Raw genomic sequence first — 144,179 nt, 5'->3', positions numbered from 1 at the left:
GCTTAAAATAGATTCGACGTTTATCATAGAATTAGATTAATAGATTCATAGGTGTGTGTAATAATTTTGTATGTAATAGGTCACTGTTATCAATAGGGAAGAAGAGTTCCATTAGTGCAACGTTAATTCACTGTATTTTTTGATTAATTTATTAATTTATGGTGTACCGGTTCATGCCTTGTATTTCTAGATTTACATGCTTCTAGTTCACATGCTTCTAGTTTACAATATAAATTACATGTTCATTCGAGTTTAATTTTTAGTGTAATTTACATTTCTAGCATGTTTATTAGGTAGTAAATTTACATGTAATTTGTACCTATTAATTTTTAATTTAGGTGTGGAGTTGTAAAGTTTATAACTTGCCTATATTTAAATTCATGTTAATTTCTCTAGAATTATTTGCATGTTAATCATGTCATTTGCAATTCTTGCCTAGTAATGTGATTTAAGTGTTTAGGAGTTATAAAATGTTTATAACTTGCCTCAATTAATTACATGTTTAGTGTACTATAAGTTCATATGTAACTTTTACCAATTTAAAATATGGTTTAATTATATTTAATTTTGGGTTTGTAACTTGTATAGTTAATTACATGTTTATTATGTAATTAATTTTTTATAGTTTTTTTTTGTTTAAATTCTAGATGTGTAACTTAAGGGTTGATTTTAATCTTTACTTACAGTTATTTATTATTTTGTTTGCTAGTACCCTCCCCTTCAATCACTACTTTGCCAAAAGCAAAGAAAAGCTGAGGGAGGTTTTGTTGTATTTTGTTGCTAACTCTTTATTGCAGGAATACCTATGGGAATAGGAAAAAGGATTAATTTGTACTAAATATGTAAAGCAAGTTTTATTTGCTTGTAATTATTGTAGCAATTTTGTTGTAATTGCTTATAATGTGATGCAATTGTAATTGCTTGTACAATTTGGAACTTGGTGTGTTTAACCTAGTTCATCCCTTGGAAAATTTAATTCTTAAAGTTGTTTCCCATGGACTACGAGTCAACATGCTCTTGAAAGTTTTGTCTAAGGTTAACTGGGTTTTAAGTGGGACCGGTGTGACCCTTCCAGTCTTCCTGGAAACTTTCCTGACCATGTTCGATTCTAGGTTACGTGGTGAGACTAGTTTTGAATTAAATTTCCAATTGTGGGATTTTCTAGTGTTAAGTTTGATTTATGGAAATACAGAATAGTGAAAATTCTACTGTAATTTTTCAGAAATGGCAACTGTCTCTGATGCTGCTGCTGCTGCTGCTGCTAATGTTGGTGGGGATTCGAACCCCGGGGCGACTGGCTTGCCAACCCCTGCTGTGACCTCTATGGTCAATCCTCCTGTTGTTACTCCGGCTGTTCCGGGAGGACCGCTCAATCATCACGAGCGCCCGGAGAAGTTCACGGGAGTGAATTTCAAGAGATGGCAGCAGAAGATGCTGTTTTATTTGACTACTCTAAGCCTTGCGAGGTTTTTGAGTGAAGATGTACTAGCCGTAGAGGAGAATGAGCAAGATAAAAAAAAGCTCATGGCTCTGGACGCTTGGAAACAAGCAAACTTCTTATGCCGGAATTACATTCTGAACGGCTTGGTGGACCCGCTTTTCAACGTGTTCTATGCCAAGAAATCGACTAAGGAGTTGTGGGATGCCTTGGACAAAAAGTACAAGACCGAGGATGTTGGGGTAAAGAAATTTATCGTCGGCCGGTTCCTGGACTTCAAGATGGTGGACTCCAAAACTATCATGAGTCAAGTCCAAGAGTTCCAAGTGATTCTGCACGAGATACATGCAGAAGAGATGGTCCTAAGTGAGTCATTCCAGGCAGCTGCTTTGATTGAGAAGCTGCCTAACGGCTGGAAAGACTTCAAGAACTACTTGAAGCACAAACGAAAGGAGATGACACTCGAATAGCTCGTTATCAGGCTCCGGATTGAAGAGGACAACAGAAAGAAAGGAGGGAGTACCTCTACTATCAAAGCCAACATGGTTGAGCATGGCGAGTCCTCGGGGGCGAGGAAAAAACCACTGACAGGCAAAAGCTCAAAGTTGGGGGCTAGAGGAGGAATCTCCAAAAGGCCAGCCTACAAGCCAAAGGAGCCTACTTTTAGGTTCAATGGCAAATGCTTCAACTGTGGAAGTGACGGGCATCGGGCAGTTGATTGTCTGAAAAAGAAGACCTACAGTAAAAACCCTCCGCAACACAAAAATCGGGCACTTATGGCTGAAATGGAGGAATTGTCACACGATGTGGACAACATGAATCTGTCAGTCGTTGTGTCAGAAGTGAACATGGTGGGGTCAAACCCGAGGGAGTGGTGGGTGGACACTGGGGCCATTCGCCATATTTGTGCAGAGAAGAGAATGTTCACAACTTTCGAACCGGTTTCAAACGGGGAGAAGTTGTTTATGGGAAACTCTGCAACCTCAGCTGTTGAGGGTAAAGGCAAGGTGATCCTGAAGATGACTTCAGGAAAAGAACTGACTTTGAACGATGTCCTTTATATGCCGGACATTCATAAGAACCTTGTCTCGGGGTCTCTCTTAAGCAAGCATGGCTTCCGCATGGTGTTTGAATCAGACAAGGTCGTGTTGACCAAGGGCGGGGTCTATGTGGGGAAGGGATATATGTCAGGTGGTATGTTTAAATTGAATGTAATGACACTTATCCCTAAGATTAATGAGAAAGGTTCTTTTTCTTCTTATATGCTTGAGTCCTCTAATTTATGGCATGGTAGATTGGGTCATGTAAATTTTGACTCTTTACGTAGATTAATCAAGTTAGATCACATACCATCTTTCAAGATTAATCCACAACACAAGTGTGAAACTTGTGTAGAAGGAAAATTGACAAGGTCTTCTTTTCATTCTATTAAAGAAGTACCCAGCCTTTGGGTTTAGTACATAGTGATGTGTGTGACTTGAAAGTTGTATAATCACGTGGTGGCAACAAGTACTTCATCACTTTTGTTGATGATTGCACTAAATACTGTTATGTGTATTTGCTTAAAAGCAAAGATGAGGCTATTAATAAATTTATTCTTTTTAAGAATGAAGTTGAGAATCAATTAAGCTGAAAAATCAAGGCATTGAGAAGTGATCGTGGTGGTGAGTATGAATCCCCGTTTGCCGAGACTTGTGCTCAATTTGGGATTATTCACCAAACCACAGCGCCTTATTCGCCTCAGTCAAATGGTGTTACTGAGCGGAAGAACAGGACGCTGAAAGAGATGATGAATGCAATGTTGATAAGTTCTGGGTTGCCACAGAATTTATGGGGGGAAGCAATTCTCTCCGTGAATTATATTCTTAATAGAATACCACGGAAGAAAGTGGACAAGACTCCATATGAGTTGTGGAAAAGTCACAAGCCTTCATATAAATACCTACGAATGTGGGGGTGTCTTGCAAAAGTGGCGGTACCTACACCCAAGCGGGTTAGGATAGGTCCGAAAATCGTGGATTGTATATTCATTGGTTATGCAGAAGATAGTAGTGCATATAGATTTCTTGTGCACAAGTCTGATATTTCAGATATACACAAGAATACTATCATGGAATCTAGAAGTGCATCTTTTTTTGAAGATGTATTTCTGTGTCGTCCCCAAGACATGGTTCTGAGTTCCATGAAAGAAATAGAAGATGTTGATGATAATAATGATCACATAGATGATCACGTAGATGATCACATGAATGATCAAATAGCTGATCAAATAATTGATCAAGTAGATGATCAAGCTGATGAAGTAGATGAGCCAAGAAGGAGTAAAAGGGCTAGAACCACAAAGTCCTTTGGTCCAGACTTCTTGACTTATATGTTAGAGGGAGAACCTCGAACGTTCCATGAAGCTGTGACTTCACCTGAAAGTCCTTTATGGAAAGAAGCAATTAAGAGTAAGATTGACTCCATCTTACAGAACCATACTTGGGAGTTGGTTGATCTAACCCCAGGCAGTAAGGCCTTGGGGAGTAAGTGGATCTTTCGAAGAAAGATGAAAGTGGATGGGTCAATTGACAAATATAAAGCTCGGCTAGTTATCAAAGGATACAGACAGCGAGAAGGCCTGGATTATTTTGATACGTATTCACCTGTGACAAGGATTACATCCATTCGCATGGTGATTGCAATAGCAGCTTTACGTGGTTTAGAAATACATCAGATGGATGTAAAGACAGCTTTCTTAAATGGAGATTTAGATGAAGAAATCTACATGGAGCAACCCGAGGGGTTTTCAGCTCCAGGATAAAGTAAGAAAGTCTGTAAGCTTGTCAAGTCATTGTATGGTTTGAAGCAAGCTCACAAACAATGGCATGAGAAGTTTGACAATGCTATGTTGTCCAATGGGTTTCGAATCAATGAGTGTGATAAGTGCGTATATGTTAAAGACACTGACAAAGGTTATGTCATTTTGTGTCTATACGTTGATGACATACTCATTGTTGGTAGCAACGATGAAATGATTAAAGCTACCAAAAGATTGTTAAACTCTAAGTTTGACATGAAGGATATGGGCCTTGCAGATGTCATTCTAGGTGTTAAGATCACCAGAACATCTGGTGGTATTGTGCTTTCTCAAGCTCATTATGTTAATAAGATACTTGAGAAATTTGGAAAGTCAGATACAGGTATGTTTAGGACACCGGTAGACTTAAGTCTATATTTGACTAAGAATAATGGTGAGAGTGTATCTCAACTAGAATATTCTCGGGTCATTGGGAGTTTGATGTATCTGATGAGTTGTACAAGGCCGGATATCGCCTACGATGTTAGTAGGCTGAGTAGATACACGAGTAATCCTAATGCTACTCATTGGAAGGGCATTATGCGGGTGTTGGGGTATATCCGTTACACCCTGGATTATGGGCTGCATTATACCAAATACCCAGCGGTACTAAAAGGGTATAGTGACGCAAATTCGATATCTAATATAAAAGATTCCAAATCCACTAGTGGTTATGTGTTTATCCTCGGAGGGGCAGCCGTGTCTTGGAAATCTGCCAAGCAAACGTGTATCTCGAGATCAACGATGGAATCTGAGTTTATTGCTTTAGATAAAGCAACTGAAGAAGCTGAATGGCTTCGCCAGTTTGTTGAGGATATTCCATGTTGGCCGAAACCTGTGCGAGCTATCAGTATTCATTGCGATAGCCAATCAGCGATTGGTTGGGCACAGAGTAATATGTATAATGGAAAGTCTAGACATATCTGTCGTACACATAATTCCATACGACAACTACTCTCAAATGGAGTTGTCTCTCTAGACTATGTCAAGTCTAAGGACAACATTGCGGATCCGCTAACCAAAGGGTTAACTCGAGAGTTAGTAGAAAAGTCGTCAAGAGGAATGGGGTTAAGGCCTTTAGTAAAGGTTACCGAAACGGAAAACCCAACCTAGTTGACTGGAGATCCCAAGATCTAGGTTCAAAGGGACAACCTAACTTCGTGTAACGGGTGAGTCACTGAAGAGGTAAATCCTCTTGCCCATTCCTTTATACAGTGATGCCCTGTGGGAGTGGAAGGTTAAGCTAATGCTTTTAATGACCTTAGTGATATGGTATAATGAAATACCATATCTAGGTCACCTATGTGAGTGCGAAGTGGGGCTGCTTCTTTAAGAATTGCCAAGGCCGAATTCTTTAAAAACACTCATAGAACCAGGCTAGTGTTCCAGGGCCATACCGGACACACCAGTGAGAACAAGAATAAGGGTTGGACTAACTCCTGTGTGAGGTCTATTGTCTGGGTTTACATAAACGGCAGAACAGTTCAAGACATCACGTTCACTGGTCAGCCAGTCAATCCGATAGGCTTTCAGTACGAAAGGTTCAAGGCCAACAGCTACCTTTTCTGATGCAGGGTTAGTCTGTGTACTCTCTCTCTTTCTGAGTCTTTGTTGATAAACGTTGAGCGTTTGCTGTATTCGGTCAATTTTTATTCATGTGGGGGATTGTTGGAGAAAAATGGTTGAATGAGAAATTACCTCATAAATGTGTATATAACTCACACATTTAAGGCTCATCAGTTTTACAAAATTGATTGGGCAGTTTTGCTAGCATTAGTTGCCAGCCTTGATGGCTAGAGGCTCCTCCCGTCTCCCCTATGGTGTATAAAAGGAGGCCCTATTCCTTGAAAAGAGATATAGAATTTTTTCTTGGCATCCATACCCTATCAGTCTACTTCTCCTATAATTTTCTTCCTGAGAGAGAGTGCTGCCGTTGTCAGTTCGCTAAGCTAATCAGAAGGTGCTTTTGTTGTAGCTGGTAAAAATCGTCGTATCCTGGGAAGTAGACGCCGGCGTGCCTCCAGCACCCAACGGTGAGGCGGCGAATCTATTTTAAGAAGACTGTGGTATCACACAGGTTTCGGTTTGCTTCCTTTAACCATTTTATATTTTATCTGTATTTTATTCAGCATGTTATATTTTATGGGATTGAAGGTTTGTTTTGTTCATCTCATAATTTTGCGATATGCAATGTGAAATTATTTAATGTGAGTAGTTTTTCCCAATAGATTGAAGATTAGGTGAGAATGAAGATTGAAGGGAACACATCTTACATTGCCTCGCCTCACCGCCGAATCGACGCCATCTCGCCCGCCGTCGTCGTCCTCCGACTCTGCTCCTTCCGTTTCATCTTTCATCTCCTCTATTCACGTTCTTATTTGATGGTTAGGGTTCACATTGACGAGAGAGCAAAGGAAAAGGGAAAGAAGGGGGAAATTTTTTTGAATTTAACGCCAAAACGACGTCGTTTTGGAACGCCACAGAAAGCGCGGCAGGGAACCAAAACCGAGGATCCGGGCTCGTTTTGGTGGTGCCACATATGTGGCTATTTCGTGTGATAGCTGTTGGTAGGGAAATAAGATTTATTTTTTATTATTTTTTATTTTTTTCAGAACATGAAAAGCAATTATTTTAAAATAAATCAAATAACATGCAAGAAAAGAAAATAACATAATTTTAAAAGGTCAACCAAACAACAAACTATAAACAACAAAAAAAATAAATAAATAAATAACAAATTCATCAAAAAAATAAGTTACGATCTAGAAAAAATAACCAATCATCTCATAGATGTAATTTGAAAAGTTAGATATGTATCAAACCAAATAAGATCTACATCAACGTTCGCCGTCGCTTTTTGTCCAACTTCATCACCGCCGCGGTATTACTTCGGACATCATTAGAAGTTAGAGTTGAATAAGAAGAACACCCACAATAATATAGGAGATCTTCGGTGTTGGTCCAACGACCTCTTTTATACTTCTGAAGTGTAAATTTACACTCTTTAAGTATGGATCTACACTTTTAAAATGTAAATATGAATTTTTTATGTCTGAAATAGGAGTTTTGAGTATTTTTTTCGATTTTGGCATACATTTTTGAATTAGAGAAATAAGATCTATATGTAGGTGAGAAGTTAGAACCAATTGAGATGCAAGATTATGGTTCTCTTAAATTTAAATTAATAATTACTAAGTTTTTTTGCAACCTCAGTTTATATTAATTGTTTTTATTTTTTATGAATAATAATAATAAAATGTTTTGAGTGTAAGAGACGTACAATATTATTATGATCCAGACCCCTTTCAAGGGTAGCCCCACGACTCCCTCTGGCTTATGATTGGCCAAATTATTTATTTATTTTTTCCTTCTTCTCCTCTAATCACCAACCTCCACGTGTGTTTGGAGGTGGTAGGGGTGGTAATTGAGGGGGTCTCAATCACTTCTCTATTATTTATTAGTGGGAAGGTAAGGGACGTAACCACAGAGAGAGAGAGAGAGAGAGAGAGAATGCAGGAGCAGGAACATCGGCCGTGAAACGAACAAAACAATACAACAAGCAAAATAAAACAAATCACTATTTTGATTTTAGTTTTTTAAAATCATTTTTTAGAAAATTATACTTTCTCATTTTTCTATTTTTGTATTTTTGTTGAATTTTTTTAGTATTTTAAGTAATTTTTTTAATATTTAGACACACCTAGCATAAATACACTTAATTTTTCTGAAATTTTTTTTAAAAAAAATTCATTAAATATCAAAAAAATACAAAAAATTAGTATATTTTTCATATTTTTGTGTATTTATTAATTTTTTAAAATATATTTTCACAAATATTTTATTTTTTAGACACATCTAAGTAAGATGTTTCTAAAAAAATAAAAAATACTTAAAATTTTAAAAATATTCACTAAAAAAAACATAAAAAAAAATCAATTTTAAAAAAACTTAATTCATAAAATTGAAATCAAACACATTGAATATTCGTTTAATTTTACTAATATTTTTATAATCAGTACAATCGTACACAATGACCAAAAAAATCTAGAATGGAATTTAGAAAAAAATAAATAAAAGAAAAGAAACGAAAAGAAAAGAAATGTTGATTCATGTAATATTATTAGATCATTTGGTAATAGATGTTATATACCCAAAATCATATTATAATGTAGTTAAGATTACATAATTGAATTTGATATAAATTAAAATTTTATATAATTTGTTATGTTATTATGAGTAAATTATGAAAAACTTTTTAGAAGTTTTAATATTTTTTCATTTAATGAAACGATCAGTTTTAACATTGCAATTTGAGAGGAAGAGATAAATAAATATAAAAATAAAAATAAAATTGGGATAAACGATCAAGTCATATTCTTTTATATGTATATTATATTCTGAAAATCTAAATAGCCTGCTGCCTTTGGGTAGGTGGAGATTAGAATGGAGTGGTTATTGAACAAAAAGTCTATTCTCTTAGAATCTTTTTTGTTGCCTATTATGACAGTGTTTGGCAACACAATTTTAATCAAAAAAACAAATAATGGGCAAATTACCAACACCTCTCGGATTTGATTAAAATACGAATTTCTTTTTGAGGTTTAAAAAATTGCATTTCGTCCCCTGATATATATATTTGCATAACAAATTGTCTCCTAAGATTTATATTTACATAACAAATTGTTCCCTAAGGTTTATATTTACATAACAAATTGCTACCTAATTTGTTAAGCAAATATACACCTCAGGGGCAATTTGTAATTTCTCAAACCTAAAGGAGAAATTCGTATTTTAGTCAAACTTCGAGGGGGTGTTGGTAATTTGCCCAAAAATAAAAAAGGGTAAATTACATTGACACCCCCTAAGGTTTATGTTTATTACAGTTCCCTCTCACATTTGAGAAATTACACTGACCGCCCTTGTCAGTGTAATTATTTAACGATGTTAACTTTTAAGTTAAAATAACATATTTATCCTTAAACTTTACATATACTTTAAAGGATAAATTACATTGACACCCCCTGAGGTTTCAATTTAATACGGATCCCCCCAACATTAAAAAAAAAAAAAACTAATTTAATAAAAATAAATATGAAGAAATATATTTAATTTGTAAAAAATTATTTTTAACCACTCAAAAGATAAAAAATTATATAAAAATGATAATTATTTCTAATTTCTTATTTCTTAACCAAATTAATTTTTAATTTTAAAAAAAATTCTAAAAATCAAACCGTATTGTCATGACTCGCTCCCTGTACCCAAGGGTTAAGTATCGTGATGGCCAGCAATTGAAGTTACCTCTGGCTAATTCTTGAACAAATTAATAAGCGCGAGCGGAAATAATATTTAAATGAGGGTACCAAAATAATCATCGGAACTTCTATTCTTATTACAAAATTTATTGACAAAAAATGTCGATATTTACATACAAAAATATCATAAGTGTTGTGTGTGTCTATTCCGCAGCCCCACGTCTAAGACTTTCCAAAAGCTATTTCTGAATTGCATTGTTTCTTAAAAATTGGTAAACAGCTATAAGCACATGGCAGAGTGAAAAATATTATACTAAGAGTATAAGGGACATAAAATAATCATGGATAGTTATGTAACTAAAATATTTAAGATAACGCAGTCTGAACAAATAATCATTTAAGTAGCAAAACTGAGATTATGTAAATAAATAACCATAACCACGGTACCGAACAGAACAGGACAGAAGTCACAGGAGTGACAGTTAGAACAGAGGTACGGATTCAAGAGGTGGCTCGTACAGATTATAGAGGTGACTCTTACAATAGTGTAGCACTTATCTCCACACAGCACTTTGCTCCACACCAGAAATCAGAGGGTCAATGGATTCATAACAATACAGAAGTACGTATTCAAGAGGTGGCTCGTACGGATTATAGAGGTAGCTCCCACAATAGTGTAGCACTTATCTCCGCACAGCACTTTGCTCTGCATAAAACAGAAGTCAATAGATTCATGACAATAGAGGGCTACAAAGTGACTAAACAGAGACCAATAATTATTTAAGTCCTCCAAGGCGTGGGACTACCGTGGTGGTACTTACAAAACATAATTATTTATAAGGTCATAGTCAAATATTCTTTAAAATATAAACAAACATATTCATGGGTTTCATTTTAAACAAACAGAGTTTAGAAATTAATTTACGTAACTGAAATATTTATAAAACATAATTTATATTAATATAATTAATAAAATACAACTTGTATAAAATAGATTATGATAAATCAAAACATACGTAAAATATATTATAATAACTCAAAGTATGATATAACTTACCTTAACTTTATGCCTAACTATTTCTTTTCACTATCAAAGATTCTCTCGGCTTCCATATTTTTTTTCCTTTCTTTTCTTCGTTTCTTTGCCTTCGTTTCTCTCTTCTTTCTTTCTTTTTTTTTTCTTTCCTTCCCAGGTGAATCACTTTCTCCCTGTTTATAGGAAGGAAAACCCAGTATCTGCCCAACAGGTGGCCAGTCGAATCAACCTGCAGTTCTGCTTCATCACTTCACCTGATTTGCTTATTATGAACATAAATTTATATTTGTCTTATATTTAAGGTAATTATACTTTGGTCCAACTTTTTAATATAATTATATAAATAAATTAATTCTTAATTAAATTATACTTTATCGTATATTTATAGAAAATTATTTATTTATTTTACTATCATATCCACTATTATTATTTATTTAATCTTACTTTTGTATTTATTTATTTATTATCTTTAACTCTAATTTGGCCTAACTAGTATTATAATTCCATATTTATGTTAATTTGGTCCCAAATAATAATCCCTAATTAATCTCATATTTGATAACCTAATGCCGAATTAGATTTATATATTTATTATTATTTATTTATTTAATAATATATCATCCCAAACAACTATAATATTAGTATAAACTTTAAGGGACAACTTAAATTTTCGGGTTGTAACACATACATAACCTAAGAATCTTTTGATGAATCATTTCTTATATTGGTAACTTAATTAATTATTTGTTAATTTTATGACATTTTTACCATATGAGACTTGTTTGGTAACCATTTCGTTTTCAGTTTTCAATTTATACTTACAAAAATTTTAAAAATTGTCATAAAAACTTGTTTTATAATTTTTTTGGTTTATAAATGATTGTCTCAGTTTGTAAATTTGAGGAAAAAACATAAATTCAGAAAATGAGTTTACATTGATTTTTAAATAGAAATTTAAAAATTTGACTAACAAAATTTTGTTCAATTAATTTTTTTTTCAACTAATACTAACCGAGGGGGCAATTGGTAATACTACTTTAAACCTTGGGGAGGGGATTGTAATTTCTAAAATGTGAGGGATGTCAATGTAATTTATCCAATGATGGCAAAATTGGTATTTAAAAAAAATTAAATTGCTAACATCAGCAAAATGTCAACTAACTGAGGGAGTAATCTGTAATGAAACTTTAAACCTCAGAAGGGGGATGTAATTTTCAAAAAGTGAGGGAGAAACTGTAACAAACATAAACCTTAGGGGGTGTCAATGTAATTTATCCAATAAAAAAAGTTATTATAAAAAATTAATTAATTAATTTTATTTTTTTACAAGTTTTTTTTTATTATAAAAGATTAATCATTACTAAAAAAAAACTAATTTCCAAACGAACCCTATAGATCTTGGTTCATTAATGGAAGCATAATTCGGAAGAAGTCATATTTGTGTTTAGCCATAGCATTTATTTGTACTTTCATAAAAGTGTAAAAGACTTTTTAGTTACATTTAAAAAAGTGTAAAAGACTCTTTTATGTTTATAATATTTTATTTATAGTTTTAAATTTTAAAAAATTATAAATAAAAACTCATTTTGTGTCTTCTATTATTTCTAAAAAAATTGTAAATTACAAAACTTATGAAATTCTTCTAATAAAAAAAAAACTTGAATGCATCTAGGGGTATAACCAGTTCAACTTGATTGAGATTGATGAAAATTTTTACACCAAACTAACTTGAAATTTTTTTGTTAGTTGAGAAATCCAAACCTATTATATGTTTTAGTTCAATTTTTTGATTTAGTTTTAAAGAGATTCATAAGAAGCTTTAAAGTTGTTATAGAAATTTGTACAATCTGACATGGAGACTAAATGAAAAGAGAGGATGCCAATTATTTTATAAATGCTTCCTTTGTTAACCTTTTATTGCAATGAAAAACGTGTTACATTGATTACTTAATTCCGAATGATAAAAGAATTTAAATATAAAAATTATATAAATAGTAATATTTTGATTGATTCGATTGGTTTTGGTGTAAAGTTTTAGAACCAAAATAAACTATATCCTTGTGAGAAAATTGAAATTTCAGTCGGTTTCAGGATTGTTTCAAGTGATCAGTTAAGTTTCATTTTTCATACAAACTTATTTTCATTTATTTTGAAAGCAAGTTTTCAATCCTTCATTCCTTATCCCCTCTTTCACTCACCACTTGCAGCCACTCTACTTGTCAGCCACCACATCTGAGTCTTGCAATCTTATTCAACTACTACCTCTCGCCAACAATTCCCTCCTACCAACAACCATTTTTGCCTTTTGGCCACTACCTCTTGCTAGTAACCATCTATAATTATTGCCTCTGACAATCGATAATCACCTTGGACCATCTCTTCCTCTCACTTGTTTTCAAAATAAACTTTTAAAATATGTATACCAAATATTTTTATATTTTTATTTTTATCCAAAAATAAATAAACACTAAAATGTTCTATGTATTTTGTAAATAAAAAATAATTTAATAAACATTAAAAGTTACTAAACCATACTTCTATGTTGGTTTTTGAAAATTAACAAAACTGATCATTACTCCAAAATCGTATATTAATGATTTTTAATGAATAAAAGAACAAGCGTCAATATAAGAAAAATACTTGAAATTCTTATTTTTTGGAGACTCCCATAACCCCCTTTGAATCTCCATCATTGGTGGAGATCTAAAGGGGTGGTGGAAATCCAAAGAGGGTTGTGGGGTCTCCAAAAAAAAAGAGTCACAATCATTGTTGGTCAATATAAATAGTGCAACAATGATAGAGATCCCACAAAACACAACCCTAAAACCTCTAAAATGATTTGAATCATTCATATCACTGTCAAATATAACTCTTAAAAAAATTAAAATATATTAATAATTAATATATCAATAAAAGTCACGAGAGTGCCCTTTTACGGAGTCCTAAACATTTTCCGAAATAGTGTAGGATATTGAAAGCTACCAAAGAATTGGTCTTTACTTGTTTGATGGCATAGTCTTTATGTAAGGTATTCTATAGATGACATCCTGACGTAAGATCAACTAGCTCAGTCAAATCGGTTAGTAACAACTCACAATCACTTACTTCCAATGCCAGTGGGAATGTTGAATAGGAAGTGGGATGGGATGCTTACTAGACTCATCCCTAATTACATCTCTTTTGGCTATCTATTTATCTATCTATCTGTCTGTCTACGCATTAACTGTGGACATAAATATAAATATATTTGTAATTTCTAAATCTCTTGTTTAACTCTTGGCTTTCGCCTAATGATGATGAGTGGTGTATCTCATCACCCCCGGTTTGTTTTGGGATTAAATAGATAAGAATGGATTAGGATGGAGGTAAGATTATTTAGTGTTGTGTTTGTTTGTAGAGTTGGGGAGGAGATTAGGATGGATGAGGTGATATAGATTGAGGTTGGAAGGGGGATTGAGATGGAAGTGGTAGAGGTAGTATTAGAAAAATAATGAGGGGATTAGAATTTTTTTTATTTTTTATATATTGGGAATTTTTTTTTAAAATATTAATGTTTATTTTTTTATTTGTTTTATTATTTTATATAAAAATAATTTAACAATTCTAACACTAACAACTATCATCAAAACAAACACAATTTTACTTAATCCCCTCACTATCATTCACTTCACTATCAATCCCTTCCATTCTATCTCTGAAAACAAACAGAGCCTAATGTTTAATCTAACTAGGTAGAGATTCCACAAATCTAATTTTACTTGAAAGGAGTCATATCCTAGGTTTTTTTAAAAAATATTATGTAATTAATTCTTATATAATTTCATAAATGACGAAAATTGTTTAATAATTTTAGGCATTTTATTGAGTGAGAAAAATGTTTTAACAGTTACTTAGCGGTTAGATGTAGATGGTATTTGTGGTGTTAGATTAGATATAGAGAGTATTTGTACAAAAATCTATACTATTATATTAAGCAAAGTCTAAATAAGACTTAAACTTAATATCTTAAACTTAAGTACGAAATTTTTTATCACTTAACCAATATATATATATATATATTATAATATTAATTTTTTTATTATTTATTTTTATTTTTATTTATTTAAATTATATATTTATACTGTCAGTCACTAATAATAAATAAAAATATGATAATGCCCCGTAAGCTTTATATGATAAAATAGTAGCTATCGTGTGAGTATGGAAACTAACTTTCTTATCTTGTTTGTTGTATGTTTTTTTTTTTTCAGACTTGTTAGTGGTGCAGTTTTTCCAAATATTCACATACTCCAATGACTAGCTAGTTGCCATGGGATTCAAACTCATAACAATATTAAAAATAATAAATAGCAATAATTTAGTATATTTGGTTTTAATTTTTTTAATTTAATTTTTTTTAAATTAATTTTTTTTTTCTTTTTAGATTTTTTTTTGTAGTGAATATTTTTAAATTTTTTTAACTTTTTTTTGGTGCACCTTACTTACATGTATCTAAATAATAAAATATTTGTGAAAAAATATTTAAAAAAATTAATAAATATACAAAAATACGAAAAATGTATAAAATGTTCATATTTTTTTGTATTTTTGATATTTAGTGAACTTTTTAAATATTGTTTTCACAAATATTATACTTTTTAAGTGTATTTATGTTAAGTGTGTCTAAATTTTTTATAATAAAAAAAAAATTGGTTAAAATATTTAAAAAATTTAGTAAAAACAAAAAAATATGGAAAACGAAAAAGTAAAATTTTTTGAAAAGTGAATTCTGAAAACTGAAACCAAACATGATATTCACAAATAAGTTTTAGCCCCCTTTAATGAGGAGACTGTTAATAAAGATATTAAGTAAAATTGTATTTGTTTTGATGATAATTGTTAGTGTAAAAATTGTTAAATTATTTTTAGAGCAAATTACATATACCCCCAGAGGTTTAGCAAAATTACAGATACCCCCTGAAGGTTATATTTACATAACAAATTAGGGGGCAATTTGTTATAAAATATAAACCTCATGAGACAATTTGTTATGAAAATATAAACCTCAGAGGGGTATACCTCAGGGATATCTATAATTTAGTTAAACCTCGAGGGAGGTATATGCAATTTGCCCTTATTTTTATATGAAATAATTAGAGACCATAATTTTTCAAAACACACCATTATTTTTTTACAGACCCTGATTTTTACTTAATAAAAGAAAACAAAAAACAAAATTTGCACTTAGCTATACAATCGCTCGGATGACCACCTGAACAATTGGTTCCACTCTAATTCGAACAGACTATTTGTAAATACTATCTCCTCACTCTGCTAAGTCTGCTCATCCAAAATCTTTCATCATTCAAATGGACTTCGAATTCGGAGCTTCATTTTGCAAGCAAACATGATATTCATCTCCTGTGCTTTACTAACAATCCAATCCGGATGTTGATATCGAAAAACAAACGGACGTTGATATCGGAAAACAAACGCACGCACGCTTAGTCTCTCATATTGTCTTTGTGAGATGCTAAAAGCCAATTAAGGAAAGAGTGGAATGTATAAAATAGATTGAATATTATTCCCGCGAGTAAATTATATAGTGATTGCAAGTTTTGTCAATTTTTAATGTGTTTAGTGTTTGAATTCTGAGCACATGGGTTCTATATATTTCAACTACGCAGCCTAAACTATTATATGGATTAGTTGAAAGGTGTTCAAATAAATCTATATAACAAGGCAAAAGACTTTTTGAAAATGTCTTAAAATGTATGTGAGATACATTTTGATCCAACGGCTGAGATGAATTGATTTTAAGCATCAATGGCTGAGATGCGTTGTAATATTTTCAACGTCCCACCCAAAACAATCCTGTCTCCTGCACCCTCTCTCTCTCTCTCTCTCTCTCTCCAACTTCTCAGGTCTCAAGAGCTCTCTCTCTCTCTTCCCCTCCCTCCTCTCTACTGCCGCTCCGCTTCCACCGTTGCGCCGCCTCCGATCTCCACCGACAGCCACTCTTCATCTCCTCTCCCTCCCAGATCTCAGATCGTCCTCCGCCGTCACCATGTCTTCCCAAAGCAAACTGATAGGGTTCTCTCTCAGATAGGGTTCTCTCTCACTCTCTCTCCTTCGCATTACAACATGCAAACATCTCTTTCTCCTTCTCTCTCACTCTCTGTGTGTATGTATTGATTCGGGGGCGAATCGGGTCTCGCCTTGCATCAACTGAATCATTGAATTTTATTGAATTGTTGCCGCTTTGTTGATTTGTGGTTCAATATCAACTGGATTCGTTCATTTCTAGGTTTGATTTTCATTCTTTGGCATTTAAATTCGCTTCTGTAACTAGAGATTTGAACAATTCTAATAGGCAGAGCCAGAAACAGATGAAGTCTAAGCACAGATCACTTTACACCCAGAAGCAGATGTGAGCTTATTACTGTTAAATCATTTATTTTTATGCCTTGCAATATTGGGAAAATTGGGTTTTTAAAGTAATTTTGTGTGTGTGTGAATGTTTTATGGCGATGATAATAGCAATCTAAACCTACAAGTCCTGATCTGAGCCCACCTGAGCAACCGAAATAGACTGTTCATTCTTTCTGTAAAATTTTAACGGCATCTGATATTAGCACCCATGGAGGGTTTTCTGTTCTTCGGAAGCATGCCAACGAATGCCTGCCACAATTGGTAATTTCTCTCATTTTCGTTTCCCTCTGTTCGGTTAGTTATCTGAGGAAAAGAAAAAACAAAATTGACATTATGTTGATGTTATAGTTTCAAGAAATTGGAAAGCAGGACTAATATATGGGAAATTGGTTGTAATTAGTACTGTTACAGTGGGGTTTTGATTACTCACAATTGTTTGGATTAGGTGATTTGGGGAGAAAAGAAAAGTTACTTTTTTATAATCTCTTGGTGATTGTTAGTTTTGTCTCTAAAATTCTCATGACAAGTGGTTTTGATTTCTCCTTAATCACGTAATAAACCTTTTTTTGTTCTCTTTTCTTTTTCTCTCTCTATTTTTCAAACGATTGGGGATGATAACGTTCTCTTCTCTCTTCTTTACCCAGCTAAATTATTCAAACATTTGAGTTGCCTTTTCATATCCTTCAGGACATGACCCAGTCAACCCCAACCCAAGATTTGGTTGCCAAAGATCTTCATGGGCATGAGTGGCGATTTAAGCATATATTCAGAGGCAAGTCCCACCCTTCTTGCCATTTGCTTCGTGCCTTTTTGCCATGTTTTCATCTAATTCAGGTATAGTCTATAGATAACATACTGAGAGGTGAAATCTATATTTCTTTTCCTTTGCATAAATTGATGATATCAGGTCAACCTCGAAGACATTTGCTTGCGACAGGCTGGAGTACTTTTGTGACTTCCAAAAGATTAGTTACAGGGGATGCTTTTGTTTTCCTGAGGTATTCGATACTTGATTTTTAACTGGTTTAGTTATGTGATTGCCAAGGAACTATAAGGTATTTTTATTCTAGGATTGCCAAAAGGTTTACAAAATAATAAGTTGAAATTTGTGCTTAGCTCTGTACTTATTCTATAGTTGATCCTTTAGCTATTGGTTGACATTGTGTCATGCATTTTATATTTGTTTGAAAATTGAGTACGTTGTGATTTCTAAAATGGGTTTGATGGGTTTTGATTTCTAAAATTTGATTTCTAATTTGATTTCTATTGGGTTTGATGGGTTTAATTCGCAGAAATTCGAAGTTAAATGGATTTATAATAATTTGATTTCTAATTTCTAATAATTGTTGTAAACGCAGAGAGATGGTGAAACTGTAAGTCTCTAACTTTAATTTGGTGTAAACTATTTAATTGTTTTGGTTGGAGTGGTTGTGATTTCTGAAATGGGTTTGATGGGTTTCGATTTCTAATAATTTGGAATGGATTTGATGGGTTTAGTTAAATTTGTATGAAACAATAATATTAGGAGTCAATAACTCAAAACACACCCACCCAAACAATTATTATTATTATTATTATTATTATTATTATTATTATTATTATTATTATGAATTAATTTGATTTATGTTGATTTATTATAGAATGGCTGAATAATTATTGCAAAAAGGGAGTTTCACCATCAACTGCAAAAGTTCATTTCAACCAAAAACTTTCAGTTTTAATAACCATTTGATAGGCTAGCTATTAAATTGTGTAATCATCAGGTTAGATGTGGAAATACTAATCATCAATGTAAAAGGTTTACATCTTGAAATAATAGTTATAAACTCTCTAGGTTAGATACATGTAAGACAGGTGTATTTTGCTGTGAAATGGTGGCAAGCAAGGCTTGCGTAGGGCTCTGTTTTGTTTAATTTCTGTTTGGTTGGCGAGAATTTCTGTTTGGTTGGCAAAGAAAGGCTTTGTATTCACACTTTTCTTAACCTAAGGATGGTTTGAATCAGTAAAAATTGTGGATCTTGAATAAAAGTTGCATTCATCTTTGCTGGAATTCGGTTTTTAAATTCTTAAAAATCTAATCTGTGTTTTCAAGACACACTTTTGAGCTGTCATTTGTCATATTTAGTAGGGCATTCATGGTTCTTTATTTTTGCCATAGGAAGTTACTGTGAAATGGGAGTTTGGGTAATGTGGTGATGTAATTATGGTAATCTTGCTTGCATTTTAAGGTGTATTATTATTGGAAATGAATTCTGCATGTCATGGGGTTTGGGATGCTTATCGATGTACACATAAAGATTGTTGGAAATGAATTCTTGAATTTCTATGCTCTGAAACACTTTTATCGATGTACACATAAAGATTACCTTCCTTTTTGGGATGCTTGAAACACTTTTGATCATCACATGTATTTCTTTCCCCTGATGATTCATATTTCTCTGATAAATCAGCCAATCTTGATTGTTGATAACTTGGCGAGCACAGACCTTGAAATGTCATAATGTTTCATCAAGAAACACAACATACTGGATGATAATATCATTTTAGGATCTAATTACGAAACACCTGAAAGGATATCTAACTAACATAATTGTTTTTTTTATAGCATTAATATCTATCTATTCTTATAAAAATGTTTTCTTTTTATTGGGACTAGATCATTGAGAACACTAAATGCAATTCTACACTCTTTTTTCATTGTCATCTTCAATGTTCTGTAAGAAGTTTATGAGTGTGATATACTTGATTTTTTTCCCATGCAGCAATGCTTGAAGTATCGAAAACCAAGGCTTTTTGTGAGTTCTTTACCTTTGTTTATCTCATTGAACTGTACTTATAAATTGGCACATACTATGTAATTACTTTCACCAAGAACAAGCTTTCTATTTTATGTGTAATTACTTTCACTAAGAACTGTACTATATAAATTGGCAATCAGGTTTGGTTTTTGGTTTAGTAATGAAATTTTATGCTTACATACACTACTTTCTAAATTTCTTTAGTTTATATCAAGTAAAGCTTTTGGTGAAACATCATGAATAAGTATTTCCACATCTAACCTAGAGAGTTTATAACTATTATTTCAAGATGTATTCCTTTTATATTGATGATTAGTATTTCCACATCTAACCTGATGATTACACAATTTAATAGCTAACCTATCAAATAGTTATTAAAACTGAAAGTTTTTGGTTGAAATGAACTTTTGCAGTTGACGGTGAAACTCCATTTCATCAAATCTAAATCAAATCAAGGGATTTGTAAAAAAATTTCACCAAATATTCAACAGTCATAGTTTTAATGAAATTTCAAAAAGAGTAATTATTAGATATGCGTTTCTTTCATTAAAAATGGTTAAAACAGATCTTTAGGATAGGTTTGGATTTTTTTAGAAAGATTTGATGAAATAAAAGAGAGTAAGGTTTGAGTGTTCCATATTAGATCAAGCTTTTAACCAAAATTTCTCTAAAATTTGATGAAAAAAAGAGACTAGGGTTGGAGATGCTCTTAGTATAGTGATCCTGCTCTTATTTGTATCTCAGTTAACCAAAATTTCTCTAAAATTTGATGAAAAAAAGAGACTAGGGTTGGAGATGCTCTTAGTATAGAGATTAGTATTTTCACATCTAACCTGATGATTACACAATTTATTTTTCTTTCTACAATCTTTGTTGGAGCTGAGTACGAGAAGATATGGCAATATCAGGTATTTATCAGGTTACTGCTTCATGAGTTTTGCCTATTATCATTAATTGTTTTGTTTTTGGTTCTTTTGTTGATGAATTTTCAGTGTGTTGAAATTTTAGAATTGTAATGGATGATTTTCAACAGTATTAGGTGTTCATTACAATTTTTACTTCTATTCAGCTGCTCTTGGGATACTCTTGGGATATGATTAGGTGTTCATGATTAGGTGGTCATGATACTTAATAGAATTGTAATACTCTTGGGATTTCAAGAGTATTAGGTGTTCATGATTTTCAATATTATTTTCAACATTACAATTTTGAAAATACTCTTGGGATTAGGTGTTCATCAATCATCCATTACAATTTTTTTTTCAACATTCTTTCATCTATTCATCTGTTTTTTTGGGGTTCTAATTTTTAAGTTGTTGCTTACAACTTTGCCTTTTTGTTATTGTTTTATTGGGTGTTTTTAGATTTTACATTGTGTTCTCTCCTTGCAATATCTGCTCCATAAATGAAAATTTTGTGTTTGGTAATAGTACTTTTATTTTTTGAAAGAGTTAATTACTCAAACCGAATATGTGTTTCCAATGTGGCAGTAATTCAGGTAGTCCGTAGTTTATTTAGAATTCTTGGGGTTTGTTTAGAATTTCATGGGGCATTCTTCAATTTTTTTTTTTTGAAAAGTTGTATTTGTTGAATCGAATTGAAGCAGGATTGTATAATTTTCAGGTTTGTATTTGTGAATGTACGATTTCTGGGTTTTTGACTGTTTATTCAATGTTTTGAGAGATGTGAGGTTTGTGAGATTTTGTTGGTTTATTATTGAGTCTTTGTTTTTTGGGTTTGAAACTAATCATTGTGAATCTGTGATGTGTTGTGAAGACATACATGTTCAAGTACGACTGTGTTCATGGACAATGGAAGCATCATGATGTCAAGGTCAAGGACTCAAAAACACCTTCTTTTTGGCGAGAAACAAGTCGTTGTTTTCGGAGTCAGGTAATTATGCCCTTTATTCTCTCAATTCCGTTGCAATTTTTTTGAATCAGAGTATATTTAAATGAAAAGTTTTAATTTTTTTTTTGTGTATTTTTAGGAACCCTGATGAAATCCCATGGGGCGAAACCGGAGCCGATTTCGTTGTGGAGTCTACTGAAGTTTTCACTGATAAGGAAAAGGCTGCTGCCCACTTGAAGGTTTGATTTAATTTCCTATTTGTTTTTTTGTTTTTTTAAATATTTTTTTGTTCTAATGGAAATGTTTTTTGATATGTATAATTGGGTTGATTTAGTTGTCTGCATCATTGATTTGTGATCAAAGTTTGAATCGAATATAACACTATTGTCTCTGTCATTGTTGTTGATTTTTATGCATCGGTTAGATTTTATAAATGTGTTGATTTGGTTGTCTGCATTCAAAGATCAGTGATCAAAGTTTGAATTGAATATAACACTATTCTCTATCATTGTTATCGGGTTGATTTAGTTGTCTGCGTACAATGATCATTGAAGTTTGAGTTGAATGTAACACTATCTCTATCATCGTTGTTGATTTTTGTACATCTTGCTTAGTCAAGTTGAAGTTTGAGTTTGCTTTGAAATCCTTGACTTGGGTTCATTTCTGTTTATCATCATTTCTGGTTTCATCTTTGGGATTCTTTATAAATCTGTTGATTAACATTTGAGTCTTAGATCACAGTTTTTGAGTCTTTCTCATTACTCAAATTTTAAAATCACTAAATGATTCACCTAATGATCATTGTTCGAGTTATTTTTGAAAACAGGTTCAAGAACCAAACATGCTGTCAAGAACCAAACAGTTATTTTTAAAATCACTAAATGATTCCCAGATGATCCTCTTCACAGATTCAAGAACCAAACATGCTGTCAAAAATTGCTTCAGTTGACCGGAATGGCCTTCCGAGTTCCAACTGTGGATGTTTCAGTTGTGGACCTCACTGCGAGGCTTGAGAAGGCAGCTACATACCAGCAAATCAAAGATGCTATCAAGTGAGTATTCAGATTTCCTTCATTCCTTCAAATTCACCTCATTATGTAGTATATTAGATTGGCAAATTGAGATTTGCATAATTTTATCAAATTTCTTTGGCTGCCAACTCTTGATTAGCATGTGACGAGGTCATTTATTCTTTCTTGGTTAATTTCAGGGAGAAATCTATGGGCAAACTCAAGGGTATTTTGGGGTTCACCAAAGACGATGTGGTCTCCACTGACTTCATAGGGGACAACAGGTAGATTGTTATACTATTTACCATCTTAATACTCTAGGTGATTGTGTTACTTAACAGTTAAACAGAAAATATGTAGGTCAACTGGGCTTCTGTTTTCATTGGAAGAAGATGACAAATGGGCTTATGTTCCTTTCTTAGGTGGAATCTTACTTAAACCTTTATTAGTCAACTGCAAGTGCCATTTCACACCCACTTTTCTTCCTTTATTGCATTTTCTTTTTGTTAATAGTAAAACCAATACAGACCAGTGCTTTTATTATTTACCATCTTTTCTTTTTGTAGGAATGACAACAAAATATGTAGGTCCTCTGCTTTTAATTTTACTAAAGTATTTGCACTTGAGTCTTTTTATAATCCACAATAGGCCAGTGTATTGAGTTTTCTATTTGTACTTGAGTACCGACACTATGTTTTGTTCCTTTATTGACTTGGGTTCATTTCTTCCAATTATGAAAAATTTAGTTAGGCCTGTTTCTGTTTTCATTTATGTCACATTAATTTAAACTTTAGTTAGGAAAATTATCCAGTTTTATGTCACATTTCTGGGTATTTTTCCAAAAATGAAAAACAGATGACAGAAAATGAAAACATTCGAGTATTCATATGTATATATAATCATAAATATTAAAATTATGGCCATTTTTAGAATTTTTCATTGTCTTCGCTTTTCAAAAAAACTAAAAACAGAAACACAACTAAACGGCTAGGAAAATAATTTGTTCTATGTTACATATCGGGGTCATATACTATCCCAAAAAAATATATAGCAAAGAAGAAAATATATACCTTTTCTCCAGATCTCATGTCGATTTTATCTTTAATAGTGTTGGGAATAAATTTAAATTTAAATAGTGTTGGGAATAAATTTAAATTTAAATAGTATTGGGATTAAAAAATAAATTTAAATAGTGTTGGGATTAAATTTAAACAGTGTTGGGATTAAATTTAAATTTAAATAGTGTTGGGATTAAATCTAAATGTAAATAGTGTTGGGATTAAATTTAAATATTGTTGGGATTAAATTTAAATTTAAATAGTGTTGGGATTAAATTTAATAGTGTTGGGATTAAAAAATAAATTTAAATTTAAATAGTGTTGGAATTAAATTTAAATTTAAATAGTGTTGGAATTAAATTTAAATTTAAATAGTGTTGGGATTAAATTTAAATTTAAATAGTGTTGGGGTTAAATTTAAATTTAAATAGTGTTGGGATTAAATTTAAATTTAATCCGTGTTGGGATTAAATTTATAATAAATTTAAATAGTGTTGGGATTAAATTTATAATAAATTTAAATAGTATTGGGATTAAATTTAATTTTATCAAATTAAAAAACAAATTTAAATAGTGTTGGGATTAAATTTATAATAAATTTAAATAGTATTGGGATTAAAAAATAAATTTAAATAGTGTTGAGATTAAATTTTATATTAAATTTGTAATTTTATCAAATTAAAAAATAAATTTAAATAGTGTTGGGATTATTTGAAGAACTGACCTGATCAGCAGAATACAATGGAGGTGGTTTCGACCACTCGGCTGTGGTTGAGATTGATGAAATTAATTCTTATCTCGGATAGATATTGAATTTAATATATAAAAAACCATATAATCGACTCAATCAACTTATTCATATGCGTACAACTTGAAACATGTGTGTTTATTTTCTAAATTAATAACTTGAATTCAGCTTTAAACAATTGTCGCTAAAGGGCTTTAAACAATTGTCGTAGAGTATAGTCTGTTAAATATATTTTTATAACTACATTTTAATCTTAATATTATTTATACCGTGTCTTTAGACACGGGCATACACTAGTAAATAAATAAGATACAAGCAAAGCAATACACAGATAAATTTAATAAACAAAATTTTATATTTTTATTTTTATTTTTTAAAAAACTAATCCTCTATTAATTAAATTTCCTACACTTGTAAGTTCATCCGTTGATTCAACAAAATTTTCCCACAAGACTTGGAGCTCAAATAATGTTGCTGAGTACCAGGCCTTGATCATTGGTTTACAAATGGCAACAGAGTTAAAAATTGTTAACCTAGATGTTTATGGGGATTCTAAGTTAATAATTAATCAGCTCTGGGGGGATTATGAAGTCAAGAAAGACAACTTAGTCCCATATTTCCAGTATGCAACTCATCTCATTAAAAAATTTGAGGGGGTAGTACTCAAACATGTTCCAAGGAAAGAAAATCGCATGGCTGATGCACTTGTCAATCTAGCAACTACACTGGCATTGTTAGAATGTGAACAAGTTAGTGTTCATGTGTGCCAACAATGGGTATTGCCACAATTATTGGAATGTCACCTTGTAGAAACAAACATAATTTCAGTACTAGCCATCGAAATCGACGATTGGAAAATGCCAATTATTGACTACCTTGAACATGGGAAGCTCCCTGATGATACTTGCCATAGAACTGAAATAAGACGTCGAGCTCCTTGATTCATCTACTACAAAGGAACTTTATTCCGACGATCATTTGAAGGAATTTTTCTTCATTGCCTAGGGGATGACGTAGCTCAATAAGCCATGGAAGAAGCCCATTCCGGGATATGTGAAGCGCATCAGTTTGGTCCAAAACTTCACTTTCGAGTAAAAATGATGGGTTACTATTGGCCTACAATGGTTAAAGATTGCTTGGACTACTCAAGAAAGTGTCAACCTTACCAGTTGCATGCAAACTTTATCCATCAACCATCAGAACCTTTACATCCGACAATTACTTCTTGGCCATTTGATGCATGGGGTCTAGATGTAGTTGGCTCATTGACCAAGTCTTCTGCAGGCCATTTATACATCTTGGCCGCCACAGATTACTTTTCCAAGTGGGCTGAAGCTGTCCCACTTAAAGAAGTCAAGAAAGAAACTATTGTCGACTTTATCAAATCCCACATTATTTATCGGTATGGTGTACCTCGCTACATCATCATTGATAACGGAAAGCCTTTCTACAACAGTCTAATGGACAAACTTTGTGAAAGATTTAGATTTAAGCAACGCAATTCCTCAATGTACAATGCACCTGCCAACGGACTAGCAGAGGTGTTTAACAAACTTTAGGCAACCTATTAAAAAAAAGTAGGTGCTAAATCAAAGCGAGATTGGCATGAAAGAATTGGAGAAGCACTTTGGGCATACCATACGACACATCGTACCCCAACACAAGCCACCCCATACTCCTTTGTATATAGTGTTGAAGCGGTTCTTCCTTTGGAACAACAGCTCATTCATTAAGGATAGCTATATAGGAAGGTCTCACTAATGATGAGAATGCAAAACTACGCCTTGATGAGTTGGAAGCATTGGATGAGAAGAGATTGGAAAGCACAACAAAAACTAGAGTGTTACCAAGCTCGACTTTCCAGAGCTTTCAATAAGAAGGTTAGACCTCGGTCTTTTCAAGTTGGAGAATTGGTGTTGGCTGTTCGAAGACCTATCATCACTACCCACCGAACCGGGAACAAGTTCACTAATGGAGCATACAAGATTGTTGATGAAGGAGGCATAAGAGTTGGGCCAATTAACGGCAAGTTCTTAAAACGCTACTATCATGAGAATGTAACGCTCCTAATCGCATGAGCATAAACTGCATGATGTTTTTGGCCCATATGAAATAAAGTTGTTAAAAAAATAAAATAAAAAATTATACTACTCCTGGCCCGCATGAGTATAAACTGTGAACGACTAATAAATCAATAAACCAAATGTGTTTTACAATAAGAGTATTTTACTTCGAACTATAATATTTATTTCATAAATAAAGTGTTTTCTATAGCAATTATTTTATGATGAAGTATTTGGTTTCGAGCTACATTTCATTAAAATTTTTTAAAAAATGAAATAAAAAAAATAAAAAAGAATAGATGAATCATGGCAACCATGATAAACTTTGGATCTCGCCTTGTTCGACCTTCAAGAGCTGCTCCAACTTGTTAGCGATTTCGATATCCTCGTTTCTTATCACCTCAGCTGCTTCTATTGTAGCTTGTGCATCCCTTAAAGTGGAAACAATGGCTCGCCTTTGAACTACTTCAGCTTCAGCAACACTAATTGTAGTCTCTAGTTGTTGTGATTGTTCATCTAAATGTTCCAACACCTTTAAAAATTATGCCTTCTTTGCTGCAAGGTTACCCAAATTAGACTTCAGCAAGTGAACCTGCTCAATTCCTTCATTCTCAAGAGCTAAAGCATAAGTAACACGTTGATTGACATCCGCCAAACATTGATCCTATAGCTCTGAAATCATCCTTGAGCAAATGCTAATTTCATAGAGATGTACGTAGTGGCATTTTGTACGTACTTCTCAATTTGGCTTTGCAAATAAGAATAGTCTATCTGAAGCTTTGAGAGCTCATCATAAAGCTCTTGGAGCTTTGGGCCCAATGCTGGAAATTTTTGAATAGGAGTTTTGCTCAATAAGCCTTTAATATGGTTATCAAGTATGAAAGTTGTTGAGTGGCGAACGTTAAGGATCATGTTTCTAGTATCAATGGTAGAAGCCACAGAATGTGTAACTTGACTCAGTGTAGGAGCAGTAGGTAAGGAAGAAGTTCGGACAATTGGAGTTGGGTCAACTGATAGATAACTCTTACGACTAATCACTAAATCAAAGGTTGATGGCCTATGAACTGATTCTTCATTATCTGAGAACTCATCAAGAAGTCTCATATCTTTATTGCCAGACGCCAAATCAAAATCATCATTTGGAAACTGTCAAAACAAATTAAAGAGGGGTCAAAAAAAAAAAATAAATTGAAATCACTAATAATAGATTCTGTCATTACCGGTACAACATCGGTAGCCAATGGTTGAGAAGTGCTAGGAATGTCGATAAAAAATGACTCCATGTCATTAAAAGTAGTGGTATTCCTTCCAATGGTGCCAGTACCAGATTTTCTCCCTAAGTGACGCCAATTACGATCACCGTGACTATGGTCCTTGTCTACTACTCCACCAACAGTCCCATCACCACTTCTTCGAACCATTTCATTGGTCTTGGGATTAGAATTTTGCTTAGCAATTGTATTTTTCTTCGTTTTAACCATCACTTGATTTGGTGAAGCCGAGCATTTGCTCCTTGGGATAGAATTTTCTTTGTTGGAGAAATAGCCTGCATAAAGTTGGGACCACCACTTTAAATAAGCCTTGGTAGTGGAACGAGATGGAAAATCAAAATGCACTGGTAACCTCAATACAGAATGGGTACCATCACGAACACAAGAATCCCAATGCTGAATAATGTTCTATAAACTACCATCCTGAAGATCAATCTTAAGTTTACCTTGAATGGCTTGAATAAAACCAAATTGCCTGCTAAACCTGTGAGAACTGTATAGCTCAATGACCATAGCAGACGAACTTCGTAAAGTCAAATAGCTCGAGCGGATGCTGATGAAATACTCTAAGTCTAAGTTAGAAAAATGACTGTCATCAGCCAATTCCTTGGGATTGCCGTCGCTCTATGCCAAACGGTGCAAGGTCATATCTTTGCATGATCGAAATAAGTCATAGGCCTCTGACTCCTCAAAATGTTTGGCCATCCTTTCACTAGCATATCTTGTCATTCAAGGCTTCAGAGAAGATTCAATACTAAAGTGTGTGTTGAAATACTCTGCTAACCAAGCATAAACGTAATGGATCGAAAAGATGACGTCGCACTTTCCAGGATTAGAAGAAGAAACAATTATATTCAGCCCTTTACAGATGCTAGCAAGTACAAGAATAGCAAGGCTGAATGAACGACCACGAGCTATCATACTAGCAACCTTAAAAACCCCAAGCCTAATCAAGTCACCATCCCCACGTGGTAGAACAAATTTGCATAACTAACAAATAAGGAAAGCTGACAGATAAGTCTCACCCTTTGCTGCACCAACAATCCCCAAGTCACTGAAGACTTTGTCCCATTGCACAGTTCGAGACCGAGTTGTGTTAATAATACCAAAAGGGTTGCTAGTATCTTTAGGGCGTTGAGTCTTGTTCCTTGAAGCTCGCTTGGTTGATTTTATGGTACTTGACTTCCCCTTTAAACCAAAATTTTATCTAGCTAGTAATCCTCACCACATTCTTCTTTGACTCCTTACAAATTCGATGGTAAACAAGAAATAAATATCCACAACTGACAGGAAGAAGGAAATTCTTGTCCCTCATATTGCCGGCCAACTCTTGGGCATTTGGCACCACTTCATTTTATATTGCACCTTTAATAGAAAATCCACCAAGTTGACGCAAATCCCATAACGAGATAGACATCTCGCCTATGAAAGCGTGAAGCGTATTAGTAAACGGACATCAAAGCTCACAAAAGGCCCGCATAACACTATGTAGTCGGTCATACGAGAACAATGAGGCATAAATTGTATTGTAAATGCCAACCTGTTGTAGTACCTCACGGTGTTGCCCTAGCGCATCCTCCAACCACTCCTAATATCCTTCACAAAAAGAAGGTTCTACTATGGCCTTGAAAATAGTGCCTCATGCCACCTTCTAAGCCCGAACTGCACTCCCATTAGTAGAAAGTGAACTAAGATCCTCAATGTCTTCAAGGTTAGATGACTTTAATAATAAAACCCTAGAGTGTGACAGGCCTTCAACCAATTGACATGAAGTCTCATGAGCCCATTGCGCCAAATGAAAAGAACTATCAAGCGGCTCGAACTTTAAGCCCCAAGCACCAAGGAAAGGAGGGCGAATTGGAAGAGTAGTCCCCTCCACCATAACGTCACTAGAGTCTTCGAGAATGGTCAAATATCCCTTCTTGAAAGTCTTGAAGTACATCATCACTGAGTGACAAAGCAAGGCCAAACAATTATTATAAAAGTTTAAAAAAAAAATGCATGCATTGTGGCGAGACATGTATGAGACATGATAATGACATAAGTCAAACTAATCACCTATGGTCGAATGGGTGGTGATGGAAGCGTCTACTTCACTAGCCCAATATCTAGGCGGCTAGCTCGACAGACGCATTTCCCCACATAAGTCAAACTAATCACTTATGGTCGAACGGGTGGTGATGGAAGTGTCTACTTCACTAGCCCAATATCTAGGCGGCTAGCTCGATAGGCTCATTCCCTCATATAAGTCAAACTAATCACCTATGGTCAAATGGGTGGTGGTGGAATTGTCTACTTCACTAGCCCAATATCCAAATGGCTAGCTCGACAAGCGCATTCCCTTACATAAGTCAAACTAATCACCTATGGTCGAATGGGTGGTGGTGGAAGTGTCTACTTCACTAGCCCAATATCCAAGCGGCTTGCTTGACAGACGCATTGCCCCATATAAGTCAAACTAATCAACTATGGTCGAATAGGTGGCGATGGAATTGTCTACTTCCCTAGCCCAATATCTTGGCGGTTAGCTCGATAGACGCATTCCCTCACATAAGTCAAATTAATCACCTATGGTTGAATGGGTGGTGGTGGAAGGGTCTACTTAACTAGTCCAACATCCAGGCGACTAGCTTGATAGGTGCATTCCTCCACATGAGTCAAACTAATCACCTATGGTCGAATGGGTAGTGGTGGAAATGTCTACTTTACTAGCCCAACATCCTTGCGGCTAGCTCGATAGGTGTATGCCACATAAGTCAAAATAACCAATTATGGTGCAAGGGTAGTGGAGAATATTAATCAATTATTCTTACAAAATCATTACTTGGTAGGCAATAATAACATGCAACTTCCAAAGAAGGTTTTCCTCGTCAATAAAAAAAATTAAAATTAAAATTAAAATTAAAAATTAAAAAAAAAACATAGTAGTATGGGGAAGAAGTTGCTGCAAAAAAAAAATGTTGATTCTCCTAAAGCCGCATTTATGCTTAAAAAAAAAGAAGTAGGAAAAAAAAAAAAAAAAAGAAGTCAGAACATTCATATTCCATTCAATTCACCTTTCAAAGGCCATAACCTAGGGATATGATGACAATAGGCAGTAGTAAACACGTATGTACCATAATATATACATGTAACAAGAGATATAATAAAGAATGGAGGCAAATAAAGACAAAGAAATATTTCTTGCAAATGAGAGCAACAAGTCTAATTACCTTTTGATTTAGACCTCTACTTCAGCTTCAATAGGTGGACGGCGGCATTGAGGCGTGTAAAGATGATTGATTCAAAGCTTAGGGTTTTCATGACACTCTTCTCCTCATCCATATATAGGCATACTAGTTGAGCCTTCAAAGATTCTACCCAAAAAAAGAAAAAAGAAAAAGGAATTTAGAATAATTTGCATGGTCAAATCTTTTCCATGCTTGAGTGACTAATACATTGGCCCAAGCCCACGCCATCCAAGCACTCAAATATATATATATATATATGTCTATCACAGCAGATCAAGTCCAAAGAAGGAAGGCACCAATCTTGCTAATTAGATTAGTCCTACAAATCTTGCCATGAGTACAAGGAGGTGAGGACAAAAATAAATTTTGGAAGAATCATAACCAAAATTACCTTCCTTCCTTTACAATTGTATTGTCAATAGGTTTCCAAAATGCCTCATCAAATCTCATTAAAATAAGGCTTGTGTGATTGGTTTCCAATTGATGCCATATAAGCTCCCAAGCCAAATGTAACGCCCCCAAAATAATATAGTAAATCTTACTCATGAACGGAAGAGTAACAGAAATAAAATACTTTCATTCGTCAGAGTTCGTATTACAAAAGGTAGCACATGCGATATACATTCATAAATATACATCCTGAATCTAAAACATGTAATACCAATTAATGATCAACAAAATAAATGCCCTACGGGCTTACATCTTTCCAAGACATTGCTTGGTTACAACAAAAGAGAGTTATAAGCTCTGTACATATAAAGCCCTCGGCTTGAATAAACATTAAACACAAAATAACAAAATAGAGCCTCCAGCTCCTAGATCTTCCCAAGCTACGTCCTTGGAAGAAGCATGTCACCGGTACCTGAAAGTGGTTTCCCAAGTAGGTTGAGCCAAAGCCCAGTAGAAACAATCTAACACAATAAATGGGATTTAACAAAGGTAAAAGTACGATGTGCACATGCAATGCTTGAAATAAAACATCCTCATTCATATGAGCATAAGGTACCCAAAATTAAGTTTTAATTCGTTTTCCCTTCAGTTTATTTACAGTCAATTTGTTTCATCTCAATTCATGAGCCAATTTCACATATATTTTAACAAACTAACCGAGATTACAACTCAATGGTTCTCCAATCAATGTGACCAACACATAAACACTTCACTTTTCCATTTTACGAAAATTTTGTCCGCGGGAACCGGCACCCATGTATATACAAGATTTCGGGACTTTCACCTTGGACACTCCGGCTAACTTAATTTCAATGGAGTCCATCCCCTATCTCTTTCCAAACAATGGAGTGCATCCCCTTTCTCCTCCCAATCAATCATACATATACAATGTATTTAAACACAGTCATATTCAATGACAATCAACAAGAGGTTAGTTTTAATTCACCTAATCCTCATGCAATTTCTACAACAATCATGACTATCCTTCACCAATAGTCCAATATAGATATTTCTAAACAGATATTCAATCCCTAGACAGATAATAAATTCAATTTTCCATAGGTATGAGATAATACATATCCAATTCCACCATTTCTACCAATATCCATCCAATTTCATTTATTTATGCAAAATAAATATTCGAACCAATTAGGGCAAAACCCCCACTTTTTAAATAGCAACCCAAGTGTCCCAAATCAAGCATTTGGCCACAATACAACCTTACATTTAACCCCATGACCATCTATTTCACATTTACACAAAACCTCTCTGTCATGACCCGAACCCGCCCCTATAGATTAAGGTCATAACCAGCCAGTAATCATGAGATTACCTACGACCTCAAACAGAAATCAATTAATAAATGCGGAAGCAGACTTAAAATTTTTGTCCAATGAGCTGTGCTTACATGGAAAATTAAAAATATTTCCCATATACTTGATAATAACTTACACCATATATTAGTAGTTAACATCTTGTGCACCCAGGATCATTCAAACACATAGTCAACTATACCAAAAACTTATACACATAAATGGTCTATAATGACCAATGGAAATAGCAAAAGAAAATACAAAAGATCATAAGCTAAGCCTCTTGCGTGAGGCATCAGGGCTGACTTCACAAAACTCGAGTTCCTTTCATAATCTTACTAAGGCTGGGGCTAGTCATCCCGTTACTCACCTACACACATATAAATACAAAGTGAGCTACAACCCAGTGAATAATATCAAAATAAAGAAATTACATTAATGAAATTCGTAATAGACATATCAAACGGCTATAGGCCCATTTATGTTTCCATCTAATACATCAAACGGCCTCAGGCCCAAACGTATCAAACGACTTTTGGCCCATTATGTCAAACGGCCTCGGGCCCAATTAATTCTTATCAAACAGCCTCGGGCCCAATTCATTCTTGTCTAACAGCCTTTGGGCCAATCATTCATGTCAAACGGCCTTGGGCCCAATCATTCATGTCAAATAGCCTTTGGCCCAATCATTTATGTCAAGCGGCCTTTGGCCTAATCATTCATGTCAAGCAGCCTTTGGCCCAATCATTCATGTCAAATAGCCTTTGGCCCAATCATTTATGTCAAACGGCCTTAGGCCCAATCATTTATGTCAAACAGCCTTTGGCCCAATCATTCATGTCAAACGGCCTTATTCAATCATTGTCATAACGAACCTTCGTTCACAATTCAAGTAACGATCCCATGGAACTTATACAGAAGTAGACATTTAGAAGGTAGCACATTTCAAATATCCTTACTAAGATATTACTCACAGTGTTCGGAGTGTTGAGTTGTCCTCATGGATGCTCCTACACAATTCATAAACATACGCAAATCGGATCACAATACTATTTAATCCGCTCGTTCTTTAATTCTCTTAGGCTCCTTTCTAACCCTTTAATTCATTTAGCATCCTCAATGCATGCCTAAGAGTGCTTAGAAATGAAAGAGAACGGAAAACGAAACATAAAATAACTTTTCAAAATTTCTGAAACAGGGCTCTCTACTCGAGCACAGCTTTGGTCACTCAAGTGGACCCTTTTGGTCTGCAAAAGTACAGGTTGCGTGTAATTCACGCTCGAGCAAGATTCTCGACGCTCGAGCGAGGAGTCTTTGCAAAACAGGGTTCGCTCGAGCGTAAAGTCTGCCGCTCAAGCCACAGTGTAAATCTCTGCAAAATTTCTAGGAGCTCAACTTTCAAGCTCGAGCGACACTTTCCTCGCTCGAGCGGACAAGTCGAATTTTGGGTTTTCCAGAACTCTATTTGAAGTTCATGACTTGATTTCAAAGGCTCAAAACTCACATTTTTTATACAAAAACATGGAAATCTTTATACAACATGAGAACATAGGCAAATTGAGTCTAATTTGTCCAAAACCATGATTCAAATCCTAATTCATTTCACATTCTTCTTGACAACTTCATAACACAAGCTACCAAGTTTCATATCTTCAAGGATGACACATGCATGTAAAATATAGACTCTAATTCCATGTCAAATGATACATATGATGATCAAAATCATGAGATTTATCAAAATTATGCTTGCATGTGAATTTTGGTGCTCAATTCTTCATAATTATGCACATTCATGGTAAATCTTTACATGCATAGAGACGTTAACTTCAATTTCATCATATTTAGCTCAATTCTTGACCTTGGTCACATACCATGCTAGAATTCATGCATTTCAAACCTTCAAGACTTAGAAAACATGATTGCATGTAAGTGACAACTCCCAATTCAACATGATTATTAAAGTTCATGTCCAAAACTTGAAGAATCAGGGCAAATTCTTGTATGCATGTATAATTTCATCTCAATTCCTACAATCTTTGTTCAGTTCACACATTTGATCTTGTTATCTTCTTCTTAAACCCATAATTTAATGACTTAACTCACAAATTGATGTTCAAACTCTTACCTAATGAGGCTAGGTTTAGCAATTTCTTGAGCCTAGCTTCCAAAATCTTCAATCCTCCAAGCTAATACCTCAAGATTGAGCTTCTATCTCACTAAAATGAAGATTTTTCTCTCTATATAACTTAATCTCAGCAAAATGGTGAAGCTGAGCTCAATTTTTATGAGCCTAGGCACTAACTCAACATATATATAGTCGGCGATTAGCTTAAGTTAATTAAGCATGCTTAAGGCTAATCAACCTTACTTAATTTAATTTTATTTAATATAATTAATTTGATCTGAATCAATTTTTAATTAAATTTCATCATAGGCTCTAAAAATTACGCTGATCACAATAAACTAATCAATTTTGGTTTCTGACGCCTCTACAACCCTCGATTTTGGATTATAGCAGGAATTGTAATAGATATGTCTACAATCAACAGATAGGCAATCAAAAATCACATGAACACATAATTAACATCAAACTTCATATCAAACACATTAACACTCATATAATTAATGAATTAGTAGCATAATACGGAACGGGGTTGTCACACCCTCTTTTGATTTTATATTCCAAATCCTAGGTGTGTTCATAATATTCTCAAAACCCACCATTTGTTACACAACCACAAATGACTAAGTTAAAAACCATAACAAAGTGTAGAAAGTCCCTACCTCAAAGAGAGAAGATGAGTCAAGCAAGGATGGAACTTAAAAGATGTCCAAACCCCACTCTATTCGGATCAAAGTGTAGATTTTGAGATGCTCTATTTTTTTAACAAAGGTGAATGGGTGGAGAAACCACTAGAACTAGGTGAAAATGTAGAGAGAGAGTATTTTAGAGAGAGAGGATCTCAACTTTAGGTTTTAGGATGAAAAGATCTGAAAAAGTAATGTAAAAAGTCATTTTGCGATCTAATATACGCACAGCCCGCTCGAGCGGAAGAGTTGACGCTTGAACATCAGACACAACAAGTTGTTCCACTCGAGCGCAAAAAGTCCCACTTAAGCGCAGAATACACACTTCCAGTACTTTTGCAGACAATAGACAAACCGCTCAAGCTCAAGAAATGCCGCTTGAGCGTAGGAAACACCGTTCGAGCGTGGAAAACACCCCTCTAGTACTTTGCAGACGTACAAAGTACTGAGAGTTTGCAAATCTTGCTCGAGCGCAAAAAAGGCCGCTCGAGTGGAGGACCAAAATTCTGGGCAACACAAGGTTTGAAAACCAAGCAACCAACCTGTTCCAAACACACTCAACACGTCCAAATAACCAAATTTAAGGAGGAATAAAGAGTAAACGACAATGAACAACATTCAAAAACCATAAACCCGAGTCTGGACTACCACAAGTGCCGGGTCAAAACCAGAATCGTTATACCAAACACAGCTAAAGAGTGGAAGGTGTGACTATTTTTGGCAGCCAAACACCAAATCTACAAAATACTTCAAGTCCCACTTTTCGTGCTAGCGAGCATGCATCTAATTGGAGCCTTAAAGTGGGGGCAATTTGTAGACACTTAAATCTTTATATATCTTGATCACCGTCTGATTAATCAAGATGAATAAATTTTCTTGATTAATCAAATTTAAGATGGTCAAATTTTCCAAATGGATGTGGGTCCCACTAAAATTATGGATCTTAACCCATTTTAAATTATGGGTCACACCAAAATAAAACTGAACCTATTTTGACAATTGAGTCAACCCAAATGTGTGTGGCCCATGAAAATATTTTATCAAAATTTAGTGGAATAATTCAAATTTAAATTTGAATGCAAATCATGTCCATAAGAGAAGAAGTAAATTGCTTGTTTCTTGGAAATTAGAATCAATTTTGGAGTTTCCAAAATTAACTCTCCCCTTCTAAGCCTATAAATAGAGGCTCTCATTAGGGGGAAAGTGAGACATTTTTTTGGCTAATAGTCTTGCAAGCTCCTAAGCAATCTTGAGACTCTGCCAAATTCTCTTCTTAAAATTCTCTCTAAAATTTCTCAAACTCAAAAGAAAGGATTATCAAGCACTCCAAACTTGTGCCTATCCTTTCAAGTTACAAATACAAATACAAATTTGGTCTCTCTTTTAAAGGAGATCATTTCAAGACTCGTTTGAGATCAAGTCGTTCAAGCCCTCGATCAAACCTTTCTTCTCCAAGTTTCTCCATTCGAAGACTTGAAGAAATTCATCAATTCAACATCAAGCTCTTACAGCCGTTAAATTACGCCCATTTCGGAGATCGAATAAGAGGATTTGTTCTTTTGTAATAAAGCAAATCACAGAGGATTGTACCCATTTATTATAATCAATAAAATTAATTATTTTGTACATTTATTTCGCATCTTAATTGCAAGATACGAAATTTGTGTTTACACATGTTATTACAACATTTTTTCTATGTTTGAATGAATTGATATTTTGTAATGGGTGCAATTGTTATTTAATTTTTTGTAGATGGCTTTTGGCATGGTGTAGACGCGCCCGTGGGCTTTGCTACTACAGTTCGGACTCAATGTCATGGTTCTTAATCTGATCTCACAATGTGCAATGTGAGATTGATAAAGCACCAAAGAGTCCAAATCCGGCAAATCGTTTTGGAAAACTGATTTTTAAGAAAGAAATGCCAAACATAGACTACTTGGCCAGATACAAAGTCGCCACCTAAATATTTTATTTTGGGGGAATTTAGGAAACCCTGACTCGTTGCCTAAGGCCACGTGTCTATCATCACCAAAATTGTCTCCGCTCGGGAACTTGGGTACGAAAGGGGAAGGTCATCTATGAGCACCCCCACTCTCCCGATCAAATATCGGCCTGTACTAAACATGATATCTTGTTTTTGAAAACATATGTGTTCTTATTCTGGTTATTAGCTAGAATTACTATGTGATGCGCACAACACACAAGTATAGACTAGATCGCCTAATTTGGAACAAAGCATCGCCTATTCGTTTGTTTGAAAATGATTTGGAGTTTGCTACCCACAAGTAGGCTAAAACACAGATTTCGATGAATTGTCCCAATTCAAGCAATCCAACCTTCACCCACAGGCATTCAGGCAGTTATATCATATAAGCAAATAGCCTCATGGAAAGCATGCTTTCATGCTAACACTCACATACATACGAGATGCTAAAGCATAAAAGCTTACCTAGTACTCCAAGCCAAAACAAGAACTAGTTAGTAATCAATGCATGATCCTAGCTCATGTTAAGATGGCTAATGCAACACATGTAAAATGCAACTAGCAATAGGCTCGGCTATCCTAAGATAGCATGTGAAATGCGATAATTGATACATGTATTCAACTTGGTATTAAAATACAATGCAGTTAGTATGATGTGCCGAGCCCGGTGCATGCAATACAGATGAATGAATGCAAACATGCAAGCATAAGGATGCTATTTGAAATATACCCTAGAACTAACCACTGAAAGCAGATAAGTAAAAGGGAGAAAGAAGTGGGGGTTAGAAGACATACATCACACGCACGCATGCTTATTACACAATTGACCCTCTCGACGGAGGGACCGAAAGAATAATACAAATGAACTAATTAACTAACTAACAAGCTAATTAATTAATTACAAAACCAAATGAATAATTAGCTACAACTAATTATAACACTTAAATAATTAACAAATTAATTAAGCTACGAAAGCAGGTAAAGCAGCCTCGGGAAGAGGGACAAATACATGCTCGATCGGCTTCGCTTGGAAATCTGTTGCCATGCTTTGTGTTGTCTCTGTTTGCACTGCTCTGTACCTCTGAAAGCTGTGCCAACTTCTATGACACTTCTGAACCACCTTGTGGGCATGCTGAGAGGCCATCGGCCAAGGGATAGTGGTCATCGACCATATGTAAGGCTCTCGGCCAACAATGTTTAGCCGACCAGCACTGAAGATAGCCGATCGGCCATCTCTTCCTGTGAAATGCTCCTGTTGCTGCAGCAGAGGACAAACAGAGCATGGCAATACATTTGCAAGACTATGTTTGCAACTACACCCCTTATCATGGTTAAGACTCAAAGGTGTGTAGTTCTCGACTCTCGGACAACCAATCACGCATTTCAATGCATGATGGCCAAAGGAGCCAAGTGTGCAATTTAATGTCAAATGAAATGCACAAAACACATAAGGGGCCCCAACCTCTATCATGGTTGATCAAGAGGCAAGGGATGCACACACAATGCTATGCAACCTAAGCATACAAGCAAGCATGCAAACAACTCAAGTATGCAACAACATGCAACTAATATCATGCAATGCATCTACTATGCAATAGGCATACAAAATAATCACATGAACATGTATAGCATGCAACAACATGCAAAATGAGACAAGCATGCAACAGCATGGTAAGATGGACTTAAACCAAAATGAGCAGCTCTCAAGCATGCCCAAATCAGTGGCCAAAGTGCTAAGAAATGATAGACAAAAGCACATACAAACATGCATATTTGATGGCCTATCACCTAGGCATAGGAGGGCAACTTTCAAGAACACTTAAAAGTGTGAAAAGTATGCAAGTGTGACAACACCATGTGCTCTGAAATGATGCTAGGAATGATGCCAAATCGCACACATAATCATAAACATAGCATGCATAAGGCTCAAAACTTGAAGGTAACAAAAGGACTCACACCATGGCTATGTAAAACATGAAGCAAATGGCCAAAGTGAACCAAAACAGTCCTAAAGCATGCCAAAGTAAGCCTAAAACATGTAAGGAATGAGACCAAAACATGCTAGAAAGGTGAGCACAAAAACATGAAACATGTAAGGCTACAAAGGGGTGTTACACTACACTTATCACAACCAAACATGGCATGACTTAAACCATGAAACACAGAGTTTTGGCATGTCAAAATAAGCCCAAAAACCTACTTAGATGGCATCCCAAAGACCTAAGCATGATGGCATGCGCAATGACCCATTTATGAGGCATAAAACATCAACTCTTCAAAGCATTGAAAGGATGACAAATGCAAGTAAACAAGCATGAAACATGGACTGAAATAGTATAACAAGTGATGCCAAATCATTGAAATGAGCCAAGTAATGCATGTCAGTGACTTGGATACTCAAAGCTAACAAGCTAGGTTGCATGATGGCTATACAAAGCATGTCATGCATGGCCAAAGAGACCAAAATCAGAGCTTAAGCATGTTACAACAACGCTAAAAGCTTCATGGAGTTGAGCCAAAATCATGCTAGAAAGACATGTCAAAGCATGATGCATGTTAAAGCAAATAAGAGGATTGCAAGGTAAGTACATGAAGCATGTAAGAGGCCATCAAACCAACTCAAAACAGAGGTGTATTATGGCAAAACAAAGCCTAATACATGCTGAAATGAAGCTAAAACAAGCTAAGCACACATGCTACCTTCATAAGCCATTTATGCAAGCATTCAAGACAACAAGGAGATGGGATGACCCTCTCCTATTTAAGACCTCAAAACCACCTTTCCACCACTGAAAATCTTCTGGATTTCAGTGGTAGAAAGGTCATGCAAAGCTAAGAACAAGGGCCAAAAGGGATGGCCTAAAACAAGGCCTAACAAGGCCTTGGAGGGTGTAAACAACCCCAAACCAAAAAGTGACCTTAAACAAAGGTCTAAAGCAAGTAAAATCAGAACTTTTATTAGTTAAGATTTAAGCTTAAAACAATAAACAAGATAGGCTAAAAGCTTAAGCAAGAATGGGGTATTAAAAGTAAGAATGCTCACCCTTGAAGAACACCTTCAAGAACAAGGCTCCAACACCTTTCTCTGATCAAAACCACCTCAAGAACTCTAACACCAACTCCCTAGCACCTCAGCAACCAAGTATGGTGTTCTAGTAGGTGTTTGTGTGCAATAGTAAGACAATACTACACTTTAGAGCAAGAACAAGCACTAAACAAGAGAGAGAGGTCAAATATATATAGAGAGAGATATATATCTTACATCTCAGATTTTCAGAACCCTTGAGAAGGGAGGGGGGCCTCCTCTCTTATAGAATTCCAAATTCTAAAGCTTCTTAAGCAAGCTAAACAAGGGGCAAATCCCTCCATACACGTGTATGGAGGGGGGAAGGGAATTATGGATGCCAACTGTGACAGCTGGCATAAAATATTTGCATAAACCAGATGAATAGGGTTCGGCCAGAAAACATGGCCGATCGACCAATACAAGGGCCGGCCGACCAAATAATGTGCCGATCGGCCAACACTTTTGGCTGATGGCAATAAAACAAGGCCGATGGCATCAAGCCTTGGCCGATGGGTTTAGGGGATGGCCAACAAGCCACCATCTTCCCTCAAAAGCAAAACACAAGTATTTGGTCCACAACCAAGCACAAATCAAACAAGTTTAAGAGATCTTGAGGCAAGGCGCGCAACCGAGACCTCCGAGAACTCAAAACGAACACGAGCATGGATGATCATCGAGTGTTCAAACGATGACGTCCAAGTCTTGAGGACGGTCAAAAATGGGGTGCCTACACATGGACTTGTGAATAGTCTACATTTTTGTTTATGTAGAACACTTGACACTTTTGTATAATCCTGCTAACTATGTCATCCTCTACTTTTGTGTAGATTAGCACTGATGATACGTATAACTTTTATAATCCAATTGATAATTGTTGGCGTGACATATAGATCACCTTTGTCGTGGTATAGATTACGATGGTAATCTGTATCACGCCAAATGGCCATATCGCATGATAATAAATATATATTTTTTGTTTATGAAGGGTTGGATTTTTGTATGGAAATATAATTTTAGTTTGGACAATAGTTGGTTTGTATGGAATATATACATTTAAAGTTATTCATTTTTGGATGGTTGGAAGTAATATGGAGTGTGGAATGATTGATAATTTTACGTTGTGGAATGATTGATAAAATATGTATTGTTTTGTTTATGTATATACTACAGGTTACACGGAATACAGACAGGTTATAGAGAAATTAGAATTTTGTGATAAAACATAAGAGCATTTTTTTGGTGACTAAACAATTTGTAATAAAAAAGGAAGTACATATTTCAGTGACTGAAATGTTAGTAGCTAAAACCAAATAAAAAATTTCGAAAAACAATTATGGCGACTACAAAGCTTAGTGCCACCAAAATGTTTAGTAGGTAAAACAAAAAATATTTGCCTACTAAAAGCTTAGTAGCCAAAAAAGTCAGACTTTTAGCGACTAAAAAATTAGTAGCCAAAAAGAAAACCACACTTTAGGCAACCAAAATCTTAGTAGCAAAAAATAATCCGACATTTGGCGACTAAAATATTTTGTAGCCTAAAATTTTTTCAACACTATTGCCGACTAAAAGTTTAGTAGCGAAAAATGTGAGACTTTAGGCGACAAAACTTTTAGTAGCTAAAACACAATCACACTTTAGGCAGCTAATATATTTAGTAGCTAAAAAAATAATAGGAGGAACAAAAAAAAATTTGGCGACTAAATCTTTAGTAGCTAGATATAAGTAAGGTTTTTCGTGACCTTTCTTGACAATCCTTTAGCGACTATTCTTGCGAACAAAAAATTTAGTCGCTAAATAGTTTTGGCGACTAAAGATGACTTTTGGTGATTAAAAATTTAGTCCCCAAGAGTGTAAATTCTTGTAGTGTAAATTGTGCGGTTTAAAAAGCTGAGCGAGTTATATTTTAAAAATTAACGTGTTGAAATTAGCCAACTTGTTAAAAATTAGTGTGCTGATTACGATTTTTTATCATTATATTTTGATGAATAAAAAATACGATAATATGGTTTATCACCTATCATGTTTGAATAGAGTAAATAAGATAAAAGAAAATAAATTAGTTTATTTCATTTTAACCAAAATAATCTTTCATATTAGTAAGTTATTTTTTCACCTTCTTCTACCATATGATAATTTTGGTCTTTTAATGAAAATTTCATTAAAATCCACTTATTTTTTCACTATTTTTGATGAGAAACAAACACAGCTTTGGTTCTTAATCATATATTGTCATGCGATAAATTGACTAATTCTCACCATCCTAACCCCAAAAATTTTACTAGTAAAAAACACAATGGAGGGGAACTATGTGCCAAACCCTTGGAATTGAAACATTTGTTTTTTCTTTTATCAGTAAAATTCTTTATTAAAGTGATTTGTTATCAGTAAATTTCTTTATTAAAGTGATTTGTACAATTTATTTTGATTTATTGGGGCTGTTTGGGAAAAAAGTATTTTTAGTTTTTTTGAAGCTAAAATAACACTAAAAATAAAATAAGTTAAAATAATTAATAAGATAAAATGTCACATCAAACTCATAATCATCTTATTTTTTCTCCCACAAACATTACATCAAACCATAAAAAATTATAATCATCTTTTCAAACATAAAAATTTTAATATATTAAAGTAACCAAAAATAAAATAACCTACTAAAATAAAAAGAAAAATTAGCCTAAGGTCCCTCCTCTACTTTTGATAGGAGGAGAGGTCCAAAATAATATGTTTTGATGGCTAAGGTCCCTCAGGTTTATTTTAGGTTACAAAGTACCTAAATTACCCGTCTTTTATAACATAAATTTGTTTGAATATTATATTGTTGACTTCACGGTGAGATTTTGGAAACCGAATTCGCAGTGGAGATTTTGTCAGAGATTGCAGTGGAGTTGACGAGAAATTTGTTTGACTTCACGGTGGAGATTTTGGAAACTGACTTCGCGGTGGAGATTTCGTCGGAGATTTCAGTGGAGTTGACGAGAAAGTTTGCTACGATCGTGTAAGTGTTACAGTGTGTTGATCGCGTAGATTTTCAGTGGAGTTGAATTAGGTTTGTTTTCGATGGAGATTCCACATGCATTTTGATTTTTGTTTTGAATTTTTGTTTAGAGAGAGGCCAGCTTGATAGAGTTGATTTTTATTTTTGGAATTAATTTTTGATTCTCTGTTTTTTGATCAATTTGAAAGAGTGTTGACAATGTGTTGAACGCGTAGGTTTTTCAGTGGAGTTGAATCAGGTTTGTTTTCGATTTAGATTCCACATGGATTTTGATTTTTGTTTTGAATTTTTGTTTAGAGAGAGGCCAGTTTGATAGAGTTGATTTTTATTTTTGGAATTAATTTTTCATTCTCTGTTTTTTGATCAATTTCAAAGAGTGTTGACAATGTAATTGATTTTGATGTTTAGAGTTCATTTTCCGTGCTCTGTTTTTCATCAACATGCTGATCAATAATAAGTTTTGTTCTATGTTTTTTCAAACCAGAGAAATTTTTTTAAACCACAAAAATTTCATTTTCTGCACTTTTGTTGGTATAGTTCAGAGAAAATTGTAAGTTTGTTATTATAATCGAATGAAAATCACAGAGAAAATTATAAGTGCATATGGACATATTATTAGATATTTCTAATGCAGATAGAATCTGAGAAAGTGAATGTAAGTTCATAAATTTCTCTGGACTTTTGTTTGTAGTTCAGAGAAAATTATAAGTTTGTTACTCACTTTCAGTTTGTAGTTAAGAGAAAATTATATGTTTGTAGAAGATGAATATAAGTTTTTGTTTCTCTAAGCAAAAGTTATTTTTTGTGTTTTTTCTTTCAGTTTAGATGGACAATGCAGTGTTTTTTGTTATCTTGAAGGTGTATATAAGTTTGTAAATTTCTCTGGATTTTTCTATGAGTGCAATATTGCAAAATGACGCATAGAAAATTGTTAGCTTGTAGTGAGGTGAAAATCACAGAGAAGCCTATAATTTCATAATAGATATTCTGTGTGATTTTTTTGTATGATTGTGTTTAATAGTTAGCAGTAAATTTCTCTGTGATTCTCTCTGGATTCATTAAGTTTCTGTGATTTTATTTTTTGTTATCTTGAAGGTGAATATAAGTTTGTAGATGTCTTTGGACTTTTATTTGAGTCCAGAGAAAATTATAGTTTTTAGAAATTTCTCTGGACTTTTATGTTGTTCTTGTGAAGTGTTTTTATGTTAAACAAGTTATTTTTCTTATTTTTTCTTTCAGTTTCAATGGACAATGCAGTGTTGTTGCTGTGCAAATATGGGAATGATACTATTGTCATTAATGTTTCATGCGAATTGAATTTTGAGGAATTGGTTGGCATTTTGTGTAAAACATGGGAGAATTTGAAACTTGAGACTATGTGTATTTCATATTCTATTGTGGGCTATCCGAATTGTATGGTTCAAAATAATATTGATTTTCTGAATATGTTGAGGGTTGTTTGTGTACGCAGTGTTGATATAGTTGATGTTTCAATTACTAGATGTAGTACTTCTGATGAAGAAGATGAAGTGGGGTCTAATTGAGTAGATGTTGTTGATGGTGAGCGTTATAGGCTGGTGAATATTGAAAGGAATTCACTCTCTAAGTTTTGTTCTCACCAAGAAAATGTGTTATTGTCAGCTGGTTGGCGAAATAATATTACGAGTGTTGGACAAAAGTTTGAGGGAGGTGTGGTTGAGTTCCGTACTTTTTTATGCAAGTATGCTATTGAGGTTGGTTTTCAGTTTACGTATGTTAAAAATGACAAGCTGAGGGTTACGACAGAATGTGCATATAAGGAATCAAGGGGATGTATGTGGCGTGTACATACTTCAGTTGAAAAAACAAATAGGTTCTTCTACATAAGGACTTTGAACAATGAACATACGTGTGATGTGGCGGTTCGTACGAGTAAACATGCTAGGATGACTTCCAGCTTAGTTTCTGGGCTGATACTTGAAGAGGTAAGTGCAAAACCTTTAACTCGTTGTAGACGTCCCCGAACGCCCTGGGAGGACGAGTCCCGTTCTGTTCATATTGGGTTCATTACAGTTCGGACTCTCAAATTGTCACGGTTCTAAATCTGAACCAAAGAGTCCAAATCCGGTAAATTGTTTTGAGAAAACAGATTTTTAGAAAAGAAGTGCCAAACATGGACTGCTTTGCCAGATACAGAGTCGCCACCTAAATATTTTTTTATGGGGGAATTTAGGAAACCCTGACTCAGTGCCAAAGGTCACGTGTCCGTCATCACCAAAGTTGCCTCGGGTCGGGAGCTTGGGTACGATTGGGGAAGGTCAGCTATGAGCACCCCCCCTCTCGCCTGATCCGAAGATCGGCCTCTACTAACCGTGATATCTGTTTTTGAAAACGTTATGTGTTCTTATTCCAGTTATTAGCCTAGAATTACTATGTTATGCGCACAGCAAACAAGTATAGACCAAATCGCCTAAATTGGAACAAAACATTTCATGCTTGTTTTGAAAATGGTTTGCTACTCGCAAGTAGGCTAAAAATGTAGATTTCGCCATCCTAAAGTGAGATTTAGAAAAGATGATTTTGCCACTATCTAGTGGGCTTGAAACTCACAGTTTTAAAGCGTTATCCCAATTTAGTTAATTCAACCTCCATCCACAGGCATTCAAGCAGTTATATCACATGAGCAGCTAGCCTCATGGTAAGCATGCTGTCATGGCAACACTCACACGCATGCAAGGATGCTAAAACATAAATGCTCACCGAGTACTCCAAGCCAAAACAGAAACTAGTTAGTAATCATATGCATGATCCTAGTTCATGTTAAGATAGCTAATGCAACACATGCAAGATGCAGCTACAATAGGCTCGGCTAATCTATGGATGACATATGATGATGCTACAACTAACACGTATTCAACTTGGAATTGAAATACAATGCAGTTAGTATGATGCGCCGAGCCCAGTGCATGCAAGACAAATGTATGGATGCACGCATGCATAGCATAAGGTATGCTAAATCAAATATGACCTAATACTAACCATCAAAAGCAGATAAGTAAAAGGAAGAAAGAAGTGGGGGTTGGAAGACATGCACACACGCACCCACACTTATTACAGGTTAGCCCTCACTCGGAGGGACCGAAAGAATAATACAATTTAACTAACTAACAAGCTAATTAAATATTACAGACCACCTAATTAATTAAGCAAATTAATTAATCTAATTTAAGCAATAAACAGCCTCGGGAAGAGGGTCCAATGCGATGCGTGCTCGATTCCGCTCGGATGTCACTGCCATGCACAAGTTGCCTCTGCTTTGACTGTTCTGCTTCTCTGAAGACTGCATAAGTCCCAGGGTTGCTTCTCTGAGTGCTGTGGAGCACCACCGGCCGTGAGGAATAGTCACCGGCCATGGGGAATGGTCATCGACCATAAATTAATCCATCGGCCACTTATGGATGGCCGGTCGGCACTGCATATGGCCGGTCGGCCAAATCTTCCTGCAGAATCTATTTTTGACAGCAGCAGAGGGCAAAACATAGCATGGCAATGCATTTCAAGCAAATGTGTGCATGGCCACTCTCCCAATCATGTTATGGACTCAAGGGAGCGTGGTTCTCGACCCTCGGGCCATCAATTATGCATGATGGCCTAATAAGCCATGTTTGCAACTTAATGTAAAAATGTATGTAACAAAGAGGAGATGAATGCCAACACCCTATCATGTTGGGGTCAAGGGGCTTGGCGACCGAGGGTTGAGAAGCATACACACCAATAGGCCCAAGATTAAGGCATAACCAATGGGTATTCTACTACCACTACCCCAAGCCAACATGGCATGAGCTATACAACCAAAAACAGAGTTTGGATGCATTGAAATAAGTCCTAAAACCCTCTGATATGGCAACCCCGAAGGCTTAAACACTTAGGCATGCACAATGCTCATTTCAAGGCATAAAAGGACGCATCTTCAAAGCATGAAAGAGGTGATGAATGCAAGCATACAAGCATGGTTTGGGGACTGAAACGACATGGCAAATGACTCCAACTCATTGAAATAGGCCAACTAGGGCATGTTTATGACTCACACACTTTGGGCTCACAAGCCAAAATGCATAGCAACCACATCAAACACGTCAAGCATGACCAAATCAGTAACCAACAGACCTTAAGCATGGAAAAATAATGCTAAAACCTTCTTAGGACCAAGCCAAAAACATGCTCAAATGATATGCTACAACATGATACACTTTAAGCCAAATGATGGGATTTCAAAGCAAGTGTATTATACATGCAAAAGGCCAAAAAACCAATATGAGGCAGAGACAATACATGCTAAATGAGCACCAAATAAGCTCTGAAATAAAGCCAAACAAGACTAGGCATGCATGTTACTGTATTGAGCCAAATATGCAAACAAAAGAGAGACCAAGGGAAAGGGTGTTCCTCCCCTAAGCAAAACCTCAAAACCTCTTCTTCACCACTGAAAATCCACTGGATTTCAGTGGTGAGAAAGCCAATACATAAGAGTAACCAAAGCCTAACAAAATAGCACAAAAAGAGGCCAAAAGAGGCCTAAGAAGGGGAGGCCAGCCCCAAAAAACCAAATGACCTTAATGAAAGATCTCAAGCATGAAAATACAAGACTTTTTTCAGTTATACACAAAGTTTAAAACAGCAAGCAAGGTAGGCAAAAATCTAGTGCAAGATTGGGGAATCTAAAGTAAGAATGTTACCCTTGAAGAACCCTTGAGGAACAGCAAGATCAGCCACCTTCCTATGATCAAAACCAGTCCAAAAACTCAAGAACAAACCCTCTAAGCCTCTCAAGGTCAAAGTGTGGTGTAATGGTGTGTGTCTTAGTGCAAAACTAAGGTCAAAACACACACAAAAGAGGAGAGAGAGGGAAATATATATAGAGAGAGAGTGATGTATATCAGAATATATGTATAAGCTTTGGTTTTTTTCGTTAAACCCCAACAATGGAGGAGGGGGGCTCTATATATAAACAAAACAAAGGTTTGAAGCTTCTCAAAGAAGCTAAACAAAAAAAGGGGTCAAAGGGGGCAAGGCTTCCTGAGGAAGCTAGGACAGCTGGCAAGCTTCTTGAGAAAGCTTTGACAAAGGGTCAAGCTTCCTCAAGAAGCTTTGACCAAAAGGGTGCAAAAAGGGCAAAATAGCCACATGTATGCCCCGGGGCAGGTTTGGTGCATTCCAGCTGGCACAGCTGGCATGCACCATGCCTGAAAAAGGTAAAAGGTGCTACCGGCCAGAAAAGGAGGTCACCGGCCATACTGAGTGCCGACCGGCCAATGGTATAATTCACCAATGGCTGGTAGCCTCAAAACATGGCCGGTGGCTTCAAACCAAGGCCGGTGGGTGTCAGGGGTAGCTAACAAGCTACTTTCTACCCTCAGAAGCAAAAACACAAGTGTTTGGTGCAAAACCAAACACAAAACAGTCGAGTTGAGAGATCTTGAGGCAAGGCACGTAGCCGAGACCTCCGGGAACTCAAAACGAAACACAAACATGAGTAATCACCGAGTGTTTGAGCGGTGACGTCCAAGTCTTGAGGACGGTCAAAAATGGGGTGTCTACAGTTGCCCCTCTTTGACAGAACTCGAAAGTCATAACAATGACGGGAGTGATTGTCAAAGCCCAGAGATAACCCATTTTTGATCAGGCCGAAGACTTAGATAAGGCATACAAGCTGCAGATAAAGATATGTGCCCGAGGGTAGGGGCAGAATGCAAGACAATGCACCAAGCCGAGCATAACTTAAAATCATGTAAAGAAAGCTGTAACGAAACATAACATGCGACAGTTTTAAGCTAGCATACACAAATCTAACTACATTACATGCAGAAATAGTGTAAGAGAATTACTGCGATTCTCACTGCGAATACAGTGTGCATGTGTGATAGATACACAAAGCGAACGTGTGATAGATACACAAAGTGAGTAAGCACGTGTGATAGATACACAAAGGGTGAACACAAGGTGTGATAGATGCACTAAGTGAACAGAGTATGATAGATATACTGAAAATGAACACAAAGTGTGATAGATGCACTATGTGAACATAGTATGATTGATATACTAAATGTGAACACGAAGTGTGATAGATGCACTTAGTGAACAGAGTATGATAGATATACTGAAAATGAACACAAAGTGTGATAGATGCACTTAGTGAACAGAGTATGATTGATATACTAAATGTGAACACGAAGTGTGATAGATGCATTTAGTGAACGAGTATGATAGATACACTAAAGGTGAACACAAAGTGTGATAAATGCACTTAGTGAACAAGTGTGATAGATACACTAAAGGTGAACACGAAGTGTGATAGATGCACTTAGTGAACAAGTGTGATGGATACACAAAAGGTGAACACGAAGTGTGATAGATGCACTAAGTGAACAGAGTATGATAGATATACTGAAAATGAACACAAAGTGTGATAGATGCACTATGTGAACAGAGTATGATTGATATACTAAATGTGAACACGAAGTGTGATAGATGCACTTAGTGAACAAGTGTGATGGATACACTAAAGGTGAACACAAAGTGTGATAGATGCACTTAGTGAACAAGTGTGATAGATACACTAAAGGTGAACACGAAGTGTGATAGATGCACTTAGTGAACAAGTGTGATGGATACACTAAAGGTGAACACGAAGTGTGATAGATGCACTTAGTGAACAAGTGTGATGGATACACTAAAGGTGAACACGAAGTGTGATAGATGCACTTAGTGAACAAGTGTGATGGATACACTAAAGGAGAATGTATGTGATAGATACACTTAAGTAAATATATGCATGGTAGATACACAAAATGAGAATGTGTGTGATAGATACACAAAAGTGAATGAAGTGTGATTGATACACTAAGTGAATGAAGTGGAGTGTGATTGATACACAAAACGATAATGTATGTGATAGATACACAACATGAAAGAAGTGTGATTGATACACTAAGTGAAGAGAGTGTGATTGATACACTAAATAAATAAAGTGTGATTGATACACTAATTGAATGAAGTGAAGTGTGATTGATACACAAAATGAGAGAGATGTAATTGACACACTAAGTGAAGAGAGTGTGATTAATACACTAAATAAATGAAGTGTGATTGATACACTAAGCGAATGAAGGAAGTGAAGTGTGATTGATGCACTAAGTAAATGAAGAAAGTGAAGTGTGATTGATGCACTGAGTAAATGAAGTGTGATTGATACACTAAATAAATGATCTCAAACGGAACTTCTTTGAATGAACCGTACATACAATATCGTGCATGAATAAGAAAGAAACTTGATAGATACAATGCAACACAATGCATGATGTTTAAGGAACGCAATAAGCAAACATATTGGCGCTTTAGAAAGCACCTCATGGGGTGAGTGGCGATGAACCGCTCTACTCTGATGGGGATCTCCCCTCGTGCTTTTCGAACACTTACTTTCAACTGACAGTACAAAGGCTCTGGAATACTGACAAGGGTTCTTCACGTAGAACACTTTGGATGCTGCCTTTCTTCCTAATCATATTCACAACTTTCCCTATTCTCCAACAGGGTGACAAACTAGTTTAGTTCGGTATCTAGAATTGAGGTGCATACATGCTATCTCAACCTATGGGGCTTCCATACAGATTTCAAGCCGGGGATACACCCCTGGGTATTTAAACCAGACTTTAGTCTCGGAAATCCCGAACCTTTGCGTTCTAGACATCAGCCATTCGAACTCTAGTTTCCACCGTCGCAGTTGGTCTCCTAGGAACTCATTGCAAACACAGCCGAGATGCCTCTGGCAGGGAATGGTACTCCGGGAGAGCACTTTTGATCGCCATTCTGGCTTGAAGTAGACTTGATCTTGAGCTTGAGGTAGAGGCACACTCATACTTCGGAGCATTGGCAAGACCTGAAGAGGTACACACGGAATGCAATCTCGGAACTTACTGAAGTTAAAACAAACTCAGATGCTCGACATTTCCTCTTTTCTTTTGCTTTACAGTCTGGAACCTGTATAGCTTCAGATAGGTCCTGGTTTTACTGTTCTGATATGACCCAGGTTGAACCCTGCGGTTTTATGGAAGAACGAATCCTGTTTTGCACAAATGTAGAGAATGGCACGGCACTCTGAGCGCAAAATGATTTTATTTTTGAATTTGAGAGATGAGTTTTTGGCCGGGGTATTGAGCCTACGACTGAACACAGCGCACTACGACTCAACAACGAAAAACAAAAGGTAAACAACCTAAACACATCGAGTAACACTCGAAATGACTCAAGACGAGAATCGAGATAGAACAAAAAGACACGACACTCAGACGTGCACAGGGAGCCTATTTCTCTGGGTATTATTTCCCACCCTTTGTCATTTGTGATTCTCACATCACTCGGCCCTCAAGCTCGATTTTTCTCTCAAAACCCTTTTCTCACTTTTTCTCTCAGCACACATCTCTCCATTCTTCAATCTCTCATTTTTTATCCCTCCCCTGAGCAGTTGATGGATAAACAGAAAGTTGTGGGCTCTTGCCCCTAGCATTCCGCTAGATTTTTCTTCTTGTTCACAACAGTGAGTTTCTCCCACAGAGGGGCTGTGCTACAACTGGGTATGTAGCAAATCTGCAACTGACATCGGTTGACGATGCTTTGCTGGGGAGTTTGGACGTGGTTAGATCTGTCCAGATGAGGGAGTGGGATATCTTGATCCATTCTAGCCCGTGCTTCGCACTTGGCTTGATACCTCGTTGCTTGGAGGATGAGAGAGCTTTCAGCTCCTTTGTTGACAGTTTCAGCTGTGCCCTTTTCTGGCAGGGAGAGTACCCTTCTTGGCAAGTATGGTGCCCTTTCTGGAAAATGCATTGGCAACGGGGAAAAGACAGGAAACCTGACTCAACTGTGCCCCTAGTTCATCATTTTGACCATTTTTTATTTTTGGTTTTCTGTTAAAACAATTTTGACCAACATGAGAGTTAGATTAACATGCTTGTTCGATTTTCTGATTTAAAATCATGCAAGTTAGGTTATGAGCACTGAAAATTTTCCTTTTTGGGTCCCAGAAATGGTCCAGTTTTGGAAAAGTGGAATAATTTTCGAGAGAATTAGTCAATCTAAGTAAAAATTTTCAAAACTGTTTTGGCAAACGGCCACTGCTCAACAAGCATAGAACCCACTCTCGAGATGCACAACCTCAGGTTCGAAAGAAAATTGCCCCTTGCTTGAGGGGAGCTGCATGGCAACGGAAAGTTGCCCCTCGTTTGAACGGCACTGCATGGCAATGGGCATGTTTATGACTCACACACTTTGGGCTCACAAGCCAAAATGCATAGCAACCACATCAAACACGTCAAGCATGACCAAATCAGTAACCAACAGACCTTAAGCATGGAAAAATAATGCTAAAACCTTCTTAAGACCAAGCCAAAAACATGCTCAAATGATATGCTACAACATGATACACTTTAAGCCAAATGATGGGATTTCAAAGCAAGTGTATTATACATGCAAAAGGCCAAAAACCCAACATGAAGCAGAGACAATACATGCTAAATGAGCACCAAATAAGCTCTGAAATAAAGCCAAACAAGACTAGGCATGCATGCTACCGTATTGAGCCAAATATGCAAACAAAAGAGAGACCAAGGGAGAGGGGTGTCCCTTCCCTAAGAAAAACCTCAAAACCTCTTGTTCACCACTGAAAATCCACTGGATTTTAGTGGTGAGAAAGCCAATACATAAGAGTAACCAAAGCCTAACAAAAGAGCACAAAAAGAGGCCAAAAGAAGCCTAAGACGGGGAGGCCGGCCCCAAACAACCAAATGACCTTAATGAAAGATCTCAAGCATGAAAATACAAGACTTTTTTCAGTTAGACACAAAGTCTAAAACAGCAAGCAAGGTAGGCAAAAATCTAGTGCAAGATTGGGGAATCTAAAGTAAGAATGTTACCCTTGAAAAACCCTTGAGGAACAGCAAGATCAGCCACCTTCCTATGATCAAAACTAGTCCAAAAACTCAAGAACAAACCCTCTAAGCCTCTCAAGGTCGAAGTGTGGTGTAATGGTGTGTGTCTTAGGCCCTGTTTGGGAACAGACTAATTTAGTAACTTTTTGGCTATTTGGCTAAAATATGAGCTAAAAAAAACTAGTATGTTTGGGATGACTTTTTGGCTTTTTACGAAAAGATGTGCAAAAAGTAGAGAGAAAAGAGAATCTTTGACTTTTTGGTATGGGTTGTTAGCTTTTTGGCTAATTTAGTAACTTTTTGGTTTTTTAGCTAAAAAGTTCGGTTGCCAAACGAGGCCTTAGTGCAAAACTAAGGTCAAAACACACACAAAAGAGGAGAGATAGGGAAATATATAGAGAGAGAGTGATGTATATCAGAATATATGTATAAGCTCTGGTTTTTTTCGTTAAACCCCAACAATAGAGGAGGGGGCTCTATATATAGACAAAACAAATGTTTGAAGCTTCTCAAAGAAGCTAAACAAAAAAAGGGATCAAAGGGGGCAAAGGGGGGGCAAGGCTTCCTGAGGAAGCTAGGACAGCTGGCAAGCTTCTTGAGGAAGCTTTGACAAAGGGTCAAGCTTCCTCAAGAAGCTTTTGACCAAAAGGGTGCAAAAAGGGCAAAACAGCCACATGTATGCCCCGGGGCAGGTACAGCTGGCATGCACCATGCCTGAAAAAGGTAAAAAGGTGCTACCGGCCGAACAGATGGCCGGCCGGCCATACTGAGTGCCGACCGGCCAATGGTATAATTCACCAATGGCCGGTAGCCTCAAAACATGGTCGGTGGCTTCAAACCAAGGCCGGTGGGTGTCAGGGGTAGCTAACAAGTTACTTTCTACCCTCAGAAGCAAAAACACAAGTGTTTGGTGCAAAACCAAACACGGAACAGTCGAGTTGAGAGATCCTGAGGCAAGGCGCGTAGCCGAGACCTCTGGGAACTCAAAACGAAACACAAACATGAGTAATCACCGAGTGTTCGAGCGGTGACGTCCAAGTCTTGAGGACGGTCAAAAATGGGGTGTCTACACTCGTCCAGTGGATGTTGTCAAAGAAATGAAAGACAAGTATGGGGTCTCAATCAGTTATAACTGTGGTTGGTTGGTTGTTGAAAAAGCAAAATGTAGTACATATGGGGATTCTTGTTTGTCATTTGATCAATTACGGTGGTATTTTGATGAGGCATTGAAGAACAATCCAGGTAGTCGTTTTGAGTTAGATTTTGAAGGTAACAAGCGTTTCAAAAGAGTGTTTGTGGCTTTTCATGCATGCATTGCTGGTTTCAAATATTGTCGGTCATTGCTTTTTCTTGATGGAACGTTTTTGAAAGGACGATACAAAGGAGTTATGCTTGCTGCAACGGGGAAAGATGGGAATGAAGGTAATTGTAAATATATATAATTTTATCTAAATATGTGAATTTTCTATACATGTAGGAATTGAGTGAATGTGATTTTTCTCTGATACTTTGATTTTTCTCTAGTTTCAGCCACTGTGTGGATTTTCTATGGTTGTGGCCACTGTGAGAATTCTCACTGGATTTTGGTCAGTGTGTGAATTTTCTCTGGATGTTGTCATTGTGTGAATTGTATCTGTAGGTGGTCACTAAGTGAATTTTCTCTGGATATTATGATTGTGTGAATTTTCTCTGTAGTTGGTCACTAAGTCAAGTTTCTCTGGATGTTGCCAATGTGTGAATTTTCTTTGGAGTTGGGCACTAAGTGAATTTTCTCTGGATGTTGGCAGTGTCAAATTTCTCTGGTTGTTTATTGTTCTAATTTTCTCTGCATGTGTATATCTAATATGCTTGTTCCTATTTGTTTTGTAGGTTTTTTTCCTGTAGCTTTTGATGTTGTTGATGCGAAGAATAAAGACAATTGGTGTTGGTTTCTTGAATATTTATGTGGAGTATTGGGATCAGAAAATGTGATAAGTTTCATATCAGATCGACATTGTGGTATTGTGAAGGGAATTGCTAGGTTTTTCCCTAACTACTTTCATGGATTTTGTCTTGAATATCTAAAGAGAAATTTGAGGGATAAGTTGTCGTGCTGAAACACAAATTTGGTTAAGGAGATGATTGTGTCCAAGTTTTCAGAATGTGCATATGCTCCAACAAAGGCATCATTTCATTTCAAGTTAAATGAATCAAAAAGTGAGGGAGGAGACATTGTGAGTGTTTTTTTGAGAAGTTTACCATATGAAAATTGAAGTGATGCATATTTTGCGGAGAAAAGTTATGGTGAGATGTATTCAAATGTTGCTGAGTCATTCAATTCATGGATACGAGAAGCTCGGCACTTGCCAATAACAAATTTGGCGGACATGATACGGTTGCAAATCATGAATATGAGGTCTGATAGGAGGCTGCTCTCTAGTAAATGGAATAAAGTTCTATGTCCTCGTATGGATAGTGTATTGGAGAAGTCTTTTTTGGATGGGAGGACATGGAATGTGAGTTTATCATCTGATAATGTCTTTGAAGTGCATTGTTTTCTTTCGGTTATGGTTGATCTTGGGTTGAGAACTTGTTCATGTCGAAAATGAGAAATAAATGGGTATCCATGTCAACATGCTGTTGCTGCAATTTTTAGAAGTGGAAAGAATTTGAATTCATTTGTTGAACTATTTTTTCATGCTGATATATATCGTCAAGCATACTCGTTTTCGATTGGCCCAGTTCCAACTGTTGAAAAACCTCTGTGCAGCATTGAAGATGCTATGATTTTACCTCCATTGAGCAAGAGACCAGCTGGGAGGCCGAAAAAGAACAAAATTGCTTCTACTGGAGAGTTTAAAAGGGTGATTAAATGTAGTCGTTGTGAGAGTATTGGTCACCATAATAAGAGGACATGCAAGGAACCTTTGTTAAATAATTGAGTATTATACATTTTATTGATTGAATAATACATTTGATGATTACTTTGTGACCTTTGTTTTGTGAAATGTATTTTTTAGACAGCGTATATAATAATATCAATCAAATTCATCTAGAGAAATTTTTTCAATATCAGTTAAAGTGTGTATTGTGTTTGTTGATATATACTATAGGCAGTGGGTTTGTAATACCCGTCAAATTCATCTAGAAAAATTTTCCTATGGCAGAGAAAATTCTCTGTGTATTGTGTTTTGAAGCTTCAAATTCATCCACATAAATTTGACAATGGCAGAGAAAAGTACTATGTGGATTGTGTTTTTTGAATTTGATAATTGTTTTATACTAACACAGTGCATTAGAGATTGCATGATCATATAGGCACCTTCTTTGGCACGATATGAGTTAAATTTCTCTGTGAATTTCTGGTAACTTCATATCAGTCATTTCAAGAAATGTGCACACCAGACAGAGCATACACAAAATTATTGCACTGAGTACAACCAAGAAACAAAATTAACCTCTTTTGAAATTTCTCTGAGTTGAGAATTTCTCTGGACTCACTTCAACTCAGAATTTTTTGTCAAAGCCAGAGAAATTTTCCTCACCAACCCAGAGAAATTCCTCCTCTCCAAATCACTCAACCCAGAGAAATTCACAACTCAGAAATTCCATTTTCTGTCACCATTCGAATCCGTCAATTTCATCCGGAGAAATTTTCCACTATCAGAGAAATTTTCCAGTGGCATTGTGTTTTAAAATTTGAAATTCATCCAGTGAAATTTTTCAGTGGCAGATAAAATTACTGTGCGCTTTGTTGAGTTTGATGATTGTTTTGTACCAACACAAAGCATTACAGATTACATGATCATATAGGCATCCCCTTGGGATGATACAAGTTAAATTTCTCTGTGAATTTCTGGTAATATCATACTAGAGAAATTTCTGCAGACAATTTTCTCTGTGTGGATCACAATAAAAAAAATAAAAATAAATAAAATTTACATTAGTCGAAATAAAAAAAAAATGAAATTTACATTAGTCAAGAAATGATATATACATATATGTCGAGCATCATCATTCCTTCAATGTATCAACAAAAAACTGAATGGTTAATACTGTATAGATATATACATATATGTGAGACAATTTTCTCTATGTGAATATGTACATTGTCTTCCTTTCACTAGTTTCACTATTAGATTTTTAGTTCTTCTTCTAGAGGTATTTCAATTGGTTCAGTCCATGACCGGCCAACTTCGGTCACAAATCTCTTTATGAGTTTTGCCCTCATCAACCTTATCTCTTGTATGGACAATTTAGAGCTGATAGGTTCATGCTTGCTATATTGTTTCATTATATAGCAGACAAAGAGGCCACAATCCAGACTGCATACAAATTATAGGTATGGTTAGTTTTAAGAAACATGCAAATCAGATTATCTTATTTATAGATGTATGAAACTTACGAATCACTTTCTTATTGTGGAGCATTGTTGAAATACTCAAAGTCATAACTTGTGTTTTGTGAGTTTATCAATTTGAAAGAGGGTTGTGATTGAGCCTCTCTTTCAAGGTAAGCTTTCAAAAAATTCTCCACATAATCTTGCTGCAAAAAAATAATTTTTAAATAACAGAGAAATTTACAGACAAATCAGTGGGATTCTATGAAAATTATCATCACATGAAGATTATGATGGATCAGAGAAATTTGCACTCGTTACCAATTGTTTTGCATCTTTGACATATTTGTCTTCTGCATCATCCCTCCTTGGCCTCAGTGAGTTGTAGAACCTCCATAAATTGTCTTGTTTGTCCAGGATAAGCAAGGTCTAGTGATTTCCATGTGTGGACTTCTCATTACCTCCAGTATTTATTGGGAAATGGAGGAACTTGTAGTTCCTTAATGCTGTTTCAATATGCTTGTCAAATAAGGACACTCTAAAAGCTTGATTTTCTGTCATCTTGATGAAATTCTATGGTCAGAGAAAATCAAAAAATGGTTATGTTATGAGAAAGTTGAAATGATAAGAATTTAAGAAATATACACAGAGAAATTTTAAATGCACACAACTAGCAAGAGAAAAATAGACTAGTGACATAACTGGCTTCAAGAAGTATCTTAAGAAGAGAAAGTAGTAAGTAAATTCCAGAGAAAATCAAATAAAATAGTAGTAACATACTAAGCTCATGGATGTGAAAAAAAAATGAGGTTGGTTGTTGTCTTTCTTTCATTTGGTCAGCCAAAAGGATCTCTCCATAGCCATCAATAACCTGAAAAATATGATTTATAATTGTAATATTGGTTTATAAAGACTGATGGAACATTGCAGAGAAATTTTGATGAAAGGGAAAGACTTACATTGTTGGCAATTTCTTTTTGCTTTATTAGGTTTCCAATGTCTTCGAAGGTAATGAGATTCAACTCACTTGTCCAAATTAAAGCCCTACAAGATGACAAAGAAGGAATTTAATTGTTGTTAATGCAATATAAGCTTGTAATTTGTTGTTTGTTATCTTCTATTTTATTTGTTGTACTTACTCAAGTCCAGACACATTTGATATGTGCTGCAAAATGTCTTTTACATGATCTTTTATCAATCTTGAAATCGGTAGAGTTTGTGGAAAGACCCAAGATTTTTTGATGTTTGTAAGTTGAGGCAAGACGTACGCATCAGCATCAAGCACTTCTTTGTCCTTCGTGCTTTGCTTAGCTTGTTTTGAAGCTCTAGTCACTTTCGCAACTTTGGGATATTGAAATTCTGGATCGTGCTACTTTTCCTTCCTTTCTTTTGCCTTTAAATTTTTTATCATTGACGTCGGATCTTTTTTGACTATAGATAGTGAAAATATTAGTAAAAGTGAAATTTCTCTGGAGTAACAGATGATATTTCAATATGTAAATTTATTTGATTCAATATTTTCCAGTTACCATAGGCTTTTGTCTTTTGTTTCGGTTGTTCTTTGTGTGCCATTTGTTCTTGTTGGGTTGTTGGTTGTTGTTCACTTGCATTCCAACTACACATAGTGAAAATCAAACAAGCCCCAAAAATCGAATAAGAAAATAGACAGAGAAAATGAAATGAGCAGTAGAAATCAATAGAAATAAGCGGCAGAAACTAATGTGTTCAGAGAAATATAACTTCCAGAGAAAATTACCAATGACAGAAAATTATAATAAATAAAAATTTCTCTGAGTTATGTTGACACAAGGACATAACTTTTTGTGGCTCAAGATTTTCGCTGACCTTGTGGTTGAAGTTGTGTTAGTGTTCGGTATGGTTGTGTTGCTAGTTGGACGGATAGTTCTTGAACTTGTTCATGCAATTTAGCATTTTCAGTTTCAAGCTCCGAATTTGAATTCCTCAACTGTTGAATTGTTTTTGTGTCGTCTTCTTTTTCAATCTCCAACATCCTTAGTTTCATTTGGATTGTGCTGTCTTTTTCTTGAAGTTCTAAGTTAAGTGATGTCAGGGTTCTTATTGCAATATCCTTTTCAGCAAGTAATTCAACCCAATTTCTCTCTTCTTCTTTTTTAGATTGAGAAAGTGCCTTCAGTCTTTGACGTAGATCAGCAATTTGGGCATCTTTTGATTCCTCAGATTCTTGAGGCTGATGCATTGTTGAGCCACAAATGCTATCATGTTGTTGGTCCATTGGCTCATTACATTCTTCTTCATCACTTTCCTCCTTGTTTTCTTCTTGCTGTTCATCTTCTTCTTGATCTTTTTCTTCACTGTCTTCTTCTTTCTGTTCATTTTGTTCTTTGCCTTCTGCTTCTATTTCTTCACTTTCTTCTCTGGCTTCTTCTTCTCCACTGCTTGCTTGATCTTCTTGTCCATTGCTGGCTTCGTATTCTTCTATGTTGCCTTCTGCTTCTTCATTTCCTCCTTCTTCAGATGGATCTTGTAATGTCTCCTTGAATTTGACAATTGCCTTTTTTGATTCTTTCTTCGTCTTTTTACCAAGACAGAACTCCTCTGATGGGTTTTTGACTAGCTGCCTGTTATCTATCTGTAACAGGAGACTCTTTTATTAGAAAAATGTCACAAAATTCACTGAGAGAAAAAATTCAAATAAAAAAAATAAAATTCATCTAAATGATACTAATGGGAAACAAACATCAGAGAAAATTGTATGGGCCAGAGAAAATTAGAGACAATGAGTTAATTTTATAAGGCAGAGAAAATTATGAAACAAGCAACATAATTTAGATATCAGAGAAAATCAATCAAGGCATATAAGTTAATGTTTGACTATAATTGTGTCAAAGAAATTTGAATTCCAGAGAAAATTCATTAGAATAACAGAAATAAACAGTGTTTATCAAAGATGCAAGGCACATAAGTTATGGGCCAGAGAAAATTACACACAAGGAGAAACAATTTTATGGGCCAGAGAAAATTATGAAACAACCAACATAATTCAGATATTAGAGAAAATCAATAAGAGCATATAAGTTAATGTGTTACAATTGTGGTTAGAGAAATTTGGATTGTCGAGAAAATTGATTACAATGGCAGAAAAAAACCAGTTGGTACCAAAGAAGAAAACATAAATTGATAGTTTAGAGAAAATTGATCTTAATCAATCAATGCACAAGGAGGGAAACAAAGCAATGGTCAGAGAAATTTTAGAATTTCACTGAGATTTCAATAGCGATAGGAATCTAACCTGTCGAGGTGCAAGAGAGTGGACTGGTGTCTTCTGCAGCTGTTTTGTCAAGGTTTGCAGGTTCCACTTGTCACATCTTGGGAAGTCAGTTGTGTTACTGTCTTCCGAGTCAATGATAGTTGCATGTTCACATAGCCAATACTATGATGAAAATTAAAGTAAATAAAATTTTCTAAATGTACAAATTTGTAAGTATGATAACTGCAAATTTGAATGGATATTATACTTACCAACAATGCAATGACACACCCCGTAACTTTTTCTGGAGTTTTATGCAATGCCATGATAGAATCAATCAATGTTGATGTGATTGCTTCTGGCCAATCATACTGCTTCATTGATTCAAGAGGTTCCACATACTTTATAAAAACCCATCCTATTGAATTCCCACTTGTTGCAAAAAATAGGGTGAGACACAAGTACAATGTAACAATGATTGCTACATCTTTGAAGTCAGTTGGTTGCTTGCCTTTCATTGCTTTGACCAAGGCATTTTTAAGAACAGGACCAGTGAGCCTTGTGTTCATTTGGAATCTTCTCCTTAGGAATGCAGATTTTGGCTTTTTAGAGTATCTTAATGACATGGCTCCTTTACCTCCTTCCAAACCAAAAATCAAGGTCATGTCATTTGTTGTAAAGGTCAGGTTCTTCTTACCAACTGTGAATGCTTTTGTTTTTTCATTGTAACATTGGATTTTGGCAACTACATCATCATCAGATTTCCTAAATTTCTTTGGATCCATCCTTCTAGTGGTTTGAGTTTGTATCAAATACCAGAATGGGGTCTTTTGAAGCTCTACAAGTTGTTTTGAATTGAATTTACGTGTTTGAAAAAAGGAGACAACAGATGAGAGGTTGGATTGGAATTGAATGCTGTAGTGAGCTCTCTTTTTGTGGAGTTTAACAGGGTTTTTCCCCCTTGAGCTTGAGTCTTTTGAAGTTGGGGTACTCATCTGGATGCTAGTTGTTTCATCACCTTGGACTTGTGTGTTTTGGCGAGGAGTTTGTTGTGTTTTGCTGCTGGTTTTTGATCTTAGATCATAAGAAGACTGAGAGAGTTGTTCTTTCTTGCTTGGTGTTTCTAGTGTTTTGCTGCTGGTTTTTTATCTTAGCCCATAAGAAGACTGAGAGAGTTTCCGTTTTTTGCTTGGTGTTTCCGGTGTTTCGCTGCTTTTACGTTTTGTCATTTCTAGACAATGATTAAAACATAAAGATGTCAACATTAAATCCCAGAGAAAATTGGACATGTCAGAGAAAATTACAGATAAGGAAGAAAATTACAGATAAGAGAAAATTAGATATGTCAGAGAAAATTATAGATAAGGAAAAATTACAAAAAATTGGACGTGCCAGAGAAAATTGGACATTAAAAATTAAATGTCAGAAAATCAACAAAGCATCATAAACATGGGAGAGAAATTTTCAATAGTTGTTAAAATTACATATAGAAGTAAACACACCAGAGAAAATGAATGACAGAGAAAAGTAAACATGGCAAGCCAAAGAAAATTTCCATTCCACAATTAGCAAGATAAAATAAACAAAGTAATATAAACATGCCACTGAAAATTACACCACATTGAAACCAAGAATTGAACAAAATAAACATACCAGAGAAAAATACACATTCCGGAGAAAATTACACATTCTTGAGGAAATTTCCATTCCAGAGAAATTTACATACACAACCAGAGAAAATTAACCATGATAGAGACACACAAGGGATGAAAGTAATGTGATGTGGTCAGAGAAAATTATAAATACCAGAGAAACTTAGACAGGCAAGAGAGTAATAGACATTCCAGAGAAAAATACATATTCCAGATAAATTTACAAAGCAGAGAAATTCATAGACAAAATCACAGAAACATGTTCAAGAATAAGATCAAAATATAGAGAAATAACTTTTTCTCAAAATCAGAGAAAATTCAAAGAAGAAACATTCATTCCAGTACATAATATTAAAATGCTAGAGAAAATTAAACATGATAGAGACACACAAGGGAGGAAAGTGATGTGATCTGATCTGAGAAAATTATAAATACCAGATAAACTTAGACAGAGACAAGGGAGTAATAGACATTCCAGAGAAATATAGACATTCCAATTAAAAATACATATTACAGAGAAATTTACAGAGCAGGGAAATTTATAAACAAAATTACAGAAACATGTTCAAGAATAAGATAAAAACACAAAAAATTACTTTATTCAAAATAAACATGCCAGAGAAAATTGAAAGAAGAAACATACATCAAGCAAAAATCAGAGAAATTCAAATGCCAGAGAAATTTACAGATAAAATCACACAAACATGTTCAAGAATAAGTTCAAAACACACAGAAATAACTTTTTCCAAATTCAGGTGGCTTTTTATTACGAAATTGAAACCCTAATTTATGGAAGGTTAATATAAAATGCTATTAACTGTGTTTCCAAAGAAAATCTAGTTGTATTGTAGAAAAACTCACCAGAGTTAGGATGAAACTTGAATGACGAGCTGATATGGCCTGAGATGAAGATGCGACGTGACGAAGATGGACTGAGATGATGATGAGCAGTGAAAACGAAGCTCTAACGAAGGTTAGAGAAATTTGTGAGGAACGAATGTGAATGATTTTTGCAGAAGATAACGAAGCTCTAATGTCGATGGTGAAGATGATGTTGAAGCCCTAATTCTGTTGTTCTCCTGTTCGTGAAGATGCTAGATGCTTGGAATGAAACTTAGACGTCGGAATTAGTTTCGTTTCTGTGTTAATTTTGGCAAGGATATTTTGATCCACAAAATAATTAAAAACGCGCGCCAAATTATTCAGGAACCTAATGCATCACTATTTTTTTTAGTATCATTTATCATCTAAATTATTATTATTAGGAGTCTTAAAAAAAATTCTCCAAAATAAAATAGCAACCTCACAAACACGGACGATAAAATAAAGAAAAATACATAAGAATTAAACACAACCCGCGTCATACAGCCTTAAGCCACCGTCCTCAGTCCCCTCTCGATAGTTGAATTCAATCCGCCGTGAAACCAAAGGCAGCCTGCTACTAGTCCAGCCAAACAGTTCCGTTCGGTTCAATTCTGCGAGCGAAGCTCTTCGGAATGGAAGATCGGGAAGATTTGAGGTCGATACTACCGTATTTGCCGGTGGTTCTCCGATCGTCGACATTTTTCTGGCCCTCGCAAGTTGTGGAACCTCTCAAAACTCTGTCAAGAGGTCCCCAACACAGCAGAGTCGACACCGGTGGGGTTTTCTTCATCACCATTTCTGATCTCAGGCACTCCCTCTCCCTCTCTCACTCCTCCTCCTCCTCCGAACGCCTTGCCTCCACCGCCGCCGATGGCTACGCCCTCTTCTTTGACGACGTAACTAATTATCTTCTCCTTCTCTTCCTTTTTTTTTTTTTTTTTTCATTCGATTTTCTGTTTGTTTCCGCAGAAAACAATGAAAAATAAATTTCACTCGTGTTTTTCAATATTTAGTAGTAAAATGTTTTTCAATTTTAATTTTTTTTTTTCTTTCTTTCTTTCTTTCTTTTCGCCCCAAATATGCTTATTTTGAGTTGATCTTGGAAAATGTTTACTATTATTGACTATGAAAAATATTTTCGGTTAGACTTTCATTTTATGCTGTACCAAATGCAAGAAAATGTTTTAAGAGGCTTTTACAATTCAGCTAGGAAGGAACAAAAAAAAATTAGCAAAACGTGGGAGGTGCAACTGACAACCCTTCCATGTTTGTGTAAATATATATGTATATATATATATTTGGGCCTGTTGCACTAAACTATAAATTCCCCCAATATTTTATGCCCCAACAAATAGAGCACTAGTTTTCTATCATTTTACTTTGTATCTAAAATTTAAACAATTGATGTTTCGTATCATTTTACTTTGTGTACAAAATTTAAACAGTTGATGTCCCGTGCTGAGGCGGCGAAATGGTTTGGAGAGGTAGTCCCAGCAATGGCGAATTTGCTATTGCGGTTGCCGTCTCTGTTGGAATCTCATTATGAAAATGCAGATGGTAATGGCGGAAGAACTGGTCTTCGTATCTTAGAGTCACAAGAACAAGGGATAGTTTTCCTCTGCCAGGTATATGCTTATTTGGTATTCAATTATCAGATTGAAGCCTTTGATTACATGCATACATCGCTGCCCATCATTGTTTTATTTCATTTCTGGTAATTATATCACTTAACTAGATATTCTGTATGGTTGATTACTTCTAAATTCTTGAAATATAAAATTTCGAAAAACAAAAACAAACAACTTTGGCAAACCATAATATGCCCAGAAAGAATCCTTATTTAGCCTGCTCAGTAGCAAAGCTTGGTACTTGTTACTAACTAAGATCTAATAATTGTATAGGGTATATTTTTTTTGGATAAGTAAGAAATATTATAACCAAAAGAAAAAGATATACAATGAAGTTCAACACATCTTTGTAGGGAGCACAAAATAAACAGAACCAAACTACTCCCACCAAAGGACACAAAACTAGGCCTACAGAAGATATAAAACAACTTTCACAACAAAGAGGATTCAAAATTTCCCTCTAACACTTTTCAGGTTATGAAGTTTCTTTTTGAGTTTTCTTCTATTTTCCTCCTTAGTGATCTCCACATTACTAGGGTCACTTGGAGATGGACTCCCTCTATGATTTAGAATATTCATTTGGCACAACAACTCTCCACTCAATTAGGGTATACATCTAATCCTAGAGAAATAATAATTTTTCACTTCTGCGTTTCTATTTGTCCTTTTATTTTAGATGGCCTTATTTTTTGTATTTTACAATGTCTGTTGTTTTCAGGAATTGATCGGTGCTCTTCTTGCATGCTCCTTCTTTTGTTTGTTTCCAATCAGTAATAGAGGTGCCAAAGATCTTCCAATGATCAACTTTGATCATTTGTTTGCGTATGTAACTGACTGTTGGCTTCTTTGTTTTTATGTTATTTTTCAAATGTCTTGTGTATGTAGGATAAAAATAATGAGTTTGAGACAAGTATGACAATAACTTTGTATATTCTACATGCTTTCCTTTGCTTGATTTGTCAAAATAGTATCTTATAAGAAAACAGATGTTTTCTACGGGTCATAATTATGTGATATCATTAACTAGTGTTGGATTTGAGAAGTCGAGAAAGTTACTTTCTGTGGACAATATATTTGTAAAGGCTTCTCTCTCAGTTTTAGAGGGGATGGGGATGGGGTGGGGGGATTCAACAAGACAACTAAAGGACTTAAGCTAATGACATTAAGGTTGAACAAGTAACCAAACACATCACTAGGCCACTAAGGACAGTGACAATGTAAAAGAAAAAGAAGCTTGTTCACTCAAGTTGAGTTCCTCAAAGCCAATTCTGTGGGTATTGACCCCCCAAAGTGTCTATATTTAACTGTTAGTTGCCTTTAATGGAAAGTACTACATTTAAGTGAGGATTTTGCTTTTGATTGTGGCTCCTTGTTGTGCTAAAGGTATTACAATGCCAAATGTCAAAAGTGAAGATTATAGCCAGAACAGAAGGTGCTCAAGAGCTTAAAGCACATAATTGCAAAAGGATTGAAAAAAAGAAAATCTAGGGAACACCTTTGGGCACCACCTGTAGCCATTGACAACCACCTTTGGCCACTACCTCCCACCAGCAACCAGCTTCCGCTACCTCGTCTCACTTGTTTTCACAAGAAGTTTTTGGAACACGTGTTTGTACAAAACATATTTTTGTTGTCATTATTACAAAAAATAAACAAAACCTGTTTAATGATTTTATAAACAAAAAAAGTGAGGGAGCATGATAGATTGACCTTTCAAGGAGTAGAGCAGTCTCTATATAGGCTTAAGTGTTGTTTTTGGCTATTTTGTATAGTTTGATAGGGAAGAAGGCAATACTTATTTTTTGAAGAAAAAAAAAAAAAAAGAGAGTAGGTGTTCGCAATATTGTTAAATGATGATGTTTTACCTGAATGTTTAAAATTTTATTAAGAACATGCATTGTTCATCTATATAAACTAAGAAAGGTGCAGTATTTATTTGGCTTTGTTGATTCATGTATGAGTTTTGTGCTATCATACATGAATTGATCAATTTCTTTCTTCTCATATCAGGAAAATAGGTTCATTTCATATTCATGTGTCTGCAGGGGTCTCTATGACAGTTATAATGAAATGCAAGAGAATAAAATAAACTGCATCACACACTATTTTGAGAGGATATGCTCTTGTATGCCTGTGGGTGTTGTCTCCTTTGAGCGTAAAGTACTTCCTTTGGAAAATAGCTTTCCTTGTGTTTCTTATCCAAAGGCTGATTTTTGGAGCACATCTTCTATTCCTCTTTGTCGTTTCAAGGTAACAAAGGAACATATATACTTGTTTAATTTGTGTGTACATTTTTTTTTTTTTGGTTCAGTAACCCAACTTTCAATGGTTTACTCCAAGGATATGATGATTTTCATCTTTGTTGTTGTTGTAGGTTTACAGGTCTGGCCTGATAGAAGATCAATCTTCTGAAGCTCTTGAAGTGGATTTTGCTAACAAGTATCTTGGAGGTGGTGCTCTTCACAGGGGTTGTGTACAGGTTTGCTTTCATGGAAAAGATGGACCCTTATTCTGATTATCAAATTATTTGGTAAATTAGAATTGTTCTTGACTTGTATTACTAGCCTTGTTTTATTCTCCTGCACATGTTCATGAAACCAGATTTAATTCAATTCCACTTACCAATGAAATAGCACTGATTGATTCCAGAGTTAAGAAAAATTTATCACTCAATTAGCTCAACTCAACAGGCCCCAATCCAATCACATAAAGGTTGGTAACATTTCCAGTTGCAGCTATGAAGGCCATGGGAGTTTCATGCCGCTAAGGTCCAACCAATTTTTGAAAGGGGAATATCCAGAAATTTCTTAGGTGGCGTTAGGTTGAGGACTAAGAAAGGTTTCATAAAAAGTTAAAAGAGCAGCAAATAAAAGCTTTAAACCCTCAAAATACTAATTGAGTCAAAATTCTTTCTTGGTCCTTACTCAGGCATTGTTGATCCCCTTAGTTTAATTGTGTTTCTGACTTATCCTCAACGTTGTGATTGGTTCATGGATTTGGGTAGGGATTTGGAAATGGAAAGGGAAAGGGAAAGGGAAAGGTAGGTGAAATGTGAATGAAATATAATTACATTTCACCTACATTTCACACACTTTTCCCCTTTTCCGTTCCAAATCTATGAACCAAACACAGCCTAAGTGTCTGTGTCTTCTTTTTCTTTTTCATTCTTCAAACTTTTTACAATCGCTTTGACCATTATCTTTGAAAGCTTTTTCAAAATTGGACTATTGATATTTGAGTGTCATAATTATCTTGTGTAGGAAGAGATCCGTTTCATGATCAATCCAGAATTAATTGCTGGCATGCTTTTCTTGCCTTCCATGGCAGACAATGAGGCTATAGAAATTATAGGTGCAGAAAGGTTTTCAAATTATACAGGGTGAGTACAACTCACTAGATTATGATTGAGAACATTTACTAATGGCTGTCTAAACATTACCATTTGCTACATTGTTATCAATGGCACCTCAAATGTATCCATTATGTCTATGATTCAGATTGATGCAGCATTTGTAGTCGATAACGAGTAGTGGCTTTTCTTTCTTCTATTAATTGCAATTGATGCGAACATTTGTTGCTGGAGTGTCTTCGGGCATGTTTGTCTATTGAGTAAAGAAATACCACCAATTTGAACCCTAGCTGGACTATCCTTCTCACCATCAATTTGTTATAAATTGAGGTTCCACTTACTGATAGCTTAGACAACTACCTTGCAAATATTGTACTAGTGGCAACTTGGTGAGTCCAGACAAGACACTACCAAATTGGTGTTATAGAAGAAAACAGTCAACCACCTTCTCTTGGCGGATTATGGTCAGGTCTTCTTCACTCCCTTCTTATCTGGGGATTGAGAAACATTTTTCCTCGGAAAAGTATTTGGAAGTCAAGGGTTCCATCGAAAGTAGCTTTCTTCGTGTGGACAACAACTCATGTTTTTTTTACCATTGATAACCTGGGGAGGAGGGATCTTTTCCCCTTCCTAATTGGTGTTGCATGTTCCACAAAGATGATTAATCAGTGGATCACTTGCTTTTTCATTGCAAGGTGGTGACAAAAATTTGGAAAGTTTTCCATTTTTCATGTTGTCTGAGCCATACCAGCCTCAATTTGTTTGCTCCTTTAGTTTTGGGCATGTGGGTGCTCTTCCAGGAAAGTCTTAAAAGCTTGGAAGATGGTACCCATCTGTTAGATGTTTGAGTGCGTGACGCAAATGGAATAAGCATACTTTTGAGAAGTTAGAGTCGTCATTATGTATTATATAGTTGTCTGGAATCCACTGATTTTTTGTGAATCATCAGTTGCTCTTGTAGATTTTTTGGGAGAGATCTCTTTTGGTGAGACGTAGTTTGATTGAATAAAACTAATGCAGAGAGATTACGTCATTTCTGGCATGTTTTGAATATATTTTACTTAAATCAAATAAGAGATAATAATAATGGGAATAATTTTCAAGTTTGTCTACAATTCAATTCATGAATTCTTTGACTCTCTCTCCAAATGTCTAGTAATCTTTTATTCCAATGGCTCTCAACTAATCCATCAAAGTGGTACAGGTATGCTTCTTCATTCCGTTTTTCTGGTGACAATGTTGATAAGAGGGATTTAGATTTAATGGGAAGACGTAAGACGAGAATCGTTGCGATTGATGCACTATGCAGCCCAGGAAAGAGACAATTTGGACAAGAATGCCTTCTCCGGTATGTAAAATTTTGGGCTATGTTATTTTTTGCTGTTATTTATGTATTTATGTACGTGTATTTTTGTATACATGCATTTGTGTACATACTGGAGCCAAATTCATTATTCAATAGTGGTATTTCTAGTACACTATGTATAGAAAGGGTTCATTGTTGATGTCGGTCCTGCACATTTTGAGTGTTTGGAGTAGTTGATTGTATCTTCTCTTTTAGCTAGTATTGTAAGGCAACACCTTATCCCAAACCTCTAATTTAACCATTGCAACCCATGGGTTAGATTATCTTTCAACGATATAGGTGTAATAAATAAGAATTGACTGGAAATAATAAGTTTTAAGGTAAGCAGTCTGAGATTGAATGATTTACATTTAATTCTCATTAACAGGAATGGACTAGTAATCAAGATTCAAGTGTTTGGTTTCATTTTTGAGAGAGGCTTCTCCCCAGTCATCTAAATGACTAGATCATCTAGTTCAGGTCCGTGGGCCTATCACAACTCCCATTTGATGATCCAATCAGTTTATTGTTTAGGTCTATGTGTGTAGATGACATCATGTTGTCACAATTATTGAATCAATTTGATTCTCTTCATGAATGATATAAGTAGAGGCCTACAACTAGAACAAATCGGATCATTATAATGGGGCCTGTGGTGGGCCCATGAGCCCGGATTGGACTGGTCTAGACATGCCCAACCCTTTGATTTTTAGTTTTAAATTTTCATTATTTTTATGGTTGAAGAGACCTGCCAATGGAATTAGCTCATGGTGAATGAAAACTTGAGTCGAGTGCACGATGGAGTGGGGTAATTGACTTTTACCTACCTTACTGATGCAAAATTTTTCTAGGATGTAGTTGACTTATATAATAGTGTGGCTGAAATAAGCATATGTAGAGATGGATGATTGTAGGCCAAAACGAGAACAAATTAGAGATTGACACATACATGAAACAGTAGAGGTGCCAAATAAGAAACAAATGAGAGAAGTTATATTAAACATTGGGGTTGTTTGGATGTGTTATATAAGTGCATTTTTTGACTTTTTGACTAAAAAAATAGAGAAAAAAAAGATGTATGTTTGGGATAACTTTTTGAATTTTTATAAAAAATTGTGAAATAAAATATTATAAATGCACAGTATACTGACCAAATTATTGATTTTTGGGGTGTGCATGAATTTTTTTTTTTTAATGGGAACTTGTGGCTTGGGATGTGTCTCGTCTTCTCAATTTTCTAAATATATGTACAAAATACATTGACTAAACCTGTCGGATATTAAAAATAAATAAATAAAAAAATAGCTTCCCCCACACGCTTATAGTATGGACTTTTTAACATTTTTAGTAATTTTTGGCTTTTTAGCTTTTATAGTTGTAAGAGGAGTTAACTTGAGCCCACTAATTAATTGGGTCCAATCGAAGCCTAATCGGAAAGCCCAAAAATAGGTGAGCTTGGACAAATTATTGCCAAATAGGCCAAGTGAATTCTATTGAACGAGCCCACAAGAAAGCCAACAAATTGGGCTCTAAAGAGAGTCTAACAAGCCCATCTGAGGAGGCTTAGATCAAACAGGCGTCCGAGGAGGTTAACCGTTGTTTTCAGAAGAGATGAAACCCTCGGAGGAGATCCATTCTCCGAGGTATTGGCTTAGTCTTGAAAGGGTTCGGAACCACGAACCTAGAGACTTATTTGAGCTCAGACTCGAAAGGGTTCGGATCCACGAACCTAGAGATCTGAAGCGCTTGGCTTCGAACGGATTTGGACGCAATCTAGAAGCCACTCCATTAATGAGTCCCATAACACTTGCGGGTTTAGAGCTTTCCGGGATTTACGCACCAGAACTATGGGCGTAATGGAGTCCGAACAAAGGACCCGATCTCGAGGACGGTGAGTGGAGATAAATTCACTTTTTGGTTAAACCAGCTTATACCTGGGTTGAAGTGGCACGATCTAGGGGGTCCCTGAGACTCGGCAATATTTGCGGTAGGGTGTTCTCTTGAACTACCCTTGACCCTTCTGCTGTAGGGCGTCCTCTGGGACTATCCCTGACCCTTTGGGATGATTGGGGATCATTGGTTAGGTGTGGCTAAGAAGAAGGGTTCGCCGAGAGGTTGATCTCCTCTTTGGGGTTTTCTTCATCCTTGGAGAAGTCAACTCCTCAGACAAGGTGGTTAAAGAGAATATTTCCCATGTGCCTTACACATGGGCTCCATCCTACATCATGAGGTGTCTATAAATAGCACCCACCCATAGCTTTACAGGGGATGGATTTTGAAGAGACATTTTTTGGGAAAAAACTAATTTCCCTTCTCCATTATCTACCTTGAGAGTAAAAGTGGGAGATCCATGGGAGAGCCTTGCCATTATTCTCTCTCTAACTACTTTGCATTCTTCTTCACCCAATCTTTTATCTCCATTATCTCTTTGCTATTGTGTTCTTAGTTGTGACTGTTGAAGAATCTAAGCCTCTCATCATTTCTAGAGAATTCGAGTCTTCTTCAAAGATCTTCGAATTTTCCCACAACATTCTTGAACCCTCTCATACAATAGTAGGTCCCAAACAAGTACTGAATTTAATTCGTGATGAACTCAGATTTGAATAATGGGTTGTGTTTTCAAGTGGATGACCATAAGTCTAGTTTAATAGCAATGGATTTGTTTCTGACTAGATCAGTCCTGATTTTCCCCATCTAATTGTGTGAAGGATCATTAAAACCATTCAAAATTGAATTCTTTTGTGAGTGGTGAAATAGGATACATGTAGTTAAATAACCAGGATAAGTTTTTCTTGACTTGTTTCTTTACCATCTAAATGGTTTGGTTGTTTGTATTTAGATCGTCTGTGCAATTGGATTGCATTAAAGGCATTTGCATAGCTTATTATTTTGTGTAGGTATTGATCAGTAACTGTGTCACTCCAAGTTGCTCGTTTAAACAGGGAGATTAACAAGGCGTTCTGTGGCTTTTTCGATCAATCTAAATGTCAGCAGTATCAGAGACTGTTTCAAGATGATAAACTTTGCAGAGATCAGATTGATCAAGATGTTAAAGGCCTCATAGGCATATACAGGGATTCTCATTTGGTATTGTTCTTTCTCTCAAGTTCAATTTGAATAAAATAATATTGGGAAAAATTCAAAAAACCCCACTGTTTGACCCTTGTGACAAAATAAACCCCAAGTTTTAAATCATGAACTTTTAAAATGATACCAATTCCAATCATCCATCAATATTTGTTAACTAAAACAAACGATGAAGGGATAAATTTGCCATTACGGTCCACCACCTCGCCGGCTCCCTGCCGCCACAACTCCTCCCTCCATCATCTCCCACAATTGCCACCAACACACCCACTATCCCCTTCCCCCGCAACTGCTGGAGAGAGAAAGAGAATGGTGATGGCCCCACCCTATCTCCCCCGGCCACCGACACCCCCACCCCCACCCTCCCCTTTCCCTGCAGCTGTTGAAAGAGAAAAATACAGAGTTGAGAGAGAATAATAGGAAAAATAAATGAAAACCAATTTGGGAACCCTCAATTTGGGGCCTCGGTAGCATTTTATCTCACTGTAAATACTGATGCATTCTACCAAAGTACCCAATAATGAAAATTTTGGCTCAAATATGCAATCGATATAAGAATCGTGGATACAATAGACCGCATCATATCAATCTTTCAAAAGAGTACTACTAGAAAGACAAGGCAAATAAGGAATTAGCCTTCCCTTGCACTGATGTAAAAAGAATCATGAATGAAAGAATCACAGCCCTCCTACTACCAACTCCTATTATTACTAATAGAAGAAAAAGGAGAAAAAGAGATCACCCTCTTTACTTAGACAAGACAACTGCATTGATCACTGTTTGAGCATTTCTGTATAACTCCAATTTCTTTGCAAGGTTAATACACCATTGCATTATTGCTGGATCCTCATCCAATGAACCCCACTGTTTAGCCTACAAAACAATTTGGAAAGATAAATAAGCACCAGCCACCCCGGTCCTCCCCTTCCCCTGCGATACCCCCTTCCCTCCCCTTCCCCAGCATTGGCCGACCCCCCTCCCTCCTGTAATAGATGAGCCCCTTCCCCTTTTCCCGAAATCTGGAACCATCTTCTATTAAAAAGAATAAAGATAAAAAGAGGAGAGGGACATAGATCAAATTGACAAAAAAATATCCAATAAGAATTATGTATATTGACAAAATTGTCCCTCTTCCGTTAAGACTACTTAATGAATATTGACAGATGGTTGGAATTGGTATCATTTTAAAGTTCAGACTTTAAATTAATAAAATTAAAATGCATTAGTTTAATTTGTCACAAAGGTCAAACCCTATAGAATATTTGCATCACTTGATGTTTTTGCCTTGACAAAGTCTGTGCTGATGAACTTTAACTGTCACTTCTTCATTGAGCTTGGATTTTCATAAATTTTGGATTTTTTAATATTTTATGTGTCAAGTTGCTTGCTTGATTGTTTTGTACTTTCCCATAGTTGCGCGAAGCACCATCAACTTCATCTGAATCAAATCAAGGAATGTTTGGGGACAAACCGATAAGGACTTCTGAACAAAACTATAGTCAGCATGCGGTTCATGAAGATAAAATAGGCATTGTGACGGGGAATTGGGGCTGCGGTGTTTTTGGGGGAGACCTGGAACTTAAGGCCACAATTCAATGGCTTGCTGCTTCTCAGGTGATTTTCTCTGCTGGCCTCCCTTTTTTTCTTTTTTTTTTTTTTTTTGCTGTGGACCTTCTATTAATTTGGCACCTCAATTACTGCTCATTGTAACCAACAAAGTGTGCTGAAAATTTTCAGGCATTAAGGCCTTTTATCTCTTATTATGCATTTAGTGTGGAGGCATTAGAGACTCTTGACCAGGTACTTCTTTCTGTCTGAAGCTTTTAAACTTTGAACTTCCTAATCATTTCTGATTAACCCAGTACTACCAATTTATATTTGTTCCATGTTCAGTGGGGACAAAAAAAATAGTTCATGCTATAAAAGTCCTTTCTAACTTTAAAATTATGGATGGACCCAGTTAAGTCAGTATTTGCCAAATTGCCACCAACAGTGTACCACACTCGTCATTTTGATGCATATTAGTGGTGGTAATTGTGAGTTACTAGAAAGTAAAATCTAGCCCGCTAAAAAGATAGGTGGTTTTAGCATTTAATTTGCACTATGCTGGCTTTATATCCATTTCAGCACCTGTTGCCCCTAAGGGTCAAAATTATTATTTTACCCCTAAGAGTCCAAATTACAAATTTACTGTTATCTACAATTTACCAAATCACCACTTACCCTACTCCTTCAGAGCATTAAGCCAAAAGACGTGGCTTGCGAGCCTTACGAAATATTTAACTAAACTTTTGTTTTTTTGAAATGCTTATTTTGCTTCTCTCACTAGCAGCTGACCTGTTTGATTGACATTGTGGGGCAGGTTACTCAATGGATTCGGTCCCATGAGTGGACAGTCGGAGAACTATGGAATATGTTGGTAGATTACTCATCTCAGAGATTGAAAGGAGAAACTAACCTCGGCTTTTTCCGTTGGCTCCTTCCATCACTCTCCACGTGTGATGCAGTGATGTTGGATGTTCCTCAAACTCCGTAAAAAAAAATTCTCCTGTATCTCAATCATTATATATTGCCTCTTTTCTTTGGGTTCACTTTGTCAGCATAGTTTGTATTTGTTTCTTTTTACATGAGCACTCACTTAGATGTTCTATTTCCAAGTATGTATCTGTGATGTTAGGAGATTAACAATTGTGAACACTTGCCTACATTTCTGTGCAGCTGAGCCAAATGGATTCAAATGGAGATTGTTAAAAAAAAAAACTTTACTCTTATTTGATCTCCTTCTTTCTTTCTTTCTATCTATGATTGCACATATTCATAAAAAGAAGAGATGAACATATTTACTTCATATATGCCAGCACCCTTTTGGTTTCACTTCCTGTGTTGCTGATGATATTCATTAGATCAGGCCTGGGGAAATATTTGCAGTTCAGTAGTTTACCTGTTTTCCTTTTTCACGAATTTGTTACCACTTCTTGCCCTTTAGGGCTTAGTGCACTGACAAGATTTAAGTTTCAGCAGATAGAAATGTTTGGCTTGGTGTCATAGGAATACTATAAGAATTTGAATGGCTGATATGAGCAGTTGAATAGACTGGAGTTGGCCATCTCAACCTTAGCTGCAGTGCTGCAAAAAAATGCCAATCTTGGTGTTTTTTTGCATCAATTATGTATGATAATTTAAATTCACGATCTCTTGAGGTAACATCTTTTTTTATGGCTGATATGAGCAGTTGAATAGACTGGAGTTGGCCATCTCAACCTTAGTTGGCCATCTTGAAAAAAGAAAAAAAAAGAAAAGAAAGATGAAGGATTGGAGATGATCTATAAGTATGAGTACTTGTTAGGTGAAGATGTTGCCTTTCTATTGGTGTAGACCCTTTTTTTTTTTGACAAGTAACTTTTGACCATTTTATTTACTCTCTCTCTCTCTCTCTCTCTCTCTCTCTCTCTCTCTCTCTCTCTCTCTCTCTCTCTGTGTGTGTGTGTTTTTACTTGTATTCTATGTATTTTCTAAATTTGCTAAAACTTCTATAGGTGGGCTGATTCTTATGCTAGAGAATCTTCTAGATTAGGTTCTGGTTGGGTCTTACGGATTACCAACCATAATACTACTTGAACCAAAAGCCCGTAAAATTGATTAGGCCAAATTGTATAGTTAGTCAAGTAGATAATCCTAGTTTTAAAGCTTACCAATTTAGTTTACCAATTGATATATGTCATTTTCTGCCTTCTTACCAATTTAGGTTTACCAATTTACTTTACATTTTCTACCTTGTAAGGGGGTGAAAAGCTAGAAAAGGCTATAGTTAGCATCAGTAATTCAATAGCTTCAAGTATATAATTGACTGTTTTACACGGTGTCTTTAGAATACACTTTTTCCTTTCAATGCATGAAGTCATGAACCACCAAATACTATGCTTCAAGATAAAAACTGACATGCCTGTCTTATTGGGCTGAAGTAGCACCACTGCTTCCTAATCCCATCTTTTTCCCCAAAACCGCAAGCTGCTCTGCAAACTGACTACCAGTGAGAATTTTTGTCGTTTCATATATTACAGGTTTGACTGGTTGTTGACGTTATGCAAGCTCTTGCAAGCTCCCATACTCCACATAATTGCCACCACCTATCATAAACACAATAGCTTCTTTAAATGGTCCTTTCAGATGGCTACTAGTTGTCCCAGAGCTTGACTTGGGAGCACGAGGATCAAATACAAGATAAGACTCAATTTCAGGATTTGGTTTCCCCTCCTTGAATGCTTCAATTGTCCTTGACAATGCAAGTTGATGATCGCTAGACAATAGATTCTTCACGCCATCACTGACAGCACTAAGTGACTGCCCATAGAGCTTCTCGGCCCAATCCACAATGTGACTTCTACTAGCAGAATTTGCATTAACCGATGAAACATTTAACAACTTGATCTTTTTGACATACTGAAATGCACTAGTATCAACTTCAGACTCCCTGAGTGCTTCAACCATTTCCACTTCTGAATGAGGCATGCTTTCAGAAGAAATAAGGTACATGATTGCAAAACGCAGCTTATCCAACTTAGTTCCTTTCCCTTTAAGTACACTGAGCAGTTCAGTCCTATCAATACCACCTCTAACCATCATGTCACTTTCTTTTTTGGCAAATGAATCGAGTGACCTCTCCTTGATCTCACCCAACAAAACAGTAGCAATATTAGTATGCTTATCAATCACCTGCTTCCTTTCAGTCAACTCTAGCCGGGAACTCACAGCATTCATCAAATGCTTTGTGTTGCCAATCAAGTCTGTCCCATCAAATTCAGCCCCCTCGTTTCCACTTGTCCTCCTATTCACCTCGTCAACATCCTTCTTATACTTATTCAATTGGGTCTCAATCTCCACAGCCACTTCTGGAAATTCCAACAACCCATTTGCCACCCAAAACGGGTCCATCCTATCCAATTCATAAGATTTCATCCCACCCTTCTCTCCTGGCACACTCAATCTATTCAGCCTCAAACCCAGAACATCATGAACAAGCGCCTTATACCTAAAAACATGCTGTGTAGCAACAAACAGCTCGAAATTAAGATCAAATATACACAAAATCGGCCTCTGAAATGAAGTAGCAAAATTTCCACCTTCAGAGAACAAATTATTCTTTGCCAACAAATGGTCGCGCAAACGATGATCCAGCAAAGACGCGACCATTTCAGCAGGCCCACCGCGCGAGCACCTGATTATAGGGACAATAGCACGGGTAGCCAAAACACAGAACAAACCACTCACAATTTTCTCAACAATTTCCTCAATTTCACGGTCTCCAGCAGAAGGATCATTCAATTGAACATAATAAGACTTATTCGCAAGAGAAAACAAAATATAATCTAGGGTTACAAACTTCAAGTACTGGTCGTGTACCTTGGAAATTCGATTGGTGGAGTCGGAATTGAGAGTCCCCGATGCGAGATCTTCAAAGAGAGGGCGAGGAATCGAAGATGAGAAAGCTGGAAGGAATTGTAGACAGATCGAGGGGCATCGGAGATGATTCGCTGAACGTTGAGGTGAATGGGTTGGACGAAGTAGACGGCGGGGACATCGTGGACAGGCTTGCGGTCCTTGTCGATGAGGAAGTATAGGGTTATGCTGTGCTTGAGAAGGTCCTTGACGTGGATGAGAGGGGAGAGAATGTCTTGGCAAAACTTGTCGTAGATCAACATCTTGTAAACTTCTTCATTCGCTATTCCACTTGAATTCACAGGTTGGTTCAGATTCAACATTCGAGTTATGCATTCTGCAAATCAAAGTCATGAATAAATATCAACAAAATTAGATCGATAGATCGAGAGAGAGAGAGAGAGAGAGATCTACAGGTCTGTCTTTGTCGGAGATTGAGTGCCATGGTTGAGTGTCGTAGAAAGCTTCGCAGGAGAAAGAAGACGAAGACGACGGTGCCATTGTTGTTTCTGGTGAGGTAAGGCTCCGTTTGGATGCCAAGTTGTTATATTTGACTAACGCACGTGTTTGTTTAGTGTGGTGGTGCTTTGGGAACTTGTACCTTCCTTCTGCTTCAAATGTTGTATGATAACAAATGAATTATCAAAATTTGACTGAATAATGGAGTGTCCTTTCCCTATTTTGACCATGAAAAATGCGAGTCTTTATCTGCATATAGAATGGCTGCCTGATGCTGATTCAGTTTATAACTTTATAAGCATTACAATAAAACTTTATCCTTGCATGTCTTATTCGACTTCCGTCTTTATAGATCTAACTTGGATATGAAAAATACTCTCAGGTTATGTCTTCAACTTCCAAATATATTATAAAGTGAAAATTTTAATGATGCACTCAAGATTAATTTAAAAAATGTGGAAGATTTACATTGAAGATTCTTTTTGTTTGGGTTTAATCAATTTTCATGTGGTTTATGTAGTTACATGGTTCAACATGTGTAGACACAAATTTTAAAACATGAAGTGTTTCAACACATTTCAAAATTTATGTTACAAATGTCCACTGTTTAGTTTTTGGACTAAACAGTGTTGATTATTTGAATAGCAGGTTCTTATTTCCGATCTGTATTTTAGATCGTTAATTACACATTTTATATAAATGAAACCTCCGATTAATGAAGAACAAAATAAACAACAAAAGACAATTTAAAAAAAAAGAAATATTTTATTAAGATTGCTATGGGTTTTGAACCCTCGAATACAAAATACAGTTTGGGTTTGGAACCCTTTACCTATTCATCGCCATTAGCGTAGGCTCTTGAGTTCTCTAAGCTTCTCTTCTTCTTTCTTGTAACGATTTGTTTAGCTCTCAATTTCTTTCTCTCTCTCTCTTCTTTTCCACTTATGATTTTTCTGATCCCCCAGTCTTGTGTGATGGTCCTCATATTTATGGAGGGCCATCAGGTGATAGGAACGCTTCATCTTCATTTTGAATTTCAAATTGAATGATAGCACCTATTTGAATTTTGAATAACAGCGCTATCTGATTAATCATATATCTGATTAACCGGATTGATCTTTGGGGTTTCATCCTGTGTGGTGTCCTTGCTGTAGGCTCTACAGGTGTCATCTTTCGTAGGCTCCACGTGTCATTTGAGCATCTTGAATAACGTCGTTAAGATACGACGTTGTTTTATTTATACACTTCAACGGAGCAAATTAATCATTTTGCGAAGTGATTACCTACAACAATCTTATTGTAGGCTCTATGTGTGTCATTGACTGTATTTGAAATTTAAACATAAATTTGGTTTAAAATTTATGTGCCAACAAATGCCCCTCGTGACTTGTACAAGTGAATTTTCTTAACTGTACGAGTCACGACAATTTGGCACTTTTATGTGGATGATCTTTAGGTCTTGGATGGGATTATTTCCTAGTTTTTTTTTTTTTTTTTTTTTTTTTTTTTTTTAAATAAAGGGTTAATTGCCCTTTATAGTCCATGGGCCATTTACTTCTGTTGCATGGGTCCTTTTTGTGGACTTGAATTTTTTTTTTTTTAAGGGTCATGAGTAAGGTCCAAGATTTAATTGGACGTTTCCTTTTGTGGACCTCCAACTTGCCACCAATTTTTTTTTTTTAAGGCTATAATGGACCTTTCCTTTTCTAGGCCACCATTTTAATTGGGCCTTTTCTTTTGTGGGCCTCCAACTTGCCACTATTTTTTTTTTGCAGTAAATTGTTTTCTAGGCCATCATGGATTTTTCTAAACCATCATGGACCTTTTCTTTTCTAGGCCACCATTTTTTTAAATTGGGCCTTTTCTTTTGTGGGCCTCCAACTTGTCACCATTTTTTTTACAGCAGATTTTTTTCTAGGCCATCATGAATTTTTCTAGACCATCCTGGACTTTTCTTTTTTTAGGCCACCATTTTTAATGGGCCCTTTTCTTTTGTGGGCCTCCAACTTGCCACTATATATATATATATTTTTTTTTTTTGCAGTAAATTGTTTTCTAGGCTATCATGGATTTTTCTAAACCATCATGGACCTTTTCTTTGCTAGACCACCATTTTTTAATTGGGCCTTTTCTTTTGTGGGCCTCCAACTTGCCACCATTTTTTTTTACAGCAGATTTTTTCTAGGCCATCATGGATTTTTCTAGACCATCATGGACTTTTCCTTTTCTAGGCCACCATTTTTTAATGGGCCATTTTCTTTTGTGGGCCTCCAACTTGCCACTTATTATTTTTAGGATTTTTTTTTACAGCAAATATATATATATCTATATATATTTTAGGAGTTTGTCTAAATGGAATAGGATGGATTGGCATTGGTAGGATTTCTAAGCCAACACAAACTCTTACTTAGTATTTCAAATCCTACCTAAACTCTTGCTTGTTTGAAGTATTTTAGGAGAACACTACCTCCTTTCTTAAGCAAGAATTTTTTGCTTTATATAACACCTATTCATATATTTTTTCCTGCAGCCCCTTTTTTTCCCCTGCAGATTTTTTGTTTTCCAGAAAAATTCCAGCAACTTTCCAGCCATTATCTTTCTTCTTTTTCCAACAAAGTTGTTCTTCTTATACTTTAAAGAAGATACAAAAGAATCTCTTCAAACTCCTTTAAATCAGGTATGCTTTCTTTTCCATAAAATATTTTCTTTCAGCATGTATATCACTATGTGATGGCCCTTCCCAAAAATTTTTACTAGACCCTAAGTCCACAAATTCTGGACTGCTTTAAAGGATATAAATTTGTGTCCGTTAATTATAAAGGGGTTTATGGCCTCCAGCAAAATTTATGACAAAATTTTTCCTCTGCTAAGGTAAATTTATGGCCTCCAGCAAAATTTTAAGGGACAATTTGTGGACCAGAAATAATTCTGGACTGCTTTGATTACAAATTTATGGCCTCCCAACGCTAATTAACGATTCTTCAAAACCATTCTTCACGTTTTACTAGACCCTAAGTCCAAGTAGTCCCAACAAAGACCCTTCTTGAAAGGATGAATAATCTACTGCCTTCTTTCATAACAAAAGCTGTAGCCTCTTTTCTTTTTATTATTTTTTTTATTTTTACTTGTACAAAAAACCCTGCTGCCTTTCAAGCAGATTTTTTTACTAGCCCAAAGACCCTTTTTTTTTTTGTAACAGTTTAATCTGCTCTCTTTTATTTACCTTCCAACAGAAATTCTCCTCTCCATGAACCTTTTTATAACCCATGAAAATTTCCATGAACCTTTTTATAACCCATATGAACCTTGTGTATAACCTGCTGCCTTTCAAGCAGATTTTTTTTTTTTTTTTTTTTTTTTTTCGTAGCCCAAAGACCCTTTTTTTTGTCACAATTTAATCTGCTCTCTTTTTTTTTTTTACCTTCCAGCAGAAATTTTCTTCTCCATGAACCTTTTTATAACCCATGAAAATTTCCATGAACCTTTTTATAACCCATATGAACCTTGTGTATAACCTACTGCCTTTCAAGCAGATTTTTTTCCTAGCCCAAAGACCCTTTTTTTTGTCACAGTTTAATTTGCTCTCTTTTTTTTTTTTACCTTCCAGCAGAAATTTTCTTCTCCATGAATCTTTTTATAACTTATGAACCTTGTGTATAACCTGCTGCCTTTTTTTTTCACAATTTAATCTGTTCTCTTTTTTTTACCTTCCAGCAGAAATTGTTCTTCTTATAAGGCCATATCAAGTATGCTTTCCTTTTTCTTTTTTTCTTTTTTTTTTTTTCTTTTTTTTTCATGCAACCAGAATTTTTGCAGCATGTATGCAAACATCAAACTGCTCCTCACTTTTGCTCTTTTTTTTTTTTTTTTTTTTCTTTTTTTTTTTTTCAGAGCAGTCCATTTTTCTTTTGAATAAAAAAAAAAGGAAGCAGTCTTCTTATGCCTTGAATTTATATGTCTTATTGTCCTTTACCAATTCAACAAAAAGCACCCTTTTTAGTATAGGCCAACCCTTTTTTTTTTTAAAATAGCAAACTAGTACTGCTACTAGCCTCTTTATTGGCTCTTGTATTTTCTAAAGGACTCCTACAACAACCTCATATAGATATGCAGCTACTAAAAATTTTGATGGTCCCAAAAGGGTAATGACCCAAACTTTTTTATTACTTCAGGCATGATCTGAAATAATTTTTAGCCAGAATAACACCTTCAATCACTGAACCTCGATTTTCTAAGCAAAAGGTCCCAAAAGGGTAATGACCCAAACTTTTTTTGTTAACCATAAGCCCAAACAAAGACTTTTCTTGTTTAAAAAGAAAAAAACATGCTATACCTTTTTGTGTAACAACATATATTTGTTTATTTAACAGTTTTTTTTTTTTTTTAAAAAAAAAAAAACCTTAGCAGATTTTTTATTTTATATTTTTTAAAGCCTGCTACCTTTTATTTTATTTTGTATTAGTAGTTGGCCCAATTGAACAAAACTTCTTCTCTTTAGGTCTTGGATGAGATTATTTCTTTTCTTTGGTCCCTGGCCTTTTTTTTTTTTTTTTTTTTTTTAAAAAAAAAATCTAATCTAATCAAAGCCTGCCCCCTCGTAATTCGTGCAAGTGAATTTTAATTGTACAAATTACGATTTTATTTATTTTTTTTTTTTTGGCAATTATTTCACGTCTTTTTCCCTCTTTTGCAGGCAACGCGCAAGGCGTTAGAGTTTGTTTGCAGGTATCATTGCCCTTTCCAACCTTATGGCAATGAGTGGCTTAAATCCTTGGCAGTGATTGTGTCCTTCACCCCAATGGGTTGAATCCTTGGCAGTGAATGTGTCCGTCACCCCAATGGCTTGAAACCTTGGCAGTGATTGTGTCTTTCACCCCAACGGCTTGAAACCTTGGCAGTGATTGTGTCCGTCACCCCAACGGCTTGAAACCTTGGCAGTGATTGTGTCTTTCACCCCAATGGCTTGAAACCTTGGCAGTGATTGTGTCCTTCACCCCAATGGCTTGAATCCTTGGCAGTGATTGTGTCTGTCACCCCAACGGCATGAATCCTTGGCAGTGATTGTGTCTGTCACCCCAACGGCTTGAATCCTTGGCAGTGATTGTGTCTGTCACCCCAACGGCTTGAAACCTTGGCAGTGATTGTGTCTTTCACCCCAACGGCTTGAAACCTTGGCAGTGATTGTGTCTTTCACCCCAATGGCTTGAAACCTTGGTAGTGATTGTGTCCTTCACCCCAACGGCTTGAATCCTTGGCAGTGATTGTGTCCGTCACCCCAACGGCTTGAATCCTTGGCAGTGATTGTGTCCTTCACCCCAACGGGTTGAATCCTTGGCAGTGAATGTGTCCGTCACCCCAACGGCTTGAATCTTTGGCAGTGAATGTGTCCGTCACCCCAACGGCTTGAATCCTTGGCAGTGAATGTGTCCGTCACCCCAACGGCTTGAATCCTTGGCAGTGAATGTGTCCGTCACCCCAACGGCTTGAATCCTTGGCAGTGATTGTGTCTTTCACCCCAACGGCTTGAAACCTTGGCAGTGATTGTGTCCGTCACCCCAACGGCTTGAAACCTTGGCAGTGATTGTGTCTTTCACTCCAATGGCTTGAAACCTTGGCAGTGATTGTGTCTTTCACCCCAATGGCTTGAAACCTTGGCAGTGAATGTGTCCGTCACCCCAACGGCTTGAATCCTTGGCAGTGAATGTGTCCGTCACCCCAACAGCTTGAGTCCTTGGCAGTGATTGTGACCGTCACCCCAACGGCTTAAAACCTTGGCAAGGGGCTTTCGTCAATTTCTTTATATTTTGACATTTTGCCTTCATTAACCTCTTTTTTTTTATTTATTTTTTTTATTTATTTTTAGGAAGCATGGAAAAGACACTTGAATATCTTCGACGTGACGAGAGGAATGTATTGGATAAATCTGGTCCGAAAATAATTCGACACAAACCTATCACTGCTTTATTGTCACCTGCGGAGTTGGACCCTTACATCCCTTTTCATACAGCTTCCAAAGACTTGATCTATACAGGAATTCGAAACTGCTGTGAGATTCTCGAGAAAGGGCACTCCAAATCAATTGGTTCATTCCCTGTCTCAATCCTTCGTCCATTTTCTGAAGACCTTCACTGCTCCGAATTTAATACTCTTCTTAAGAGAATGAAGCATGAAAAACTAAAGTGGGATAATTCCTTTAATGTCCGTGGCATTTCTACCCATTTGCAATCCCCTATATGGATTTTTTGGTTGAACGACGTTCTTTCCACATTTGCCCCTATTTTGAAGAAGTGTGGGATTTATGCTGCAATCTATGTATCCCAATTTGCTTATGCCAGGAATGTCTCCCTCCTCAAAGGATTCTTAGAGCGATGGTCACCCGACACCAACACTTTCCACACCATTTACGGTGAACTTGGGATCTCTCTATGGGACCTTCATCGCATTAGCGGGCTCCCCATTTGTGGCAAGTTTTATGAAGAGTTCACCCCCTCCAATGACATTTTATATTCGTCCCAGACATCCAAGGCGTGCCGTGGGCTTTTCAACATTTATGCCAGCTCTTGTCAATCCAAGAAGTTTAACCACTGGACTTTTAAATTCATTGACGAATCCCCAACTTCAATTAGTGGTTTTCAACGAAAAGACAGGATCCCTGATGATGTGTATCTTTCTAGTTTTTTGGCGAGCTGGCTTAGCGGATTTGTCTTCCCTCACTCTTCCGGAGAGATTCGTCCGACGACCTTTCATATAGCCACCAAAATGGCAGGTGGAACCTTATTTAGCCTGGCCATCCCCGTCCTTGCATACCTCTATCATTGTCTTGGCAAAATGGCATCATCATCTTCACCTGGGAAGGAAAATATTCAGGGTCCTTTACATTACCTTTTTGGATGGATTTCACTATATTTTGTCAAGACTTACTCTCATGGGGATCCTCAGTCGATTTGTCCGATTCCTGATATTCATTTCATGCCATATCTTGGGTTTATTGGAAACCAATCGGCTGCCCAGTTTTTTACTGATAAATTTCCATTTGTGGACTCTCTCCTAACTTATCGTACGGAGTGTCAGTTTAGGGCTCTTACTCATGAAAGTGAACCTTCAGGCATTCTGGTCGACTCTGAAAGGATATCACCTTTCCACCTTGGATATCTTATATCTTTGAGGCAAGGGATTTTAACTTTCAAAATGGGATTTAATTTCATTTCTGAACCGTATTCCCCTAACCGATACGGTCGTCAATTTGGGTTTGCTCAAGCATGCCCTATACCGCTTAATGTATCTTGTCGGCGGCCCTCTGAGTGGTCTAAATTTTATTACAACTGGCGCCATATGTTACGCTGCGGTACAAAAGTCTCATTGGAGTTACCAGGCTCCCGATCTACTTCTCACGTAACCATGCCTTATGCCAATTGGTGGTTGGGAACTTCATTTACCGTGCTCCAATATGTTACTCATTCCCAGCCGAAATCTTCACGCAAGAGAAAACTGGATATGCCAATTAAAGACCGAAAGACGAAGAATCCTTCTTACTCTAGAGCTAGGTCATCATCTTCACCTACTGTTCTGGAAGCATCATCACCTCAAAGAATGGATAATAGTCGACCACTTATTGCTCCTTCTCGGTCTAGTTACTCGGTTTCAGATCTCCTTCATCTTTTCGAAGATATGTGTAATTCTCAATTTAAAATGAGATTTAGCTTTGAGCAAGTAGATTCTGGCCCTCAATTTGCTTGTCTCGCAAAGCTTTTTCCAGAGACTATGTCTATCAGTGATTGCACAGGAACTTCCCAACCCACCGTAGCGACAAAAACCCCAATGGATCAATTTCGCACATACTTGTACTCTTTTCTTGAAGATAAAATGAGAATATGATTCAAGAACTCTTTGAGGGAGATGGGTATGAATTAACTGCCTTGGGTCGTATTCGCATTAAGAGTGTTGAAATTCCTTCTCCTACCAAATCTTTTGATTGTTCTCTCAATGGAAGTAGCGAGAGTGAAGATGAGTTTTATGACTACACCCCTCTTTTAGATGGCACACCGACTAAGATGAGTAAATCGCCTTCAGCAAATGTAGCTTTTTCTTCTCCTTCGAACGAGTCACCCAAGCTATTAGAGAAAGGTATAAAAAATTTTATTTATTTATTTATTTATTTATTTTTATTTTATTTTATTTTATTTTATTTTATTTTTTAATACCTTTCATTTTCTTAGGTACTGCGCCTCAAACTTCCCCAGCTGCCTCGCATATGCCATTGGCTACCCTTAAGGGTATTCTTATTCATTCCTTGTATCTCATTTTATTTCATCATGTATACATACTCAAGGAACTCTTTTCTCTTTAGATCATGCCACATTGCAAAATCCATGGTCCACTTGTGGGAATCAGAATTTGTCTCATTCACCTAAGTCTCTTCAAGCCGTACACCAAGGTATACTTCATTCATCTATATATATATATTGCTTTTACCTTCTGCGTTTTCATTGAGTATCTCCTTCTATTTTCACAGAAAATACTTCTGACACATTGGAAGAGACAGACGAAATTACTTCTGATACCTCGGAAGAGGCCCAAATTCTTGCAGACTTACTTGAAGCAAATGGGGTTAACAAATTATTTGACAAACTTGAAGCACCCTTTACACCATCTAACCTTCTTTTGGGAACTTCTTCTAACGAAGCAGCCACCCATATTCAGAAAGGTCTTACTATCTCCCTCCAATCAATGACGGATGTTAATGACATGATTGCTGTAGCAAACAACGTTTTCATGATTTTGAAGAGTTTGGGTGTAGACTTCATCTCCTTTTATGAGAAGGTTAAGATATTCCTTGAGTGCTTTGCTTTGAAAACCCAACTTGCAGATTCTTCAAACTTGTCTACTGCAGAATTTGAGGCCCAATATTATGAGAAGAAGCTTCATTTCGACAAAGTTTCTGGCGAACATGAACAATTGTCTGCTTCAATTATCAAGTCGGATGAGCACATTGCGGGTCTTAATCAAAGGATTATTCAAACTAAAGAGTTACTCAAACAACTTGAAGAGGAATTGTCATCCACCCAAGCGGAACATGCATCCTTTATGTGTGATTTTGCACAAGCTTCCGAGAGTGTTTCTAAATCAGAAGAAGGCATGCAAATTGCTCTGAATGTTTTGAACCAACACAAGAAGAAGAATGGACAACACAGTGTTGTGGAACGTGCTTTTGAAAGGGCTAAGGCTTCTCTTAATGAATGAATGCACTTTTATTTTTTAATTCATCCGAACATAATGTATTTATGAAATTTCGCTCAATGATAGATTTATTTGTTATATGAAATTTCTCAATACATTGATTTGTCTTATTTTAGCCGTACACAATAGATTTATTTGTTTATATGAAATTTCTCAATACAATACATTGATTTATCTTATTTTGGCCGTACACAGTTTATACTCTTGCGGGCCAGGAGTATCCAATGTTTTATCACCTTAGATTTCGGTGAGGTATTTTAGCAGTTTAACCACATACAATACCGTTGGTGGTGTTTGACTTTTGTTTGGCCGTACACAGTTTATACTCTTGCGGGCCAGGAGTATCTAATGTTTTATCACCTTAGATTTCGGTGAGGTATTTTAGCAGTTTAACCACATACAATACCGTTGGTGGGTTTTTTTTTTTTTTTTTTTTTTTTTTTTTTTTTTTGCCCTAACTTTTGCCTAGGCCGCCCTTTCGGGTTTTCAACCTAGCAGGCTTTCTTAAGGGTAATATCTCTTCAAGAACCTTGCATTGGTTGGGGGAATGATTCTGTCACCATCCATCGTTATCAACAAATAGGCCCCATTAGAATAAACCTTCTCAATCACATAAGGTCCTTCCCATTTGGGCTCAAGCTTTCCTTTGGTTCTTCGTGAGACTACTATGGGTGTTCTAACCATTAGTACCAAGTCCCCCTTTTTAAAGGAACGAAGCCTCACTCTTTTATTGAATGCATTTGCCATCCTTTGTTGGTAGATTTCCAAGTTCTGTTGAGCATACAACCTTCTTCATCCAGGGTCCCCAGCTTAGCCAACCTCACTCTTGCACTTTCATCTTCTGTTAAGGACTCTTGTATTGCCACTCATAATGATGGTATTTGAACCTCAAGTGGTAACACTGCTTCTCCTCCAAAAACCAACGAATAAGGGGTTGCTTGAGTAGGAGTTCTGTGCGAAGTTCGATAAGCCCACAAAGCTTCTTGTAACTTTTCGTGCCAAGCTTTTTTGTTCTTATCCACCATCTTCTTAAGAATTTTGCACAATGTCTTGTTGAAAGCTTCTGCCAAACCATTGGCAGGTGCATGATATCTTGATGAATGGTTGTTTTTGATTTTGTACTTGGCAAATAACTTGTTCAAAGCATCACTCCTGAATGGCTGTCCATTATCCATGATGATACTTTCTGGAATCCCAAACCTGTAAATGATATGGGTTCGGATGAACTCGGAGACACCTGTGCTTTTTATATCCTTTAAAGCCACAGCCTCTGCCCATTTTGAAAAATAGTCAGTTGCAGCTAGGATGTATCGATATCCTGCTGAAGATGGAGGTACAAAAGGACCAATAATGTCCATACCCCATGCTGCAAATGGCCAAGAACAAGTTGTTAAATGTAAAGGCTCTGGGGGTTGGTGGAGAAAGTTCCCATGGAATTGGCAGACTTGGCATCTTCGAGCATAATTTATGCAATCTGCAAACATAGTTGGCCAATAGTATCCCAACCGTTTTAGCTGCATATGTAATTTAGGACCACTTTGGTGTGCCCCACATACACCTGCATGTATTTCTGCCATTACCTCTTGAATACGCTCCTTGGCTATACACCGCATGAACATTCCATCCAAAGACCTTTTGTATAACGTTCCATCTTTCCACAGGACGAATTTGGTAACCCTGCGTCTCACTTTAATTCTTTTTACTTTATCTTCAGGTAGCCTACCATGTTGGAGGTAAGTTATGAATGGTTCCCGCCAATCCTCCTCGTTTTCTCCTTTCGTGGTGACAACCAAGATTGGAACCAAGTCAGAAACCTCTTTTAAAGGTTGTAACACCCTTCTTTCACCTACTGTGATAGTAATTGTTTTGCTATCTGGTAGGGTGAGTGATGCAGCCAAACTTGCAAGTGAATCAGCTCGAGCATTTGTTCTTCTCTTCACATGGAAAATATGTGTTTTTCTGAATTGCGAAAGCAATTGATCAGCCCTTTCATGATACGGGATGAGACTTGTTTTCTTAACAATGTATTCTCCACGGAGTTGCTTTACCACCAATTCCGAATCTCCATAAATTGAGAGTTCTTCAATAGAAATTTGTAATGCCAATTCTAATCTAGCAATTACAGCTTCATATTCTGCCTCATTATTGGAGCATCCTTCACTTAAGGCGAAAGAATGGGTGATTATAGCATTGTCTGGAGTCACAAACACAATTCCAATTCCAGCTTTATTGTTTTTAGGATTTTCTTGCTTTTTGCCATCTGGACTCCTTGAAGCTCCATCAAAATACATCTCCCATCCTTTCTGAATTTCTACTTGTATAACCTCTTCATCTGGTAAATCAGTTACTAGAGGTGAGTCATCAGGTATAGGATGTGCTGCCAAAAAATCTGCTAGAGCCTGCCCCTTTACAGCTCTTTGGGGAACATATTCAATTGCGAATTGTTGGAGAATTACAGCCCACTTTGCAATTTTCCCTGAAAGTATGGGCCGTGAAAGTATATATTTCAAGGGGTCTGCTCTTGATATCAACTTGACTTCGTGTTCCAAGACATAGTGCTTTAGTTTTTGCAAGGCGAACACCAAGGCAAGACATGTCTTTTCGATAGGGGAGTAATTGAACTCTGCCCCAACCAAAGTACGACTCAAGTAATACAAGGCATTTTCTTTCCCATGCTCATTATGTTGTGCCAACAATGCCCCTAATGAACCATCCAAGGCAACGTACAACAAAAGTGGTTTTCCTTTTATTGGGCTCATAAGTACTGGAGGCTTCAAAAGATACTCCTTAATACTATTAAAAGCATTTTGGCATTGCTGATCCCATTCAAATGGAACACCCTTTTTCATCAATCTTGAGAACGGCAAACATCGACCAGCCAAGTTAGAAATAAATCTTCTGATATAGGCCAATCTCCCTTGTAACCCTTTCAATTCCCTTAAATTTCGTGGAGGAGGCATTTCGGCAATAGCTTTAATCTTGGTAGGGTCAATTTCAATCCCTTTGTTTCGAACCACAAACCCAAGAAATTTTCCTGATGAAACTCCAAATGCACATTTTAGTGGGTTCATCTTGAGTTTGTACCTCCTCAAACGTTCGAAGATTTTTCTCAAATCTTCCACATGGTTTTCCTTTTCCTTTGTCTTGACGACAAGATCATCAACATAGCATTCGATGATGTCATGGAGCATATCACCAAAAATTATAGTCATCGCCCTTTGATACGTGGCCCCAGCGTTTTTCAAGCCAAAAGGCATTACCTTATAGCAAAAGACTCCTCTCGGAGTCCTAAATGCAGTCATTTCTTCATCTTTAGGTGCCATTCGGATTTGATTGTATCCTGAGTATCCATCCATAAAAGACAAGGTTTCATACCCAGTAGTTGCATCTACAAGAAGTTCAGTGATGGGCAAAGGAAAGTCATCTTTAGGACAAGCCTCATTGAGATCACGGAAATCAATGCAAACCCTGATTTGACCATTCTTTTTCTTGACTGGCACTATGTTTGCTAGCCAGGCTGGATATTTGACTTCTCTGATGAATCCTGCATTGATAAGCTTGTCGACTTCGGTTTCAATTTGGGCTGTAAGCTCTGGTCGAGTTCACCTTTGAGGCTGTTTAACTGGCCGTTTCTCAGGGTGAATTGCAAGCTTATGGACTGCAATCTCTGGATTAAGACCAGGCATCTCACTGTAGTTCCATGCAAATATGTCACGATACTCCCTTAAAAAGGAAATATATTGCCGAGCTTCTTCTTCTTTTAAATTTGCACTAATGAAGGTTGGTTTGTTTTCTCCTTTATCACCCAGATTTATTTCACGAAGGTCATCCACGGTGGCTTGGCCTCCTGCTTCAAACTCTGTTGGTGCAGGTTGAGCTTCATTTTGGTCAACATCTTCCAACATATCTTGAGTGATAGTCATGTTTACTGGAAATTTTTCCTCATCCCCTTGATAGCCTAACCCTTCTGTCCTGGCGGTGATAATACCGCATTGCTGGATAGCCTGCCTCTGTGAAGGTGTTAATGCAAAGTCAAAAGGTGTCATTGTTCCTGGTATTTTTTCAGGATCTAAACCAACTTTTACCAACATCTGTGTGATTTCTGCACTGAAGGTAGGCTTCTCAAAACTCGAGATGTTTTCTTCTGGCATTTGTTCAACTTTCACTTTCTGTTCAACATCTCCAAGTGAGTGGAATATGATGGGTTTCGACCATTTTCCTTTAGAAGGAACCACAATTTTATTATATTTCTCCACATAGGTGCATTCTGTCTTCCTTAATGGCAACGTGAACTCACCCTTGAGATCCAAAATTGGATTTATTGGGGCTAGAGCCTTTGCCCTCAATTTCCTTTCGGACTTTGGCACATATCGAAAAGTTCTTTTTGTTGAAATTGGAATAGACTCTAGAGCGTCTTTGACATTCGGAGTATCTTCAGACTTCTTCACATCTTTTCCCTTTCTTTGTGAAGTCTTTGTATAGAAGCGAGCATCAGCATAGTAGGCCTCTACTTCTCCAAATGGATCATTGTCAGCCACAATTGTCCCCTCTTTTTTAGGTGAAGGCAACGGGTACTTAATACATTGGTGATAAGTTGATGGCACTGCATGATGATTATGCATCCATGGTCTCCCAAGCAAAGCATTGTAAGAGGTGTCTACATCAATGACCAAGAACTCAGTGCTTTCTTCAATATCCCCAAACTTGGTTCGCAATTCAATCTTCCCCATTGGGCGTTGTTCATTCTGATTAAATCCTTGAATGACCAAACGACTTGGGCGAAGTTGTGAAATTCGAACCCCTAATAAGTTTAAGGCCCTCCGAGGCAGGAGGTTTACCGCAGATCCTCCATCAACCAGAATTCGAGAAATTTTCACATCATGGATAAGCCCAGTGATAAACAAAGGCTGATTATGGTCTGTCATTTCAGCACACATGTCTTTGTCACCAAAGGTTACCATAGCCATGCATGTAGTTGCCTTCTCTTGATTTCTACCCTCAATTTCTTTGTGGAAATCCTCTGGCTTGGACAGGGCATATATTAAAGACTTTCGAAGCTCTGGAGACATTTTTAGTGCATCATATACACTCAACAATGCTAGAATTTTCTTTAGATGAGCTAGTACATCATATTTCACTTGCTCTTCCTCCGGCAAAACTTGTGGAACTTCCGACATTTGAGGGTCCTGAGGATTTCGTAATTTCCTCCGGTAGGTCAAATAAGTCTGGCATACTTCAGCAACCGCCTTTTCGTTGACCTCAACTTCTTTTATTCCCTCACTTATTTGGACCATGTTAACTGGTCCAGCTGTAGGGTGATCATCATCATCAGTCACTTCTCCATCTTCTTGGAGCTGCATTCTTCTCCCATTTCTTAGGTACCGGGAGTCACGCCTATAAAAGCATTGAGATTCTTCAAAACCATTCTTCATGGCCTCCCAACTAGGCACCACGACTCCATCGAGGGAGCAATACCAGTCAAAGGCGATCCCTTCTAAGGAAAGGGGGAATTGTTTTAGGCAAAGTGCTTCATTTTGAGCTGTTTCCCCACACTGTTTCAAAAAACGCCTAATATGTTTTTGAGGATCTCCATAACCCTCATATAGGACAAAATTTGGAAGTTCGTATCCTTCAGGAAATGGTGTTTGCTCTACCCATAAAGGGAACAAATCCCTTGGGCGATAAGTGCCCATCTCTCGAAGGTCAAGGGCAGTTTCAATCTTCTCCTCGATTGTGCCTTCTATGAAATCATATGTTTGAGAAGATGTACCTTCGTCATCCAAATGTTCTGACATCTCAATTTCTATTGGCCATGGTTTATAAAATGTCCTATAAAATTGATCAGCCATGGTGTCCCAATCTGGGATTGAATTAGGTGGCAGGCTGAAGTACCAATCCGCTGCCCATCCTTCCAAAGAAAGAATGAACTGCCGTAGAAGTAACGCCTGGCTTTTTACTGTATTTCCACATTGTGCAAGAAAACGAACCAAATGGCGCCTTGGACAACCTGTCCCATTATATAAAGGAAAACGAGGTACTGCATATCCTCGTGGGAACTGAACCCATTCGACCCAATTAGGGAAAGGGTGTCCAGAAATTTGATTTCTTTCAATACTCAAATTTTGATGGGCTTCAAAACCCTCATCTTTCAAAGAGACTGTTACTTTTTCCTGATGTTCTGTTTCCCTTCTAGCTTCAATTTTTGCTTTCTCATCATCACCTGGATTGCGAATGATATGTATTTCTCGCTCTTCAAAATTTACGTCCACAGTGATGACATTACAAGGAAAGTCAAAGTGGTCACTTGATACACTTTCTCCATCGTATGTCCTAGCTGGGGATGTGTATGGTGAATCATCAGGGGAAAAGTTAAGTTCCCAATCTTCATTAGGATCCTCAACTTGAGATGACTTTGCCTGTTTACTTGAATGCTTCCATACTTCATCATCCGACATACACCTGCCATTCACCTCATCATCCTTGAAGTGTAGTCGTTTTTTCGCCTTTTTTACAAGCTCAGAGTCGGACCTACACCCGGTGTCTCTTTGTTCTGTTCCCCTTACATATTCTGGAGTGCTTTGATAGTACATTGGTGGTACTGGCGAATACTCTGGAGAAAAGGCTTCTGGTGTATACTCTGGAGAAGCTGGTGTATATTCTGGAGAGGCTGGTGTGTATTCTGGAGAAGTTGGTGTATACTCTGGTGAGTCAGGTATACAGATAGGAGATGTAATGCAATCCCCTTCCCTAACTTTTGAACCAATTTCACCCTCATCTTCCTCGCTATCACTCAAAACAATGATGGTTAGGCAAGGGGCCAAAGTAAACTTTTCCTTCCTCCTTTTATCAAAGTATGTCTGCAACTCCACAGATTGAAATTTTGAAGGTAGAAATTCCTCCAATGTGACTGGGACAAGAGGACCTTGCTCTAACTGCTCATCAGGGACCAATTTCTCCCCCTTTTCCTTCTTTGGGTGCTTTTTTCCTTTTCTCTTACTTACTTTGGCTTTTTTCTGTTTCCTAGAAACTTTTGATTTTTTCTTTTTGGAAACTTTTGGCCCTTGTGTTGTTGAATCAACCACACTTCTAGCTTTCACTGTGGCCTTTTGTTTTTTCTTCATGCTTTTTGACTGATAAACAACCCATTCACCTTCATTATCATTGCCAATAGTGATTGGGTTAGCAGATGCTTTCTCTTGAGGAGGGAGTTCAATAATTTTAGAGTCCAAAAGTTCCTGAATTTTATCTTTCAGAACAAAGCACTCTTTTATCGGATGGCTAATCAAACGATGGTAGGGGCAATACTTTGGATCATTGGTCTTTCCTACCTCATGTGGTCTTTTCACCTCAGGGAGAGCAATCAACTTTTGCTCCAACAGATCTTCAAATAGGTCTTCGACCAGATCATCCATGAAAGAATATTCTTCTCCAACCTCTCTTTCATAGTCACCTTTTTAAATTCCTTAGGCTTTTTAGCCCCTACTACAATGGGACCCTTCTTTCTGGTTTCGATTGTAGCTGCAGTCGAGGACTCAACCCTTTCAACGGCCCTAGGCCTCCTTCGTTCAGCTAGATGCAGCTCCATGTCATGAGCTTTAGTGCATAGATCATTGAATCCTTCAAAAGTTTGAGCCATAAGAGCCGTAGAGAGCTCATGTCGGAAGTTGTTAAGGCACATCCGAATTAACTCTAATTGTGTAAACTTTTGAGGACAAGCAAATGTCAAAGCTCGCCATCTTGCAATGAAATCTGTAACAGACTCATTGTCACGTTGCTTGGTCTCAATCAGTTCTGGTACTCCAACTCGTCTTTGTGTGTTGCAGAACTGTTTAAGGAACTCCTTCACCATGGAATCCCAATTTAGGATTGACCCCTCAAGAAGATTAGCATACCAAGTAAATGCAGAACTTTCAAGCGATTGGACAAATAGCTGCAGGCACAAGGCCTCATTCTGGGCTATTGGCCCGCATCTTGAAAGGAAATGAGCCACATGTTGTCTTGGATCTCCTGTTCCATCAAACATTTTGAAATCTGGTTGGGAAAAACCAGAAGGGAATGGAACAGTATCTACCCATGCTGGGTAAGGTTTTGTAATTATTCGAAAATTCTCATCATCTTTTTCTTTGACTTTCTTTACTTGTCTCCTCACCATATCATCAATCATGGCCATGAGCATTAGATTCATACCACTATTGGTTAGATCAGAGTAATAAGGACCATTGCTCCCTGGGGCTAGTGTACTTTGTATGCCTACAGATGTTCCCACAACAGGTTGTGTCATTTGTTTGGGTGCACTTCCTGGTCCTGTCATTTGGGCCTGCAACTGTTGCATTTGCTCCAACATAGCAGCCATTTCTCGTTCTCTTCTCTCAAGTTGTTCCTGTAGGGCCACCACTTTTTCCTTGAGACCTTGGTCTTGCTGGACCTGCGAATTTTCACTTTCTTTCTCAACCTCAGTCATCATAACTGCGACTTTGTTGATATCTTTCAATTCATTGTTTCCAATATTCGTTGAAACAAACGAGATAGAATCATCTTGTTCGTATAAAGGATTATCAACCCCCACAACATTATTCATATTTGAAGTATCTGACTGCGATGCTTTGTTTTGAGCCTGACGGGTTATGGACCTTGTCACAGGCCCTTTTCTTATTCCCTCCATGGATAGTTCAACCAAAGTAGAAATATTTCCCAAGGGTTGCTTACCCCCCTCCACCTTGGATTTTCCGACAAAGACAGGACTTTCAATTTGTTTTTGGGGTTCATCTTTCGAGAGAGCCCTTTCAATAGCACCTATAACATTTATTGCCACTGTTCTTAGTTCCAATTTCTTTAAGGCCTTATTTCTTCTTTGCCTTTGTCTTTTCGAAACTGGACCGGATGACATATCAAGTCGAGCCCCTAAGGGCATAGAAGGAACCGTTTGTGCATTTGTAAGTTCCTCATGAATTTTCAAAACAGTCCCTACATTTTTAGAGCGGGTCAATTGATGTTGATTCAAATCCCGTTGGGCCAACAGGTGTTCCTCATTCGAACCCTGTCGAGCCAACGAGTGTTCCTTATTCTGTTGGGCCAACAGGTGTTCCTTATTTGAACCCTGTCGAGCCAACGAGTGTTCCTTTGGCTCCTGAGAGTTGACTGAGATTTGGTTTGACCGATTTTGTGCTCTGAACAGAACTATCGGTTCGTAGGCAGCAACTGTTTTTTCAACAACAGGGGCCTTTTTTACATCAACAGCAGTTTGGGTCATTACCCTCTTCCCAATGGCCCTAATGATGGCCATGTTTTCAACAGAAGCTTTCTTCTGGGCAGACTCCACCATTTTAATGGAGTCTTCTACCCTTTTGAGTAGTTGGGCCACAACATTTTTTATTGCCCCCGTTGAAGCTACAACAAAAGTCGTACTTGCAAACTGATTAGCCTCCTTTGCCTGAATTAGAAAGTTCTTCGTTCGGGCTGTGGCCCTCACAATTGCGTACTGCTTTGACGCTTTCACATAATCTTCAGTAATCTTTCTCAAACTTTCAGCTTTCTGGAGAAGTGTGACTTTCTTTGTCACACCAGTTACCTTCGGGACAGCCAAGAGCTTTCGCTCCAGAGCCCCTTGGGTGACAGGGGAAAGAAGTGCATCTTTCCAGGATTTCGTTGGCTCTACCTTTGGGACAGCCAAGAGCATTCGCTCCGGAGCCCCTTGGGTGATGGGTGTTATCTCCAACCTTGGTGATTTCAGAACCACTGGAGTGTAGGTTTGTCTCCTAACAGTTGCTTCAGCATTCCTATAACAAAAGAATACGTCAGTAAGTTTCAACTATATATATATATTATTATTTTTTTTGTTCTTCAAAAGATGGGAGGAGAAATAAGTCCCACTGGGCGTGCCAGAATTTGTAGACACAAATTTTAAAACATGAAGTGTTTCAACACATTTCAAAATTTATGTTACAAATGTCCACTGTTTAGTTTTTGGACTAAACAGTGTTGATTATTTGAATAGCAGGTTCTTATTTTCGATCTGTATTTCAGATCGTTAATTACACATTTTATACAAATGAAACCTCCGATTAATGAAGAACAAAATAAACAACAAAAGACAATTTAAAAAAAAGAAATATTTTATTAAGATTGTTATGGGTTTTGAACCCTCGAATACAAAATACAGTTTGGGTTTGGAACCCTTTACCTATTCATCGCCATTAGCGTAGGCTCTTGAGTTCTCTAAGCTTCTCTTCTTCTTTCTTGTAACGATTTGTTTAGCTCTCAATTTCTTTCTCTCTCTCTCTTCTTTTCCACTTATGATTTTTCTGATCCCCCCAGTCATGTGTGATGGCCCTCATATTTATGGAGGGCCATCAGGTGATAGGAACGCTTCATCTTCATTTTGAATTTCAAATTGAATGATAGCACCTATTTGAATTTTGAATAACAGCGCTATCTAATTAATCATATATCTGATTAACCGGATTGATCTTTGGGGTTTCATCCTGTGTGGTGTCTTTGCTGTAGGCTCTACAGGTGTCATCTTTCGTAGGCTCCACGTGTCATTTGAGCATCTTGAATAACGTCGTTAAGATACGACGTTGTTTTATTTATACACTTCAACGGAGCAAATTAATCATTTTGGGAAGTGATTACCTACAACAATCTTATTGTAGGCTCTATGTGTGTCATTGACTGTATTTGAAATTTAAACATAAATTTGGTTTAAAATTTATGTGCCAACAACATGACTCAAGTTTCTATTATTACAGCAGCCATCAATTTTATTAAATAGTGACTGGTATCTTAACAGGAAAATGGCACAGTGGATGAATATAAATTAGGTCCTGAAGGTGTTAATCAAGCACTTTTGGTAGGAGAATTATTTGGAAAGGTAGGTGTTCCTACAAATACTTGCTGTGGTTCTCCAAGGCCAACACAGCTTTCTCATGTTAACATTACTGAAAAGTGATCTTGAATGTATAGCTGATGTAAGAGCATCTCCAATCCTTCACCAAATCTTGTATGAAATTTAAATTTGATGAAATTTTTGGTGAAAATGACGTCCAATCATTTCATCAAACTTGTATCAAATCAAGTTTTTACCAAATTTTTCATCAAATCAAGAAAAAAACACGTTTTTCACCAAATTGGATGAAAGAAACTATTGAGGATAAGCTTGAAATTTTTAGAAGGATTTGATGAAATTTTTATGTGAGGATTGGAGCATTCAGTTTTTTCACCAAATCAAACTTTTAGTTAAATTTGATGAAAAGCCATTGGAACATATCCTGTATCCAATCAATTTTTTTGCCAAATTTGATGAAAAAAAAAAGAAAAAAAGAAAAAGAAAAGAAAGATGAAGGATTGGAGATGATCTATAAGTACGAGTACTTGTTAGGTGAAGATGTTGCCTTTCTATTGGTGTAGCTTAGACCCTTTTTTTTTTTGACAAGTAACTTTAGACCATTTTATTTACGCTCTCTCTGTCTCTCTGTTTTTACTTGTGTTCTATGTATTTTCTAAATTTGCTAAAACTTCTGTAGTTCGGCTGATTCTTATGCTAGAGAATCTTCCAGATTAGGTTCTGGTTGGGTCTTGAGGATTACCAACCATAATACTACTTGAACCAAAAGCTCGTAAAATTGATCAGGCCAAATTGTATAGTTAGTCAAGTAGATAATCCTAGTTTTAAAGGTTACCAATTTAGTTTACCAATTGATATGTGTCATTTTCTACCTTCTTACCAATTTAGGTTTACCAATTTAGTTTAAATTTTCTACCTTGTAAGGGGGTGAAAAGCTAGAAAAGGCTATAGTTAGCATCAGCAAGAAACAGTCTTAATTGAAGATTTGGCAGTAACAGATAAAAGTGGAAAATAACACAGATCTACACCAAGGTTTACCTTATTTGTAAGGTATTCATGTGTGGATATCTCCCACAAGTTTTCCAGTGGATCTATTATGTGCCACATATGATATCACCCAATCACATCATCCACCTGCAAGGCTGCAACATTGTGGCAATTCATTCATTTCCTCAGTTTGGATCATAAATTGTGTCTTCTTCTAATGTACATTGTGGCAATTCATTCATTCATGTGCAAATTCATGGTCTGCAGATACACCTGTATCGTCTTCTGATGTTCTCTATCTTATACAAAGCATCTCCCTAGTACAAAAAACAGAGGAGCTCGGTGCATCTTATATAGCCAGCAGAAAGCATTTATCCCGAATCCAAAGCTTCATGAAAGTTAATCCTAAGTCTCTGTTACTTCATGTGAAAGCATTTTCAACTCTAGGACTCTTCCTTCTGACTCTCCATTTAACAATGATCCGACACTATGTATGTAGAGCCCATTTTTTTTTTTAGGGACAGCTGGACAGGTGTTCTTGAAACCAACCACTTGTGGTTGGTATCTTGGGCATTGTCGTGTTGGTTTGGATTAAATGGAGTTGTACAAGGTCTCAAATTTGAATAAAAATGAACTTGGCAATATCATTTTCTAGTTTAAAAATCAAAAAGTCACTAAAAAAAATTAAAAAGCCAATATATCAAAAAGTAAAAGATTTCATTTTCTCTCTACTTTTTGCACATCTTTTTGTAAAAGACCAAAAAGTCATGCCAAACATATTAGTTTTTTTTACCTCATATTTTAGCCAAAAAATCAAAAAGTTACTAAAATAACTTGTTCCCAAAGAAATGTCAAAAAGACTTGTTGTAGCAACCCCCAGGCCCCAAGTAATTGGAATTCAAATCTTTCCTCTGGAGTTCCGTTGTGTAAGATCTCAAGCATGAACAATGATGAATTAATTAATTATGTCTAAACTACAAAAATGGATGCTTGTCAATTCAAATTCAAATCTTTATTGGGTTGAGTTAAGTTGCAAAGACTCAAACACTATACAACAGGTTTCAAATTATTAACATATGATAGTGAAAGAGGCACCTTGCAAACAATTTAGGTGGTTGTGATTTAAGAATTCCTGAGGTTAAATGATTTAAGATCTCAAGTTTGAAAAGAAAAAAAAGCAAACAAACAAACAAAACAAAACAAAAACATGATCCAATTTGTAACTATCAAAACAATTTCTAATAAGCATCCACTGCAAAGGATCGAAACAAGAAGTAGGTAGTAGACATTTCAATGATTCTAAGAATTTCAAACACCAAAAAAAAAAAAAAAAAAGTAGAAAACACAAGGGCAGAAATCTACTCACTTCCACACTGAAGATTAAAAAAAGGCTTTCTTCTGTACCCCTAACGGACAATGTGCATCAATATAGAAAACCATCATTTGGGACTCAACATAAATACAAATGTATACCCAAACTCCTTCCCATTAACTTCCAATTCAACAGCTTTAAGTATATAATTGACTGTTTTACACGGTGTCTTTAGAAAACACTTTTTTCCTTTCAGTGCATGAAGTCGTGAACCACCAAATACTATGCTTCAAGCTAAAAACTGACGTGCCTGTCTTACTGGGCTGACATAGCACCACTGCTTCCTAATCTCATCTTCTTCCCCAAAACCGCAAGCTACTCTGCAAACTCACTACCAGTGAGAATTTCTGTCGTTCCATATATTTCATGTTTGACTGGCTATTGACATTGTGCAAGCACCCATACTCCACATAATTGCCACCACCTATCATATACACAATAGCTTCTTTAAATAGTCCTTTCAGATGGCTACTACTTTGTCCCAAAGCTTGACTTGGGAGCACGAGGATCAATACAAGATAATACTCAATTTCAGGATTGGTTTCCCCTCCATGAATGCTTCAACTGTCCTTGACAATGCAAGTTGATGATCGCTAGACAATAGATTCTTCACACCAGCAGTGACAGCACTAAGTGACTGCCCATAGAGCTTCTCAGCCCAATCCACAATGTGACTTCTACTAGCAGAATTTGCATTAGCCGATGAAACATTTAACGACTTGATCTTTTTGACATACTGAAATGCACTAGTATCAACTTCAGACTCCTTAAGTGCTTCTTCAACCATTTCCACTTCTGAATGAGGCATGTTTTCAGAAGAAATAAGGTACATGATTGCAAAACCCGGCTTATCCAACTTAGTTCCTTTCCCTTTAAGTACACTGAGCAATTCAGTCCTATCAATACCACCTCTAACCATCATGTCACTCTCTTTTTTGGCAAATGAATCGAGTGACCTCTCCTTGGTCTCACCCAACAAAACAGTAGCAATATTAGTATGCTTATCAATCACCTGCTTCCTTTCAGTCAACTCTGGTAGGGAATTCACAGCATTCATCAAATGCTTTGTGTTGCCAATCAAGTCTGTCCCATCAAATTCAGCCCCCTCGTTTCCACCTGTCCTCCTATTCACCTCGTCAACATCCTTCTTGTACTTATTCAATTGGGTCTCAATCTCCACAGCCACTTCTGGAAATTTTAACAACCCATTTGCCAACCAAACGGGTCCATTCTATCCAATTCATAAGATTTCATCCCACCCTTCTCTCCTGGCACACTCAATCTATTCAGCCTCAAACCCAGAACATCATGAACAAGCGCCCTATACCTAAAATCATGCTGTATAGCAACGGACAGCTCGAAATTCCGATCAAATATACACAAAATCGGCCTCTGAAATGAAGTAGCAAAATTCCCAACTTCAGAGAACAAATTATTCTTTGCCAACAAATGGTCGCGCAAACGCTGATCCAGCAAAGACGCAACCATTTCAGCAGGCCCACCGCGCGGGCACCTGATTATAGGGACAACAGCAAGGGTAGCCAAAACACAGAACAAGCCACTCACAATTTTCTCAATAATTTTCTCAATTTCGCGGTCTCCAGCAGAAGGATGATTCAATTGAACATAACAAGACTTATTCGCAAGAGAAAACAAATTATCCTCTAGGTTTACAAACTCCAAGTACTGATTGTGTACTTTGGAAATTCGATTGATGGAGTCAGAATTGAGAGTCCCCGATGCGAGATCTTCAAGGAGAGGGCGAGGAATCGAGGATGAGAAATTGAGCTGGAAGGAATCGTAGAGAGATCGAGAGGCATCGGAGATGATTAGCTGAACGTTGAGGTGAGTGGGTTGGACAAAGTAGACGGTGGGGACATCGTGGGCAGGCTTGTGGTCCTTTTCGATGAGGAAGTATAGGGTTACGCCATGCTTGTGGAGGTCCTTGACATGGATGAGAGGGGAGAGAATGTCTTGGCAGAACTTGTCGTAGATCAAGATCTTGTAAACTTCTTCATTCGCTGTTCCACTTGAATTCATAGGTTGGTTCGAATTCAACATTCGAGTTATGCATTTTGCAAATCAAAGTCATGAATGAGTATCAACAAAATTAGATCGATAGATCTAGAGAGAGAGAGAGATCTAGAGAGAGATCTACCGGTCTGTCTTTGTTGGAGATTGAGTGCCATAGTTGAATGCTGTAGAAAGCTTCGCAGGAGAAAGAAAACGAAGACGAAGATGAAGATGAAGGCGAAGACGACAGTGGCGTTGTTGTTTCTGGTAAGGTAAGGCTCCGTTTAGATGCCAAGTCGTTGTTATATTTGACTAACGCACGTGTTTGTTTAGTGTTGTTGTGCTTTGGGAACTTGTACCTTCCTTCTACTTCAAATGTTGTATGATAACAAATGAATTATCAAAATTTGACTGAATAATGGAGTGTCCTTTCCCTATTTTGAACATGAAAAATACGAGTTTTTATCTGCATATAGATCGGCTGCGTAATGCTCATTCAGTTTATAACTTTATAAGCATTACAATAAAACTTTATCCTTACATGTCTTATTTGACTCCCATCTTTATTGATCTAACTTAGATATGAGGAGTGCTCTCAGGTTATGTCTTCAACTTTCAAATATATTATAAAGTGAATTTTAATAATGCACACAAGATTAATTTAAATAATGTGGAAGATTTACATTGAAGATTCTTTTTGTTTGGGTTTAATCAATTTTCACGTGGTTTATGTAGTTACATGGTTCAACATGACTCAAGTTTCTATTATTACAGCAGCCATCAATTTTATTAAATAGTGACTGGTATCTTAATAGGAAAATGGCACACTGGAGGAATATAAATTAGGTCCTGAAGGTGTTAATCAAGCACTTTTGGCAGGAGAATTATTCGAAATGGTAGGTGTTCCTACAAATACTTGCTGTGTTTCTCCAAGGCCAACACAGCTTTCTCAAGTTAACATTTCTAAAAAGTGATCTAGAATGTATAGCTGATGTAAGAGCATCCAATCCTTCACCAAATCTTGTATGAAATTTAAGTTTGATGAAATTTTTGGTGAAAATGACGTCCAATCATTTCATCAAGCTTGTATCAAATCAAGTTTTTACCAAATTTTTCATCAAATCAAGAAAAAAACACGTTTTTCACCAAATTGGATGAAAGAAGCTATTGAGGATAAGCTTGAAATTTTTTAGAAGGATTTGATGAAATTTTTATGTGAGGATTGGAACATTCAGTTTTTTCACCAAATCAAACTTTTAGTTAAATTTGATGGAAAGCCATTGGAACATATCCTGTATCCAACCAATTTTTTTGCCAAATTTGATGAAAAATAAAAGAAAAAAAAGATAAAGAAAAGAAAGATGAAGGATTGGAGATGATCTATAAGTACGAGTACTTGTTAGGTGAAGATGTTGCCTTTCTATTGGTGTTGCTTAGACCCCTTTTTTTTTGACAAGTAACTTTAGGCCATTTTATTTACGCTCTCTCTGTCTCTCTGTTTTTACTTGTATTCTATGTATTTTCTAAATTTGCTAAAACTTCTGTAGTTGGGCTGATTCTTACGCTAGAGAATCTTCCATATTAGGTTTTGGTTGGGTCTTACGGATTACCAACCATAATACTACTTGAACCAAAAGCCCGTAAAATTGATCAGGCCAAATTGTATAGTTAGTCAAGTAGATAATCCTAGTTTTAAAGGTTACCAATTTAGTTTACCAATTGACATGTGTCATTTTCTACCTTCTTACCAATTTAGGTTTACCAATTTAGTTTACATTTTCTACCTTGTAAGGGGGTGAAAAGCTAGAAAAGGCTATAGTTAGCATCAGCAAGAAACAGTCTTAATTGAAGATTTGGCAGTAACAGATAAAGGTGGAAAATAACACAGATCTACACCAAGGTTTACCTTATTTGTGAGGTATTCATGTGTGGATATCTCCCACAAGTTTCCCAGTGGATCTATTATGTGCCACATATGATATCACCCAATCACATCATCCACCTGCAAGGCTGCAACATTGTGGCAATTCATTCATTTCCTCAGTTTGGATCATAAATTGTTGCTAAACTTTATTTCTCAAAACAGTTCATCTTCATTATACTTGGCCATTGTGGGCCATAGAGAAAGTCCTTTCGATTGTGAGAAACCTCAAGAAAGGTTTTTTTAGATTTTTGCTCCTCTTGAATGAATTTCTGATTTTGATCATGATTAGTTCTGTTATTATCTTTTAATGTGCCTGAAAGAAAGACTTGTCCATGTGGATGGAAGTATGCATTCCCTTGGTACCTCTCTTTTACTAATATGTTTCTGTACGTATATATTGAGTTTTACAGGAGAAACAAATTATGTGCAGGAACTGGAGGAAAATAAAATACCACTTGAAAATGTTCGAATTTGCTACTCCCCCTTTTCAAGAACTAGACGCACTGCTAAAGTTGTTGCATCTGTTTTGAACATCCCCTTTGAAGGTCCTCAATGTAAGGTTAGGTATCGAATCTTGACAGATTTATTTCATGAAGTTTTAATATTGAAATGCATGTGTAGCTGTTGTTTTGTTATTTTACAAATGTATTGCCCTTGTGGTTGTCTCAATTCTCTGGAACTTCTGCCGTAGCGTAATGTGAACAATTTATTTATTTTTGAAATTGTGCTGTACTGTGCTTTTGCTATCTTGTACTCAAAAAAGAGCTTTTGTTATTTTCTCTTTGGTTGACTCTTCAATTAAATTTTCTGGCCAGATGATAGAAGATCTCCAGGAGCGTTTCTTACATCTCATGATAAAGTACGTAATTTCTTCGAGGGACTAAATACAGATTTTACGTGAAGTGAAAGAGGCAGATTGATGGGCTTTCAATTCTTGAACTTCTTGTATGCATTTGTTTATTGGAGTTAATTGATGCAGAGTTGATTTGATTCCGGGTCTAGCACTCATTATAAGTACTATGCTACTATACTGTTAACATTTGAGTCTGAATTTGTGCTCTATCATGAGCAGTATTCAGAGCTATGGGCTCTTGATGCGAAAGATCCATTCATGAAGCCGGAATGTGGAGAAAGTGTTTCAGATGTTGTTCCTAGACTGACAAGTGCTTTGATAACCATTGAGTCGGAGTTTCAAGGGTAAAAATTCTTTCTTCTTTTGTCTTTAGGTCTGTGTTTCAAGGGTCAAATAGTGGGCATCTTTTTCTATTTCTTAAATGAGGCCTGATGAGCGATATATGGGAGATTTCTGGCACACAAGGACTAGCAGCAAAGTGGCAAGTCTGGTGCTAGTCATGGATGTGTTTTCAAAACACAACTTCAAGCTTAATCATGTTTTGAAAACAGTTCTTCACAAAACAGCATGGGTTTGGGAAATAAGTTAAAAATTTCTTGGATTTTGGAAATATGATTTAAAATTACATGGTTTGGTAAAAAAACTGGATCATGTAGCTTGGGAGAGTTGTTAACTTGTGCTACTCTTGGACTAGTAAACTAGCTCCCAGTCATAATTATGCCAATTATAACTACACTGTTTACCAGTTGTGTCTTGTAATTCTTTGCTTGAAATAGCATGTCTTAATTTTCAAATTTCGCCATGTTTTTAGATAATTTGATATGTGAAATAATAGTGCTTTTGTGTTGCAGCTGCGCAATCTTGGTCGTCAGCCATGGTGATCCCCTTCAAATCTTGCAGACAATACTCAATGCAGCTAAAGAACATACCGGACCCAATGTTGATGACTTAACATCAAGAATACAGGCTGTTAAAGTTCCTTCCGTCCTGTCACTGCACCGGAAGTTTAGCCTTCTTACTGGAGAACTCTGGGCAGTTACATAAATTGCAGCTTCTATATGGCCTTCGGGAAGGCTAATTAGCTATTGAAATTTATCTTCTTCTATGACTATATATTCTTGTAATAACCTTGTTCAAAATTTCTGCGAGCAATTTGCAGCCGGGTCACCATAATTGTTATTGCAGTGACTAGCAAGTCCCAAGCCTCGCAACTAGGATTATTGTAGCCTCAAAATCTCATTTCCATTTTATGTTCATTTCCACGTTTACAGAAGCTTGGTTTTTCCTGTATTCATTCCATCTCTAGAAAAAAAATAAAAATAAAAATAAAAATAAAATAATTAATTAAATTAAATTTTTAAAAAAATTCCCCCTTTTGTGACTAAAGATCACATTATGTATGAATATGCCTCCAAGGTTTGTTTTTTTTTCATCCAAAACCCCCACTTATGAAAGGTGGTGCTTTATTAATTCTATTTTGCTTCTTCAACCATGGTTCTATTGCCTTCTTTACCACTAATAAAATCAATTGTATTAATAATTTGAGAACAATAATTATGATCTGCTCGTGTATTTCTATATATTAATAGTAATATTAATATTTATGAATAAATATAAAGTATTTGTTAATAAGTTTGATATGAGTGTACATTTTTTTTGTAAAATAAAAGTACGTGTGTTATTATCTTAAAATTTGTTAAACAATGTATTTATAAGTAGGGCATTAAGAAACCCATAATTTATAAGGAATACCAAACCACATCAGGTTTATGGTCTACTGGATATGCTGAAGAATGCCTGTTATGAACAAGTTAATTGGGAAGGCTATTCTTGTAATTCCAATTGTTGAATCTGTTAGGTTACAATTACTGAATCTATTAAGTTAGGAGGTGGTTATGTGTATAAATATAGGAGGGAATACATTGCCCAGTTCATTCATTGTATTGTTTTGTAAATAGTCGTTGGATTGGAATAAGAGCACCAATAAACTCTTTTCCTTCTATATTTCTTCTTCTTTCATTTCTAGTAATTACAATGCCCCAATTGTTAAACACCTAGAATCTAGAATCAAGGTACCTATCAATGCATATGCTTCTCTTTTATTTTTTTAAATCAGTGTTTTCATGACCAACAAATTAGAATTTTGTGATATTTTGAAGGGTAAGGGCTCTACTCTTGGAGTTGGCCATGGTTGTGCTGTAGCAATGGAAGCAAGAGTAAGCTCTCTCGTCCTTTCAATATTCATCTCGATTCTACTTCCATTCCAATGGCATTTTCAAGTATGTTTTGAAAATCAAGTTATGTTGTTGACATCTCTCTCATTGTTGTTTCCCTACAAGCTCAAGCTGCCGGCCGAGGTGAGTAAAGGCTCACAATATACTTGCTAAACGTTTAACTAAGATGACACTCCCATAAAGAAAAAATAAAAAAGCACCAAGATTGTATTATACCACAGGAAAAATTCAACCAAAACAAAACACATCAGAACCGAATATCAAGTATCACACTCAGATGAATTACACTAGCCATTTGACCAATAAGACTCTATCTCAAAGAATTTCTCAAATATTCTATGCCTGACAATACATGTAACTACAAATAAATAAGGTCCTTTCCATAAATCATAATCAACATAATTCTGTCAATTTACAGCATGTGTTTGTCTTCACCTGCTGCTGAGAAATTGGCATCATATTCTACAATTGGCAGCTGCATAGAAGAAGAAAGGACACCACAAGGTGAAACATGTTAGTACTCGATGAATATAATGAAAAACAAAGAAATTTCATAGTAGGGGTTCAAGTTCTCTACCCTGCATCAGCTTTGGTTCAAGAAGTTTGTGTAATGCAGATGGTAACTAAAAGGTGGTTGGTTACTCAGGTAAGAACAATATGTGTGTGTGTGTGTAAAGACTTGATAGTGTTTGGTATTCCTCAGTTTAGGAAAGCTCAAATGACAACACAGGAGCCTTTAAATGTGACAGTAGACTACAAAATGACATGAAGTCAGTATACTCACTGCAGTATAAAAATTGATTGAGACCGAGACTGACACTGTCTTGCTTACTTGTATCAAATGAATTAAACATATGCCTGCAAAATAAAAAACATGAATGTAACCAATCTGCCAATGGTATAATGAATCCAATAGTAGAGAAGAATACATTAACAATATTGACAACTTGCAGCCATCACTCATCGACACAACGTTAATCTAATAATTGTTTAAAATCAATGGATTGGCATACACAATACATACAGAGAAACTGTAAATCCAACTACATAAAGTAAATTTGTACATGATGCAACTATGTCTCAACCAAAATATTTTCAACATAAAGATAGGTCAAATTTAAGGTAAAAAGTTGGGAAACCTTTGAGGACCTCAATAATCCAAAGTTTTAATATATTACAAGATGGACTAATATGTCCATTAATTGATGGTTCATTGGTTCCCATTTGGGTCAGACACCCTGAATGGAGTGTGCAGGTGTCTACATGGGTCATCCGGTTGAACTAACCTAGAAGATTGATGGAACCCATCAAAGTTGGGTGCACAAATGTTCATGTCCAAGTGCCCCAAGCAATATTTCATTCATGGTAAAAGGTTCAATTTGAGATGCATACTAAATTTAAAAATAAAAAATAAAAAATAAAAAGAAGAAGAAGAAGAAGAAGAAGAAAAAATTATATATCAATAGTCACAAACCTTGTAGACTGCACAAAGATACAAAGAGATATGAAGTCATCAAGCCGGAATCTTCCATTCTTCTTTTCATCGAAACTCTGAACAATTAATGGGGGAAAACAAATTATTGGTCCAAATCTTGCATAAGTAGTTTATCGCTCAGCTTGAGAAGATTCATTTTTGCTAGGAAGGTAAAAAAGGATAAACATGCAAGTAACCATCCAAGGTGCCCAGATTAAAAAAAGTAAAATTGGTTTGAAATTGAAAATTACTTTGCAAATATGTGGTACATGCATACTACAATGAAAAAAATTCTACATGCTTTACCTCACAGACTGTGTAAAATGCAAAAGAGAGTCGAGGGAGAATCCAATTTTTACCAACGCCTATAACCATGTAACAACAGACTACAGTTAAAGGGGGGGAGGAGGTGAAGAAGTTAGAGAGATCAAAAGAGAAATGTGGGTATCCATTAATAGCATTATCAAAGAGCATCCAGAAGAATCTAGAGAAGGTTTTTAAAGGTTTGACAAATTCACTTCTGAAGTAAATAGGGGAAAATACACCCAAAAAAAAAAGATAGGACTGTATGTTCAGCCTTAGCAAGCATGCCGCACAATAAGCAAAACTTCACTGAACCATCCAAAAATCATAGGCAATTCAAGATGTTAAATAATACTTCATAAACATCATCAGGAACAAGATATCCACGATCCCTATGACAATGATCAAAGATGTCAAGATGTTGTCCAGATGTAATTATACATATATCAAACATTCTAGTCTGAAATAGTTGCTACCCTAACTGAATAGAAGGTACATGGATATTGCACTATCAATGAACAAACACTACAATAATTTTAATGAGATAGCTTGACAGTGAAATTTTTTATTTAAAAAAAAAAAAAAATTTAAAAAAAAAAAAGAAAAAAAAAAGAGCAAATGAAAGAAAATAACTATAAGGTATGAACAACATTCAGTTGTTACTGAGGAACATCGTTTAGAGATGTTAATAACACTGGACACATGAGATATTGTTAGAAGAAAATCACCTCTCTGAGTCTGAGAAGGCATGTTGAACCTGCAAAAGAATTTAAGACAAAAAATTTAGATGGAAAAAACTTGAAGAATATGATCATACCCTAAAACTGCAAGCGAAGAACAAAACCTCCAAATACACACCCAATGATATCAATAGTAGTTTCTGAAATATATATATATATATATAATTTATACATTATCTTCAGCAACAGAAAACAAACGTGATGGCCAGTTTTTGCAATCTTGATCAGAGGTTATATGTAATATGGGACATTGATAAACCCAACATAAAGAAGTGCATGGTGGTTTTGTTACCGGCTCCTGAATTAGTTCCCACAAAATTGAGTATTTCCTTGATTTTTCAATAGAATCAAAGTGAGATTAATGTCACATATGGAAGAAAACATTCAGAATTATACATTACATTAATTGGGCTAAATAAAAGAAGAAATGCTAAAATCACGAGGGCTCTTCCAACACTACTCAACACAAAGTCGGATTTTAGCTTCCAAATTTTTTCTATAAGTTCTTCTTCTAGTTCTTTCTCCATAAAGAACATCCTATCGTAGTTCAGTACTTCTAAAGCTTGATCATAAAAAAGATATCCTCCTCTTTTTTATTCGAAACTAGGAATCTCACTAGTGCATCAACATAACATATAACAAAACTTCATATCCATCCAGCATCATATGATTGGATGCTGAACACATTGAGCATAAAATAATAGACCAGTGCAGGCCATCTATGAACTGAAACACTTTTTATTGAAGTTCATTACCATCACATCAAATTGCTCAGGCTTTGAAACAAGTTGCATGCAGCAGTTGTCTACAATAATCTCATTGTACTTGATACCAGGCTACTTGCTTGCGACCTCCTGGCAGGATTCTAAAACCAGACCATCAGCAAGTTTCATAATGTTGGCTTTATGCACAGCTGTCACTTTCTTTCTGTTGTTAAGGTAAGCATACTCAAAGGCATATTTTGCAATCCATTCTGAGCAGAACTTTGTCATCACCTAGCAGAATGGCTCAGTGAGCAATATTATACTTGCAGAATCACAGAAAATTTATGAAAGATTGTCATACTTGACATTATTAGGAAACAGATCTCAATACAAAAAAGTTGTCCAGCAGTACTAAAAGTAAAATGAGCTAAATTAAGAACATAAAACACTATTTTCAAATGAATATATACCAGATGAATACTTTTAGCATGAGAAAGCTGTTACAATATTTGAAGAAAAAAAATTACACAGGAGTTTGGGAAACGTGGGATCGAGAGAAGTATACAATAAGTCTTTCTTTCTGATAGGTTTTAATTTATTACATCAGTTAAGGTTTTTTATTAGCTTGTTAAAGTAAAGTTGTAATAACATTTTTAAACATTCTTTTTAGTAAAAGAACCTATTAATTAAAAAAGCACCATCATAAAGGGCACAACCCTCTACACATGTCGTATACAATCTTAGAATCTCAAAAAAAGAAAAAGAAAAAAACAAGCATCCCCTATATAACTAAAACAATATACAACTACCCCAAAAAAACTCAACAAAAGACGAAAAAGAAAAAGGAAAAGTCTTGCCAATCCAAAAAATTAAATCAAATTAGAAAAAAAAAAGAAGAAGACGAAGAAGAAGAAGAAGAAGAAGAAGAAGTCGCCCTAGGCCAAAACAAAAAGCATACTAGTAACGTTCCTTTTAACCACAACTTGAATCTCTCTACACCATCAAAAACTCTCATGTAATGACAAAGATGAAGATGTTCAAATATTATCAATTATTTATTTTCAGGATGGTGGCAGAATCTTGGGGAAACCAAAGGCTAGATCTTTTGGAATTGTCTCAATAAATCTAGTCTTTTCCTCTTAAAAAGGTTTGGATATTGCAAGAAGATACTACATCTGCTACCCTTTCCACTTTCTTTTTCTTCGTCTTCTTCTTCTTCTTTTTTTTTTTTCTTCATTTTCTTTGTTTGGATAAATTTATTCTTGTTCTCCTCCATATCTAGCTTCTTTCTCTCACATGGATGTTTTGAAACATAAAACCATCTCTACGTGACTAATTAAGCATTTGCAATAGTCTCTGCTGCATATAAATTGAAACTTATCCTTTCTTGAGCACCATTTTGCTTATGGATTGTCTTGTTATGGTGCTTTTATTCCACCATTCACTAACTATTATTTGTATTTGAACCGGAAGGTCCTTTGTTTCCTTTATGCTTAGAGTATTTTACTTGAAGTCTTGTCTACAATCTCTTTTTATATGTAATGTTGTAAACAAACTGATGTATTATTATTGATTGTATTCTACAAGATTGTTATATTGATATATGTTAGAATTTACCTTCACCTACACCACTATCACCTCACCTACTCCACTAAACCTAACCCACTACTTCACCCACTCTCCACCTACTTCACCCACTTAAACCTACTCCACTAAACCTAACCCACTACACCACTACCACCTCACCTACTCCACTAAACCTAACCCACTACACCACTACCACCTCCACTTCACCTACTCCTTACCTACTACACACTCACCCTCTTCTATATATAGGAATCATGAATCATTGTAATAGATATCAATAACATTATATCAATCAACAATACAATTCTCTATTTCTCTTTATACATTAAATTTCTACATGGTATCAGAGCCATAAGATTTAGGCCCGTATTTTGTTTTCTCACCGGCGGGCAGCCGGCCGGCAACCTTGCCTTCGCTGCCCGCTGGAATTTTGTACACATACCTTCACTTTCCTGCATCTTCCAACTTTCTTACAACTGTTGTCCCATAGATGGGCTTCATATCTACCAGTCCATCTATGCCTTGTGACACCTCTATACTGTGAAGTCCTCTGTCCAAATGTATCAATGGACTTCCTATGGCCAACCTGCTTCTGATCAAGCTTCTCAGCCCTCTTTTCTTCCCCTCCTTGAATGGTGTTTGGTACACCTCATGGCCTCTAAATGCATAGTAATCTGAGTATTGCTGGGCTTGAATCTGCTGTTGTTGACTATTGTTGGTCTCATGATCTGGGTTGTGGTGGTAGTACATGCTCTCTTCTTACATGAGAAGGCGCGTCACTGTCGGAATACGGGCTGCCGCCTCTGGCCCCTTAAGCTTCCGCTGCTTCCGCCCTACTCTTGCTGGCGGCGCCGCACCTGCGCTGAAGGTTGCCCAATTTAGGCGGAAAGTTTGCTCGGTATTTGGCATTGTAGTACCATTGGTTGTCGATGGCATCATCTTCACAGCCTCAATCTCTCTCCTCGAAATCACAGTGAATTGAAATTCGGCAACAAATGGTATACAGAGTGGTAGTAGTACTGTTTTTGTGCGAAGGGGCAGAAATCATCACATTTCTCACCTTTTTTCTTTTATTTTGTCCTCCACTTTACACCTCACATGCCTTCTCTCTGTCTAAACAATAATTTTCCACCACCCAACTTTCTTTTTATTTTATTTTCTTTTCTTTTATTTTATCACCAACTCACTTCTTATGATGAAAACACATGCCTTAATTTATTTTAATAACATGAGTGGCCTCCCTTTTCCACCATCTCCCTCTTTTTCTACACAATATTTTTTGTACCACCGCCCACTCCATGATACCCATATTAATATTATTATTATTTTCACAAAAAAAAAAAAAAAAAAAAAAAAAAAATCATTCCAGTTGATTTTTCTGCATTACCACACCTACCATTCGAGTTTGCCAAACACACTTATTTTATTCATGTCAGGATCAACCCCGATCACAATTTTACACAAAAAAAAAAAAAAAAAACAAACAAACAAAAACAAACAAACAAACCACCACAACACACCCAACACCCACAGTGGGATTTTTCTTCTCTACTCTGCTGCAGGTCTCTTCTTCTTGCCTCCGTCCTGGACGGCCCTTGCCGGTGTTGCCTCCGTGTTTCCCACACCACCGAGCACATTCACTCCACCCTGCTCCTCCACTACAGCATATGGCGGCCCTCCAAATCGGAACATAAAACTGGCCTTCCGCTTCAGCTCCTTGTTTTCCGCCTTTAGCACACTTATCTCTGCTCGCGCATCCTTATACATGCGTTGGAGCAGAGCCAGTTGGGCGTTTAACTGCTGCACCTCATTTGTCCTACTCTGCAGCCGGTTCGACAAATTTGTAACCGCAGTCATGGTTTCCACACATGACTTCAAGGTATACTGATTGGCCTCCACATCCGACTGCACCGCCATTTTTTGCTCCACTGACCGCATCGGAAAGTTCAATGGAGCAAACACAGAGGTGTTTGGTTGAGGTTCACTGGCCACCGCACCAGTTCTCTCTCTTGTTGACTCATTGAGGTCGGGAAAGAGGGTGAGCAGCCCGCGGGAAGACGAAGCCATTTTTCTGGGCTACAAAATGTTCCACAGTTTCTCTCTCCAAAGAGGTAGAGTTTTTTTCAGAGAAGGGTTGGTTTCAGAGGTTTCAGAATGGTATGCCTCAGCCTTAGCTTTCGTCTTGGTTAAATAGCCAAGGCAGCCACGCGCATCGCGCGCCTCTTGCCACCAGCCGACAAACGGGCACGCAAGCCAAGGCGCCCACGTGCCTCGCCATCATGTCCGGCACACCTTTTGATGAATTGGGCACGCCTTTTGATGGCACGCCTTTTGATGGATTGGGCACGCCTTTTGATGGCACGCCTTTTTTGAAAAATTGGGCGCACCTTTTGAGGATGCGATTTTTTAAGGGGTCCGACAAGACTCTGTAAACTGTCCCGACATTGATTCCGGTTAGCTCCTTTATGGGTCCGACAAGACTCTATAAACTGTCCCGACATTTGATACCGGTTAGCTTTTTCAAGGGTCCGACAAGACTCTGTAAACTGTCCCGACATTGATTCCGGTTAGTTTCTACAAGGGTCCGACAAGACTCTGTAAACTGTCCCGACATTGATTCCGGTTAGTTTCTACAAGGGTCCAGCAAGACTCCGTAAACTGTCACAACAACTGTCACAACATTGTCTGCTACAACGGTCCGACATGACCCCATAAACTGTCTTCTACAACGGTCCGACATGACCCCATAAACTGTCTTCTACAACGGTCCGACATGACCCCATAAACTGTCTTCTACAACGGTCCGACATGACCCCATAAACTGTCTTCTACATCGGTCTGACACCACCATACAGTGTCCTCTACAACGTTATGACACCCCATACAGTGTCTTCACCAACGGTCTGACACGACCATACAGTGTCTCCTATCCTTTTTTATTTTTATGTATTTTCTTGTTTTGTTACTCTCTCCAAACTCAAGTTGGTTAGTTTCTATCCTCCTTGAGTTTGCGGGGGGCTGTTAGAATTTACCTTCACCTACACCACTATCACCTCACCTATTCCACTAAACCTAACCCACTACTTCACCCACTCTCCACCTACTTCACCCACTTAAACCTACTCCACTAAACCTAACCCACTACACCACTACCACCTCACCTACTCCACTAAACCTAACCCACTACACCACTACCACCTCCACTTCACCTACTCCTTACCTACTACACACTCACCCTCTTCTATATATAGGAATCATGAATCATTGTAATAGATATCAATAACATTATATCAATCAACAATACAATTCTCTATTTCTCTTTATACATTAAATTTCTACAATATATTGTATTACAAATCAGAGTGGCATTATATAGGAGAGGGTTTGGGTAGTAGGTGAGGAGTAGGTGAGGGTAAATTGGTGGTAGGTGGAGTGTAGTAGGTGAGTGGGAATGGTAAATTCTAACAGCCCCCCGCAAACTCAAGGAGGATAGAAACTAACCAACTTGAGTTTGGAGAGAGGAACAAAACAAGAAAATACATAAAAAATAAAATAAAGATAGGAGACACTGTATGGTCGTGTCAGACCGTTGGTGAAGACACTGTATGGTGGTGTCATAACATTGTAGAGGACACTGTATGGTGGTGTCATGACGTTGTAGATGACACTGTATGGGGGTGTCAAAACGATGTAGAAGACAGTTTATGGGGTCATGTCGGACCGTTGTAGAAGACAGTTTATGGGGTCATGTCGTACCCTTGTAGAAACTAACCGGAATCAATGTCGGGACAGTTTACAGAGTCTTGTCGGACCCATAAAGGAGCTAACCGAAATTAATGTCGGGACAGTTTACAGAGTCTTGTCGGACCCATAAAGGAGCTAACCGGAATCAATGTCGGGACAGTTTATAGGGTCATGTCGGACCGTTGTAAAAGACAGTTTACGGGGTCATGTCGGACCGTTGTAGCAGACAATGTTGTGACAGTTTATGGAGTCTTGCTGGACCCTTGTAAAGTCACACCCTCAAAAGGTGTGCCCAATTTTTCAAAAGGCGTGCCATTAAAAGGCGTGCCCATTTTATCAAAAGGTGTACCGGACATGATGGCGAGGCACGTGGGCGCCTTGGCTTGCGTGCCCGTTTGTCGGTTGGTGGCAAGAGGCGCGCGATGCGCGTGGCTGCCTCGCCTATAAGACGGAGGCTGAGGCTGAGGCAGAGAAAAGCTGCGAAAAACCTCTGAAAAAAAACTTCGTTGTGCTGAGAGAGAGAGTCTGAAAAACTCTTCGTTGTGCTGAGAGAGAGAGTCTGTAACACTCAGTTGCCCAGAAAATGGCCTCGTCCTCGTCTTCCCGTGGACTGCTCACCCTCTTTCCCGACCTCAACGAGTCAACAAGAGAGAGAACTGGTGCGGTGGCACTGGAACCTCAACCAAGCGCCCCGGAGTTTGCCCCGTTGAACTTTCCGATGCGGTCGGTGGAGCAAAGAATGGCAGTGCAAACGGATGTGGAGGCGAATCAGTATACTTTGAAGGCATGTGTGGAGAGCATGACGGCGGTCACAAACTTGTCGAACCGGCTGCAGAGTAGGACAAATGAGGTGCAGCATTTAAACTCCTAGCTGGCTCTGCTCCAACGCATGTATAAGGATGCGCGAGCAGAGATAAGCGTGCTAAGGGCAGAAAACAAGGAGCTGAAGCGGAAGGCCACCGTGATGTTCCGATTTGGAGGTCCTCCATATGCTGCAGTGGAGGAGTATGGGGGAGTGATCATGCCCAGTGGAGTGGGAAACACGGAGGCAACACCGGCAAGGGCCGCCCAGGATGGAGGCAAGAAGAAGAGACCGGCGGCAGAGTAGAAAAATCCCGCCTGTGGATGTGTGTTGTTGAATGTTGTTTTTTTTTTTTTTTTTTTTTTTTTTTTTGTGTAAAATGGTGATCAGGGTGAGCCCCGACATGAATAAAATAAGGTCGTCTTCTTCCTCTGTGTTGTTTTTTTTGTTTTGTTTGGTGGAAAAGGAAATAAAAGAAAGAGTGGAAATATCAGAAGGCGTGGGAATCGGAGAGCGAATAAATGGGATATAAAAAGAATAAAAATAAAAAAAAAATAGACAAAAAAGTAGTGGATTGAAATAGTAAATAATAAAATAAAAAGAGAAAGTGTACTGTCGGTGTTGGTTTTGTAGAAGAATAATAAGAATAAGAAGAGAAAGTGAGGTGTGCTTGAGTGTTTTGGGTGCAAAGAATAAGAAGAAGAATAAAAAGAAGAATAATAAAAAAAGGTAGGAATGGGGGAATAAAATAAAAGAAAAGGATGATGGGGGCAAACTTGCGGTGGCTTGGTAAAAGATGGAGGAAAACAAAGATAAAAAAAAAAAGGAAAAGAAAGGGGAGTGGGGGACAGGAGGGCATGGATGATGTTGGGGTAATATAATAATAGTAATAAAAAAATAAAAGGTTAAACCATCAAGGAGTGAAACAGGGAGAGAAGGTAGAGAGAGAAACATTGATCAGCAATGGGTTCGTTGTCAGCACAGTGCGGTGAAAGCTCCGGGTGCCTATAAGCACTGCAAACCGTGTTCGGGTTCGTCGAATCACAACCAGAAAAGGAACGGTGCTGATGCGGAGGCGGCGTCGGTGTCGGAGAGGATTCAGCGCTCTTACCGAAGAACTGGGAGCTCTAGCCCGACGCCGAGGCTGTGGGGGAAGGAAATGGAGACGAGGCTGAAGGGGCTTGCGAGCGGCGAAGCCACGCCGGCTTCTGGTAGTGGCCGAACCAAGTCGGTAGTGTTCATGGAGGAAGATGAACCTAAGGAATGGGTTGCGCAGGTGGAGCCTGGTGTTCGTATCACTGTTGTTTCTCTACCGCAGGGTGGGAATGATCTGAAGCGGATTCGATTCAGTCGTGAGGAAACAAAGAAAGAAGATTTTCTGGTATGTGTTGAAAAAAAAAAAAACTCCAGCGGGCAGCGAAGGCAAGGTTGCCGGCCGGCTGCCCGCCGGAAAAAAAGGGTATAGGCCTAAATCTTATGGCTCTGATACCATGTAAACAAACTGATGTATTATTATTGATTGTATTCTACAAGATTGTTATATTGATATATTGTATTACAAATCAGAGTGGCATTATATAGGAGAGGGTTTGGGTAGTAGGTGAGGAGTAGGTGAGGGTAAATTGGTGGTAGGTGGAGTGTAGTAGGTGAGTGGGAATGGTAAATTCTAACAAATGTGTAGTTTAGTAACTTTAGAATTGTGGTTTGACCAAATTTTTAATCAGTAGGCATTTGCCCTGAAATAATTTTAACTGCAATGTAGTTCCATTCCATTACATTTGATGATTCTATATCTTCCAATTGTTTGGTGCAATACCCATGGCAATTTTGTAAGATTTCAGTAAACAGGTAGGTATGCAAACTCACAACTTGATAATCAACAATCATAGGAAGGCAATACCTTGAGGCTTTCGACGACGCCGGGGACAACCTCGTGCTTGAGGCCCGAGTACTCCCCCTCGGTGTTCTCCCTTACCACAACAATATCAACATCCTCGTGGCAAGTAGGCAGACCAGGCAAATTGAAGCAATTGACAACGGAAGCATAAAGATCGAGCTCTTTCCTGAGCTGAACATTGAGCAAACTCACACCACCACCGATTGGAGTCTTGAACCCCCCTTTCAAGCAGATCTTGTTCTTGTGGATCGACTCGATCACCTCCGAAGGCACGCTCTTCATGTCGCCATGGACATCGTAGCGCTCGAAGAAGATTGGGGCGTGCATTGCTTCCATGACCTGCTCGATGGCGCCGGTGACGAGAGGTCCGATTTCATCACCGGGGATGAGCTTGATGAGAGGTCCTATTATGTGCCACATATGATATCACCCAATCACATCATCCACCTGCAAGGCTGCAACATTGTGGCAATTCATTCATTTCCTCAGTTTGGATCATAAATTGTATCTTCTTCTGATGTTATATTGTGGCAATTCATTCATTCATGCGCAAATTCATGGTCTGCAGATACACTTGTATCTTCTTCTGATGTTCTCTATCTTATACAAAGCATCTCCCTAGTACAAAAAACAGAGGAGCTTGGTGCATCTTATATAGCCAGCAGAAAGCATTTATCCCAAATCCAAAGCTTCATGAAAGTTAATCCTAAGTCTCTGTTACTTCATGTAAAAGCTTTTTCAACTCTAGGACTCTTCCTTCTGACTGTAAGAAATTTAATGTATAAAGAGAAATGATTGTATTATTGATTCATGTTGTATGTTATATTTTTACAATGATTCATGATTCCTATATATAGAAGAGGGTGAGTGTGTAGTAGGTAAGGAGTAGGTGAAGTGGAGGTGGTAGTGGTGTAGTGGGTTAGGTTTAGTGGAGTAGGTGAGGTGGTAGTGGTGTAGTGGGTTAGGTTTAGTGGAGTAGGTTTAAGTGGGTGAAGTAGGTGATAGGTTTTAACAGCCCCCCGCAAACTCAAGGGGGATAGGAACTAGCCAACTTGAGTTTGGAGAGAGTAACAAAACAAGAAAATACATAAAAATAAAAGAGGATAGGAGACACTGTATGGTCGTGTCAGACCATTGGTGAAGACACTGGATGGTGGTGTCAAAACGTTGTAGAGGACACTGTATGGGGTGTCATAACGTTGTAGAGGACACTGTATGGTGGTGTCATAACGGTGTAGAAGACACTGGATGGCGGTGTCAGACCGATGTAGAAGACAGTTTATGGGGTTATGTCGGACCGTTGTAGCAGACAATGTTGTGACAGTTGTTGTGACAGTTTACAGAGTCTTGTCGGACCCATACAGGAGCTAACCGGAATCAATGTCGGGACAGTTTACAGAGTCTTGTCGGACCCATGAAGGAGCTAACCGGAATCAATGTCGGGACAGTTTACAGAGTCTTGTCGGACCCTTAAAAAGTCGCACCCTCAAAAGGTGTGCCCAATTTTTTAAAAGGCGTGCCATCAAAAGGCGTGCCCAATCCATAAAAAGGCGTGCCATCAAAAGGCGTGCCCAATCCATAAAAAGACGTGCCATCAAAAGGCGTGCCCAATCCATAAAAAGACGTACCATCAAAAGGCGCGCCAGACACGCGGCGATGCACGTGATCGACAGTGCGCGTGTCGGCCTCTTCGTCATGTGCTATATAAATGAAGGCGGAGGCTGAGAGAACATGTGGAAATCAAACCAGTCTGAAACCTCTGAAAAACTCTTCGTGGACTGAGAGAGATACACTGATAATACTCTGTAAACAATCTGTAACCAACCCATCTCTGAAACACTCAGCAACCATAACATGGCCTCTTCTTCCCGTCCAGCTACCCAGAACATGGCCTCCTCTTCCCGGGGTCTGCTTACGCTCTTTCCAGAACTGAACGAGTCCACAAGAGAAATAACTGGTGTGGTGGCCAGTGAACCCCAACCAAACACTTCTGGGTTTGCTCCTTTGACCTTTCCGATGCGGTCGGTGGAGCAAAAAATGGCGGTGCAAACTGATATTGAGGCAAATCAGTATACTCTGAAGTCATGTGTGGAAACCATGACTGCGGTCACAAACTTGTCGCACCGGCTGCAGAGCAGGACAAATGAGGTGCAACAGTTAAACTCCCAGCTGGCTCTGCTCCAACGCATGTATAAGGATGCGCGAGCAGAGATAAGTGTGCTAAAGGCGGAAAACAAGGAGCTGAAGCGGAAGGCCACCGTGATGTTCCGTTTTGGAGGTCCGCCATATGCTGCAGTGGAGGAGCAGGGAGTAGTGATCATGCCCAGTGGAGTGGGAAACACGGAGGCAACACCGTTAAGGGCCGTCCAGGACGGAGGCAAGAAGAAGAGACCGGCGGCAGAGTAGAGAAAAATCCCGCCTGTGGATGTGGTTGTTTTGGTTGGTTGTGTGTTTGTTGTTGTTTTTTTTTTTTTCTTTTTTTTCTTTTTTTTTTTTTTTTTTTTTGTGGGTGTAAAATTATGATCGGAGTTGATCCCCTGATATGAAGAAAATGAGTTTGGTGTGCAGTTCGTCTTCTTTTATTTTTTATTTTTTATTTTTTGTTAATAAAGTGAAAGAACAAATAAAAATAAAAAAGAAAGAAATAATAAGAATATATGGGAAATCAAAAACGAGAGAGTGTTGTGTTTGGGTAATATAGTATAATAAAAAGAGATAGATATATAGATAGAAAATAAAGAAAGTTGGGTATTTGAAAAAGATTAAAAATGATTTAGAGAAAATAAATAAAAATAATTAATTTTGAAATCAAACGGAGGAGAGAGAGGGGACAAGCCCATGTGATAAACTGGAGAGAGAGGGTGTAGTGCATTGTAAAGGAAGATTCAAGTTTGATTTTCCCGCGGGTTTGGAGTGTATGGGGGTTTTTTAATACCGTGGGCCGGTTTTGGCTATCAAAATATAATATATTATATTATATAATATTTAACATAATATTTATATAATATATTATATTTGTTTGTGGAAGTGTGCAACAGCTGGGCCGCTTTCCTGATGGGTTTGAGTGGGATGAGATGATTATGTTTTTTTAAAAAATAGACACCACCATCGTAGTGGAGCATCTCTGCTGTGCTACCCATCATCAGTCTCACACAACAAAGGAGGAGAGAGAAAGAGCCAAAAGAACCCCCACAAAACTCTTCTAATGTAGCTGCAGCACTAAAGAAACCAATAAGATCCAGTAATTCACACTCACTAATTTTCACCGAGACAAGAGAGCGACAATTTCTTCATGTCGGTCCGACATGAAGAAGACCATCAGTGGAAAATCCAGAGCATCTGTCAAGCTTGAGCGATTGTAAAGCTCGACCACGAGAATGAGCAAGGAGCTCAAGATCCGAGTCCATCACAATCATCCGGCGAAAGTGAAGAGCCTTCAAGCAACTAAACGACCTCGAAATCTCTTCCACCCAGGGAGTCACATAGTGGAACCAGATTAAACATCGCCTCTCTCGGCTTCCCCTTCAATTTCAGCGACTCCAGGTGCTGAAACCTCCCCCACAGCATCTGCGGCGTCGTGGTATAACATAGAGCGATCGTAACGTGCTTTCGCGTCGTCTTGTTCGTCTTCCAAAAGTGAAGAGAGAGAGAGAGAGAGCACATGCAGCTGGTGTAATTTCTGGGTGTGTTCATGTGCGTCAAAGCACCGCACACAGTCACAGCACCGCTGGATCTTCTCCACCGCACATCTCGACAACTCTTCATGGATGGACAAGATCAAAGGCGTAGTGGAACCAGATTAAACATCGCCTCTCTCGGCTTCCCCTTCAATTTCAGCGACTCCAGGTGCTGAAACCTCCGCCACAGCATCTGCGGCGTCGTGGTATAACATAGAGCGATCGTAACGTGCTTTCGCGTCGTCTTGTTCGTCTTCCAAAAGTGAAGAGAGAGAGAGAGAGAGAGCACATGCAGCTGGTGTCATTTCTGGGTGTGTTCATGTGCGTCAAAGCACCGCACACAGTCACAGCACCGCTGGATCTTCTCCACCGCACATCTCGACAACTCTTCGTGGATGGACAAGATCAAAGGCGTCTTCACCGGATCAAAGCCCACCTCTGATTCAGACCTTGAGGCAATTGGGCACATGATATGTGGATGAAGAAAGGGCAACTAACACAACCATAGCTCTTACCTGTGATGGGTAGCAAACACCCATTACAGAGGCCTTTCCTCTGATTCATATGGAGATTCAAATGATTTTTTTTTTTGGCTGAATATAGTGAGCTCCAAAGGATGTTCGTGAAGGAAGGTTGATTCACAGGCTCCATCTCACTGGAGAGAATCTCCAAAGCAGTCAAAAGCAAGAAGCAGCAAAGCATTCTGGGAGGTTTGAATTGGTTGAGATCCGGCGGGCGGTCAAGGCAAGGTTGCCGCCCGCCGGAAGGCGAAGAACACCAAGATTTTTAACCTATTGCTCTGATACCATGTAAGAAATTTAATGTATAAAGAGAAATGATTGTATTATTGATTCATGTTGTATGTTATATTTTTACAATGATTCATGATTTCTATATATAGAAGAGGGTGAGTGTGTAGTAGGTAAGGAGTAGGTGAAGTGGAGGTGGTAATGGTGTAGTGGGTTAGGTTTAGTGGAGTAGGTTTAAGTGGGTGAAGTAGGTGATAGGTTTTAACACTCTCCATTTAACAATGATCGGACACTACGTATGTAAAGCCCATTTTTTTTTTGTTAGGTACAGCTGGACAGGTGTTCTTGAAACCAACCCCTTTTAGTCGGTATCTTGGGCATTGTTGTGTTGGTTTGGATTAAATGGAGTTGTACAAGGTCTCAAATTGGAATAAAAATGAACTTGGCAATAATATTTTTTAGTTTAAAAGTCAAAAAGTCACTAAAAAACATTTAAAAACCAATAAACTATACCAAAAAGTAAAAGATTCCATTTTCTCTCTACTTTTTGCACATCTTTTCGTAAAAAAACAAAAAATCATCCCAAACATACTAGTTTTTTTTACCTCATATTTTAGCCAAAAAGTCAAAAAGTTACTAAAATAACTTGTTCCCAAAGAAATGTCAAAAAGACTTGTTGTAGCCACCCCCAAACCCCAAGCCCCAAGTAATTGGAATTCAAATCTTTCCTCTGTGGTGTTCAGTTGTGTAAGATCTCAAGCATGAACAATGATGAATTAATTAATTATGTCTAAACTACAAAAATGGATGTGTGTCAATTCAAATTCAATTCTTTATTGGGTTGAGTTGAGTTGCAAAGACTCAAAAACTATACAACAGGTCTCAAATTATTAACATATGATAGTGAAAGAGGCACCTTGCAAACAATTTAGGTGGTTGTGATTTAAGAATTCCAGAGGTTAAATGGTTTAAGATCTCAAGCTTGAAAAAAACAAACAAACAAACAAACAAAACAAAACAAAACAAAAAAATGACTGCAAAGGACTGAAACAAGAAGTAGGTAGTAGACATTTCAATGATTCTAAGAATTTCAAACACCAAAAAAAAAAAGGAAAAAAAAAAATAGAAAACACAAGGGCAGAAATCTACTCACTTCAACACTGAAGATTAAAAAAAGGCTTTCTTCTATAACCCTAACGGACAGTGTGCATCAATATAGAAAACCATCATTTGGCATTCAACATAAATACAAATGTATACCCAAACTCCTTCCCAATAACTTCCAATTCAACAGCTTCAAGTATATAATTGACTGTTTTACACGGTGTCTTTAGAAAGCACTTTTTTCCTTTCAATGCATGAAGTCGTGAACCACCAAATACTATGCTTCAAGCTAAAAACTGACGTGTCTGTCTTACTGGGCTGAAGTAGCACCACTACTTCCTAATCCCATCTTCTTCCCCAAAACTGCAAGCTGCTCTGCAAACTCACTACCAGTGAGAATTTCTGTCGTTCCATATATTACATGTTTGATTGGTTGTTGACGTTGTGCAAGCTCTTGCAAGCTCCCATACTCCACATAATTGCCACCACCTATCATAAACACAATAGCTTCTTTAAATGGTCCTTTCAGATGGCTACTACTTGTCCCAGAGCTTGACTTGGGAGCACGAGGATCAAATACAAGATAAGACTCAATTTCAGGATTTGGTTTCTCCTCCATCATTGCTTCAACTGTCCTTGACAATGCAAGTTGATGATCGCTAGACAATAGATTCTTCACACCAGCAGTGACAGCACTAAGTGACTGCCCATAGAGCTTCTCAGCCCAATCCACAATGTGACTTCTACTAGCAGAATTTGCATTAGCCAATGAAACATTTAATGACTTGATCTTTTTGACATACTGAAATGCACTAGTATCAACTTCAGACTCCCTGAGTGCTTCTTCAACCATTTCCACTTCTGAATGAGGCATGCTTTCAGAAGAAATAAGGTACATGATTGCAAAACGCAGCTTATCCAACTTAGTTCCTTTCCCTTTAAGTACACTGAGCAGTTCAGTCCTATCAATACCACCTCTAACCATCATGTCACTCTCTTTTTTGGCAAATGAATCGAGTGACCTCTCCTTGATCTCACCCAACAAAACAGTAGCAATATTAGTATGCTTATCAATCACCTGCTTCCTTTCAGTCAACTCTGGCAGGGAATTCACAGCATTCATCAAATGCTTTGTGTTGCCAATCAAGTCTGTCCCATCAAATTCAGCCCCCTCGTTTCCACCTGTCCTCCTATTCACCTCGTCGACATCCTTCTTATACTTATTCAATTGGGTCTCAATCTCCACAGCCACTTCTGGAAATTCCAACAACCCATTTCCCACCCAAAACGGGTCCATCCTATCCAATTCATAAGATTTCATCCCACCCTTCTCTCCTGGCACACTCAATCTATTCAGCCTCAAACCCAGAACATCATGAACAAGCGCCCTATACCTAAAATCATGCTGTATAGCAACGGACAGCTCGAAATTCCGATCAAATATACACAAAATCGGCCTCTGAAATGACGTAGCAAAATTCCCACCTTCAGAGAACAAATTATTCTTTGCCAACAAATGGTCGCGCAAACGCTGATCCAGCAAAGACGCAACCATTTCAGCAGGCCCACCGCGCGGGCACCTGATTATAGGGACAACAGCAAGGGTAGCCAAAACACAGAACAAACCACTCACAATTTTCTCAATAATTTTCTCAATTTCGCGGTCTCCAGCAGAAGGATCATTCAATTGAACATAACAAGACTTATCCGCAAGAGAAAACAAATTATCCTCTAGGGTTACAAACTCCAAGTACTGATCGTGTACCTTGGAAATTCGATTGATGGAGTCGGAATTGAGAGTCCCCGATGCGAGATCTTCAAGGAGAGGGCGAGGAATCGAGGATGAGAAATTGAGCTGGAAGGAATCGTAGAGAGATCGAGAGGCATCGGAGATGATTCGCTGAATGTTGAGGTGAGTGGGTTGGACGAAGTAAACAGCTGGGACATCGTGGACAGGCTTGCGGTCCTTGTCGATGAGGAAGTATAGGGTTACGCCGTGCTTGCGGAGGTCCTTGACGTGGATGAGAGGGGAGAGAATGTCTTGGCAGAACTTGTCGTAGATCAACATCTTGTAAACTTCTTCATTCGCTGTTCCACTTGAATTCACAGGTTGGTTCAGATTCAACATTCGAGTTATGCATTCTGCAAATCAAAGTCGTGAATGAATATCAACAAAATTAGATCGATAGATCGAAAGAGAGAGAGAGAGAGAGAGAGAGAGAGAGAGAGAGAGAGAGAGAGATCTACCAGTCTGTCTTTGTCGGAGATTGAGTGCCATGGTTGAGTGCTGTAGAAAGCTGCGCAGGGGAACGAAGACGAAGACGACGGTGGCCCAGGCGTTGTTGTTTCTGGAATGTTAAGGCTCCGTTTGGCTATTTGACTAACGCACTGCTTCGGGAATTTAAAGCTTCCCTCGCTTCAAATGTCGTATGGTAACGACGCCGTTTTGTCTTCATTTTGTTCACAATGTATATATAAGCATCTGGAAATTGGAATGTGGATATTCGTCAAAATCAGACGAATACACGCAGAGAGAGAGAGAGAGAGAGAGAGAGATTTGATTTGGGGGTGATGGCAAGGTCGTTGTTTCTTGGAAGGGTCTAATTGTTTCGTCTATGGTTCGTCTTCTTCCTTTCAATGTCTCAACTTGCTACATGATTCCTTTACATATATGTCTGTTTTAGATGGTTATGTGCTCGTTGTGTTGTGCTGTTGGTTTTTTCAACTGCATTGGAAATTCTTTTTTGGGTTTTACAAATTGTTGATTTTTACTTTTATCTGATTACTTTTTTTTTTTTTTTTATGTTGAATTGTTGAATGATTAACTTAATAGCTTGAATTGTTGGGATGAAAGAAGCTATTGAGGATAAGCTTGAAATTTTTTAAAAGGATTTGATGAAATTTTTATGTGAGGATTGGAGCGGTCAGTTTTTTCACCAAATCAAACTTTTAGTTAAATTTGATGAAAAGCCATTGGAACATATCCCATATCCAATCAATTTTTTAGCCAAATTTGCAGTGTCTTGAAGTGAACCAAGTCAGTCAAGCAATATTTCTTCCCAAATTCAAAATAGAAATCTGTAACCACTTCACTTCTCTAAGATTGTCTAGCTTCTTTATTTTCCAAAAAAATGGCATTAGTACATCACAGGGCCTGTTTGGTGCACCTTCTAGCAAACTAAAAATAATAATTAGCAAACAGAAGTTAAAAGCACCTCTCCCACTGCTTCTCAATAATTAGCGTTTTCCAGCTATTTCAGCCTCATAAACTGTAAGCAAAAGTTACACCAAACACTCTATCACGGATTCTAAAATAAAAAATTATAAGTAGCTCCATAAACTATACCAAACAGCCCCATAATCGATCGAACTGAGAAAAAATTAGAAATGACAAGATAATCACCAGACATCAATTTATTCCATTCGACTACAATTAAGGTAAAGTTGAAGAAAAAATTCAACTTTAGCACAAGTGTCCTTAGGCTTCCGAGAAATTAGTTGTTGTGAAGGCCGCAACAGCAAAAGGCTTTGTGGTAATGGAAGCGGAAGGCAAATAGCTGGTAAGGGTTGGAGCCATCGAACTTGCAATCAGCTACACCCATGGTTCTCTTCTCCTTCTTCCCTCCAGAAACAGTGAGGCATTTCCCACTACTATTAGAGACCCAAAATCTGAATTCTCAGTGATTTAAATTTTTTGGTCGGTTGATGGATTTCCAGTCTGCCTCTGCTAAATTTTCCAGTGAGCTCAACGAACGAAGGCTCACTCTCCCGTTCTTGTCAACAGTGAGGTAGCTTTGTCCACCCGAGCATTTGTCCATGTAGTTGCGGAATCTGTGCTTTCAAGCAGGGAATAGGATGGGACTATGTTAGGCAGCTTAGTATTCTCTACTGAGAAAGTAAGGGATTCAACAATTCAAAAATAGTTTGGACCATCCATGTATGGAAACAATGTATAGGTGGCTAGGGTGATCCCTATTCCACTTTCTCAAAGCGCCTCTTCTATGAAGCACAGATACAAATACGACGATTCGACAAAATCTAAAAATAAGATACAGGTACGTTCAGGTTGAAAAGAAAATTTAAAATTTTTAATATCATACATAAGTTCAAAGAATACTTACAAACCATTATTTAGGATTAGATATTAGTTTTTAAAATTCGATAGTCAATATACTCTTCTTTGGAAAAAAGAAAAATTAATGAATATGTTCATTTGATAAAACCTAAAAGAGTGTAGTATTGCTTTAATCTTTCTATTTTCTTCTTGATAAGATAAAGAAAGTATCAAATAACTATTCTTGCATTTATTCTAACAATTGTACTATAATAATATGCAAAAATTATTATAATTTCAATTTCATAATAATTTGGATATGTGACCTGGAGTGTCCGAAAGTATTTGATACTTTTCAAGTTTATATCAACTATCAGATACGTTTAGGATGTAACCAATACGTATCTGCGAGTATCCTAGGAGTATCGGTATCCAATACAGGATGTATCCGTGGTTCATAGCCCCCCTCTCTTTCCCTTTGCCTCTTCACGGGAGGATCTAGATAGAGGAGGATTCGATCTCTGTGCAGGGTAGGGCAAGGATGGTCATGATTTGATTGATTAATGAGCTTGTGATATTGTGCTTCCTAGGCCTGGATATATGATTACAAGCCATGCAGCTTGGATCCATTTCAGGCCAAATATCGTGATATTATTATTTAAAACCATGATTGGTCCCTTAATTGTAGGGAATATCAACAGATTTGTACATTTACAGTTGGTTATACCTGTGATAGCCGGAAGCTGAACCAGAAGTAGATTCCCAGCCATAATAAGCATTATATTTGTCAGACTCGCCGCCTTTAATATTTGGTACCAAGCAAATACCTGTGTCTTTTGAAATGACATAGTCGGACTGTAAGGCACCGGCAATAAGAGAGTCATCATATCCGGTCGTATGAGGGTAGGCTTCACTTGCAGGGCATTGGCTGCTCGTGTCACTTTTAGAACACTGGCTGCATAGCCCGTCGCTCTTGAGATGTCCAGCACCAGAAGCAGTAACAGCAACAAAGCCAAGAAGAGTATTTGCCATTACCAGCATCAACATGCCGAAGTAGAGACAGTATGTTTCCATATTTTTATTCTTCCTTTGTCTCCCTCCCTCCCTAATCTCTATTGAGGTTTCAATGTGTGTGGGTATATATATATGTACAGTAATGTTTCTATTCTTGAGAGTATCTACTCTTTGAATCTAACTTGCGGACGATTCCTTAGCAATTAACCAATGATTATTAAATGGTTGGCTCTTGTTCTTATTCAATAACTTTAGTTTTTGGTTCATAGATGTTTACAGCCATTCCATGAGCTGTAGAGCTGTTTTTGGTTCTATTATAGGCAAACGATTGTAATTTCCTTCTCTTCTTTTTCTTGTTTTTTTTTTTTTTTTTTTGACCGTATAGCTTTATTTTGGAATGTGAACACGAACTTGTCCAATTAATATTATCATGGGATTGATACCTCGATCAAACTACATCCCGGGCCAGCCATAGGCCTTAGCGGCTGAGCAAGAAAGGGCTCAGAGTGAGCAGCTCTTTTCTGACAAAGGTAAATTGAAAACAAAAAAATAAAAAACAACAACAAAGCTACATACCAACAACAATAAAAAAGAACATACAATCCAATAAAACACTTGAGCTAGATAGAGTCATTTTCATGGTTTCAAAAGAACAGATCAATCTGTTTCAGCCAAAAATAAAAATAAAAATAAATACAGCAAAAACTCCTCTCCTATTTGCCTTTGATCATTAAATCCCTTAGCTGTTAAACACAGGACATAGTACGCTTCTGCCTATTTTTCTTTGGTTGACCACTTCATATACATCTCTCTCTCTCTCTATATATATATATATATATTTATATATGTGTGCGCGCGTTCAAGCTTTAAAACTAAATTTGCAAATTGCCTAAAACCAACCAATTGTCCACCCACATCACTTTTAACATCATCATCCACGGTTTAAGAAGTATATTCACTTCACTTCAACACTTTTAACGTTGAGAGATTTTGGAAGGATTTTAAAAAGGAAAAGAGAAAAGATAGGTAAAATGAGAATAAAATATACTTACATTTCATATAGTTTCGCATACATTTTTCCTTTCTATTTCCAAATCCCACAATCAAACCCACCGTTACGTGTCAATTTTAGATCAACCAATGACTTGAGTCCCCAAATGGAACCTAGCTCTAGCCCAAGTTTTTTTGACTTTGAATTTTCTTGATTCCAGTCCAGAGGTCTAATTTGGAGGCGTGTGCCTTTCATACTAGAAATTTCATTACTGATGAATACAAATCTGTATTGGAGTCTCTAGTTTTAGTCTTAGCTAATAAGTTTAGTTAATTTCGAGGCAAGTTGATTAAATTTGAAAAACTCTTTTGATACTAGGCTTAGGCTTAGGCTTAGGCTTAGCTAATTAAATTGGGTAATTATATTATAAGTGACAAATGACACCTGCAGAGCAATGGCAAAACAAACCTGATTAATTAATTTCATGGATCACATACGTAAATATATTAATATTAACAAGATCTGTATCTGATATGAAGTCTCAATTTGGTGATTGTAAAATAAATTAAACTATCACTCTCTCCTTGTTCATGCTAATTAATCATGTTCTCTCTCACTCTCCCAAATTCTCACTAGCATTCTGCCTTGGCTAGCTACAAGAAACAGACCTAAAATGAGAAAAATAGCTTCTTTTAAAAATTAAAAAAAGAAAAACTATACACATGGACCTTGCCCAAAACACTAAACAATTAATAAGCAAAAGAGAACAATAATATGGTATTATATTTTACACAAAAATTGAAGAAGGGTTGGTGGGTTGATCTTTGATCATGCAGAGTTTGGAGTGACACAAGAGAAGAATCTATGGCTCCTAAAGCGCACCAGCTTGGGCTTGGGCTGCTTATTGTGTAGCACCACCGTATCCGTATCCGTATCCTCTGGTGCTGCCGAAAACCCAGTAGAATAATCGCCAATGGAGGACTTGTGTCGTCGGTGGTGGTGGTGGTGGTGGTGGCGGCCATTACTACTAGCCATTAATTCAACATCACCACCACCACCACCAATGGAACTAGCCATTTCCAGTTGATAGCTTTTGTATCCTTGTTGGGCATAGAAGTCAACTGAGATGTTGTTATAGGTTTGAGCAGCACCGGAGGAGAGACACTTGTATTGCCGGCGAGTCGTCTTCTTCTTCAGGGCCTTGTAAACCATAGGGATGAGGCCTTCCATCTCTCTCACCTTCAATTTCTTTCTTTTCTTCTCTTCTCTTCCCTTCTCTTCTCTCTTCTTTCTTTCTATACGTGATTGATGCAATGAACAAAGTGAATTATTTGAAAGACTTTTGGTCCCTTATCGGTAGGTGGGTGTGCCAGTCTCTGTCTATCTCTGTACATTTTTCACAATAATTTTCGTGAACTAGTAGTCTATGTTGTTCCTAATTTATATATTTTGTGTTACTTACGTGTAAATTTTAATAACTGGATTTATTATTTAATAGATCTTATAGAAAAAATTTGTCATAAAAAAAATTACTAATTGTAAATTTTAGTAACAATTTGCAAAAATCATGACAAAAAAAAAATCACTAATTGTCAAATTGTCATAAAAAAAATTATTTTTAAAGATAATTTTATCAAGACTTATTTTTAATAACACTTAATGGAAATTAAGTCTAATTATTATAATTTATTGGTAATTTACGTTATTATTTATTGTTTTTTATGGCTAGCTGTAGATAATCTGGTGTGATCCACTACTTATTTACTATTTAATTGCCTCATATTAGTTAGTTTTCATTTATCTTCTCTTTGTTAATTACATGAATATATGGGTATATATATATATATATATTAAAATTGTGTCATTTATCTTCTCTTTGTTAATTACATGAATGTGGGATTGTTATGTGTTTCCATCCAAATTGGCCTTCCACTTCAAAGTCTTTTCGAAGCATATTGACTAGTAATTAGCAAGCCAAAGTATAACACGTCATTTTGAAATTTCTTTTTGACTTTGAAACTTCAATAATGAATTGAAAACATTTTGGAACTTCAATAATGAATTGAAAACATTTCAGTAATGCTAGAAAATCGAAATATTTTATTAATATTTTTACTAAATATTTTATATGAATATAAGATTTATATAAATTTGATATAAATATTAATAAAATATTTAGATTCTTCACCGATCAGAACCCGGTTTTCAAGATGTATGAAATGTTGCATTCCCATGTCATTGTTTGGACTTTTGCTTTTCGTAGTCAATAGTTGTGCCTGTTGTGTGTTATTTTTGGAGTCTCGGATTGCCACCGTGGAGTTTGCTTGCCTTTGTAAAAGTTGTGAACGTGAAAGGGGTGTTTTGGTGGTGCCACCTGTGTGCCTATTTTGTGTGATAGTTGTTGGTAGGGAAATAAGGTTTTTTTTTTTTTTTTTTTTTTTTTTTTTTTTTTTTTTCAGAACATGAAAAATAATTATTTTAAAATAAAACAAATAACATACAAGAAAAAGAAAATAACATGATTTTAAAGAGTCAATCAGACAACAAACTATAAACAAAAAAAAAATAATAATAATAATAATAACAAATTCGTCAAAAAAATAAGTTATGATTTAAAAAAAATCACCAACCGTCTCATAGATGTGATTTGAAAAGTTAGATCTGTATCAAACTAAGTAAGATCTGCATCAATGTTCGCCGTCGCTTTTGTCCAACTTCATCACCGTCGCGGTATTACTTCGAACATCATCAGAAGTCAGAGTTAAATAAGAAGAACACTCACAATAATATAGGAGATCTTCAGCGTTGCTCTCCAGCGACTTCTTTTATACTTTTAATGTGTAAATTTACACTCTTTGAGTATGGATTTACACTTTTAAAATGTAAATCTGAAATTTATGTCTAAAATAGGAGTTTTGAGTGTTTTTTTCGATTTTGACGTACATGTTTGAATTAGAGAAATAAGATCTATAAGTGGGTGAGAAGTTAGAACCAATTGAGATGCAGGATTATGGTTCTCTTAAATTTAAATTAATAATTACTAATTTGTTTTTGCAACCTTAGTTTATATTAATTGTTTTTATTTTTTTTTACAAATAATAATAATAAAATGTTTTGAGTGTAAGAAACGCACAATATTATTATTATTATTTATTAGTGGTAAGGCAGGGGACCCAACCGAGAGAGAGAGAGAGAGAGAGCGAATGAATGCAGAGCAGGAGCAGGAACATCGGCCGTGAAACGAACGAAACAATACAACAAGCAAAACAAAACAAATCCCTAGGTTTGGTTTTAATTTTTTGAAAATATTTTTTAAAAAACTATATTTTCTTATTTTTTGTATTTTATTTAATTTTTATTGAATTTTTTTAATATTTTATGTAATTTTTTTAATTTTTATATATACCTAATATAAATACACTTAAAAAGTATAATTTTTGTGAATTTTTTTTTTTAAAAATCACTAAATACCATTAAAAATTTTAAAATATTCACTAAAAATAAAAAAATACAAAAAATACAAAATTTAATTTTTAAAAAATTTAATTCAAAAAACTGAAATCAAACACATTGAATATTAATTTAGTTTTACTAATATTTTTATAATCAATACAATCGTACACAATGACCAAAAAAATCTAGAATGGAATTTAGAAAATAAATAAATAAAAGAAAAGAAATGTAGATTCATGTGATATTATTAAGGGGTTATTTGGGGTATCTTAAATAAGTGTACTTTTTGTCTTTTTAGACTAAAAAATTGAGGAAAAAAATATGGATGTTTGGATTAACTTTTTAACTTTTTTATAGAAAAATATATATTAAAAAATTATATAAATTAGTGCGTAATAAAAAATTAAGATTGAGAGTTATGCGGCCGTAATTTTTACCTTTTAAAAATAATAATAACTTTTTGACTTTTTAATAACTTGACAAGCTTAACCAAAATCAATTGTTATCAACCCCCATCCAGTCTCCAACACCCCACCACCAACCCCTCCCCTACGTGGGAGTTGGTCATTAGATCAAAAAAATAAAAATAAAAATAAAAAAATATAAAAGGGCCAATCACACCCCACTGGGGGCTGGGGTCAACCCCAGTGGGTGTCTGCCGCTTTTTCAATTGTTATATCAACAATGATTCATCCCATTAAAAACATCACCACTAATAGCACTAATGCATTAAAAAAGTAAAAAAAAAAAAAATACAACTCCAAGACCAAAACATCACATCATTAATGGCGGGACCCACTACCACCTAATTAGTGGGAGCACTAATTAGTGCTCCCAAGCATTTTTCTTGTTATATATCCATAATCATATTATAATGTGGTGAAGGTTACATAATTGAATTTGTGACCAATTAAAATTTTATATAATTTGTTATGTGTGGAGGTATATTTTCTGAGTACCAACACGTAGTAAGGTGACGTCGACGTGTCAGCCGAGGTGCCACGTGTCCTGGTCGTAACGCCGAGGTTATCTCGGCAAGGCCGAGGTTATCTCCGAAGATATCGGTATCCGAGATAAGAGGATAAAAGATAAGGGGCAAGAGTCCTAGGATAAAGAGGAGACTTAGTCAAGATGAAGATAAAGCTCTTAGGGAGTTTATCTTTATCTCTTGAAGAGTCCAAAGTAAGTACTGAATTGGAGTCCATAAAAGTCAGGCTTCTTGTGGGACTAGGATTAAGTAAACTATAAAAGAGTGGCACCCCCGTGGGTCTAAGGTACGCAATTTTATACTTTGAGGAGTAAGTTTAGCAGTTGATTATCTTTGAGAGATATACTGACTTGATCGTCGGAGTGCCCCCGGGTGGAAGAGCCACCGCCGGAGCCTTTTCTTTCTGTTGCAGGATAATTGAAGCCATCTATTCTGTCAGTGCTCTCTAGCTGATTACTAAGCGGGCAGTGTGATCGGAAAATCACTCACACAATTTGGCGCCGTCTATGGGAACTTAGAAGAATAGATGGCCAGTAACGGACAGAAGGAAAATATTGGGGACGACACTCCTGCTGGGAGTGGCAGACCAATTGACCTTGACGTTGAAGGAGACAACCACAATGCAGAAACTTATGACCAGGGCCACAGAGAGAAAGACGTCGGCTGGGAGGGCGACACTTCGAAGAAGACAGACCAAAGCAAGTACTGTAACAAAGATAACCTCCAGGTATGGAGGGATAGGTGCCTACGGAGGGATGAGGAAGTAAAAGAATTGGCAAACAAGTTGGCAGACCTACAGTCGGTCGTCAACTTCATGATGCAAAACAATGTCATGCAGCCACCATACCCGCTGCACGACATGTCAATTCCAGCAACTAATACCCAGAAGAGAGGAAGGGAAACAATCCCCGAAGCCCCTCAACACACCAGAAGCGGAAGGCACTCTCACCGATCTTCCAGGGAAGTCGGACGAGAGGAACCGAGACGAGAGGAGTCCCGAAGAACGCATCACAGGAAGGACCCAGAGCCTAAAGAACATCAGTATGTTCAAGGGCAGCGCGCTCTGCTTTGACACAACCCATGGAGAAAGATCAAAACGGGCCCACCACGAGGCCGAAAGTAGTGTGCCGAAAAGATTGAAATCCAAAGACAGCCAAGCTCCAAGGAGGAGTAAAGAAGACTTGAGAGGTTACCTCAAGAGGAAGCAACAGAATGTTGAAGCCGAGGTAACTTCACCGGCTAAGCCGAAGACACCATTCTCGGTGGAACTGGACAAATTTGAAGCACCAAAGAGATTCAGTATGCCGAGATTCCAAATATATGATGGTAAGTCAGATCCCAACTTTCATGTTGGACTATATCTGAATTCAATGGCATTATATAGTGAAAACGAGCCATTGCTCTGCAAAATATTCCCCTCATCCTTCGGGGAGATTGCATCAGATTGGTTCCATAAACTACCGAAGGGAAGCGTGAAGACTTGGGAAGGCCTGGCCGAGATGTTTGTGGCCAGGTTTGTGACGAACAAACTACAGCCCTTGAGGGTCGACGCATTAATGGCTTTAAAAATCATCAAGGATGAAGGCCTTAGGGCCTACGCAAAAAGGTACTACGAGGTGTTCAATCGAATACCTGATTGCAACCAAGAGGTGGCAGTCGTATCCTTCAAGAACGGCCTAAAAGATGACTGCCCACTACGGAAATCTTTGGCAAAGACATTGCCACAAAGCATGAAAGAACTCATGGCGAGAATCGAGAAGTACGCCAGAGCCGAGGAGGATACGTCGAGAAACAAAGAGACAAAGCAGGAGAAAGGAAACGGTTCGCCGAAGCGAAGCCGAGGTAACAATGGACCGATCAAGCAAGAAACGGACTTGAAGGCTAAATAGGCAGTGACGACTGTATTCCGAGTCCCGATCCACAAAGTCCTGGATCAGATACGAAACCAACCCTATATACATTAATTAGTTTATTAATTAATATATCAATTAATGATGTGATATAATTTAAATTTTTTTTAGTATTTATAATGTGATTAATGAGTGAGATTAATAATAATATCATAACTAATATTGATACACTAATTAATATATTAATTAATATATATAATACCACTTACACTTTTTTGGAGTTTTAATTTTTTTCATTTAATGAAACGATCAGTTTTAACATTGCAATTTGAGAAGAAGAGATAAATAAAAATAAAAATAAAAATAAAATTGGGCGTTTTAACATTGCAATTTGAGAAGAAGAGATAAATAAATATAAAAATAAAAATAAAATTGGGACAAACGATCAAGTCAAAGTCTTTTATATGTATATTATATTCTGAAAATCTAAATAGCCTGCTGGCTTTGGGTAGGTGGAGATTAATAGGATAGAGTGGTTATTGAACAAAAAGTCTATGAGAAATGTCCTACACTTCTAATTTAGCCTCCGTTTGAAAAATGAGTCATCTTTTTATTTTTTAAATTTTTTTAGTTATTTTTGTTTAAGGTAAAAAATTTAATTTGAGAAAAATTTTTTGACTTTTTAAAATTTTTTTGTGAGAGAAAAATGTAATGATTATGAGTTGGATGTGATGTTTTGTTTGTTGTGACTAAAATAACCTATTTTATTTTTTGTGACTAAAATAGTCAAAAAAACCTAAAAACCTTCTTCCCAAACGGTGCCTTAAGAGCATTAATAGCTTTAATATCCGTATAAGTCCTACATAATGGGATGCTTTGCTCACGTATTTTTATTTTTATTTTTTTCAACTCATTAGAGCTAGTTTAGCCTATATTTGAGATGTTGGGTTTGAGGATTTTTTTGACTAAAATAGTCACAAAAAATAAAATAAACTTTTTAATTCAATAAAACAAATGGCCGTGCTACGTAGCTCGAAACCAAGACCTCCATAATCTCCCGAAACCAAAACGACGCCGTTTCGGCGTTTTTGAATTTTTTTTTTTTTTGGTTCAATCAGAAAGAAGAAGCAGACGGGAAGAAGAAGGGAAGAAGGGAAGAAGAAGAAGGGAAGAAGGGAAGAAGCAGAGGCAGACGGCGGCGGCGGAGGCAGACGGTGGACCGACGATCGACGGAGTTGCGATGATCGGACGCTCGGCCGGAATGTAGGATCCATTTGTGTGTGTGTGTCTCCATTTCCTCTTCTCTCCTCTCTCTCTCTCTTTCCCTCTCTCCTCTTCGCTCCTCCTCTCCGTTCTCCCTCTCTCTCTCTCTCTCCCTCTCCCTCTCCCTCTTCCACTTGCGTTTTGAGCTCGAAAATGGTGAAAAATGGCAGAAAAAAAGGAAAAAAAAAGAAAAAACCTAATGCCCAAAACGACGTCGTTTTGGGCATTAGGGGGATTAGGGGGGGCAAATTTTCGAGCTCTCAAGCTTTATTCTAAAACAAAATATCACATCTAATCATAATCATTACATTCTTTCTTTTACAAAAAAATCAAAAAAACCAAAAGCTCATCCCAAATCAAGTTTTTTAGTCCCAGGTTAAAATAACTAAAAAAGTCAAAAAGTCAACCCACTTTCGAAACAAATCTTTAGTGGTGCAAATTTAGAGGTCCCAATTACTGTTCTCTTACAATCTTTTTTGTTGCCTATTATGACAGTATTTGGCAAGACAATTTTAATCAAAGAAAAAAAAGTTATTATAAAAAATTAATTAATTAATTTTATTTTTTTACAAATTTTTTTTTATAAAAGATTAAATCATTACTAAAAAAATTAATTTCCAAAGGGACCCTGTATATCTTGGTTCATTAATGGAAGTATAATTCGGAAGAAGCCAATATTTGTGTCTAGCCATAGCATTTATTTGTACTTTCATAAAAGTGTAAAAGGCTTTTTCATAACATTTATAAAAGTGTAAAAGACTCTTTTATGTTTATAATATTTTATTTATATTTTTAAAATTTAAAAAATTATAAATAAAGACTCATTTTGTGTCTTCTATTATTTCTAAAAAATTGTAAATTACAAAACTTATGAAATTCTTCTAATAAAAAAAAAAACTTGAATGCATCTAGGGTATAATTAGTTCAACTTTATCGAGATTGATAAAATTTACACCAAACCAACTTGAAATTTTTTTGTTAGTTGATAAATCAAGCCGATCATATATATTACAGTTCGATTTTATAATTTTTTAGAGATTCATAAGAAGTTTTAAAGTTATTATAGAAATTTGTACAATCTAACATCGAGACTGAATGAAAAGAGAGGATGCCAATTATTTTAGAAATGCTTCATTTCTTAACCTTTTATTGCAATAAAAAACATGTTACATTGATCACTTAATTCCAAATGATAAAATAATATAAATATAAAAACTATATAACTAGTAATATTTTGATTGATTCAATTGGTTTTGGTGTAAAGTTTTAGAACCAAAATAAACTGTACCCTTATGAGAAAATTGAAATTCAGTCGATTTCAGGATCGTTTCAGGTGACCAGTTAAGTTTCATTTTTCATACAAACTTAATTTCGTTTATTTTGAAAGCAAGTTTTCATTCCTTCATTCCTTATCCCCTCCTTCAGCCACCACTTGCTGCTAATCTACTCGTCAGTCACCACATCTGGGTCCTGCAATCTTAACAATCCCCTCCTACCGACAACTATTTTTGCCTGTTGACCACTAGCTCTCACTAGTAACCATCTATGATCATTGCCTGTGACAATCAATATTTACCTTCGACCATCTCTTTCTATTACTTGTTTTCAAAATAAAATTTTAAAATGTGTACCAAATATTTTTATTTTTATTTTTATCAAAAAATAAATAAACACAAAAATGTTCTATGTTTTTTGTAAATAAAAAATAATTTAATAAACATTAAAAGTTATTAAACCATACTTCTATGTTGGTTTTTGAAAATTAACAAAACTGATCATTGCTCCAAAATCGTATATTAATGATTTTTAATGAATAACAGAACAAGTGTCAACATAGTGTATGCTATTGAAAGCCACCAAAGAATTGGTCTTTACTTGTTTGGTGGCATAGTATTTATCTACGATATTCTATAGATGACATTCTGACGTAAAGATCAACTAGCTCAGTCAAATTGGTTAGTTAACAACTCACAATCACTTACTTCCAATGCCAATGGGAATGTTGAATCGGAAGTGGGATGGGATGCTTACTAGACTCATCCCTAATCACATCTCTTTTGTCTATCTATCTATCTACCCATTAATTGTGAACATAAATATAATGTAGAGTTCTGATTTATACTACTAATATATCATCATTAAAAATAATATTAATTATGTGATAGTGTACGAAAAAAAATAAAAGTCAAATTATCACATTAATGTGGGGTTCATATCTCGCCACATCATTAGTGATTTGTTTAGTAGTATTAAATTAGTAATATGAAATATTTTTGTATAATGTATTTGTAATGTTTAGAGGCTTTTGTCTGATGATGAGGAGTGGTGTATCTCATTACCCTTAAGTTTAAGGTGTTATTTATTTTCAGAAACAAAATAGAGGGGATTCATAATGAGAAAATTAATAATGAGAGAATTAAGTAAAATTGTGTTTGTTTTTTATAATAGTTGTTGGTATAAGGATTGTTAAATTATTTTTATATAAAATAATAAAACAACTAAAAAAATACAAAAATATTAAATATTAATGTTTAAAAAAATGCCCATGTAAAAAATAAAAAAAAATCCCAAAAAAATAAAACAAATAAAACAATGATTTTTACTTAACAAAAAATACAAAAAAATTAAACATTAATGTTCAAAAAAAATAACCAACGTGTAAAAATTAAAAAATAAAAATAAATTAAAAAAATGGTCCGACGGATTATTTTTCTAATACTAAGGCCCCATTTGTTTTCAGAGGTAGAATATAGGAGATTGATAGTGAAGGGATTAATAATAAGAGGATTGTTAGTGAGGGAATTGATAGTGAGGGGATTAAGTAAAATTGTATTTGTTTTGATGATAGTTATTAGTGTAGTGATTGTTAAATTACTTTTATATAAAATAAATATAAAATAATAAAACAAATAAAAAAATTATAAAAATATTAAACATTAATATTTTTAAAAAAATGCCCACCGTGTAAAAAATTTATAAAAATTTTTTTTTCCAGAAAAAAATAAAACAAATAAAATAATGATTTTTACTTAACAAAAAAAAAACAAAAAATTAAACATTAATGTTAAAAAAAAAATGCCCGACATGTAAAAAATGAAATAAAAATAAAAAATTCTAGTCAGCCAGACTATTTTTCTAATACCAAGTCCTGAAGGTCAATCCGAATCCCCTTGGAAAGGCTCATCTTAATCCGGAGCTCACAATCAATCCCCTCCCCATCTCTCAAAACAAACACAATATTAGTGGATTCCACCTCACTACCAATCCCAATCCCCCCTCTAACTCTCCAAATAAACGGGGTCTAAGTGTTTGAAGCCCATCCGAATCTCCTCTTCAAGGGGATTCATAATCCGGAGAAGATTACGAACCCCCTCTCCATCTCCTAAAACAAACACAAAGATAGTGATCCCACATTATTATCAATCCCAATCCCAATCCCAATCTCAATCCCCTCTCTATAACTCCAAATAAACAGGGCCTAAGTGTTTAATCTAACTATGTAGGGATTCCACAAATGTTTAATTTTACTTGAAAGGAGTCGTATCAAAGGTTTTAAAAAAAATAATTCTGTAATTAATTCTTATATAAGTAATTAATTCTTATATAAATTCATAAATGATGAAAATTGGTTAATAATTTTATGCATTTTGTTGAGTGAGAAAAATGTTTTAACAGTTACTGAATGTAGCGGTTAGATGTAGATGGTACTTGTGGTGTTAGATTAGATATAGAGACTAGAGAGTATTCTTACAAGGACTTTTCTTAAGTGTGTCTTGCATATGGTATGCAAAGCATTTACGACCTTGCATTTACACCTTCTTAAGTGTGCATTTACGATATTTTTTTACATTTACACCTTGCACATGGTGTGCAACCTTAAGGGGGTTGCACACTTAAACATTACTCTTCTTACAAACATCTATACTAGAATATTAAGCAAAAGCCTAAATAAAACTTCAACTTAATAACCTAGGGGTGAGTGGCAACCTGACAAAGGCCTGGGGTTTAAGCCTCTAGGTTCTGGGTTCAACTCCTCTTTGGGTCAATCTCTTGGGCATAGCACAGTTGGTTCTTGGGTTCAACTCCCTCTGGGCCAATCTCCTGGGCATAGCACAGTTGGTTCTTGGGTTCAACTCCCCTCTGGGCCAATCTCCTGGGCATAGCACAGTTGGTTAGGAGGTGAATGCCTTATCAGTTACTTGGTGTGGGTTTAATATTTTTATTATTTATTTTTATTTTTATTTATTTAAATTATACGCCCATCACGTATGTCAGTGACTAATATTAAATAAAAATATGATAATGCCCGCATCAAATAAGACGTAAGCTTTATATGATAAAATAGTAGCTATCGTGTAGCATCGAACTTTCTTATCTTGATTATTATTATTATTTTTTTTTTTGTTTTTTTTTTTTTACTTGTTAGTGGTGCAGATTTTCCAAATATTCACCTACTCCTATGACTAACTAGTTGCCATGGGATTGAAACTCATAATAATGTTAAAAAAAATAAAAAATAAAATAAAGAGCAATAATCTAGTATATTTAGTTTTAGTTTTTTAAATTTAATTTTTTAAAAATTAAGTTTTTTTTGGTTGTTTATTTTTTTTAATGAATATTTTAAAAAAAATTTAAAAAAATTTATATTTTTTTAGTACACCTTACTTACATATATCTAAATAGTAAAATATTTGTGAAACAATATATTTTTAAAAATTAATGAATACACAAAAATACGAAAAATGCACTAAATGTTCATTTTTTTTTTCTTCAAATTTTGATATTTAGTGAATTTTTTAAAGATTTTTTTCACAAATATTATATTTTTTAAGTGTATTTATATTAGGTGTATCTAGTTTTTTTTTAAAAAAAGGTTAAAATATTTAAAAAAATTCAGTGAAAATTTAAAAAAAAATGAAAAACGAAAATATAGAATTTTTTGAAAAGTGAATTCTGAAAACTGAAACCAAACATGATATAAGTTTTAGGTCCCGTTTAATGAGGAGACTATTAATAAGGATATTAAGTAAAATTGTACTTGTTTTGATGATAATTGTTAGTATAAGGATTTTTAAATTATTTTTATATGTTGGTGATAATTATAAATAAAACATTAGAAAATACAAAAAATAAAAAGTACAATAATTATTGAAAGGGCTGAGGCACGAGAAATTCACTCTCTTTAAGGAGATTTAAGCCTTCTGCAATTAGGCATAGTCTCACACTGGTAAGGTAGAAAAAACCTTGACTTGTCCCTCCAGGATACAACAGCCCGATTAAATCGTATGGTTCACCAATACTGCACAATTGGTTGAACCCAAAGTTTCATCACATGCACCTTTTTTTATTTGCTTGAAAATCTCATACA

At 36.6% G+C, this 144,179-nt stretch overlaps 7 protein-coding genes, 2 long non-coding RNA genes and 2 pseudogenes across 11 annotated transcripts; 6 read left to right on the top strand and 5 right to left on the bottom strand.

The window, feature by feature from the left end:
- The first annotated feature begins 20,672 nt into the window (after positions 1-20,672).
- LOC145793616 (glyceraldehyde-3-phosphate dehydrogenase 2, cytosolic-like) lies at positions 20,673-22,820 on the top strand (annotated as a pseudogene). Its single transcript, XR_014333900.1, has 4 exons — positions 20,673-20,696; positions 21,554-21,670; positions 21,768-21,867; positions 22,537-22,820. The product of XR_014333900.1 is annotated as a glyceraldehyde-3-phosphate dehydrogenase 2, cytosolic-like (transcript).
- Positions 22,821-24,950: 2,130 nt separating this feature from the next.
- On the top strand, positions 24,951-25,385 carry LOC145793615 (uncharacterized). Its single transcript, XM_082876477.1, has one exon. It carries the CDS (start codon positions 24,951-24,953, stop codon positions 25,383-25,385), a length of 435 nt encoding a protein of 144 aa, XP_082732603.1.
- Positions 25,386-64,085: 38,700 nt separating this feature from the next.
- On the top strand, positions 64,086-75,830 carry LOC114302048 (poly(ADP-ribose) glycohydrolase 1). Its single transcript, XM_028247006.2, has 11 exons — positions 64,086-64,546; positions 65,096-65,275; positions 65,997-66,100; positions 67,324-67,528; positions 67,653-67,757; positions 68,539-68,657; positions 69,832-69,975; positions 72,915-73,059; positions 74,473-74,673; positions 74,797-74,859; positions 75,422-75,830. The coding sequence occupies exons 1-11, from the start codon at positions 64,283-64,285 to the stop codon at positions 75,593-75,595; spliced, it is 1,704 nt and encodes a 567-aa protein (XP_028102807.2). The 5' UTR covers positions 64,086-64,282; the 3' UTR covers positions 75,596-75,830.
- Positions 75,831-76,867: 1,037 nt separating this feature from the next.
- On the bottom strand, positions 76,868-78,818 carry LOC114302045 (SEC1 family transport protein SLY1-like). The gene is made up of 2 exons (XM_082872638.1): positions 78,460-78,818; positions 76,868-78,274 (listed from the first exon to the last, which is right to left on the bottom strand). Exons 1-2 carry the CDS (start codon positions 78,816-78,818, stop codon positions 77,140-77,142), a joined length of 1,494 nt encoding a protein of 497 aa, XP_082728764.1. The 3' UTR covers positions 76,868-77,139.
- Positions 78,819-78,881: 63 nt separating this feature from the next.
- On the top strand, positions 78,882-107,456 carry LOC114302057 (uncharacterized). Its single transcript, XM_082872640.1, has 6 exons — positions 78,882-79,007; positions 104,222-104,302; positions 105,761-105,884; positions 106,146-106,189; positions 106,403-106,527; positions 107,035-107,456. The coding sequence occupies exons 1-6, from the start codon at positions 78,939-78,941 to the stop codon at positions 107,225-107,227; spliced, it is 636 nt and encodes a 211-aa protein (XP_082728766.1). The 5' UTR covers positions 78,882-78,938; the 3' UTR covers positions 107,228-107,456.
- On the top strand, positions 86,826-88,264 carry LOC145792534 (uncharacterized). Its single transcript, XM_082873203.1, has 4 exons — positions 86,826-87,078; positions 87,171-87,227; positions 87,302-87,388; positions 87,467-88,264. The coding sequence occupies exons 1-4, from the start codon at positions 86,826-86,828 to the stop codon at positions 88,192-88,194; spliced, it is 1,125 nt and encodes a 374-aa protein (XP_082729329.1). The 3' UTR covers positions 88,195-88,264.
- Positions 101,451-104,226, bottom strand: LOC145792132 (SEC1 family transport protein SLY1 pseudogene; annotated as a pseudogene). The gene has a single exon (XR_014331284.1). The product of XR_014331284.1 is annotated as an SEC1 family transport protein SLY1 pseudogene (transcript).
- Positions 107,457-108,667: 1,211 nt separating the features above from the next.
- LOC114302050 (isocitrate dehydrogenase [NAD] regulatory subunit 1, mitochondrial) lies at positions 108,668-125,386 on the bottom strand. Its single transcript, XM_082872639.1, is given in 8 exon segments — positions 108,668-108,892; positions 109,202-109,275; positions 109,892-109,968; positions 110,550-110,586; positions 110,923-110,951; positions 111,690-111,929; positions 119,672-120,123; positions 125,248-125,386. Coding segments are annotated over 7 exon segments (894 nt in total). The 5' UTR covers positions 120,089-120,123; positions 125,248-125,386; the 3' UTR covers positions 108,668-108,872.
- LOC145792134 (uncharacterized) lies at positions 115,636-116,535 on the bottom strand. Its single transcript, XR_014331286.1, has 2 exons — positions 116,387-116,535; positions 115,636-116,283 (listed from the first exon to the last, which is right to left on the bottom strand). It is a non-coding gene; the product is annotated as an uncharacterized LOC145792134 (long non-coding RNA).
- LOC114302046 (SEC1 family transport protein SLY1) lies at positions 125,140-128,253 on the bottom strand. The gene is made up of 2 exons (XM_028247005.2): positions 127,446-128,253; positions 125,140-127,340 (listed from the first exon to the last, which is right to left on the bottom strand). The coding sequence occupies exons 1-2, from the start codon at positions 127,474-127,476 to the stop codon at positions 125,509-125,511; spliced, it is 1,863 nt and encodes a 620-aa protein (XP_028102806.2). The 5' UTR covers positions 127,477-128,253; the 3' UTR covers positions 125,140-125,508.
- On the top strand, positions 127,696-132,671 carry LOC145792133 (uncharacterized). The gene is made up of 3 exons (XR_014331285.1): positions 127,696-127,816; positions 129,941-130,314; positions 132,094-132,671. It is a non-coding gene; the product is annotated as an uncharacterized LOC145792133 (long non-coding RNA).
- Positions 132,672-144,179: the final 11,508 nt, after the last annotated feature.

The sequence above is a fragment of the Camellia sinensis genome, chromosome 6 (genome assembly GCF_055761805.1).
Source record: "Camellia sinensis isolate YWXY chromosome 6, ASM5576180v1, whole genome shotgun sequence".
Classification (NCBI taxonomy): Eukaryota; Viridiplantae; Streptophyta; class Magnoliopsida; order Ericales; family Theaceae; genus Camellia; species Camellia sinensis.
This window is presented reverse-complemented; position numbering and strand designations above follow the sequence as displayed.

Bases quoted from the DNA above. Each gene is read 5' to 3' on its own strand.
- LOC145793615 (XM_082876477.1), top strand. From the start codon at position 24,951: ATGGCAACAGAGTTAAAAATTGTTAACCTAGATGTTTATGGGGATTCT.
- LOC114302048 (XM_028247006.2), top strand. From the start codon at position 64,283: ATGGAAGATCGGGAAGATTTGAGGTCGATACTACCGTATTTGCCGGTG. The intron at 65,276-65,996 runs GTATATGCTTAT...TGTTGTTTTCAG, and splicing joins GGATAGTTTTCCTCTGCCAG to GAATTGATCGGTGCTCTTCT. The intron at 68,658-69,831 runs GTGAGTACAACT...AAAGTGGTACAG, and splicing joins AGGTTTTCAAATTATACAGG to GTATGCTTCTTCATTCCGTT.
- LOC114302045 (XM_082872638.1), bottom strand. From the start codon at position 78,818: ATGTTGAATCTGAACCAACCTGTGAATTCAAGTGGAATAGCGAATGAA. The intron at 78,275-78,459 runs GTACACGACCAG...CCCTATAATCAG, and splicing joins CCACCAATCGAATTTCCAAG to GTGCTCGCGCGGTGGGCCTG.
- LOC114302057 (XM_082872640.1), top strand. From the start codon at position 78,939: ATGGTTGAGTGTCGTAGAAAGCTTCGCAGGAGAAAGAAGACGAAGACG. The intron at 79,008-104,221 runs GTGAGGTAAGGC...GTATCTTAATAG, and splicing joins CGGTGCCATTGTTGTTTCTG to GAAAATGGCACACTGGAGGA. The intron at 105,885-106,145 runs GTAAGGTTAGGT...TTTTCTGGCCAG, and splicing joins CCCCTTTGAAGGTCCTCAAT to ATGATAGAAGATCTCCAGGA.
- LOC145792534 (XM_082873203.1), top strand. From the start codon at position 86,826: ATGATTCAAGAACTCTTTGAGGGAGATGGGTATGAATTAACTGCCTTG. The intron at 87,079-87,170 runs GTATAAAAAATT...TCATTTTCTTAG, and splicing joins ACCCAAGCTATTAGAGAAAG to GTACTGCGCCTCAAACTTCC. The intron at 87,389-87,466 runs GTATACTTCATT...CTATTTTCACAG, and splicing joins TCTTCAAGCCGTACACCAAG to AAAATACTTCTGACACATTG.
- LOC114302046 (XM_028247005.2), bottom strand. From the start codon at position 127,476: ATGGCACTCAATCTCCGACAAAGACAGACTG. The intron at 127,341-127,445 runs GTAGATCTCTCT...TTTGATTTGCAG, and splicing joins TCTCCGACAAAGACAGACTG to AATGCATAACTCGAATGTTG.